Below are 144,179 nucleotides of genomic sequence, written 5' to 3' on the forward strand. Positions count from 1 at the left end.
TAAAACCTATTTTCTTTGTGTGACATGACATCGAAAGATGTTTGTTATTACTAGATCCAAGATAATCATATATTGAGTACTAAGCCTATACATAGCTATAGGATCAATATCCACACGCATTGTGGAAGGATCGGTGTGGAGTCTCACTCCTTTACGACTATTGGGACTTAATGTTATCTGTTGGTTAATAGTAATGTATGCCGTTCCATTTGGTAATACACTGATATTACGACGTGGAGACCGAAAAGATATACGAATGAGGGTAATATGTGGTAGTATTATACGCTGACTAGAGGAGTATATTACTGACCTATGGACGTACATGATTGATACGTAATAATGCAATCTACCCCAACAAGCATTCTGAATGTTAACACCAACATCTCCAACTTTACTTTTGGTTATTTGTTTTCTATTATTTACATTCTGTATCACGAAAACACACAACTCTTTTCTTTGTTAAGATAATAAATCACTGCTACCTTGTCTTTAAAACCGCCGATTTATGTGGGTATGATAATTGTAAAACTTACTTTTGTTGCACACACAACAAAATGGTATCGTTGTTGGGGACTAGTGCTATGTTTTAAAGATAAAAGAATAATTTATTATTTTAAGTATGCATATATATATATATATATATATATATATATATATATATATATATATATATATATATATATATATATATATATATATATATATATATGTGTGTGTGTGTGTGTGTGTGTGTGTGTGTGTGTGTGTGTGTGTGTGTGTGTAATTGTATATTTTGTTTATAATCACTAACTTGTTAACTTTTAGAAGTAGATATCTTTTTTCTAGTTTATGCGAAGTAAGGTTCCTATTAAACAACTCTTATTCCATCCGGAGATCGAAAGAACCACACACAGGTATTAAATAACTCTTATTCCATCCGGAGATCGAAAGAACCACACACAGGAAACAAAAATCCAAAATTCTAGATCTATAAGATTCTTCTATCAAAATAAAAGGAATAATGTTTGAAGTCAACAACAACAACAATAATAATGGAAAAATCCTAGGCAATATCAAAACAACAACTTCCCACATAACAATAATTTCAATAAAGGATGGAGATTTCGAATTTGGTTCATCAAATAGACAACCTTTTCATAATTAATCACAAACACCTCCATTATCCTATAAGGTATCAAAGTTGGAGGATACACTCAATTAGTTTATGTAGGTGTCTATGGCCATCCCTAAAAATATTGAAGCCTCTATTAAAACCCTTGAAACACATGAGGGACAATTAGCAATATACTTATTTGATATCCAGAGCAACACCTTCAATGCAAATACCAAGAATAATCCAAAGGAAAACTGCAATGTTGTTGTTAAGGATGATAAAATTATTGTTAAGGCCAAGCAAGAAGTAGCAGAAGAGTCAAAAAAAGAAGGAATTCAAAATGAAGTCTCCCCATAAGAGTTGAAGGACCTACGGAATAAGGGAGTCGACCCTGGAGTAATAGTATTACCTGTATCTATAGGAAATAAGGAAATTTGCAATGAAATTATTGATTTAGGTACAAGTGTCAATAGTATACAATTGTCCGTGGTAGATAGGATTGGGTATCTGCAGGTAAACCATATGTAGGAGACCTCCAAATTACCGACAAAACATACAGGAAATCAGTGGGAGCAGTCGGGGATGTGCATATACAGGTTGACAACCACACATTTCTTGTAGATTTTGTGATACTATATGAATAAGAATACCCAAAAATACCTCTCATATTGGGAAGACCTTTCATGAAAACTGTGGGGATGCTTATGGATATTGACAAGGGATAAGTCAAGGTCAGGATCAAGTACCGTGAGGTAAATTATAAGGAAATATGTGTCACGTGACACCATTTACTATCAAGCTATTGACATTAAACGAGCTCTTTTTGGGAGGCAACCCTACCACATTTTAAATTTTTTTCTTCCCTAGTTTTTAGTTTAATCATTTACCCATAAAACATTTTCATACAAACCAAAAGTCAAAGTCAACCAACCGACATGCTCGCTAGGCACAAAAAGGGTAGATTATGTTGTGACTAGCGCGCCCGAGGATTAGTCAGCCCCGACTAGCGAGACCAAAAGATTTCCTAGCGAGAGAATACATCTTGAATAGTACCAGAGGGGTACTAACTCGAAAACATCACAATCCACAATATACCTTCACTATTTGCATGGTCAAAATTATCAGTCTAAAGGTTAGTCATATTGTTTCTTCACATTTTCAACTTTTAACTTACATCCTAAGTATCAAAGAAGGTAACATAAAAAGTTCACCCACTCTTCATCTTTGTCTTTAAATCAAAGGCCCAAGCAAGGTATGTGAACTACTTATTATTTACTAAGTTATGCCCTTGAAACCTAGGAAATAATAAATGATCATACCATGTGTGAACTAATGATGAAATGCCCAATGCATGTTGATGAATCTTAAGGTAGCATAAAAAACATCACATGCATGTAATCATGTACCATTTTTTTGTTCAGAAACCAACAACAATTATAGTTTGAAATAGATTGCCATGATAGGCATCTATGAGCCTTGCCTAGTGAGAACAAGAAATTAGAACAATGTTCACAAGATTGGAAGTCTACAATGTTTATCATTGAACTAATCACAATAGAAAAATATATTTGTTCTTTTGATTCTATGTAGTTGTTTCCAAAGAAATCTGTTATTAGAAGAAAGAGATAATCTGAAATAGAATCTTATAGAGTACCTTATGATATAAATCGATTCAAAAGATCAGTGGGCAATTGGTGCCTGAAAGAATAGTTCAACTGGAAGAACCAGAGGAATTTTCCAAATTCATACAAGAAACAAACAGTAGAGGATGACAAACTTTGGAAAATCCCCTAGACGAAATTAATGTAGACATTATAAGGGGACCATATGCTAATGCAAAGCCTTCACAAGTAGATGCAACAATGATAAGAACATCTTGGGTGAGAGGAAGGAACATTCCATATGATTGAGACATTATACATAACTACCTTAAAGATGCCTCCGACTTACTTCAATGAGGATTCAATGCTTACTCATGATAGTGTCATGGAAATGATTGTAACTATGATACAATAGCCTCCAAAATTTATATCAAAAATTAAATCTATGAATTAGGTCAGACAAGTAAACCTATTCAGTTTAAGAAATCCAACCTCACCATGGAAGCCCATATGTTGTTAATGTTTTTCCTGCATAATGTCACTCCTAAATTGAATACATCCTATGCAAGCCTACAAACGAAACATCTCATATGGTTTATTATCACTCAGTAAGAAGTGGATATAGACAGAATAATTTCTAATAAAATTTGTGCAACTGTGCGTTCAATTTCAAAACCTCCTCTCGATTTTGCAAGACTATCATAGGACTATGCAGGGTGTATGAAGTAGATTTTGTTAACTACTATCATTTTCATATAAATAGTCTGATATATGATGACAATGGTCGTCATCACTGCATGACATAATAATATATAGCCAATAACCATAAAATACCAACACCACCACCTAGCCATAATCAACATGAATTAATAGGTTTGGAAGAAATCAATAGAAATATGCAAAGATATTTTACTCATGAGTGGGAATATAGTTGATGCCTATCATAGAGGCTTACTTGATCTACAAGAATCCATGAGTAATTTAGAGATCAAAATCCAAAACTAGAATTCCCCGTTGGGTCACATGAAATCCCAACAAGAATTTGATAGAAAACTTCAATGACCTCAGAGTAGGTGATTCTATCCAGATGGACATGGATCAGAGCATGTTGGTAGGGGTGGATGTAGTGGACATGCTGAACTAAGTGGTAGCATAAAAGGAAAAGGAAAAACAAGAGTGATCGAAGAAGTAGATGACAAAGAGGAGGAAGAAGAAGAGGATCTAGGAGAATATGACTCCGATGAATGAACACAAGTAACTTTCAAAAATTTGGCATTTCTTTTAGAACTTGTTTTTATGTTTTTATTAAATTTATGTGTGCTTTAAGTTACTTTCTTGCTTTTCAACTTGTTTTGTTAGAATTGTTTATAACTTGTTACTTTGATTTATAATCATGTAAACACCATGAACATTATGCTACTAGATCCATTCATTAAAGATATGGATTTCAAAAAAAGACACAAGAAATTACAGGTTTTATTGCTGTCATAGAGGTCGTGCCCAACACGGAACATGACGCACCTGACACAGTTTGATACAGAGGCGTGCTAAGCACCACCCAATGGGGTTAACGCAACATGGTCACACAGGCGGGCAAATCGAGTAACTTTGGGATGGGCGAGGACATCTTTCATGACACTCAAACATGAAAATGTGTATTGCAGGGGGTGGAAGGAAAATATGATCTAAAACTAACCTATACATGTTTGCTTTAATAATTTTTATGATTACGTGTAGATTTTTCTGGAAAAAAATTTGATTTTTTTTAAAAAATACTCCCAGAGGAAGTTTGTATGCAGATTATTCAGATAATAATCTGAAAAAGTTGAAAATGCATTAAACCACCAGCAATAGGTTGATTACAAAAGGTCAGAAATCAAATGGTATGACAAAAAACTATTTTTGTTCTCTTTAAATGCTTTATTCATGATTAATGCCTAGCTATATGTGAAAAATAGTTTGATTATTTATTTCCTTTATTCAAAGTATAATTTATTTTACTCTATAGAGAAAATATGTTGACATGAGTTAGGAATCATAAAGCCTACCCAAGTAACAAATATGCAACCTCATCTTTTACCAAATAATGAGAGTAGATATGCATAATAACTAAGAGACTTTGCATCACTCTTCTAATTACTTGATATGTTTGAAAATCATGGAAAGGATCAAGACATTGTTTGTATTAAGTGAAAACTATACTTGACCTAAAAATCCTACCTAGTGATGGTGAGAATCCATTGACAACCCCCTTTGAGACGTACTATGAAATAATTATTCTTTCAAAGTTACGTCCCTTATCCAAAATTGAAAAGAAAAACAATGTTCACTATCTTATTTTAAGGATAGGAGAGCAAGAAAAATCAAGGATTGTAAAAGCAAAAGTTGGGGAGAAAATGAAAAAGGAAATTTTTTTAAAAGTGAAAATCAAGTAGTACTGGTGCATGGAAAGAAAGAAATATGCTTTGACCAAATTCTAGGCCAAAAATAAAAAATTTAATCATACAAAAGAAATAAAAAAATGAACCAAAGGAAAGATTGTCAAAAATAAAGAAAGAGAAATATGTGAAAAGGAAATATCTTATGCTAACTTATCTTTAGGCTTTTGAATTAAAAAAAAACAATATTTTTTGTAAGCCCAACCACGTTACAACCTAAAGAATATCTTAGTGATATGTGACTGATGATATATCTTGTGATGATGCTGAGATGAAGTACATAGTATTACTATAGTATATGCATTGTCTGAATTGTTAAGGGAAACACTAACCATTGAGAAGTACTTAGTGAGATTATGATCCTTGCGAATGACAAACTATTGACTTTGACTTATTTTAAAAATCTTACTTTGATCAAGCAAAATAATCACTTATATATTATGGTTCATGGATAGTCATGATATTGATTATCAACTTGCATTTGAAAGAGAACACCATGCAGTACAATTTCAAAAACTCTTGACTTGAAGTCAGTCAACCTGTTGAAAAACATGCAACATTTTTTGAATCATCTAGTAATTTTGTTTGAGGATAACAAAACCGTAAGTTGGGGAGAGTTGATAAGTGTTATATTTACGTTAAAAATGTATGCATTTATCTCCTTATTTTATAAGTAAACATCATAAAACTCCCAAATATATGTATGAAAAGTAAAGAAACACCAGGAAAACCACAAAGAAAATAGAAAAAACAAAAGCCCTAAAGGATCAAGGCTTGCTAGGCCTCATCTATAGGTGCATTGGGCGAAGTATAAGGCTAGGTGGCAACACCTAGTGGAAGTACTTCATAGTGAAGTAAAGATTAATGTAATGGTCGAAAGGGGTTGTATGTTGGGCAAGCAAAGGCGGCCAAGGACATGTGGAAGATATGGAAGACATGCTTGCTTCATAAGATATGAGGCAAATCAGGGTGTTAGAAAAAAGGTAGGCGCGTTGGGCAAAAGATTGTGTGCCCAATGCTAGGTACGAAATTATGCATATAAATAGAAGTTTTATCTTCAATGCAATGGGAGTTTCAGTGAATCAGAGGAGTGTAAAATTGGAGTAGGTTTACTCTGATATACAACAGGATGATAAGAAAGAAAATATGAAGGCATAAGTGATGCTCGGGTTAAAGGGAATATCACGTTTCCGAAGTCAACGTCATTAGAAAGACTAATTGTTACGCTAATCATATGTAAGCGTAGCTAAAATTTATATGGTTGGGGTTAGATGTAGTCATCATATTCATGTGCTAAATAGGTCATGGAATTCTATGTAAATCTATTCATGTACTAATATTTGTGACTCTCTAATCTTAATGGTGGTTTTAGCTTTGCAAACTAAAACCTATATTCATGGTGTGGCATGACATTGAATGATGTTCTTCATTACTATATCCAAGATAATCATATATTAAGTACTAAGCCTATATATAAAGTATATGCTCATTATCCTTACACCTTACACATTGTAGTAGGATCGATGTGGAGTCTGGCTTGTTGGGACTTAATGTTTTGTGTTAGTTAATAGTAACGTATATCATTCTATTAGATAATACATTGATCTTACAATGTGAATACCTAAAGGAGATATGAATGATGGTAATAGGTTGTAGTATTATACACTGAGTAGAGATGCATATTACTGACCTATGGATGTGCATGATAGTTATGTAAAGATGAAATATACTCCCAACAAGCATTCTCATTGTTAATACTAACATCTCAAACTTTACTTTTTGTTCTTTATTTTCTGTTATTTAAATTTTCGCATCACAACAAACACAAAACCATTTTCTTGCTTAAGATTATAAATCACTACTACCTTGTCTTTAAAACCATCAGTCTCTGTGGATACAATGATTGTAAAAGTTACTTTTTTTGCACACGAAACATTTATATTAATTTAGAACATATATGAGTATCTCTTATTATCCTAGATTATCTCTAAATTTATAAAAGATATTTATAATTTTCTAACATTAACGATTAAATATGTAAACCGAAACAACCAAACTTTATACCTTCGAACGGACCAAACCAAACCCACTAATATCCAAATCCGACCTACCGCCCGTGAGACTTCCTTGACAAATTTGGACTATCGTTACCCATCATGTGGCCTCCATGAATCTGACGTCTTCTACTAACATTCTTTGAGTTTTGTAACTTTATAACTTATTACAACCTCGAAATATGATTTCTTTCTTTTCATCACTCAAGGTTTTAAAGCATACTTCTACAATTCTCCGTATTGACTTTAAACCGATGTGAGTTAAATTGATCCATCAACCACCTTATTGATCTCTACCATGTTGAAATCATTATTCAACAACCTTTATCAAGTTCAAGCCACACTTGAAACTTGATCTCACAACTTTCATAGAATTTCTTCAAACCACCTTTCCATGTTTAGGTAATCTAACAAGCCCAGAAACAGGGTTCTTCAACCATATTTGACTCCACCTACTTTCAAATGCCTCCTTGAAAGTCCATTTGAGTTTCACAACCCTTCAGCCACATTTAAATCATAACACCCAAGACTAACATAATTGTACCTTTGAAATGATATAATCTCCCTATTTACCTTATCACGAGTCAAATGATAATTAGAGGTTTTCGTAACTGTTCCCTCACTACAATCAGTATCTGTAATAGGAACTACACCTCGAATTGAGTCTTTTCCTCCATAGTTTCTAAAAGACTCATCTACATATCATTACTACCTCATCCACAAATATGACTCATTGAAAGTAATAAATCTGCGAATGATGAACTTCAATCCTCCAGGTTCCACTTCTCATTGCTCATACACTTTGCCACCTTCTGGATAACCATTAAAGAAATAATATTCAACTTTACAAACAAGCTAAATTATATTGATTTTCTCAATAAGAAAAATTTTATGAGCTTCAAATAAGAGTAGTTTCCAAGTTTCCTACTATAAACCATCGTCGACATCTGGAAGTCTATCCATGTAAATAGACATCTACCGACTAGGTAAGGTGCTTTGGCACCACCCTTACCCCAGAAACTCAATGAATATTCAGCAGTAAAATGCATTTTTTATTTTTTGTATCTTGAAAAACTCATTAAAGTACTATGAAACAACCTCCAAGCATCCACCATGCCTAACTTCAAATCTCATATCTTTTTTGATTCATAGATGTCTTCACCAGCGGATGATAAATGAATAACAACAATAAAACCTTCTAAAATATATAACCCACATATTTTTTTGAACCTCTATATATGACCACTTCACCTTGTGAAATCTACAACCCCACACATTTCAGTCCCTTTAGCCATGACCATCAAACATGCTTATGTATAACAAATGTTGTTTGAACTCTGGAACATACCTCACTTCATCAAATGTTTTAAGCCTGATAGTAACAATTCTATGGACCTTACAAGACTTATTGTAATCACCAAAGTGAACTATTCCATCTTCCTCAAACTTCAAAGTCTCAAAGTGTTATCTTTTATACACATTTGATAATAGAAACCCGAGTCCATAACCTAACTCTCTTAAATCTCCAAATTCAACATCACTAGTGCACTAGCACTCTCATAACTATCCCTATCTAATCCAACTACAAACAAAATAAAACCATTGTTGTCCCTCAACTAAACGAAACTTCTCACGAAGTGACTGATTTTCTGATAAGTGAAGCATTTTAACATTGAATTGTCAAACTTCTTTGATTTCGACATCCTTTTATGCCCACTTCTTCCTCTTAAGACACTCAATTCTTCACTATTATCGTTAATCTTTAAATCTTTCACCTTGGAAAATTACTTGGTTCTCACAACCTTTTATACTTCATCGAAATTAATAATACCACAACTACAAAAAGTATATGCATTAACGCTAATGTTACCACGGTCCTTTGAAAGACTGTGGTGACATCTCTAAATTCAGGCGCCAGTAATTTTTTTTATTTTTAATTAAAATTTGTAAACTTATTACCACAGTTGTTTAGAACAACCGTGGTGATTTGTTATACCTTTCATTGGTTCGATTCTCAACGCCAACAAATTCGTGATTTCTTCATTATTTTAGATGCGCCTTTCATTTTTATATATTTTTAGATAAAAAAGTGAAAGTGATATCACTATGGTTATTTACACTAACGTTGTGATATATTTTTCACTTCTTTTTAAAAAATTTAAATACTTAAAACTTGGCGCTTTTTTATATAATAACATTAATGTAAATCATATATCACCATGGTTGTTTAAACTAACCGTGGTGATATATTTTTCTTTTTTATAAAAAAATTTAAATGCTTAAAGCCTGACGTTTTTTAATGAAATTACATTAAGTTACCCATATATCACAACAGTTGTATTAAACAACTGTGGTGGAATGACTTATTCATGTAAAGGAAATACGACTAGCTAGCTTATCTCTTCAGTTGCATTTGTTGATTTCCAACCCTAGCGAAACATCACCATTTTAAACCCTTACGAAACAACTCCATTTTCAAACCTAACGAAACAACACCATTTTCAACCCTAACAAAATAACACTATTTTTCAACCAGCTACTTCATCAAACTTCGTAGTTCTAGGCTTACATGATGTCGAGGTGGAAGATGACACCAACTTCGCCGTTCTAGGCTTATGTACAGTCGAGGAGGAAGACAACGATTTTGAAAATTTCTTTTACTTATTCATTAAGTTTCTTGTACGTAGATGATTTCCCTCATGCATCTAAGTAAACTCATTTTCCATTGTGTTTGTATTTATGTTGTTGATGTTATTGTGTTGGTGATGCCATTGTTCTTGATGATGCCATTGTTGTTGATATGCCATTGTGTTGATGGTGCCTTGTGTTGATTATGGAATTGTTGTTGTTGATTCCATTGTGTTAATGATACCATCGTTTTTTATGTATTTATTGTTGTTAATACTATTGTATTGATGATGCCATTGTTCTTGATGATGCCATTATTGTTGATGATGATTTTTTTGTTGATGTGATTATGGTGATAATGACATTGTTGTCTATGTATTTGTTGTTGTTGATGCCATTGTAGTGATGATGTCATTATGTTGATGATGTCATTATTGGTTATGTATTTATTGTTATTAATGCCATTGTATTAATGATGTCATGGTTGTTGATATGCCATTGTGTTGATAATGCCTTATGTTGATGATACCATTATTGTTGTTGATGCCATTATATTGATGATGCCATTGTATGGTTGATATTTGTGTTTGTGTCTTGATGTTGATTGTTTTATGTCTTGATAGATTGCATCTTATTCATCTAGTAGTGATGAAAATACTTATACAAATGATACTTGTTCAAATGATTCTCAATCTATAGGAGGAAAACAAAGGAAAAAAAAATAAGAGATGCTATAATGATGGCACAATTAAAAAAAATCCACAAGTCGGGTGTCAAATATCCGATCGAGTTTAGTGTCGTTTACATGATACTTAATGGTCCTCATACTTCGCTTTTAAGAGTTGCGTTCCTTGAACGTAGCAAAGTTAACATATTGATAAATGATTGGAAAGATGTACCAGAAAAGGTGAAAGAGAGCATATGGACATACGTTAAGGTATTAATTTTGATTTACATTAATTTGATATTACTTTATTTAATCATGAATACATACTTATTGATGTAACTGTGTAGTTGATGTTTGACTTCTACGATCATCCTAAGTTGAAAAACAAATTGGATCACTTATGCTCGTATGTGTTAAAGGGGATTTAAGTCATGACTCACAAATGACTACATTAGGAAACCTAAGCCTAATCTTGCGCTCCCATGGATAAGATATAATTTTCTTAACAAGAAGGTTTGTAAAATGTTTGTGCAGTCTCGTAGTTTTTAGGAGTTCCTGGTTAGTACTAATTGTATTTTCTAATAATTTTACGCTTATGCTTTATAGATACAACCATGCAAGTTAATATTTTTACTATGTTTATAACAGGTTAAAAGTGAAGCAGGAAAGCTGAATAAGGCAAAAAGATAAATACCCCCATAGATTGTCTTGTGGGGGATACATGAAACTTGGGAAAGTAATTATTGCTGGAAAAAATACAACAACTAGGAGATGAGGACTCCATGAGTCGTGATCGCAACCCATCTCAATGATCACGACATGAGAAGTGGAAGAGGGCTCGACAAAGACCAAATGGAGATTAGACTTCAAATGTCTCAAGATTAGTTGCTGAGAAAATTGTAAGTTGGATTTGTTGTGCGTGTGTTATGTGTTATTTAAATTACTTTGGTTACTAACAATGTATATCTTATCATGTTGTGTAGGATTTGTTGGTTATGTCGGCGCGTGAAGGTATCTTTGTTCTAGAACCATGACATGATGTATTAGTAGAAGCAATCGAAACAAAGGAGCGTGGTGGGCGTGTCCGTAGTGTTGGAGATGGCATCATCCTGAGAGTGTGGTTTGACACATCTAGAAAAAACTCCAGATAGGTGCAAAAAGAAACAATTGAAGAATTCCACAGGAAGTTGGAGAGTCAAAAGAAAGATTTTCAAGACGCGTTAGTAGTGGAACGGGAAAGTCGCGGAAAACACATAGAAAAGTTATTTGTGGTATGTCAGAATATTGTGATATCTAAAATATATGATATATATCATGTTATGTATTCATGTGTTTTTTTACTCTTCCCTGTGTTAATATCTGAAATATATGATATTATGTTGATATCTAAAATATAGAGATTCAGTGGAACCGTCCCACAATGTACACATGAAGATGATGATGATCAATTATTTGAAAGAAGTATTCTACATGGTGCAAGCATAAAAGAAAATTTTCCAACTGCCCCTACCGATAATGAGATTTATAATGAGTTATTGACTCCTTTTGAACAATCATATACCAAAATGTTATGTCACCTTATCGACAACACATAATTAATTTCTCTAGAGCTAGAACATGATCGAGAGTTAGAGTGTTTCTATGTCAATCCTAAAGATATAAAGAACACGGTCATTGGAAATCGGTGGCAGAACATAGGGTTACTATAGACTCGGGGCACGTAAGTATATATAATTGAATATCTCATTATGCTTTTGTACATTCATCAGATACTTACTTTTTGAATTCCTCACTTATTTTTTGAGTTTTGTTTAACCATTTAGGTACATTCACCGTGTTTGTATATAATTAAATAAATCAGATATTTATGGATTGTTGGATCTAGTTGGTATTCGATTTACACATAATTCTACAAAAAGATTGAAGAATACATAACATCATGGTTAGATGGGAATAAAGACGGCTACTTAACACCAATTATCTATAAGTAAGTAACTTTAAAATTATGGTTCTCTATTATATATAGTTAGTTTCCAAGTTTAACCAAATACTAAATATATATGCTTGTGTTCATTCAGTGAACACTCTTAATTAATCTCATATCTCTTCGGACGAATATGTTAACTACATTGTGTTCCTTACACCATCCACTTGAACCTAAGATGAAATAAATTATTACTAGGTAACTTTTATGTTTATGAAACTTTTAGTACTATTTCTTTTGACTTTGTAATTAATTTAGCGTGTGATAGGAAAAAATCATTTTCAAGATACAGGATTGTGGAGCGACACTATATTATGAACAATTCTAAAAAAAACTCACATTTTATACGATCAAGGTAAGTGAATTACTTATGACACGCACACACACGCACACACACACACACACACACACACACACACACATATATATATATATATATATATATATATATATATATATATAGTTATATATAGTTATATATAGTTATATATATATATATATAGTTATATATATATATATATATATATATATATATATATATATATATATATATATATATAGTTATATATTCATGAAATGTTTAAATTTGTAGACGAGGAGACAAGCCGAGGGATACGAGTGTGTGTATTATGTAATGAAACACATGTTAAACATTATCTCTGTCGGCGTTGTTGATTTTTGAGACCAGGTATATATTATGTCATAAAATATTTACAATAACACATTTTTAGCTTAAGTTTGCTATTATATTTGAAATCACATGATATTCAATTTTTTTGCATATGTTTGACGACATGACACATTTCTCCCTCGATGACTTAAACTACATATGTAAACACTGGGCTTTTATTTTCAATGTGCTACTTGAAAAGAGAATGAGCGCTAGTGTAAGACTTTGACTTTGATGTTTGTAAATATATGATTTTCGCTTAATTTGATGTTTGTAATATACGACAATGATATATATATATATATATATATATATATATATATATATATATATATATATATATATATATATATATATATATATATATATTTGTTTGTAAATAATGTTTTTTGCTTTGATGTAAACAATATTTAGGTAATATATGTATAAAATAAAGGTTAAAAAAATATAGGTTTGTAATATATGAAAAAAAAATATATTTCACAACGGTTATTAAGAATAATCGTTGTAATAGGGTACCATACAATCACTAGATTTTGAACCCCTTGCATTTATTCATATTGCACAACGATTTTTTATTCTAACCGTTGTGATATATAATGTACTACTTAGTTTATCACAACGGTCACACACACATGGTGGAAAATAACATACTTACAACCACACCCTACTTCACAATGGTTGATCAAACGCGATAGTATCACTTTTCCAACCATTGTGAAATGAGTTTTCTGTAGTAGTATACATTCCTTACCATAAATACGGAAATCCTTGAAGTCCTCAAAGGATTTGAGTAATGAGCTTACCAAGATCAGATCATTTTTCTCATCATCAATCTTTACCTAAATATTATTCTAATCATCTATGATCTTATGAATTTTGTCAACTACTTCACTATGGAAGCTCTAATTTAGTAAAGGTTTATGCATCAATAGCACTCTCAAAACCCCCCATAATGCAAAGATTTAATTCATATCTTCAATCTCTGATTCATTCCTTTCATTTTAAGTGTTAAAATTTTTTTCATATCCTTTGGATTGGGGAATTCCCTCTTCATATTATTTGACTTTTTTCATTGGGTTGAACCAATTACTGAACCATTTTAGTTATTAAATTAATTATATGACTATCGGTAAGTGATGAGTAAATTACTAAATTACTAACATTATTAAAGTTTTGTGTACTTAAAATTCTATAAATATGATGTATAATGTGAATACGAATTAGTATAATTTATATGAATGATTTGGAATTCCTAATTGTGAAAATTATTATAAATTCAATGAGTTTAGGGGATTGAACTGAATTATGTGAAGTTACTTACTAAGTGAACACTATATTTTGTTTAATGTGTTGTGAAATTACTTTCTAAGTGAATTATGTACCATCTCTTTCCGATGGTCAATTGAGTCGATTGTTCTTTGTTCTTCAGTTTATTATCTCGGCCAAAAGTTTTTCTTCATGATTATGTAAGAATGTATCCTATTATACAAGTCTTTCAGATTATGGACTTCCTTGAGCATCAGCTTCTTTTGGAACATGCAATCTGACCTCAACCCCCTTTTGAAAATCCAACACTTTAACCCGTAATTTGCGCCCCCAACGACTACTGCCACTTTGGTAAAGTGGTTGATGTATCCGCTTAGGGTTTCCTTCTTCCCCTTTATAATCCCTCTAAGTACAACCATCGTAGAGGGCTGACACTTAAGAGTGGTGGTGGACGATGAAGGCTTCACAGAGGTCTATCCAAGAATCCATGGTCCCATATGGGAAGGTTTTGTACCACCTTATTGCCGATTCAGTAAAAGTTAGTACAAAGAGCTTACACTTTACTATTTCGTAGATGTGTTAATACTCTAACTGGTCGTCCACATGCTCCACATATTCGTCTAGGTCTCATGTCCCATCATAACTTTAAAGCTTTAGCAAATTCTTTATCATCCTTGAGATTTTGACATTGGGGATGAAGCATATAGGGGGTTTCTTTTCGCTTTTGGAACATAGCATCTTCTTCATATATATATATATATATATATATATATATATATATATATATATATATATATATATATATATATATATATATATATATCCCTCATTCAATGGCAGAGACCTCTAGGGGAGTGTGGTTGTCACTTCCTCCTTTGGATCTAGGAAAGGGGTCAAGTGCATTCGGTGACGGCTATGAGTCGGCGATCTCGAGATCTCTTCATGCGGTTTGCCATTTAGATAGCGACGGGCTTAAGAATCGTAGTTTGACTTCTTTGAGAGGTTTCCTCCTACACAATGTTATTCTTTGAATTGACGTGTTGTAGGCTCTCTTAAATTCTTAATAGTATTTCATCTAGGAGTTATGAGTTGAGTTGTTGCAACAGATAATAAATAATATTAAGCATTGTAGCGGTAAATTCATGACCATCAAGCTATGGATAAGCTAGACATCAATTAAACAAGAGTCGCCACCGCGCTTTTATTGTTTCCAAGGGAAAAGGGAAAAGTACGAACGAAACCCAAAAAATAAGTTTTCAAATCAAAACTAATAAAATTCTAGAGATTACAGGTAAGAGGGTTGCTTACACATAGGGAAGGTATTAGCACCCAAAGTGTCCTAGATACTCCTAGGGAGTCCTTTTTTGTGTGCATATGTGTTTTTGTACAAATGATGTTTGCAAACAAATAGAATGGAGGGATGAGAAAAGAATTTATTAATTATATTTTTGTGTTTGACAAGACCTTCGGACTTGTGCCTACGTACCAACATAAAAATGAGGGATCAAAACCTCGTAGTTCGTGGTATCAATTTCAAAGTGAGTGCATTTCTTTTAACAAAATTTAAGTTTGAAAGGCACAAAGGCCTAAAAATGGTTTAAATGAGTGTTAGTTCTTTTTGGATTTTGAAATTTCAAGTCAAGTATAATTAAGTTTATTTACAAGTTTGATTAAGAAAATGAGTTTGAAAATGCAATGGCATAAGGCCAAAGTTTCTAGTTTGCAAAAGTGGTCAAAGTTTAGAAATCAACAAACACAAGCAAAGAAGATTTTAAAAAAAAGGAGGGAGAGATTTTGAAATTAAAGAAGTGGGGAGGAGATGAAGAGACTAATCCTAAGCATAAAACTTAAAAGTTGAGAGTTGAAAAGATCTTACCAATGGGCTGCAATCCAATAGACAAGAATGTCATATAGAAACCCAAATTTCCCTTGGGCTTTAGAATCACACAACAATCAATATGTAAATAGCCAGTTGAAGAGCAAGTCATCAAATAAAGATATCCACATCCAAGCTTAGCAACTTCATGATCTTCTTCAAGTTTTACCCATGTAGCAGATGAATTTCAAGATGGCACAAATCACAGGTTCAATATAACAGCTTCACCATGATCATGTTGCAGATGAACTCAGATGGATCTTCAATGATGTATCAGATGGAGTTTCAAATTTCAAGCACTTGGTTACATGAAAGTTGGCATTAGCCAAGTCCTTTGCATAAGGAGTGTTGCCTAAATTCTATGTCCAATTGTCTCAGATCAAACCGACAGTCCACACAAGATATTTTTAGGGTTTTTGTTCTTATTATGTACATTAATGGTCAAAGACCATACAAACAAACACAATATACACAAACAAAATATATCACAAAATGGTCTAAGTGGAAAAGTGAAAATGACATTAACATAAACAATTTGAATGATATGAATAATGACAAATGAATAAAGCTTTAAAAATTAAAGTGCATTAAAAGTACATTTTGGTGTTAATGCATGTTAGAGACATAGTATGATGAACTATGCTCATGAAACATACCACACACAAAAAGAATATGCAAAGTGGGGGGCCTAATCTTATCCATACTTATGTTGAGTTTGCAATCAACTAGCCTTAGGATATTAAGATATCATAGGTCCATGACATAAATACATAAAGGAGGGGAATGAGATGAAGAGGGGGAAGGAATGAATCAAACACAAATTGGAAAAATGAGGACTTTTACCAAATTAAGATCATTCATTCATTTTGGGAGATGGAATGTACATTCCATCAATCCCCTAAATTCAATGATCTTAACCTAGCAAAGTCAAATCAACCTTGACCAAGGCCCAACAACACAAGTTAAACTCACAAAGTCAATTAAAATGGCTTTACACAATTAATTTGGTATTTAATGAATTAAAAATATTAAAAATAATGCACTAAATTAAATATGGTTGATCAATTTCTTAAAACCTCATCAAAACACCAAATATATGGCCATGAGATTTATCATAGGTCAAACAAGGTCAAAGGACCTTGGAGAAACATTTTCAAAATTTTTGGAAACTTAAAAGTATTTTTAAACAATTAAAAACATTCACAAAATCAATTAAATCCTGAAAAATATTAATAATAATCCAAAAAATAATTTTAATTTAGAAAATGAAGGAGGATTTTATTTAAATTTTTTTGGTGAAATTCTCATATTTTTTGGATCAATATTAAAATTAATATGAATTAATGAAAATCAAAGGAATAAAAATAAAAACCATATAATCAAAAAAATGTGGACCACTTGATATCCCTCATTAATTGAGGTGGCAGATCAAGTGGTGGAGAACGCGCGTTCCATGATGCGCGCTATTCAACTGTCCACACGCTTGGTAATCACAATGAGCGCTCCAGATTAAAACGTTTTAAAACAAATCAATGGCTCTGAACACTTCCAGCTCATCGCCGGAGCCAAAGGCCGGTCATCTTCTCCGATGACCCTGGCCGGACTGGTTCAATCATCACCATATCATAAATGAAAAAGGCAGAATGATCTTAAAGATAAAATGGCGTAGATCACGAATATCACCTCAATTTAACCTAACTCCAAATATATAGAGAGATACGTGGAGTTGAATTTTGAGGTGTGTTAACTGAGTCGTTTCGATTTGACCTCAAAGCAACTCAATCTTCTTGCCTACATTGGTAGGACTTCAGACAACCAAGGATCCAAGAGAATTAATGAGAATTTAGAGAGAATCGAAGAGAAGAAAAATCTGGACAAATACCTTCAATGCTGTGTAGAAATGGATCTCTCTTGCTTCAATTCTTGCTTGATCTTACTTGTGGAGTTTGTGAAAGTGGATTAAGAAGGATGCAAAGCTTTGGATCCTGGAGTTTTTGAATCTCCAAACAGTGAGATTCAAACTCAATTTTCAATTGAAATTTAACAGGTTCTCCTTTGAATGGTGAGGGTTTGGAACTAGGGATTCAAAGCTGGCGCCCCAGGTCCATGAAACTGAAGAATTGAACCTCTATTTATAGTAAAAAACGAGTGTTATTTGTGTAAGACCTTAATTTTGGCCCTAAGATCCCTCATGGCATCATAACATTGCATTTGCATAGCCTCAAGGATCATAAGCATCTTAGTTCCCTTTGCCTTTGGGTGGGATCTCTTGTGAGTGGTTTGAGATCACCAAGCATGCTTGAATTGCATATTATTTCTTTTCTCATTTCATTTATTAACTCAAAAGCACAAAAATATGTCACTAACATTTCTTGTTTGTAGTTCGAGCAGTCACCAAGTCTAAAGCTTCTAGGAGATCCTTTGTGCAATGATATGGTCAAGAGAAGATGAAAGCAAGCATGGTAATGGTTCCCAAAGCTCTCATCCATCAAATATGCCTCCCAAGTATCTCAATTCATCATTTTGATCAAAGCAAGTCAAGGGGTTTGATGCTTGTTTCCCAAGGAAACCCTAATTCATCTGATCATCAATAATGCCTTGCTCATGAAGCAACCTCAACCCATGGTCAAATACAATCAAGGGAAGTTCTTTAATTCATCATATATTCATATTTAAACTTATTTGAGTGTCCTAAATCATCAATTCATCAAGATATGATTTATGGACTTGAGAAGTTGATTAGTCAATTCATCTGACTATTTTGAAATGCACTGAGATCTAACGTTTTATGTGTTGATCAAATGGAGATGACCCCAAGAACAAAAATGTTATTAAGGACAATATGAACAACTTTAATGTTCATCAAAATTTTATTTGAATCTTGAAAGGTCATCATCCATTCCAAGACATTATAGGTCATTTTGACTGAAACCCTAATTTTGGGTCAACTTCCCAAGAACATAACTCATTCATTTTTCATGATTTTGAGGTGAGACTTAATGCATTGGAAATCTTATTGTGTCTACTTCAAATGTTATGTTTAGCAAAATTGAAAAATCTCAAAAGAAATACATGTGATCATGCAAAACATTATAGGTCACTTTGGGCCAAATGCATTGAAATGTGAAAAAGTCCAACTTCAAGTGCCTATAACTTATTCATTAAAAATCCAAATTATGCAAAATTTAAGTCCAAATTGATTGTATTGAAAATATCCACAACTTTCATGTTGAAGATTTTATCATTTGGACCTTGCATCATTGAAACAGAAGGGCTTGAACATTGGCCAAATTTGGAAACTTCACATATGCATGTTTTGCACCCTACACTTCAAGCTCAAATTTCATTAATTTCCAAGGCCCAATTGGAGTTTTGATCAACATAGCATTGGTTCCTTATGCAACAAGCTTTCTAACCATTACTCATAAGGTTGCATTTGGAGTTTGGAAGCATCATTTTCGAAGACATGAAGAATTAAGTGCATTTTGTGAAATTCATTTCAAACACATTGCACGAGCTGTTAACATTTGATCTGCACGTCCATTTCTCATTTGGTGATGTATAGCAATCCATTCCAATCAGAATTGGGCCCTCCATGCGTTTGTACACGCCCATGCATGGAGGCCCTCTTCTCCCATGCACACTTTGTTCATTGCATTTCAGATGGTTTTGGCTATAAATACAAGTGCTATGCTCTTCAATTCTTCAACCTAATGGCGCCTAAATCCCTGCTGAATTGAATCCCCACCCATACCAAAGGAACAAACTTCATTTTTCTCTAAAAATTTCGGATCTGAAATTCAATTGCATTGATTGATTTTTAAGATCTAAAGTTCCTAGACCTCTTCACCTTGATCCATTGAAGCTTCTGTTTGCAAAAGGAATCAAAGTGAGTGACTCAATTCTTCACAATCCAAAGGTTTTGCTGAACTGAATTTTGCTTCGAATCTCACCATACATTGCTCCATTTGCCTTGATCTTGTGTTGTCTGAAGTCCTCTGTATAGAGGCATCATTATTGTGTTCTTAATTGTTGAAATCGAGCAAGTTCAGTTGAACACCACCAAAGTTCCATCTCTGATTTCTCTCTTAATAGGGATCTAGAGTGGAATTGAGTGGCATAGGAGTGATGTACATCACTCCACCTTTTGAATGGTGCCTGGATCATGTATTTTAGTTAACATTTTTTGACCTGCAATTTTTGATCTCCACCGGAGCTAGCTAGAGAAGACGGTGGCGCTGGCCACCGTCTGGTCTCCAGATCCAATCGTGGCCGTCCATGTTTCTTTCCAGATCTAATCTCAGCAGTCCAAACTTATGACTTATTTTAATTCAGCGTGTGGTGGCATTGACCGTGGAACACATTGGACGCGCGCTTATGGATGCTTGGATCTGCCAGCTCAATTAATGAGCTCAGATCCAAGGGCTCTCGCTTTTCCATTGATTTTAATTCTGATTTTTATTTTTATTTCATTTTTTAATTCCATATCATTTTTTAAAATTCACATCTCTTTTGTTATTGGTCCAAAAATTATGGGACCAATTGCATTATTTCTCTTTTATTTTCTAGTTTCTAAAAATGATTTTTAATATTTTTTATTTTATCATTTGCTATTTTTTAATAATTTTCTCTTTTCTGGTTATTTTTAATTCATTTTAAATAGTTTTTGATATTCAAAAAATACAAAAATATTTTCTCAACCTCTTTGAATGGTGATAGATCTATGAAAAATATTCTCATCAATTTATTAATTGATTTAAGATTTATTTGAGATTTTAGTTCAATTAGGTTATTTTTATTCATTCTTAATTGATTAAAAATAGTTTCTGACTTTTAAAAATGCTGAAATTTTTTGTCAAACTTTGTTTGACCTTATTGAACTTGGGATAATTCACTTGGACTTTTCAAAGTTGATTTGAAGTGAGTTTGAAGTTTGACCTTTCTTTAATATTTTAATTCAAGTTTTATTTTAAATATTAAAAATACCAAAATATTTTGTTTATTTCTTGACTTCCAATCTTCATCTTGCTTCTATTTTCTATTGTTTGACCTTGATCTTCCCTATCTTTGGTCAACATTTGTTGATTGGTACATTCCACTTCATTTAATGCACTTTAATTCTTCATTTCTATTCTTCATTTTCTTCCTCTTCTTCTTCTTTTCTTTTTGATCAATGAGTTAAAGGTTGATGGTTAGCATTGATCAGATAGGTTTAATCTTCCTTGATTCAAATCTAATTCATCTTGATCAAATGATCAAGTGAATGGCTTTGCATTAAGGATAGATTGCTTTCTAAATCATGCAAAGGACTTAAACCAATACAAGATCATTTCTCATTTCCTTTTTTGGCATGGCAAGTTGTTGGAGTTTGATTCACTAATCAAGACCTCTAACTTGTGTTGCTGGCTACATTATTATTGGCCGGCCTCAGATAGTTGTGACTTCTACATAAGTCCAATTACGATTGCTTAACATAGCGCTAAATTTGCCTTATGACACACTAACTACTAACACTAACTATTGACCATTAACATTTAATTCTTACTCTTTACATTTATGCAATTTACATTTCTTGTACATATTATTCATTTGCTTTTCGCCCTTTGCTCATTTGAGCACATGTTTATGTTAATGCAATTTGCCTTTTGCTCACTTGAGCCCATAGTTGTGTATATATTATTGTGCTCGTGTTTTGATTTGATTGTTGTGGACCAAATGCAAAGAAATGGACAAATGGACTTAGTTTCTAGGACTTTCCCTATGCAAATTGGAGTAAAAGGACTTTAAATGGTGAAGATGGATTAGAAGGACCAAACCTCTAAACTCACTCTTGTCCATCCTTGATTTGCTTCATAAAACTTTTGATGTGTGTGCTCTTGTGCTAGGGAATCCTATGAGAGCTCAAATTGAAGAACCATTGCCATGTTCATCCAAAGTGAAAGATACAAGATACATTGAGGATCTTCTAAGAAGCTTGTTTGATTGTGTTGATTGCTTGAGCTTACTATTACTATGCTTGCATATTCCAAAGGATGGAGGCTACTTGGATCATCAATATGATCTCAAGAGAAGAACTCCATTTGTGGTCTTGTTTCTTATCCTTCATCTCTTGTATGATTAGGACTTTAGCCTTTCTTCTTCTTCCCTCCACTCTAACCCAAGCCAAAACTTTTGTGCAAACATTTAACACTTGTTTTCAGACATTAGAAACCTAAGCCTTATGCTTTTGATTTTCAAACATTCTTTTCATAACACTTATTTTGAATTGAACCTTTAAATCAAATTTGACCATATTTTGTACATACTTTTCATTGGTAAATACCACTCATTCAAATACTTTTGTGGTTTCAATGGCCACTTTCTTAATCAAAACTTTTTTCCTGACCTTTAGCTATTAGGTTTGAGTTATCCTTGAGGTAGATGTAATACTCACCTATATCCTTAGTGATGGAAAATGAGTCTTCCATGCTTATTATATGGTTAACCCCTCATTAGCATGTTGAAGCTATCCTCACATGGTGGATTTGTGGTTTTAGGTTGAGTTTTCTCCCTTGGATAAAAAAAGACCTTAAGGCTTTTGGACCAAATCAATTCACCAACTCGTTTTTTGAGATTTTTACCCTGAACTACGAGGTTTTGATCCTAATCTTTTTTAAGATGGTATGTAGGCAATGGGTTTATCCATCCAAACACAAAAATGTAACTAACTTGTATATTCTCTTCTCATCTCTTCAATCATGTTTGCGCAAATAAATTTTCACAAAATACCAACCTTACAACAAAATGTGAAAAGGGCTCCCTAGGAGTACCTAGGATGTTTTGGGTGCTTAAAACCTTCCCATTGCATAACCAACCCCCTTACCCCGATCTCTGACATTTTTACTAGTTTTTTATTCGATAAAACTTTTAGGTTTTTGTTCGCTTTCTAACCATTCCTTTGGATAAATAGAAGTGCGGTGGCGACTCGACTTCTATGGTTTACCTTAGATTTAGTCAATATCTCTAATGGTAACGAATACCCCGCTACAGAAAAGTGGCGACTCTGCTGGGGATTTTTGCCTAGTGGGTTTTGCCTACTTTTCATATTTTGCTGTATTGTATTGTATATTGTTTTGTGACATATTTTTTGTGCAATTGGGATTACTGTATTGTATGTAATGATTGAATTGCTTGAATATTAATTTCTTGTATGCTTGGTGATCTTTGTGAGATGAGTTCTATACCCGAACTCGAGTGCACTTAGGATATGAGAATGACATAGTCTTGTTGACTTGTGTGGAGTTATTCCTTAGCAAGTTGACTTGCAAGTCCATTCACTTGGTGAAGGTCATGTTGGGATCAATAATGTCACACAAGTAGTTGTGGTTAGACATAAATCTTTCCAATATAGACCTTAGAAGCCAAGGACCTTAGTTTACCAAGCCCATCTTGGCCTATTTTTAGGATGTAGTGCGAAAGTCGTTCAAGTGTAAGATTTGATACGATTGTTACGCGATACCACACTCATAAGAGTCTCTCTTGAGAATATTTTTGGAATACGAGTAGTTGTTTATCCGATAATATCCGAAAGATGGGATGATGACTATGGGAACCTCTTGTAGAACATGTTTGGCAGGTTTAAACCCTAGTACACTCCCCTTGGGTGGTTCTTAACCGAGACTCCATGCTCGTGACTTGCAACAAACCCTTGATTCATGGTTGATCTGTTCATGTGTCCTTAATATCAATGGAACTTGGGTGTTGATAAGGTGTAAACCATAATCCACCAAAATGGATGATTGATATTAAGGATGGCATGATCTATCCCATGACCTTTGTTTGGTGTGTTTTGCTTGATCCTTGAGTGTGATTGTTGCATTCATGCATTCATGCACCCATTCGCATCCATATCATCAATAATGAGAAAATTTTCAAGGCACTTAAGAGGTCTATTTGCAAATTTTCAGACATGGAAAGACAAAGAAGGAATACAAAGAAGTACAGTTTTAGACAACCCGAATTGAAAGAGTTAAGGAACTTGACATCCTATGTATTAGATCCCTTGGGTTTCAAGGCTCGTTTCGGGAAGCTCCTATCTATTATGACTACTCAAGTGGACGAAGGATTGATGAGTGTATTGGTGCAGCTTTATGATCCCTTGTACCATTGCTTCACATTCCTGGATTTTCAGCTTTTGCCCACGCTTGAGGAGTATGCCTACCTTGTGGGTATACCTATTCTAGACCAGTTGTCGTTCAGTGGCTTAGAGAGTATTCCTACTTCTCAAGAGATAGCTGACATGTTGCATATAGATGAATCTCTGGTTGGTGCACATATGACTACCAAAGGTGGAATTCAAGGTCTTCCTTCTGAGTTCCTTATTGCTCAAGCTACAATGTATGGGAAGGCCATGAGTGAGGACGCCTTTGAGGACATATTCGTACTTCTCATCTATGGGCTAGTGTTATTCCCCAACATCGATAAGTTTGTGGATGTGAACGCTATTAGGATTTTCTCTACTCTTAATCCCGTGCCGACTCTGTTGGGTGACACTTACTTTTCTTTGCATATGAGGAATGCAAAAGGTGGTGGTACCATTGTGTGCTGTTTGCCTCTATTGTCCAAGTGGTTTATTTCTCACTTACCGCAGAAGCTCACCTTCAAGGAGAACAAAGGATGTCTACGGTGGTCTACGAGACTTATGTCTCTCACCAATGATGATATCTTTTGGTACTACCGTGTGTATGATGGTGTGCAGATTATCGAGTCTTGTGGTGAATTCTCCAATGTGCCTCTTCTTGGTACATGTGGTGGTATTAACTACAACCCTATTTTGGCACGTCGTCAGCTTGGGTTCCCCCTAAAGGATAAACCCAATAACATTTTGTTAGAGGGTGTGTTCTTTCAGGAGGGTAAAGATCCCCAATGCTTGAAGGGTAGGATGATCCACGCTTGGCACAAGATCCATAGGAAAGGGAGGAAGGAGTTGGGTCCGAAGAACTGTATCGCTTTAGAGCCTTATACTTCTTGGGTTAGGAGGAGAGCTTCCGAGTACCTCATGCCTTATGAGTATCCGAGACCTACACCTTTGGTTATGGCTGGGCGTTCAACCCTCCCTGACCAAGGAGTTGAGGAGTTGAGAGACGAAGACCGTTCACATGCTTGGATCCACGAACGAGAGGAGTTGCTTCAGCAGATCAAGGAGAAGGATGCTTTAATAGAGTTCCTCGAGCACCAAGTTATTGATGATCCTGATGATGCATGGACTTCTCTACTTCCTCAGTCTTCCAAGTTTTGGAAAAGGAAGTACGATCGACTTGCCAAAGAGAAGGCAGATATGGAGGCAGCCTATGAGAGGGAGGTGAAGAGGCTTCATGCATCTTATCTTCCTGTGTCCAGAGCTTTAGATGATTGTTTCTAGGGATCCATAGGATGTTCATTTTCCTTCTCTCTTGTATTGTATTTGGTTACCAAAACTGTACTTCTTTGGTGTAAAAATATTCCCAGATATTATTATGAGATATTTCCATATGTGATAAATGTTTAATATTTCCAATAATTACAAATAGAACTCTAAAAGTTCCTCTGATAAATAAAAACAAATCATATGCACAAGCATTGCATGCATCATGTGCATAAGCAGGTTTTGCTTCAGGCTTCTTGTTCTATGGTCTAACTCCGTGTTCTTCATTTATTTTGAAGACAAGCTGACTCACCGGTACTATACCAGAGCCAACATTTCAAGACTGATGGATCATTTGGAACAAGAGAACCGCGAGCTGGAGGAGGAAGTGGCCAGATTGACTGCCCTGATAGAGTCATTCATGGCTGCCCAGAGCCAGTCTTCTCCAACACCTTCAACTCCTTCCCAGAGGACAGTCATCTCTGAGATTGTCTCCTCAACTGTGCCTGCGGCCAGCGTACACTTTGCTCCAACGGCCATGCCAGCCGGATTCCCGTGGGGGATGCCTCCTAATTTCATGCCTGAGGGTCCTGCACCCACCTTTGCTTCTCTGCCGACATCTAGCCCGGTCCTTGCTGTTCCTCCTCCTGTCGTGCATACTATGCCCAGAGTATACGACACCATCTATCATTCTGAGCCGTCTGAGGACCCAGATGTCTATGAGAAGATGGACGCTATGAACGATCAATTTCTTGAGCTCCGCAAATAATTGAAAACCCTTCGAGGAAAGGATCTTTTTGGCAAGTTTGCTGCCGAACTCTGCTTGGTTCCTAATGTGAAGATCCCTGTGAAATTCAAGGTCCCTGACTTTGAAAAATACAAGGTAAATACTTGCCCTCTCAGCCACCTGGTCATGTATGCCAAGAAAATGTCAACTCAGACCGACAACGACCAGTTGCTCATCCACTACTTTTAGGATAGTTTGTCCGGTGCTGCCCTACGTTGGTATATGGACTTGGACAGTGCGAACATCCGATCCTTCAACGACCTTGGCGAGGCCTTCATCAAGCAGTACAAATATAATATGGATATGGCTCCCGATAGGGATCAATTGAGGGCCATGTCCCAGAAGGACAAGGAAACATTCAAAGAGTACGCCCAGAGGTGGCGAGAGGTGGCAGCACAAATCATGCCCCCGCTAGAAGAGAAAGAGATGACCAAGATCTTTTTGAAGACCATGAGTTCTTTTTACTATGAGCGGATGATTGCCAGCGCTCCTTCTGACTTCACCGAGATGGTGAACATGGGGATGCGACTGGAAGAAGTGGTCAGGGAATGACGTCTGAACAGAGAAGAAGGCTCTTTTGCCAAATGTTATGGGGCGTTTGCAAAGAAGAAAGATGCCGAGGGACATGCTGTGACCTCCCATATGAAACTAAGAAGACCCTCTGTGAGGAGGAAGACCGTGCGTCCCGCCGGTAACCAGCACCAGGTGGCTCATATAGCACCTGTCTTCAGAGATAATCAGCAATATCAACAACACAACAATAATCAGCAACAAACACATCCGCAATATCAACAACAACAGCACCGTCCGTAACAACATGCCTACCAGCCTCGAAACAGTAATCAAACCAGCACAAGTTACGAGAGGAAGAGGGTCACCTTCGATCCTATTCCGATGACGTATGCAGAGTTATATCCCTCTTTGATAGAGAGGAAGTTGATTACGCCACGAGACCCACCGGCTATACCTACTAACCCCCAGTGGTGGTTTAAGCCCGAATTACATTGTGTTTATCATTCCGGCGCTCCCGGCCATGACGTGGAAAATTTCTACCCTTTGAAGACCAAGGTTCAAGACCTTGTAAGATGTGGTATTCTATGTTTCAAGGACGGAGGTCCTAACATGAAGAAGAACCCATTTCCCGAGCATGGGAAATCTGTCAACATGGTCCAGGGCTGCCATGGCAAATACAAAGTCAAATACGTCAGTCATATTCGACAATCTCTAGTCGAGATGCATTGTTTGCTGTGTGATTATAGTCATTACGAGCATGACCACGATAGGTGCCGAGTTTGTTCTGTTAATCAAAGAGGTTGTCGCCAGGTGTTTAAAGATGTTCAAGAAATGCTGGATGAGGGAGTCATTGAGATCCTCAAAACAGAAATGTTGACGGAGATGCTGATGAAGTCAACGTAATTTCTCCAGTATTCCGGATCCCTGAGCCTGTTATTATCAAGTATGATGGTAGCAAGCAGAAGGCTTCTCCTGCTTTGATCATTAAGCCAGCCGACCCTGTACCGTATTCTTCTGAGAAGGTGGTCCCTTATCGCTACAATGCTGTAGCATTGGAGAATGGGAAAGAGGTGCCCTTGCCCTCTTCATCTGTTGTTAATATTGCCGATGTCAGCGGCCTGACCCGCAGCGGTCGTGTTTTCTCGGCTCCGCCAAAGCCGCAAGCTGATGCTCGAATGAATAATACCGCTGATTATGCTGAACTCCCAATTGGGAATGCTGCGAACGCTCCGGATCCGGTACTTGTTGCTAAACCTACCTCTACATTGAGAACTCCTGTCTCTGTTGGCCCGAGTGGCAATGCGAAAGAAGACGGTGATGAGATGCTAAGGCTCATCAAGAGAAGTGAGTACAACCTTGTAGATCTGCTTCTGCAAACGCCATCCAAAATCTCTGTATTATCCTTGCTGATGAATTCAGAACCACACCGAGAAACTCTGCAGAAGGTGTTAGATGTGGCGTATGTGGATCACAACGTCACAATTGAACAATTTGATAGTATTTTTGTAAACATCACCGCTTGTAACAATTTAAGTTGTTGTGATACTGGTCTCCCCGAGGAGGGAAGAGACCACAACCTGGCATTACACATATCTATGAGCTGCAAAGATGACGCCATGTCCAATATGCTGGTGGACACTGGGTCATCATTGAATGTATTTCCAAAGACCACTCTTGCAAAGTTATCATATCAGGGGCCTCCCATAAGGCAGAGTGGAGTAATTGTGAAGGCTTTCGATGGGTCTCGCAAAATTGTGATTGGAGAGGTTGATCTCCCAGACAAAATCGGACCAAGTGATTTCCAGATTACCTTCCAAGTTATGGACACCCACCCATCGTATAGCTGTCTCTTAGGCAGACCATGGATTCACGAGGCAGGCGCCGTGACATCCACCCTACACCAAAAACTAAAGTTTGTGAAAAATAAGAAGCTGGTGGTGGTAGAGGGAGAAAAGGCTCTCCTGGTTAGCCATTTGTCTTCCTTCTCTTATATAGATGCTGAGGATGAAGTTGGAACGCCGTTCCAAGCTTTATCTATTGTTGGACCTATTAAGAAGGGAACTTCTTCATTTGCTTCCTATAACGATGCAAAGTTGGCCATTGAGCATGGTGCAACTGCTGGATTGGGGCAAATGATTAAGTTGGAAGACAACAAATCCCGGGCTGGCATAGGCTATTCTTCTAGGGTCTTCAACAAGCAAGGGTTGTTCAAGAGTGGTGGATTTATCCACACCGATAAAGATGAAGAGGCTGTTGCCATTCTAGAAGAGGGTGAAGAGGATTCTGGAAATTTCATCATCCCTGGAGGGATCTGCAATAATTGGGTCGCTGTTGATATTCCGACAGTTATCCATAAGTCAAAGTAATGTTCATTGTGTTTGAAAACCCTTCTCCCATGCCAAAAGGAGAAGTGATGACATTGTTAGGCACATAAATACAATGATATTTTCATTCAATAAATTCATGTTAAATGTTTGTTTTTCCAATTATTTTCCCTTTTCGCTTTTGCATGAAATTGGTGATCACATAAAACCCTAAAAATAGAATAAAATCAATCTTTTCATCTGCAAAATGATTTGCCTTGCTTGAATTCTAAAATCTTTTATATCCAAAATCATTATGCAGGTTGATCAAACCCATTGGACATAATGATCCAACACCATCTCCCAACTTTGAATTCCCTGTATTTAAGGCGGAAGAAGATGATGTTGAAGAGATTCCTGAAGAGATTACCTGTTTACTTGAGCATGAAGAGAAGATCATTCAGCCGCATCTTGAGAATCTGGAAACAGTCAACTTAGGGTCTGAAGACTGTGTGCGAGAAGTGAAGATTGGGGCACTCCTGGAAGAATATGTCAAGAAGGGGTTGATTGAGTTGCTACGAGAATATGTCGACGTCTTTGCTTGGTCATATGAAGACATGCCTGGTCTGGATACTGATATTGTGCAACATTTCCTGCCTTTGAAACCTGAGTGTGTGCCTGTAAAGCAGAAACTCAGAAGAACTCATCCTGATATGGCAGTAAAGATCAAAGAGGAAGTTCAGAAGCAAATTGATGCGGGGTTTCTGGTGACTTCTACATATCCTCAATGGGTGGTCAATATTGTGCCCGTGCCTAAGAAAGATGGAAAAGTCCGAATGTGTGTGGACTATAGAGACTTGAATAAAGCTAGTCCGAAAGATGATTTCCCTCTACCACATATTGATATGTTGGTAGATAATACAGCTAAATTCAATGTCTTCTCATTTATGGACGGATTTTCCGGATATAATCAGATCAAAATGGCACCTGAGGATATGGAGAAGACAATATTCATCACACCTTGGGGAACATTCTGTTATCGAGTGATGCCCTTCGGTTTGAAGAACGTCGGAGCCACATATCAATGAGCTATGACTACCTTGTTTCATGATATGATGCACAAGGAGATCGAAGTGTATGTTGATGATATGATCGCAAAGTCAAGAACGGAAGTTGAACATGTAGAACACTTGTTAAAGCTTTTTCAGCGTCTGAGAAAGTATAAGTTTCGTCCGAATCCTAACAAGTGTACATTTGGAGTCCGTTCTGGAAAGTTATTGGGCTTTATTGTCAGCGAAAGAGGTATTGAGGTTGATCCTGCAAAGGTCAAAGCGATACGAGAGATGCCCGCGCCCAGAACTGAGAAGAAAGTCCGAGGTTTTCTTGGCTACTTGAATTATATTTCCAGATTTATATCCCACATGACTGCCACATGTGCGCCAATATTCAAGCTCCTCCGGAAAGATCAGTCTCATGATTGGACCGAGGATTGCCAAAAGGCCTTTGATAGTATTAAAGAATATTTGTATGAGCCTCCGATTCTTTCCCCGCCTGTGGAAGGGAGACCGTTGATTATGTATCTAACAGTTCTTGAAGACTCGATGGGTTGTGTCCTTGGTCAACAAGACGAATCGGGAAAGAAAGAGTATGCTATCTACTACCTGAGTAAGAAGTTCACTGATTGTGAGTCTCGATACTCGATGCTTGAGAAAACATGTTGTGCTTTGGCTTGGGTTGCTAAGCGCTTATGCAGTATATGTTGAATCATACGACTTGGTTGATATCCAAAATGGATCCAATTAAGTATATCTTTGAGAAGCCTGCTTTAACTGGGAGGATTTCCCGTTGGCAGATGTTGTCATCTGAGTATGATATTGAGTATCGATCTCAGAAGGCTATTAAAGGTAGTATTTTGGCTGACCACTTGGCACATCAACCAATCGAGGATTATCAGTCAGTTCAGTATGACTTCCCAGATGAGGAGATTCTGTATTTGAAAATGAAAGATTGCGATGAACCTACACTTGATGAAGGGCCAGAGCCTGGTTCTAGATGGAGTATGGTGTTTGATGGCGCTGTGAATTAATATGGAAATGGTATTGGGGCAGTGATTATTACTCCTCAGGGCACACATTTTCCTTTTACAGCAAGGCTAACTTTCAAATGCATGAATAATAAGGATGAGTATGAGGCATGTATTATGGGTTTGGAAGAATGTATTGATCTTAGGATCAAGCATCTTAATGTTTATGGTGATTCAGCCCTTGTTGTTAATCAGATTAAGGGTGAATGGGAAACGAATCAGCCTGGCCTCATCCCATATAGAGATTATGCGAGGAGGATTTTAACGTTCTTCACTGAGGTTGACTTCCATTATATTCCTCGAGACGAGAATCGGATGGCAGATGCTCTTGCTACACTTGCTTCAATGATTCTATATTTGAAAATGAAAGATTGCGATGAACCTACACTTGATGAAGGGCCAGAGCCTGGTTCCAGATGGAGTATGGTGTTTGATGGCGCTGTGAATCAATATGGAAATGGTATTGGGGCAGTGATTATTACTCCTCAGGGCACACATTTTCCTTTTACAGCAAGGCTAACTTTCAAATGCACGAATAATATGGATGAGTATGAGGCATGTATTATGGGTTTGGAAGAATGCATTGATCTTAGGATCAAGCATCTTAATGTTTATGGTGATTCAGCCCTTGTTGTTAATCAGATTAAGGGTGAATGGGAAACGAATCAGCCTGGCCTCATCCCATATAGAGATTATGCGAGGAGGATTTCAACGTTCTTCACTGAGGTTGACTTCCATCACATTCCTCGAGACGAGAATCGGATGGCAGATGCTCTTGCTACACTTGCTTCAATGATTGTGGTTAGACTTTGGAATGAAGTTCCCAATATCATTGTGATGCGCTTGGACAGACCAGCCCATGTATTTGCAGTAGAGGAGGTGCAAGATGATAAGCCGTGGTATTATGATATCAAGTGCTTTCTTCAGAGCCAAATTTACCCTCATGGGGCATCTGTGAAAGATAGAAAGACTTTGAGGAGATTGTCATGCAGCTTCTACCTCAATGGCGATGTGCTTTATAAGAGGAACTTTGACATGGTTCTGCTCAGATGCATGGATAGACACGAAGCAGACCTGTTAATGACTGAGGTCCATGAGGGTTCGTTTGGTACTCATTCCAACGGACATGCCATGGCTAGAAAGATGTTGAGAGCAGACTACTATTGGCTGACAATGGAGTCTGATTGCTGCAAATATGTGAAGAAATGCCACAAGTGTCAGATTTATGCGGATAAGATTCATATTCCCCCGACACTTCTTAATATGATTTCATCACCATGGCCTTTCTGTATGTGGGGAATTGACATGATTGGCATGATAGAGCCGAAAGCGTCCAACGGTCACAGATTTATTCTCGTAGCAATTGATTACTTCACCAAGTGGGTTGAAGCGACATCATATGCAAACGTAACCAGGCAGGTGGTCGTGAAGTTTATCAAGAATCAACTCATATGCCGTTATGGTGTGCCAGATAAGATCATTACTGATAATGGATCTAACTTGAACAACAAGATGATGAAAGAGCTGTGTAGCGAGTTCAAGATCACACATCATAATTCTTCTCCCTACAGACCCAAGATGAATGGGGCTGTTGAAGCTGCTAATAAGAATATTAAGAAGATTATCCAGAAGATGGTTGTCACATACAAAGATTGGCATGAGATGCTGCCATTTGCTTTGCATGGATATCGTACGTCTGTCCGCACTTCAACAGGGGCAACCCCTTTCTCTCTTGTTTACGGCATGAAGGATGTACTCCCAGTAAAGGTGGAGATCCCATCAATGAGAGTCTTGATGGAAGCCAAGTTGACTGATGCTGAATGGGTTCAGATTCGTTATGACCAGTTGAATTTGAATGAAGAGAAGAGATTGACCGCCATGTGCCATGGTCAGTTATATCAGCAAAGGGTGAAGAAAGCCTTTGATAAGAAGGTCAAGCCTCGTGTGTTGCGAGAGGGTGACCTGGTGCTCAAGAAAGTTTTGTCTTTCGCGCCCGATTCCAAGGGCAAGTGGACTCCAAACTATGAAGGTCCATATGTTGTCAAGAGAGCCTTTTCAGGCGGTGCTTTGATACTTACAACTATGGATGGGGAGGATTTCACTCGTCCTGTGAATTCAGATGCAGTCAAGAAATACTTCGCCTAAAAATAAAAACAGAATAGCTCGCTAAGTTGAAAACCCGAAAGGGCGGCTTAGGCAAAAATGAACGTCTCGGTGGATTGAAAACCCGAAAGGGAGATCCAGGCAAAAGTTAGAGACATAAAAAATGAATATGTATCTCGCTAGATTGAGTACCTCATCCTGGGGAAATCTAAGCAAAAATTAGGGATTTGGCAAGTAACTGCATCCCGACAAGACTTTGTTCTACAAACTGTCATCTGTCAGGGATTCCCGCTCGGTCATCATCAACTGAAGCTTCAAATACATCGGATTCAAAGTTGGTGGAGAAATGGTCATTATGTTCAATGTAGTCCTTTTCCAATATATATCACCAGTTTCAAATTTGTAAAGATCTATGGAGTCTTGCCATTTGCAGACTACCATTCCATCGAATAAATTTGAACCTTTATCCAATTACTTGCACTCTTATTTGTTTCTATTCAACCAATGTTTTGCATGTTTTAATTGAGAAATATCATTGTTTTTTTAAAATAATTAAATTTTTCATAACTTATTTTTAAACAAAGTGAACATTCACAATGATAAAAGGATATTGGGGATGTCTTTAATGCTCTCCCAAAGACAACATGATTCTCAACAAGGTAAGACATTTGTTCATATTCCTGGCTTGCTTATATCCTCTTCCTCCAGAGCCTTTTATGGTTTTTCTCCCGAGCAGAGTGTTTGGTAAAGATATTCATCCCTCCTTCCTTCGGCAGAGTAGTGACCCTTCCTCCTTAGCAGATGTGATCTCTTTGGTAGGGCAGTATTTGGTGATCTTTGGAAATTTCTGATTGATGGTTGTTCCCCAGAGATCCATCCCCTCCTCTGATAATTTCCCTGGTAGAGTTGCCTCTACGGTGGAGTTCATCTGTGCGATGATCCTGTCCCCAATTGGAATGGTTGATATGCATTCCCTTTCAGAGATCTTTGTTTCCTGGTATCTCTTGCCCCTCATCAGATTGGATATTTTCCACTGGGCTTGGCTTTCTCTCTTGAGATGTAGTACCAGATGACTGTTCATCGTTCGTTGAACCTGGTTGTGTTAGAAATGTCTATTTGTCAGCATTCATCATACATAAACCACGCATATATGCATAATTTTAGCATTCAGATATTCATGTTGCATCCTTTGCCATATATCTTTGTTTGTTATCTCCTGCTAGTTGGTAATGTTTCCCCAAAGTAGATGTTTGTGTCTGATCTCCCCATATAGAGTCAGCCCCATAAGCAGAAAGTGTTCATCCTTTCTTCCATAGTCCCCCACCGAGTTATATCCTCATGGATGATGGTTGTTTCTATTTCCCCCCAACACATATATTGGGATGGAAATCCCCATTGAGTTATATCCTCATAGGGATAAGTCTTGTTTCATCATGCCTCTCTAGTTTGATCCTAGATCGGCTTCTCGTGTCTTTTTCCTGTGATTCCCTGTAGTTCAGATGAATGATTGCTCAGTAACCAGTAATTATCCATCTTTTCTACGGCGGAGTCTGTGGTTTTCTACCTTTATACCGGTAGTCGTAAACCCTATTTTTATCCCCTTTGCAGAGTCAATCCTTTTTTTGTTCATCCTAACCGATGACGGTTACTCTTCCGTGGTTTTCTACCCAGTATCTGGTAGATGTAATCCCCCTTGACGGTTATCTCTATCCAATATTCGGTATTGATAGTCCTTCACCCTTTTTGAGTATATCTCCTGGATCATTGCCTTTGTCAATGTATCCCTAATGAGTCATCTTTCATTCGCCTTTGTCGGCAATGATTGTTTCTCCCTCGGATTTGGTCATCTTTTTATACCGGGTTTTCAGTGTCCCGATTTCCTTTCTGTTCGATCGATTTATCCTTTATTAAACCAGTAACCGGTTGTGGATAATCATCCATGCGAGTATATTATCTATGTTCGGACGGTAATAGATAATATATCTCATGCACTCTTTGGTCGAAGTCTTTTGTTCTTCCCTAGTTGAGTAAGATTCGTACCCTTTTGTGGAATCGAATGTCCATCTTGTAATCGAGTATGCTTTTTAGCCCTCTTTTGGATGATGAGTGTTTTGGAAATGTTCCCCAATTCACGCCTTGGTTGGTCACCTATTATATGCCCAGTAACCGGTATCCCTAGTGTTCCTTCCCTTCTGCTCCCTGTTATGACTTGCGTCCCCTGTGGAGTCAGATTTCCTGAGTCGAAACATACCTTTTTAGGTTTTCCTCAGATGATTTCAGATGTTTGATATCTCTCACCCTTATACCAGTCTTATATATTCATTCTCCCCGAGCATGTTGTTCTTTCACCCTCATACCGGTGTTCGGATCACATGTCTCTTCGAGCTTATTACCTAGTAACCGGTAATACCTCATCCTGGTGTTCCCCTAGAGGAGTCCTGTTTGGATGTTCCCCAGCGAGGTCCCTTAGTGGATTCTCCCCTTCTGAGTCCGGATTTTCATCCAAAGTATCCTTTGTGGATAATTCCGCTGTATTGGCATATTTCCCAATACATGCGCCTTTGAGTCAGCTCGGGTCTTTCCATTGATTTTTTCTTTTGGGATTCTGCTCGTGTCTTTCACCAAGTTTTAAGTCGTGCCCTGCTCACAAAATTTATTCCTTTCTTATCCCCATAAGAGTCCCAGAGTCTTTGTCCCATGGAGTGTATTACTCATAGGGATTGTTAGTTTCCCTAGATTTCTTTTCTTCTTTGTGGACACATATCCCCACAGAGAATTACCCTTTTGCATACATACATCTGCATCATGAGGTCTCTTAGGGACCAAAATTCGTCTCTTTGTTATTATTTAAGCCCATTCTACCTCGTCGAGACGAAGATTTCAACCTTCACTTCTCCGGCTAGAATGACCTTAAATAGGGGCATCTGTAAGACCTTAATTTTGGCCCTAAGATCCCTCATGGCATAATAACATTGCATTTGCATAGCCTCAAGGATCATAAGCATCTTGGTTCCCTTTGCCTTTGGGTGGGATCTCTTGTGAGTGGTTTGAGATCACCAAGCATGCTTGAATTGCATATTATTGCTTTTCTCATTTCATTTATTAACTCAAAAGCACAAAAATATGTCACTAACATTTCTTGTTTGTAGTTTGAGCAGTCACCAAGTCTAAAGCTTCTAGGAAATCCTTTGTGCAATGATATGGTCAAGAGAAGATGAAAGCAAGCATGGTAATGGTTCCCAAAGCTCTCATCCATCAAATATGCCTCCCAAGTATCTCAATTCATCATTTTGATCAAAGCAAGTCAAGGGGTTTGAGGCTTGTTTCCCAAGGAAACCCTAATTCATTTGATCATCAATAATGCCTTGCTCATGAAGCAACCTCAACCAATGGTCAAATAAAATCAAGGGAAGTTCTTTAATTCATCATATCATTCATATTTGAACTTATTTGAGTGTCCTAAATCATCAATTCATCAAGATATGATTTATGGACTTGAGAAGTTGATTAGTCAATTCATCTGACTATTTTGAAATGCACTGAGACCTAACTTTTTATGTGTTGATCAAATGGAGATGACCCCAAGAGCAAAAATGTTTATAAGGACAATATGAACAACGTTCAAGTTCATCAAAATTTTATTTGAAGCATGGAAGGTCATCATCCATTCCAAGATATTATAGGTCATTTTGACTAAAACCCTAAATTTGGGTCAACTTCCCAAGAACATAACTCATTCATTTTTCATTATTTTTAGGTGAGACTTGATTCATTGGAAATCTTATTGTGTCTACTTCAAATGTTATGTTGAGCAAAATTGCAAAATCTCAAAATAAATACATGTGATAATGCAAAACATTATAGGTCACTTTGGGCCAAATGCATTGAAATGTGAAAAAGTCCAAATTCAAGTGCCCATAACTTCTTCATTAAAAACCCAAATGATGAAAAATTTAAGTCCAAATTGATTGTCTTGAAAATATCCATAACTTTTATGTTTAAGATTTTATTATTTGGAGCTTGCATCATTGAAACAGAAGGGCTTGAACATTGGCCAAATTTGGAAACTTCACATATGCATGTTTTGCACCCTACACTTCAAGCTCAAATTTCATTAATTTCCAAGGCCCAATTGGAGTTTTGATCAACATAGCATTGGTTCCTTATGCAACAAGTTTTCTAACCATTACTCATAAGGTTGCATTTGGAGTTTGGAAGCATCATTTTCGAAGACATGAAGAATTAAGTGCATTTTGTGAAATTCATTTCAAACACATTGCACGAGCTGTTAACATTTGATCTGCACGTCCATTTCTCATTTGGTGATGTATAGCAATCCATTCCAATCAGAATTGGGCCCTCCATGCGTTTGTACAGGCCCATGCATGGAGGCCCTCTTCTCCCATGCACACTTTGTTCATTGCATTTCAGATGGTTTTGGCTATAAATACAAGTGCTATGCTCTTTTAATTCTTCAACCTAATGGCGCCTAAATCCCTGCTGAATTGAATCCCCACCCATACCAAAGGAACAAACTTCATTTTTCTCTAAAAATTTCAAATCTGAAATTCAATTGCATTGATTGATTTTTAAGATCTAAAGTTCCTAGACCTCTTCACCTTGATCCATTGAAGCTTCTATTTGCAAAAGGAATCAAAGAGAGTGACTCAATTCTTCACAATCCAAAGGTTTTGCTCAACTGGATTTTGCTTCGAATCTCATCATACATTGCTCCATTTGCCTTGATCTTGTGTTGTCTGAAGTCCTCTATATAGAGGCATCATTATTGTGTTCTTAATTGTTGAAATCGAGCAAGTTCAGTTGAACACCACCAAAGTTCCATCTCTGATTTCTCTCTTAATAGGGATCTAGAGTGGAATTGAGTGGCATAGGAGTGATGTACATCACTCCACCTTTCGAATGGTGCTTGGATCGTGTATTTTAGTTAACATTTTTTGACCTGCAATTTTTGATCTCCACCGGAGCTAGTCGGAGAAGACGGTGGCGCTGGCCACCGTCTGGTCTCCAGATCCAATCGTGGTCGTCCATGTTTCTTTCCAGATCTAATCTCAGCAGTCCAAACTTATGACTTATTTTAATTCAGCGTGTGGTGGCATTGACTGTGGAACACATTGGACGCGCGCTTATGGATGCTTGGATCTGCCAACTCAATTAATGAGCTCAGATCCAAGGGCTCTCGCTTTTCCATTTATTTTAATTCTGATTTTAATTTCTATTTCATTTTTTAATTCCATTTCATTTTCTAAAATTCATATCTCTTTTATTATTTGTCCAAAATTTATGGGAGCAATTGCATTATTTCTCTTTTATTTTCTAGTTTCTAAAAATGATTTTTAAAATTTTTTATTTTATCATTTTCTATTTTTTAATAATTTTCTCTTTTCTGGTTATTTTTAATTCATTTTAAATAGTTTTGATATTCAAAAAATACAAAAATATTTTCTCAACCTCTTTGAATGATGATAGATCTATGAAAAATATTCTCATCAATTTATTAATTGATTTGAGATTTATTTAAGATTTTAGTTCAATTAGGTTATTTTTATTCATTTTTAATTGATTAAAAATAGTTTCTCACTTTTAAAAATGCTGAAATTTTTTGTCAAACTTTCTTTGACCTTGTTGAATTCGGGATAATTCACTTGGACTTTTCAAAGTTGATTTGAAGTGAGTTTGAAGTTTGACCTTTCTTTAATATTTTAATTCAAGTTTTATTTTAAATATTAAAAATACCAAAATATTTTGTTTATTTCTTGACTTCCAATCTTCATCTTGTTTCTATTTTCTATTGTTTGACCTTGATCTTCCCTATCTTTGGTCAACATTTGTTGATTGGTACATTCCACTTCATTTAATGCACTTTAATTCTTCATTTCTATTCTTCATTTTCTTCCTCTTCTCCTTCTTTTCTTTTTGATCAATGAGTTAAAGATTGAGGGTTAGCATTGATTAGGGAGGTTTAATCTTCCTTGATTCAAATCTAATTCATCTTGATCAAATGATCAAGTGAATGACTTTGCATTAAGGATAGATTGCTTTCTAAATCATGCAAAGGACTTAAACCAATACAAGATCATTTCTCATTTTCTTTTTTTGGCATGGCAAGTTGTTGAAGTTTGATTCACTAATCAAGACCTCTAACTTGTGTTGTTGCCTACATTATTATTGACCGGCCTCAGATAGTTGTGACTTCTACATAAGTCCAATTACGATTGTTTAACATAGCGCTAAATTTGCCTTATGGCACACTCACTACTAACACTAACTATTGACCATTAACATTTAATTCTTGCTCTTTACATTTATGCAATTTACATTTCTTGTACATATTATTCATTTGCTTTTCCCCCTTTGCTCATTTGAGCACATGTTTATGTTAATGCAATTTGCCTTTTGCTCACTTGAGTCCATAATTATGTATATATTATTGTGCTTGTGTTTTGTTTTGATTGTTGTGGACCAAATGCAAAGAAATGGACAAATGGACTTAGTTTCTAGGACTTTCCCTATGCAAATTGGAGTAAAAGGACTTTCAATGGTGAAGATGGATTAGAAGGACCAAACCTCTAAACTCACTCTTGTCCATCCTTGATTTGCTTCATAAAACTTTTGATGTGTGTGCTCTTGTGCTAGGGAATCCTATGAGAGCTTAAATTGAAGAACCATTGCCATGTTCATCCAAAGTGAAAGATATAAGATACATTGAGGATCTTCTAAGAAGCTTGTTTGATTATGTTGATTGCTTGAGCTTACTATTACTATGCTTGCATATTCCAAAGGATGGGAGTTACTTGGATCATCAATATGATCTCAAGAGAAGAACTCCATTTGTGGTCTTGTTTCTTATCCTTCATCTCTTGTATGATTAGGACTTTAGCCTTTCTTCTTCTTCCCTCCACTCTAACCCAAGCCAAAACTTTTGTGCAAACATTTAACACTTGTTTTCAAACATTAGAAACCTAAGCCTTATGCTTTTGATTTTCAAACTTTCTTTTCATAACACTTATTTTGAATTGAACCTTTAAATCAAATTTGACCATATTTTGTACATACTTTTCATTGGTAAATACCACTCACTCAAATACTTTTGTAGTTTCAATGGCCACTTTCTTAATCAAAACTTTTTTCATGACCTTTAGCTATTAGGTTTGAGTTATCCTTGAGATAGATGTAATACTCACCTATATCCTTAGTGATGGACAATGAGTCTTCCATGCTTATTATAGGGTTAACCCCTCATTAGCATGTTGAAGCTATCCTCACATGGTGGATTTGTGGTTTTAGGTTGGGTTTTCTCCCTTGGATAACAAAAGACCTTAAGGCTATTGGACCAAATCAATTCACCAACTTGTTTTTTGAGATTTTTACCCCGAACTACGAGGTTTTGATCCTAATCTTTTTTAAGATGGTACGTAGGCAATGGGTTTATCCATCCAAACACAAAAATGTAACTAACTTGTATATTCTCTTCTCATATCTTCAATCATGTTTGCACAAATAAATTTTCACAAAATACCAACCTTACAACAAAATATGAAAAGGGCTCCCTAGGAGTACCTAGGATATTTTGGGTGCTTAAAACCTTCCCATTGCATAACCAACCCCCTTACCCCGATCTCTGACATTTTTACTAGTTTTTGATTCGATAAAACTTTTAGGTTTTTGTTCGCTTTCTAACCATTCCTTTGGATAAATAGAAGTGCGGTGGCGACTCGACTTGTATGGTTTACCTTAGATTTAGTCAATATCTCTAATGGTAACAAATACCCCGCTACAATTTGCACACTTGAAAATACTTCCAAAATTGGCAATGCAATGTACATGCTTGCATGGGCGTGTGCAGGCCCATGAAGCAACTCTACTAGGTCCACAATCAACTGAAATGAGGTTTGAATGTTTGAAGCATGATTCTTGCCAACTGATACAACCCTGTTTAAGCCATGCGCAGACCCCTCAAACTTTGTCCAAAATGAATGGATTAGGACTCTTTGGAAAGCTTAGATCAACAAGAACAACTCTTATGTTGAACATTTTTCCATTTGGAACTTTTGTCATGGTGAATTTTGAGGTGAAAGTTTGGAAATTTCAACATGTCAAAATATTTTCTAAGTGTCAAGCCACATGTTCAATTATTACACCTTGCCTAACTTTTTATGTGAGCTCCAAATGAGAAAAGTGTATTCATAAAAGTTGTAGCCCTTTCAAAATCCGTCAAAATGGTCACAAATTTGACATCATTTAGATTTGGGATGAGTAAGTTATGCATTTTTAAAGTTGAGGAAAATCACTTGTTCAATGGTATTGGTCGAAAATGACCTATAATGTACCCTCATATCACATGCTCATAAAAGTTGAATTAGTTCTTACTAAAAACATAAAAGTTGTAGTATACACCTTGAATTTTATTGTGTAACTTGTAAATCTTTCATCTCATAAAAATTGAGCAAGTTATGGCCTTGGGAAGTTGACTTTCAAATTAGGGTTTAGACAAAATGACCTATAATGTTTCAACATAGAAAATGACTTTCCAAGAAAAATTAGCTCTAGACTTCAACATGAAAGTTGTTTGGAATATAATTTAGAGCAACTTTTATTTTTGGAATCATTTTCATATGATACAAATTGTAGGAGATAGGGTCTAGGGGGACCCAGTTTTGATCAGATGAATTCATCTGGCCAACCACCATAAACCAACTTGCTAACTTGCAATTCTCTTGACTGTTTGGGATCATGGTAGATAATATATGCATAAGATGATGAAATTTTAAGTTTACCTTGAGAAATTTGATCAATTGGTAAAGAAGCTGTTGAAGAAGTTACTCAAGATACCCAGATGAACTAGGTTTTCCAAGGTGAACCAACTCCAAACTCTTGAAGAAATATTGATCAAAATGACATGTAGAGATCATGGGGACTCATATATAATGCCTAGAGCCATTATGGATCATTCCTTGGTTGTTCTCTTAGCAATGAGGGTCTTAAACCCTAGATGTGAACTTGATAGATCAATAGTGATCATGCCCTACCTACAAAAGAGTTAGGCAAATACAAAGACATATTTTTGGTACTTTGGTTAGTGAGATGATAAAATACAAGTATGATACAATAACATGGTTCTTGGTGATCTCTCCCAAAACAAACCCAATGAAATAGGGATAAGGAGGATGCCAAGGTATGATCTCAATGCCAATGCATATGATGAGATAGCATGAGGGATCTTAGGGTCAAAATTGGGGTCTTACAACTGCCCCTATTTAAGGACATTCTAACTGAGGAGGAGAAGGTTAAAATCTTTGTATCGACTCAGTAGAATAGGCTTAAATAACAACATATATAAACAAATTTTGGTCCCTAAGAGACCTCATGATGCATATGATATGAATGTAAAAGCGAATCTATGTGGGGAAATATTGCCACAGAGGAAAAGAAGTCAGAGAGACCGAAGGTCTGTAGGAGCATGATGCATTCCATAAGGAAAAACTCACTGGGGAGACAGAGACTATGAGGGGATAAAAGAGGTTGTGTGTAGGCCAGACTACGACTTAAAAACTGCCGGGAGACTAGATGGATTCCATGAAAATGGAAAGACTCAATTGGAGAAACAAAAGACGTCTGCATGGGAAACAGGTAGATCAGAATAAAACTGAAATACTCGAATCATGCAGGAAAAGCGATTTCACTAAGGAAATACACACTCAACTCGTCTGGGGAAGCAATAAACTTCAACACAGGAGGATAATAAAAATATGACAGAGAGGACATCCGTTACCGGTTAGGGTAAACATATCAAGGATGACTCACTGAGGGTCGCTAGGAAGTGAATTCATTACCAGTTACTGGGTAAGAATAGACTTTTTGGGGAAAAACTGTAGAAATATGATTTACAACTACCGACTACCGGGCAGAAGACCAAAGATGATAATATTTGTCACCGGTTAAAGTGAACATATCAAGGATAGACTCAAAGGAAAGAGAATCCGTCATCAGTTAAGATGAACATATCAAGGATAATCTTTCCTGGGAATTACTAAGGAGGATAACCGTCATCGGTTTGGATGAACATATCAAGGATAAACCACCTGAACAAAAAGTAGGAATTACATCTATTAAATGGTGGATAGAATACCACAAAGAGGATATACGTCACCGGTTAAGATGAATGTATCAAGGATAATATTCCTGGGGGATAAATGAAAATGAATCGGCTGGGGAGAAAAAGGTTACTTTTTTCGGGTATCGGGAAAGAAGTAGAAAACTGGAACCTAAGAAGAACATTACTAGTTACTAGGTAATAAACTCTTAGGGGACCTGAAGCATCGATCTAGGTAAGACGTAGAAAGAAGATTGTCAATCAAGACTTAACCCAATGGGGATATAACTCAAGGGGAGTAGTTCCACCCAGATAATCAACTGGGGAGGAAGTTGAAACAAATCATCATCCACGAGGAAATAACTTAGTGGGGAAAGGAGAAAGGTTAAAGTCTTTCTGCTTAAGGGGATGATACTCTACAATTGAAGGAGGACATACACCAAACTTGCATGGGGATAAAGTACCACCATAATAGAGAATTAGAATCACAAGAATGAATCAACAAGTGGGATGATACAATAATGAAATTATATGAGTGTATATGTATATGTGTATGTATATATGATGATTATGCTGACAACACGATCACGAAGATACAAAGATATCGCAGATTTGAATCATCGATACAATTCTCATCCAATCCACAAAAGAGGGAAACAACTGCTGGAGAAAAGTGAAAATCAATATCCTGAAGGCTCAACCCTAGCTGGGGAAACAAAGGAGATCTGCTGAGGAAAACCACTATCATGTCTGCGGGGAGTTTTAGGCCAACACCATATTAAATGGGAGACAACCATGCAGGGGATAAACACAAATAACTGCTCATAAACCAGGAGGAAACTCTGACTGGGAGCGAATTTGATGGCAACCGATGGGGAAACCAAAGTCCTATCAGAACCATGCAAACTGCTACAAAGATCCGTTCTTACTCTGCTGGAGACCAAATATAAACTCGGCTGGGGAATACATACTAAACTCCGCAGGGGACTAATCAACCAACTCAGCGGAGAAGAAATAATCGTATGGAGAAAAATAACCAATACCGAGTGTTGAACAATGCTGTCGGGGATGAAAGAGAAATTGCGCCTATTGCTTGGGGAGAACCAATAATGCTCCACACTTAGGGCTTACTGCTTTCGAACCATTGTTGATATTCCTCTTGAATGAAATTGATTGCTTAAAATTCATGCTTTTATATGTTTAAGAAAAATGATTTTGATTTAAAAATTTTAATTTATTCGGCTGAATTAAACAAGAGTAGAAACAATTAGATAAAAGTTCAACTTTATTTAATAGAATGGTAGTCTGTAAATGACAAGACTCCATAAATATTTATAAAGTTGAAAGTGGTAATTTACATGGAAAAGGGTTACATCGAATACAATGATCACTAATCCTTCCACCAACTCTTGATATCCACTGTGCTCTTGACTGCTTACTGGGGATCAGAATCTAACCGTTGTGCTAAAAAACGTCTTCAAAACTGAAGATCAGCAGGATGCAGTTACTTGCCATAATCCCTAATTTTTGCATAAATTGCCCCAAAGTGGGGTACTTAATTTATCGGGATAATCCTATCTGTTTTATGTCTCTAATTTTTGCCTGGATAGCCCTTTCAGGTTTTTAATCCACCGAGACGCTCATTTTTGCCTAAGCCGCCCTTTCAGGTTTTCAACTTAGTGAGTTGTTCTTTTCTTTTTTAGGCAAACTATTTCTTGACTGCATTTGCGTTCACCGGACGTGTGAACTCTTCATAGTCCATAGTTGTAAGGTTCAAAGCACCGCCTGAAAAGGCTCTCTTAACAACATATGGGCCTTCATTATTATGAGTCCATTTGCCCCTAGAATCTAGTTTGAAAGATAGAATCTTCTTGAGCACAAGGTCACCTTCTCTAAACACACGAGGCTTGACCTTCTTATCAAATGCTTTCTTCATTCTCAGCTGATATAACTGACCATGACACATGGCAGTCAATCTCTTCTCTTCAATCAAATTCAGTTGGTCATACCTGGCTTGACACCATTCAGCCTCAATCAACTTGGCTTCCATCAACACACACAGTGATGGGATCTCAACCTCTACGGGGAGTACAACTTCCATACCATATACAAGAGAGAAAAGGGTTGCCCCTGTTGAAGTGCGGATGGATGTACGATACCCGTGCAAAGCAAATGGGAGCATATCATGCCAATCCTTGTATGTCACAACCATCTTCTGGATGATTTTCTTGACGTTCATGTTTGCAGCTTCAACAGCCCCATTCATCTTGGGTCTGTAGGGAGAAGAATTATGGTGTGCAATTTTGAAGTCTTTGCAAAGAGCTTCTACCATATTATTATTAAAGTTTGATCCATTATCAATAATGATCTTACTTAGCACACCATAACGACATATAATCTGATTTTTGATAAACCTTACAACGACTTGCTTGGTTACATTCACATACGATGTCGTTTCAACCCATTTTGTGAAGTAATCAATTGCCACCAAAATGAAACGATGTCCATTCGAAGCTTTGGGCTCAATCATGCCAATCATATCAATTCCCCACATGGAGAAGGGCCATGGGGAGGAAATGACGTTCAACAGTGTCGGAGGAACATGAATCTCATATGTATAAATTTGACACTTGTGGCATTTCTTCACAAACTTGCAACAGTCAGATTCCATTGTCAGCCAATAGTAACTTGCTCGCAACATCTTCTTCGCCATTGCATGTCCATTGGAATGAGTACCAAAGGAACCTTCATGGACTTCAGTCATCAATAGGTCTGCTTCGTGTTTATCCACGCATCTGAGCAAAACCATATCAAAATTTCTCTTATATAACACATCATCATTCAAGTAGAAATTGTCGGCTAATCTTCTAAAAGTCTTCTTATCTTTCAATGATGCCCCAGACGGCTAAATCTGACATTGGAGGAAACACTTAATATCATAATACCACGACTTTTCGCCTTTGATCTCTTCAATAACAAACAGATGAGTTGGCCTATCAAGACGCATCACATTTAAATTGGGAACCTCATTCCAATATTTCATCATAATCATGGAAGCCAACGTTGCAAGAGCATCTGCCATCCGGTTTTCATCTCGAGGGATATAATGAAATTCAACCTTTATAAAGAAAGTTGAAATCCTCCTCACATAATCTCTATATGGTATCAAACCGGGTTGATTCGTCTCCCATTCACCTTTGATTTTATTTACAGCCAAAGTTGAATCTCCATAGACATCCAAATACTTGATTCTGAGATCAATGGCCTCTTCAAGCCCCATAATGCAAGATTCATATTCTGCCATATTGTTTGTACACTTGAAGGTCAATCTAGCTGTAAATGGAAAATGTGTGCCCTGAGGAGTAATAATCACCGCCCCAATTCCATTACTGCTCCATCAAATACCATGCCCCAACGGGAACTAGGTTTTGGCCCTTCTTCAAGCAAAGGTTCGTCACAATCCTTCATTTTCAAGTACAAGATCTCTTCATCGGGAAAATCATATTGCACTGACGAGTAATCTTCTATCGGTTGGTGAACCAAATGGTCAACCAAGACACTACCTTTGATCGCTTTCTGAGATCAGTATTCAATATCATATTCTAATAACAACATCTGCCAACGGGAAATCCTCCCAGTTAAAGCAGGCTTCTCAAATATATACTTGATTGGATCCATTTTGGATATCAACCAAGTGGTATGGTTCAACATATATTGACGCAGACGCTTAGCAGCCTAAGCCAATGCGCAACAAGTCTTTTCTAGCATAGAATACTGAGTCTCACAATCGGTGAACTTCTTACTAAGGTAGTAAATTGCAAATTCTTTCTTTCCAGTTCCATCTTGCTGACCAAGAACACAACCCATACTATCTTCAAGCACAGTCGAATACATGATCAATGGTCTTCCTTCAACAGGTGGAGACAAAATCGGAGGTTCAAGCAAATATTCTTTGATACTGTCAAAAGCTTTCTGGCAGACTTCGGTCCAATCACAAGACTGATCTTTCCGAAGAATCTTGAATATAGGCGCACATGTGGCAGTCATGTGGGAAATGAATCTTGAGATATAATTCAAGCGACCGAGAAAACCCCTGACCTGCTTCTCAGTTCTTGGCGCAGGCATCTCTTGTATTGCTTTGACCTTGGAAGGATCAACTTCAATACCTTTCTCGCTGACAATAAAGCCCAACAACTTACCAGAACGAACACCGAAAGTACATTTATTGGGGTTCAAGCGAATTTTATACTTCCTCAAGCGCTGGAATAGCTTCAACAAATGCTCAACATGTTCCGTTTCATCAATGGATTTAGCAATCATATCATGAACATAGACTTCAATCTCTTTATGCATCATATCATGAAAAAGAGTAGTCGTTGCTCTCTGGTAAATTGCACTAACATTCTTTAAACCGAAAGGCATCACTCTATAACAGAATGTTCCCCAGGGTGTAATGGATGTGGTCTTCTCCATATCTTCGGGTGCCATCTTGATCTGATTATATTCGGAAAATCCGTCCATAAACGAAAAGACTTTGAATTTAGTTGTATTGTCCACCAACATATCAATGTGTGGCAGAGGGAAATCATCTTTCGAACTGGCTTTATTCAAATCTCACTAATCAACACACATACAGACTTTTCCATCCTTCTTCAGAACATGCATAATATTGGCCACCCATTGCGGATACTCAACGGTCACAAGAAAACCGACATCGGTCTGCTTTTGAACTTCTTCTTTGATCTTCACTGCCATATCGTGATGCGTTCTTCTCAACTTCTGCTTGAATGGCGGGCATTCTGGCTTCAACGATCTCACAAGAAAACCGACGGATCGTCTGTTAGAGTCTCTGTACCTGGTGAGTGTATTACTCCGACGGATCGTCTGTTCTTCTATGTGAATCATATTCCCCACAGAGTCTGTGTCTTTTACACGCATACATTTGCATCATGAGGTCTCTTAGGGACCAAAATTTGTCTCATTACTGTTATTTAAGCCCATTCTACCGCGTCGAGATGAAGATTTCTAAACTTCACTTCTCCGGCTAGAATGACCTTAAATAGGGGCATCTGTAAGACCCCAATTTTGTCCCTAAGATCCCCCATGGCATCATAGCATATCATATCATTGCCTCAAGGATCATTGTACACCTTGCCTCCCTCCTAGTGGTGGGTTATCATTGTGAGTGTGGTTCTTGATCACCAAGCATGTATTGCATTTGTATATCATTGCTTTTCATTTGTTTACTAACCAAAAGTACAAAAATATTGTCATCTAACCATGTTACTTGCAGATGAAGCAAACTAGGTCAAAATAGTCAATGCATTCATTGAAGTATAGATGGTGACCATGCCTGAAGAATTTGGGCACCATGATCATTAATCAGAAGTTCATAAGAGTTGTGACATCATTTGGTATCAAGATCTCAAGTGGTAGGGGTTTGAAATTCATCAAAGCATGGCTCGGTCAACCAAAACCCTAGCAAAGTCAACTGTGGTCAACTATGCATTTAATCAGTGATTTGAAGGTGGGAAATGATTTGAGAGGTCTCATTCATGTCCATATATGCCTCATATAACATGTCAAACATCATCATTGAGGAATTGGAGGTCAGATAAAAAGTTTCCCAAAATAGCAAGGACCTGTAATTTTCAACTGCCCAAAATGGAAAGTCATTCTCCTCAAGATTACATGTCTAAGCAAGCTTCAAATCAAATTTTGTCCAACATGAAAGTTGAAGATCTTGCTCTCACCTTTCCAAAAAGTCCAAGAACACTTATTTCTCATGTGTGGTTGGCAAGTTATGATCAAATCATTTTCAAAAATTTTGGAATTTCAAGGAGGCATAACTTTCAAACCATTTGGCCAATTTGGGTGATTCTTTTTTGAGCAAATCCTATTTGACATGTACTATCATGATCCATCATTGCATTTCCTCAAAAAGCATCACATAAAAAGGTCATTTTTCAAGTGAACCAATTAAATTTTGGTGGGAAAAATAATGAATTTGAAAAATACACTTGATTTTTATGCCAAATCAATTCAAATGGCTTTCAAACAGAAAATTGGGTTTGCTTAAACATGAATTGCACTGTTCCATTGGTTCAAATTAAAAAAGGGGCATTTTGGCCAAATGACATAACATGAGCATCTCACTAATCCATTTCCAATTTGCTTAATCATGTTTAACAGTTGGATTAACAGGTACTATAAGAGCTTAATCATAACAGAAATTCCAGATCCACAATCACAATCTGAGATCCAAACTGAAAATTTCTCAATTCTCTCAAATTCTCTTCAAACTTTTTTTCATTTTTCCATCAAATTTCACTTTTCTTCGTGCTTCCTTTGGTGTTAATCTTCATCTATAGGTGTAATTGAAGAACTGTTTGAGGCAAGATCGTGGAGAAGACTGGAAAATCGCAGCTGTTGGAACCTTGCTCATCCATGGCATCTTGAAGTTTCTTCATCATCAAGCATTGCTGAGCTAAAATTCCACTTGCATTCATCCTCTACAACATCATAGGCCATCTGTTTTAGCAATTGGAGGCTTGATTCGCACGAAAACAAGAGCTGCATCTCCAAGAGGTAGGAATTCAAATCTTCCAATTCTTGAAATTAACATGTGGTTTAGGTAGATCTTGCAACATAGAATACACTGCAGCTTGAATCGTGCGTTTTCATTAAGTACTGATGAAGAAATCTTGATTTTAAGTTTGGACACCAAAACTTCTTTTGATCGTATCTCTTGCCATGCTTAGAATTAGAACAAATCATGATGATATTGTTGATCTATGAAGTGAGACGGTTCGATCCATATATGGCTTGTGCATTTCTGTAACTTTTTGTTCATATTGATGATGAACATCAAGAACACGATGATGTGTTCAAATTTTTTCGTTCCAGAATGTTATTCATGTTTTTTGTGATTACCATTTTCAGAATAAAGCAAAAAGTAAAAACAAAACATCATAGATGTGGATGAATAGAATTATATTTTATTAATGATCAAATCGAAAATGCCCAAACAATGTTCGCTTCTCCCTTAGGCATAGGAGAAGGATTTTCGAAAACAAATAAAAGCAATTACTTATATCGATGCATCATAACAGAAATATCAACAGCAGTCCAATTGTTGCAAGCTTTTCCATGCGTCACAAAATTGGTGCAGTCTTCCTCTTCGTCATCCTCTAGCACAACAACTAATTGTTGTTCATTGCCACGAATAAACCCTCCGCTACGGAAGCTGAGTTGCGTATCTTCAGATCTGACAGCTGACGAACCTTGTTGGAAACCCAAACCGGTTCTGTTCTTGTTATCGGAGACCTCTACCATCTGCCCCCACTGATCAACATTTCCATCTTCAACAATCTTCCTTGCATCTTTGAATGAGGACATAGGTGCCCCAGCTCTCTTTACAATAGCAATAGATAAGGCTTGGAACGGAGTTCCAACCTCATCCCTAGATTCAACATAAGAGAAAGATGATAGGTGGCTTACTAACAGTGCCTTCTCCCTGCCAATCGTAACTAGTTTTCCATTCCTAACAAACTTGAGCTTCTGATGCAACATGGAGGTAACAGCTCCTGCCTCGTAAGTCCATGGCCTTCCCAACAAACAACTATAGGCTGGGTGGATATCCATTACTTGAAAAGTAATCTGGAAGTCACTCGGACCTATCTTCACCAGAAGGTCCACTTCGCCAATCACAGTTTTGCATGAACTGTCAAAAGCTTTGATGATCACGCCACTATATCTCATAGGCGCTTCTTGATATGATAACTTGGACAATGTTGACTTTGGAAGTACATGCAACGAAGATCCGGTGTTAACCGACACGTTTGACAAAGCGCCATCTTTGTAGTTCATGGAGATATGCAAAGCCAAGTTATGATTCCTACCCTCCTCGGGGAGTTCTTCATCGCAGAAACTGAGATTATTGCAGGAAGTGATGTTAGCCACAATATGATCAAACTGATCCACCGTAACATTGTGTTCTACACAGGCTTGCTCAAGAACTTTCTGCAGTGCTTCTCTCTGTGCTTCGGAATTCATCAACAAAGACAATACTGAGATCTTCGAGGGGGTTTGGAGCAGCTGCTCCACCAAATTGAATTCACTTTTCTTTATCAGGCTGAGTACCTCATCATCATCATTAGGCTTCAAGCTGCTGGATTCACCAGACTGACACCTTTGAGCACTGACCGATTCTACAACAGGCACATCCACCTTCTTACGGACAATCAAATCTTCTACATTCTTTGGGAACACCGGCCAAACACATGACCACTGTGGGTCACCTTAGTAACATCAGCAATGCTTACGACAGAACTAGTCGTTGGCAAAGGAACCTCTTGACCAACTTTAACCATAGTTGCATTATACTGATACGAGACAACTTTATCGGATGCATACGGGACTGGACCCGCCAACCGTATAACCAACGACGATACCGATCTCTTACTGACATTATTACTGTTGCTGCTGTCATACTGAATAACCACTCTCTCAGGATTCTTGAAAACCGGTACTATAACATTGCCATCGTCATCTATGTGACGGGATTGAATGATTTGGATCAAGCCTTCATCCATCAACCGCTGGATGTCTCTCTTCCCAATCATACAACCTCTAGGGTTGACACTGCAGATAACATAACCATCATGGTCATGCTCACAATCACTAACCAAGCAAATGTCCTTGTGCATCCTCACCAATGACCTCCTAATGAAGCATACATTGAATACCTTAAACTCCCCTGGACAACCATCTACCATATTAACAGATGAATTTCCATGGGCAGGCAGTGGGTTAGTTATAACATTATGCGCACGGTCTTCAAAGGACACCATTCCGCTCTTAACCAGCTTCTGAACTTCATACTTGAGGGGGTAACAGTTCTCTATATCATGTCCGGGAGCTCCTTGATGAAAAGCACAACGGAGTTCCGGTTTGTACCATCAGGGAAGTGATTCAAGGATTTATGGAGGATTTCTTGGTTGTAATAGGTTCTTGAGAACCAAAGAGGGATATATTTCTGCATACTTCATCGGAATTGGGTCGAAAGAGACCTTCTTCCTCTTAAAAGTTTGTTGCTGATGATTGTTGGTATTGTTGTTGTTGTTGTAGGTGTTTGTTTGTTGCTGTGGTTGTTGTTGTTGACGTTGTTGTTGTTGAATTGGTGTTGATTGATTTGCTGAAAATACAGGAATGTCTGAAGATACTTGATGATGATGTTGACGGGGTGGTTGATTTCTTCTTACCTGAGGCCTCCTCTGCCTCCCAACGGTCACTGCATTAGCTTCACTGTCCTTTTTCTTATTGAAACTGTTGCCATACCTCTTGCTGGATGACACCTCCTCTCTAGACAATCGTCCTTCTCGGACACCTTCTTCTAGCCTCATCCCCATATTTACCATTTCGGTAAAGTCACTGGGGCACTGGCAATCATCCTCTCATAATAAAATAAGCTCAGGGTCTTCGGAAAAATCTTGGTCATCTTCTTTTCCTCTAAAGGAGGGGTAATCTAAGCAACAAGCTCTCTTCGTCTCTACGCATACTCCTTGAATGTCTCCTTGTCCTTATGAGACAATGATCTCAACTGATCTCTATCAGGGGCCATATCAACATTGTATTTATACTTCTTTACAAATGCTTCGCCCAAATCGTTGAATGTGTGGATGCTCGCACTATCCAACCCCATGTACCACCTCATAGCGGCACCAGTCAAATTGTCTTGAAAAATAATGGATCAACAGCTGATTATTATCTATTTGAGTAGACATATTTTGGGCATACATCACCAAATGACTGAGTGGACAGGTATTCCCTTTGTATTTTTCAAAGTCAGGCACTTTGAGTTTCACCGGAATCTTCACATTTGGGACCAAACACAGTTCTGCAGCACTCTTCCCAAATAAGTCTTTACCCCTCAAAGTTTTCAACTCCTTTCGCAGCTCAAGGAATTGATCCTTCATCTCATCCATCTTCTCATACACATCCGGACCCTCAGACGGTTCAGAATGATAGATGGTGTCTTCTACACGAGGCAGGGTATGCACAACAGGCGGCGGCACAGACATGACCGGGCTAGATGCCGACATAGAAGAAAACGTATGCGCAAAGCCTTCAGGCACGAAGTTCGGCGACATTCCCCACGGGAATCCGACAGGCATGTTGGGTGCAAAATGAACAGTAGTTGTAGGAATGGTAGAGGTAGCCACCTCGGAAATGACAGTCCTCCGAGGAGGAGGAGTTACGGGTGTTGGAGAAGACTGGCTCTGAGCAGCTAACACTGACTCCATCATGGCAGTCAGGCAGGCGATCTCCTCTTTCAAGTCTCTATTCTCTTGCTTAAGATGTTCCATGATTCTGGAGTGATTGGCGCGAGTATTATATCGATGAGTCAACTTGGCTGAAACATAGAAGAAACACCAATGAGACATCTGGAGAAAGATAAACCTGCTTATGCAAATGATGCATGAAATGCAATGCTTGATTGTTTTTAATTCCAAGGAACTTACTATATTATTTTCAAATATATATATAACAATAATTATAACAATTTGATATGACCATAAAAATCTCTTTTATTTATATAATTGGAAGGATTACACGGAGAACAATTTCAAAAACCAAATGAAAAATATAAGAGGAAAGGAGACTAGTCATCCTAAGTACCCTAAAAACAATGTCAGAAGATCTGGCTGTCGGCGTGTACTTCCTTCGAATGCGTCGGATCTCGGTCTCAAAAGAAGCCTTCATCTGAGTCTTCTCGAGGACAAGCTGATCGACGATCTTCTTCCAAGCAACGGAAGGTTAATGCATACTAGAGGAAGATGAAACCTCTAGCTTTCTATGTCTCTTTGTCACTCGGTCTTCAAGTAGCTCAATGAGTGCATCTTTGTCCTTGGACTCAAGCTGCAACTCCTCATGCTTTCTGCTCAAAGCATGGAAACGCTCTTCCCACATATCCTTCTCTTGTTTCATCTTGGTGAGCGCGTCTTACAACTCTTCTACATCCTGGTTGGGGAGATTTAAAGGCTCAACCACAACCATGGACATAGGTATTTCACAAGCATAAGGCATCTTCAACTCCAAAGCTCTTTTCTTCACCCAAAGAGTGTAAGCTTCCAAAGCTACATAATTGTATGGACCAAGCTCGGATCTTCCTTTCCTATGTACATTATGCCAAGCACGCACAATCTTCTGCTTCAAATGTTGGGGATCTTTACCCTCTTGATAGAAAATGCCTTCCAACAAAATGTTATTAGGTTTGTCTCTCAAGGGGAACCTAAGTTGACGACGAGCCAAAGCAGGGTTGTAGTTAATTCCTCCTTGTGTACAAATGAGAGGCACATTAGAGAATTCACCACAACTATCAATGATCTCCAAACTTCTTAATGAAGGATCATACCAAACTATATCATCATTAGTGAGAGACATAAGTCTCTGAGACCACCGTAGACATTGTTTGTTCTCCACAAAAGCAGGTGTCTGAGGCAAGTGCGAAATAAACCACTTGTACAGAAGAGGAATGCAATAGACAATCATTCCACCACCTTTAGAATTCCTTAGATGTAAAGAGAAGTACATATCACCTAACATAGTAGGCACATGATTCCCAATCAACAAAATTCTAATGGTGTTAACATCAACAAAACCGTCAATGTTAGGGAACAAAGCTAATCCATAGATGAGTAACACAAAGATTTCTTCAAAAGCATCCACACTACCGGCTTGAGCAAAGGCAGTAGCTTCCTTGATGAGGAAATCAAAAGGCAACCCAAACAACCCTCCTTTCTTTAACCAATGAGCCTCTATCTCAAACTTCTTCAAGTGAAGAGCTTCAGCTATAAGATGAGATCTGAGAATCTCTTCCAATCCATTAAATGACACTTTTTTAGAAACAGGTATTCCCAAGAGATGGGCATACTCCTCTAACGTATAGGTCATAGAACTGCACTAATATGGAAAAGTGAAGCAATGGTAGAAAGGGTCATAGAACTGCACTAATACACTCAAAAGTCCTTCAACCACATCAGTAGACAAGATAGACAAAAGCTTCCCATGGCGTTGTTTGAAGTCCAAGGGATCTAATACAAAAGATGCTAGCTTCCTTAACTCTTTCAAGTCGGGACATCTGAAACCGTACTTCTTAGTGTTCCTTCGTCCGCAATCCATGGTCTAAAAATATTTGCAAATAATACCTCAATTCCTAGAAAGTTTTTCTGGTGTGATGAATGTTATGATGCGCATGAATGCATGAATGCAACAATCACGAATCAAGGATCACATGCAAGGCAAACAAGTAAAGGTCAAGGGATGAATCGAGTCATTGTCAAGATCAATCATCCATTTTGGTGGATTATGGTTTACACCTTATCGACACCCAAGTTCCATTGATATTAACAAGACTTGATTGGATCAACCAAGAATCAAGGGTTTGTTGTAAGTCACAAGCATGGAGTCTAGGTAAGAACCATCCCAAAGAAGTGAACTAAGGATAAAAACCTGTAGATCATGTTCTAAAAAGTTCCCAGAGTCTTAATTCCATCTATCGGATATTATAGGTTAGGATGTCTGACTCATCAACCCATAATATTCTCAAGAGAAACTCGTCTGAGTGTAGTATCGTGTAACAACTGTTATCAAGTCTACACTTGAACAGCTTCCGCACTACGTCCTAAATAGGCCAAGAGGGGTTAAATTTTCTACGGTCCTCAGCTTCTCAGACCCCAAATCAGAGATAGTAATGCCTAACCACAAATACTTGTGTAACATTCCCAAATCCAAAAGGGTCTCCACTGAGTAGATGGGTCTCAAGCCAACTTGTTAAGGACTACTCCACACAAGTCGAACATGACAATACCATCTTCCTATCTTAATTGCACTCAAGTTCGGGTTAGAACTTATCTCACCACTCAAAGATCACAAAGCATAACAAGCAGATTATATTACACAAACAAATATACATACATCAAATATACAGTTATATACACACAAAAAAGTAGGCTAACCCACTGGAGACTACTCCCCAGCAGAGTCGCCACTTAATTTCTGTAGCGGTAAATTCATGACCATCAAGCTATGGAAAAGCTAGACATCAATTAAATAAGAGTCGCCACCGCGCTTTTATTGTTTCCAAGGGAAAAGGGAAAAGTACGAACAAAACCCAAAGAATAAGAAGTTTTCAAATAAAAACTAATAAAATGCCAGAGATTACAGGTAAGGGGGTTGGTTACACAGAGGGAAGGTGTTAACACCCAAAGTGTCCTAGGTACTCCTAGAGAGCCCTTTTTTATGTGCATATGTGTTTTTGTACAAATGATGTTTGCAAACAAATAGAATGGAGGGACGAGAAAAGAATTTATTAATTATATTTTTGTGTTTGACAAGACCTTCGGACTTGTGCCTACGTACCGACATAAAAATGAGGGATCAAAACCTCGTAGTTCGTGGTATCAATTTCAAAGTGAGTGCATTGCTTTAAAAAAAATTAAGTTTGAAAGGCACAAAGGCCTAAAAATGGTTTAAATGAGTGTTAGTTCTTTTTGGCTTTTGAAATTTTAAGTCAAGTATAATTAAGTTTATTTACAAGTTTGATTAAGAAAATGAGTTTGAAAATGCAATGGCATAAGGCCATAGTTTTTAGTTTGCAAAAGTGGTCAAAGTTTAGAATTCAACAAACACAAACAAAGAAGATTTAAAAAAAAGGAGGGAGAGATATTGAAATTAAAGCAGTGGGGAGGAGATGAAGAGACTAATCCTAAGCATAAAATTTAAAAGTTGAGAGTTGAAAAGATCTGACCAATGGGCTGCAATCCAATAGACAAGAATGTCATATAGAAACCCAAATTTCCCTTGGACTTTAGAATCACACAACAATCAATATGCAAATAACCAGTTGAAGAGCAAGACATCAAATAAAGATAGCCACATCCAAGCTTAGCAACTTCATGATCTTCTTCAAGTTTTGCCCATGTAGCAGATGAATTTCAAGATGACACAAATCACAAGTTCGGTATAACAACTTCACCATGATCATGTTGCAGATGAACTCAGATGGATCTTTAATGATGTATCAGATGGAGTTTCAAATTTCAAGCACTTGGTTACATGAAAGTTGGCATTGTCCAAGTCCTTTTCATAGGGAGTGTTTCCTAAATTCTAAGTCCAATTGTCTCAGATTAAACCAACAGACCACACAAGATATTTTTTAGGGTTCTTGTTCTTATTATGTACATTAATGGTCAAAGACCATACAAACAAACACAATATAAACAAACAAAATATATCACAAAATGGTCCAAGTGGAGAAAGTGAAAATGACATTAACATAAACAATTTGAATGGTATGAATAATGGCAAATGAATAAAGCTTTAAAAATTAAAGTGCATTAAAAGTAAATGACTTGAAACTAAATGTTAGTTGTTAATGAGTTATAAGTTAGTATTTCTTTTGCTTTGCTTTTGTTTTAAGTTATTCTTTGGAGAACACTCAACCCACTTGTTACAAACATGAATCCTTGAACTAAGACATCTTCCAAAGGAAGGAAAGAAGGCCAAGTTTCCACACAATACCATGAAAGAGGGGAGACTTACAATCTCACTAACTAGAATGCTATGCCTTTTGTGTCAAAATTTAGCGTTATGTTAAGCAATCGTAATTGGACTTATGTAGAAGCCATAACTATTTGAGGTTGGGCAATAGAATTTTAGTGTTAATGCATGTTAGAGACATAGTATGATGAACTATGCTCATGAAACATACCACACACAAAAATAATATGCAAAGTGGGGGGCCTAATATTATTCATACTTATGTTTATTTTGCAATCAACTAGCCTTAGGATATTACGATATCATAGGTCCATGACATGAAGGCATAAAGAAGGGGAATGAGATGAAGAGGGAGGGATAATGAATCAAACACAAATTGAAAAAAGCAGGACTTTTACCAAATTAAGATCATTCATTCATTTTGGGAGATGGAATGTACATTTCATCAATCCCCTAAATCCAATGATCTTAACCTAGAAAAGTCAAATCAACCTTGACTAAGGCCCAACAACACAAGTTAAACTCACAAAGTCAATTAAAATGGCTCTACACAATTAATTTGGCATTTAATCAATTAAAAATATTAAAAATAATGCATTAAATTAAATATGGTTGGTCAATTTCCTAAAACCAAAACACCAAAGAAATGGCCATGAGATTTATCATAGGTCAAACAAGGTCAAAGGACCTTGGAGAAACATTTTTAGAATTTTTGGAAACTTAAAAGTATTTTTAAACAATTAAAAATATTCACAATATCAATTAAATCATGAAATATATTAATAATGATCCAAAATATAATTTTAATTCAGAAAATGAAAGATGATTTTATTTAAATTTTTTTGGTGAAACTCTCATATTTTTTTGATCAATATTAAAATTAATATGAATTAATGAAAATCAAAGGAATAAAAATAAAAATCAGATAATCAAAAAATCGTGGACCACTTGATCTCCCGCATTAATTGAGGTGGAAGATCAAGTGGTGGAGAACGCACTTTCCATGATGCGCGCTAGTCAATTGTCCACACGCTTGGTAATCACAATGAGTGCTCCAAATTAAAACGTTTTAAAACAAATTAATGGCTCTGAACACTTCCAGCTCATCACTGGAGCCAAAGGCCGGTCATCTTCTCTGATGACCCTGGTCGAACTGGTTCAATCATCACCATATCATAAATGAAAAAGGAGGATATGATCTTAAAGAAAAAATGGCATAAATCACGAATATCACCTCAATTTAACCTAACTCCAAATATATAGAGAGATACGTGTAATTGAATTTTGAGGTGTGCCAACTGAGTTGCTTCGATTTGACCTTAAAGAAACTCAATCTTCTTGCCTACATTGGTAGGACTTCAGACAACCAAGGATCCAAGAGAATTGATGAGAATTGAGAGAGAATCGAAGAGAAGAAAAATCTGGAAAAATACCTTCAATGTTATGCATAAATGGATCTCTCTTGCTTCAGTTCTTGCTTGATCTTGCTTACGGAGCTTGTGGAAGTGGATTAAGAAGGATGCAAAGCTTTGGATCCTGGAATTTTTAAATCTCCAAACAGTGAGATTTAAACTCAAATTTCAATTGAAATTTATCAGGTTTTCCTTGAATGGTGAGGGTTTAGAGCTAGGGATTCAAAGTTGGCGCCCCAGGTCCTTGAAACTGAAGCATTGGACCTCTATTTATATCAAAAGATGAGTGTTATTTGCACACTTGAAAATACTTACAAAAAAGGCAGTGCAATGTACATGCTTGCATGGGCGTGTGCAGGCCCATGAAGCAACTCTACTGGGTCCACAATCAACTGAAATGAGGTCTGAATGAAGCTTGGATTGCAAGGCAAATATATTTGAATGTTTGAAGCATGATTCTTTCCAACTGATACATCCCTGTTTAAGGCATGCGCATACCCCTCAAACGTTGTCCAAAATGAATGAATTAGGACTCTTTGGAAAGCTTAGATTAAGAGGAACAACTCTTATGTTGAACATTTTTCCATTTGGAACTTGTATCATGGTGAGCTCCAAATGAGAAAAGTGTCTTCATCAAAGTTGTAGAACTTTCAATAAAATACAAAATGGTCACAAATTTGACATCATTTGGATTTTGGATGAGTAAGTTATGTATTTTTGAAGTTGAGGAAAATCACTTATTCAATGGTATTGGTCCAAAATGACCTATAATGTACCCTCATATCACATGCTCATAAATGTTGAATTAGTTCTTACTCCAAACATCAAAGGTGTAGTAGATACCTTGAATTTGATTGTGAAACTTATAAATATTTCATATCATAAAAATTGAGCAAGTTATGGGCTTGGGAAGTTGACTTTCAAATTAGGGTTTAAACAAAATGACCTATAATGTTTCAACATAGAAAATGACTTTCCATGCAAAATTAGCTCTAGACTTCAACATGAAAGTTGTTTGGAATGTCATTTAGAGAAACATTTATTTTGGAATCATTTTCATATGATACAATTTGTAGGAGATAGGGTCTAGGGGGACCCAGTTTTGATCAGATGAATTCATTTGGCCAACCACCATCAACCAACTTGCTAACTTACAATTCTCTTGACTTTTTCGGCTCATGGTAGATATTATAAGCATAAGATGATGAAATTTGAAGTGTCCCTTGATAAATTTGATCAATTGGTGAAGAAGCTTGTTGAACAAGTTACTCAAGATACCCAGATGAACTAGGTTTTCCAAGGTGAACCAACTCCAAACTCTTGAAGAAATCATGATCAAAATAACATGTAGAGATCATGGGGACTCATATATAATTCCTAGAGCCATTATATATAATTCCTTGGTTATGCTCTTAGCAATGAGGGTCTTAAACCCTAGATGTGAACTTGATAGATCAATAGTGATCATGCCCTACCTACAAAAGAGTTAGGCAAATACAAAGACATATTTTTGGTACTTTGGTTAGTGAGATGATAAAATACAAGTATGATACAATCACATGGTGCTTGGTGATCTCTCCCAAAACAAACCCAATGAAAGAGGGATAAGGAGGATGCCAAGGTATGGTCCCAATGCCAATGCATGTGATGATATAGCATGAGGGATCTTAGGGTCAAAATTGGGGTCTTACAAGCATATCAGCAACTCCTTGCACCTCGAGGTTAGTGTGCAACAACTAAAGGCCTGAAAGTGTTTCATGTCCAGGAATCACAAGAAGTAGTAGAGGTCAGTGCGTGGGTTTTCCTTCGTGGAATTATTGTGTAGATCCGAAAAATAGAAGAATATGGAACACCAGTTGTCCGACTCTTGAAGTTACAAGATCTTGCTATGAACAATTGGATGGAGATGCTACACAGACTGTATCATATTCAGCTCGAGGAAGATAAATTTCATCTTTAAGAGCATTGGCAACATCAAAAGCTTCTTATTGTTGAACGTCGGATTTGGCTTTGAAGCCATTATGGATGATGAATCTGAAGAAGGATTTGTTGGAAAGGAAGTTGAGATTCTAAAGATATGATTAGGAAATAGAGATTGGAACATCTAAAATATGAGATATGGACTTTAGTAACAGTTGAGATATGTGCATGGAATGGGCAAGAATCAAATTTTGATTTCGAGAGACAACACCAATGTTTTATGGTGGAACCAAAAATGTTATGTAAATGGTGAAATAGTTCTTTTCACGGTGGAATTGAGCTTCCAATGCAGAAGAGAGGAGACTGACTATAAGGTTAATACTTCAAAGCCTAAGTTAGTGAGAGAATAAAAAGTGATGTGAAAGTAAGAATAAATTTTAATACTTGAAATGTAGCACCTTTCCTCATAAATAATGTAACAATTTACAACAGAAAGTATGGAGTGAGGTGTGGATCTCTGATTAGTGCATTTTGATACACATTCTTCTATAATTGCACTTAGGCATTTCCCTAGTTTGTTTTTCTTATTTTAATATTTTATTATGTTTTTAGATTTAAGTTCATATTTGCCTTTAATTTATTTTCATTAGTTGTTTTCAGTTTTAGCGGTTATTTGATACCTGTTCATCGTTCGGATCATAACTGGAGCTACAAGATGTCGTTTTACGCGTTTTGGTACACGTTGGAAAGCTAAGAGAAAGAGCTACAAATTTAGTGTTGAAGCCAAAAGCTTATTCAAAGTGCAAGAGTCTCACATAATTCGTTAAAGTTTCGTACTTTAGGAAATAATTTGTTTTGGGTCATTTTTGGGTCGGATTTTTGTTTTTCGACCCAGTTTGAATTATAAGTGCAATCCTTATTTTGTTTAAAAGGAGCAGCCATGGTATTGTAGAAAATTACACATTATTCATGATAACGTTTTACTATGTACGATTATGAAGAGGAACTAATCTTCTAGAGTCAATCTACTATAACCGAGTTTCCAACGCTTTGAGGTTTTTATTCTATCAATTAAATTTCATTTGTATGTCAATTCTATTATATGAAAATTCATTTGCTTATTCTGTATTTTATGGAATGGTTTTGATTAAATTTGTATGATTTCATTCCTAAATCTTAATTGCCGTTTACGTCGCTTTGTCGTTAAGTCGCGTTTGTAAATCATGTTTGCTTAATTCACGATTGTATTAATCTGTTTGTTTAATTCGGAATATAGGAATACCAATCTATCTTATATATATCATGCTTGTCAATCGATATTGAATCGAATAGAAACTGAAGCCGCCTAGGGAATTGGTAGGTAAAAACCAGTGATTTGCCGGAAATCGAAAACAGTAGATTGACTTATTTTATAATCGCTTATTTTAATCACTTATTTACTTTGTTTTCTAAATCGATCCCTAAACCGTAATCTCCCATAATTCGATGTTAGTAGCTTAATAATAATAATACAAGAATCCTTGCAATACAATACTCGAGTTGTCGCTTCTGCTAATTTACATTTTTCTAATTAATCGTTTTGACCTGTGCGCGACAGCGGATTACTCTCGTTGAGTTGTCAAATTGATATAGACTATTAGCAGGGCTCTAGTAGGAGAAATCGCCTTATAAAGAGGAAAAATGAGACCTACATGTTATATGCATGATGGCGTTTTTGCTATAACATTGGGCCTTTCATCTTTGGCGTTATGTACGGACCAAAACAAATTTCATACAAAGGAAACTTCAACCAAACTTACCAAATCCAGGTAGCTTTACTGTCATTTATACTAAAGGAAGCCTATAAAACCCAAGTGAATTATTTGATTTAGGGTCAAGCATCATTTTGATATCGCTCTCATTAATGAAAAAACTAGGCGAAGTAGTAATACCATTCAACATGACCTAACACTAGCTGACAAATCTTATGTATTCTTGTTAGCTGGGATTTTCGACACATCCAAAAATCTCAGCATGAGCACAAGTTAAGGACAATTGGACGTTTGGTGACGTGTACATTGATGAAGTCTCAAGTGGAGGAAAATGAGACTTAGTATTTTTCAGAAATATTTTTGGAGACATTTTGACAACAATATTCTAGACAGCATCAGGTGCGTCAAATGGGTAGTTATTTGGGTGCACAGATTTTTTGTTCAAATACAAGTAACTATTTCTTAGTTTCACCCTAATGGACACATGGAGGCAATGTGGAAGTGAAGTGCATGCAAATTCTTACGTGGCGAAAGCTGAAGAAGTAAATGTTAGGAAGTAGTTATTTCATACTAGTATAAATAGGGATTCCATTTGTAGGATTGTGTATGTTCATTTCATTACAAAATGTCAGTTACACCCAAAGTATCAATGTTAGAGAAAAGAGTTTTGACTGAGAGAATGTATGAACCTTGAAACACCACTTTTATTTCAATGCAAAGTCTTTCAATTCAATTTATGATTTTTTCCCAATTACTTTCTTCCTTTATTTTGATTGCATTGTCATTTTTTTTTCTTACAACATTTTTACTTTTAATATTGTCGAAGTTACATTTCTACAACCTTTTCATAACTATTTCGACCTAGTCGAGACCAATATCATTTCAATAGAAAAACTATAAAGTGAAATTTAGCACTATGCCCTAGGATTCCCTAGTTGATCCTAAAAGTAACCTTTAATAAAGAGACTAGTTGATCCTTGCTAGAAGGTTTCCCCTGGAGAAGTCGCCTTCTTCTTTATAAGTCAAGGAGTTTGATTCAGATTGTTGAACTTTGTTGGTCGAGTTATGGAAGGAATTATCATCAATTTTTATGGGCGAGCTGGTAGTTTGAGGCATTGGATGAATAAAGGCCAACATAATTTTGGTTGTTGGTTTTTCCTGTAAAGGTTCGACTGTTAGTACTTAGACAAAATGGCGTGAAAAAGGATAAATGAAAAAAAAACTTACTTTTAAAGCGTCTGCATCTGGGCTTGAATTGGCGCTCTTTGTTGAAACCAACTTTCTTACCGTGTTGGTCGTTTTTTCACCCTTTCCCGTGGTAGCTTTCTTCTCCTTCTTTTATTTTGGGGTAGGAGTCACTTTAGGGCTAGATGGGATTTTTCTAGTGTCAGCGCCAATGTTTCCTGGTTTCTTCTTCTGTGGAAGAGGTTCAAGAGACGAATCTTCGACTAGAATGGGCTCATGAATGGTTTCAGCAGTTTCGCCCTCGACGGTTGCATTATCAGCTTGCATAAAGAATAAGAAATTCAAGAATTTAAAAAATATTATAAGTATAAAGGCTGGGCAGCCTAAAAGTTTTACTTCAGATATTGGAACTTACCGGAGTAGGTTTGGATGGAGTTGTTTCGCCTTTGATTTGTTTAAATGCTGCTTTGGCACTGGAAGCATCTCTAGTCCTCTTTCTGTGTTCGACAGTTGTAACATGCGATGCTAAATGTGAATACAAAGGAAAAAATGTTAGGGTTTAAAAATATTTTGGAGAGATCTTTTTGCTTTCCTCACCCCCATGTATGGTAGTTTCTACCCTAACATGTTTAATGTCGACATGAAGGTGGCCTTTGAAACAGTATATATTTTGCATAGTCAAAGTCACTCACTGGGCAGGTTTTAGGAATTCTTGTTTGTGTACCTTAAAAAATTCCCCACAAATGAACCACCGTGAAAACGAAAGGGCGAAAGACAGAGCCATTTCGCTGGTGGGCAAAGGGGGAAATATAGGAGGATAATATTTTAAAGCAAACACATACTTGTCCTTCACATAGTAAGGAACACGTAAGTTGGGAATATTCACTAACATTTTTTCTTTTAGAGTAACATCTGCTTCAAGGATCGTTCGACCAAGATCGTTAGGGTCATACACAGTTTTAAAGTACTTCTAGAAAGCCTGAATCTCTTTGATGTGTTTGGCTTTACCTTTTTTGATTTATTTTGAGTTAAGGTTCTAACATTCATAAACTCTTTGGCATGATAAGATTTCCACCAAGTGTCAAATTCTGAAGTGTAGTAAAATGATGGTTGGAAAGCAAATGGAGTGAGCATGGGGCAAGCAGCAACTGCCGAACAAGTTATCAAAGGTACCCATCTTCAGAAAAATCAATAATGCAAAGGCACAGTTCACTTTTTCGATTGAAAAAGGGCCTTGGCACAGTATGGTTAATTCCAAATTAACATGACACCATATTGGATTAATAACAAAGAATATTCACAATCTCCCTTGAGGTCCCTATTCTGGTGGAGTTGAGTTTGGGAGTCAAGAAGGCCTTCCATATCTGCTTCGACTCGACTTCTTGTTCGCCAGTAGCTAGGAATGGTTGAGCGAACCATTCAGGTCCATGAGTCCTTGCGGAAAAGGGAGTCATTGTTGGGTTAAAATGGTAACGTTTGATGACATCAAAAAGTATGACGAGAATGCTTCCCGGTCTGACCTATTCTTTTCAGTCAGAGTCATTTAGGTTAGTCGAATACCTTCGATACCCCTATCCCTCATATATGAATTAGTGTTGTTAGGCTTGTTGATATCCAGAGGAAGCTCAAATGTGGAATTTAGCCAGAATTAAAGTAGTCAAAAGGGTATTGATAACAACAAATTATCTTTGGGCTGGATGTTCCTTAAGACTCTTATGGCCAAACCTAGAGATTCATAAAGGGACCCTAAAATTAGCCGACTAAGGTAGATATGTTCCTCATTCAAAACTCCAGTGGTATCAGTGACATGATAGTCTTCAATATACTTTCCAAAGCTGGCACGAATGGCGTCGAAGCTGATGGTGTCTTCATCACTCTTATTGGTTGAAAGTTTTGTCAGTTGGGCGAAGGCCAGTGATGGCTGCTATGTCAAATAAAGTGGGTGTCACCATTCCACAAGGGAGTTGGAAGGTGTTAGAGGTGCTTTCCCAAAAGTACAAAGATGCAACTAGCATGTTTTGGAAATAAGAAGGACCAGTTCTTGACATTTGAATCAAGTCGAAAATACCCCTAGCATTCTAGGTTTCACTCATTTTTGTCTCAATTTTGTTCAGCCAGAGGATGTAATCCTCATGCCTTTTGGTAGGGGGTTCTGAATGAAAGAATATAAATTGGTAGGCATATACAATAAGTTCAAAGGTTCTTTAATACTCACTACAAGTTTGGTCCTAAAATAATAAGGGAAAAAATCACTAAGCTTAGTAAGATCCACTGAGGGATCATGCATTAGGCCCATGAGTGCATGGGTGTTCCAAGAAATAGAGTAGGGGATAGTTACCTAAGACATGTAGATACAAAGTTTTCCTTCATAGTTGGGGGGTTCCGGAATGTATTGTTTATTCCCAACTGTCATACCCTAATTTTTAACCCTAAGATCCCACATACCATTTTTATATTTGCATACCAACAAGATCACATCTTGGTACTCTCCCTTTAATATTTGCATTTGCCTTATGTAGGGATCATAAAGAACCTTTTTGTAGGTTTTCTTTTTACCTTTGTGTTAATATGTTCATTTCTTATCTAACCACTAATCAAAATACCAAAAATATGTTTTGTTTTCTTAAGCCTATTGTGAAAAATGCCCTTTCCATCAAGAACATCTAGCATGACTCCTTAACTAGGTTTTGTTTTGGATTCCTCAGAAAAATGTGCTCAACCAATGGTTCTCAAGAGGCTTATCTCTCAAGCATGATCTCCAAGGTCCTCAAGCATATTTAAATCTTATTTTGATCAAGAGTATCTCAAAAGTTGCTGGCTTATTCCTCAAGAAAAGTCAAAGGTTCATATATTTATTTCCATGCCTTCTTTAACAAGTTACCTCATAATTTGAGGAATTCAATCAAAAGACATTCAATGACACCTTATCTTGAGTTCATATGATCATCCATGCACTTTTAAATGCAAGAAAAGTCCAAGTGCACAAGCTTTTTCCAAGAGGTTTGACCAAAACGTCAACATTTTTAAGTCAAGGTTCCAAGGATCACAACTCCTTCAATTCTTAATATTTTTGAGCGCTTATTTTTGCATATGACTCTTATCAACATATACTATAACTTCTATTTACATGACAAGATCCAATTATGCTTAGAGGATCATCAAAAGTTTGGAGACATTATAGGTCATTTGTGACCTATTTACAAGTGACTTTTTCCCAACTTTCAAGGATTAAAACTTCTTCAATTTGAAACATTTAAGGTTGATTCTTTTTGCACAATACCATTTGTGATGCCCTATACAAGTTTGCTTCAAATATAAAAGTCCAATTATGCTTGGAAGACCATGGAATTCTTTGAGACATTATAGGTCATTTTCAGCCACTTGGAACTTAGAATTTTCTAAGTTACATGACCAGTTTTTCGTACCAACTTCAACATGACATAACTTTATGCTCAAGAATCAAACGTAACCTTTCTTGGAACATTGTAATCTTTGATATGACGCCAACAAAACGCAAGAAGAATGGGATCAAAAAGCCTCTTGAGCAAGATGCCCCATTGAGTTGAACATGGTAACTTGAAACTGAAGAAATCACCATGGCCCGAAATTTAACCTTCACTAATCTCAATTCCAAGTCAAATTACCACGTGTTTTGGACATAAGTATGTTTGACTAAGTCTCTAGAAGTTAATTGACCCTTGAAACACATCATTTGGTTGAGTTTTGATGGATTGCAAGTCACACTTTTCTCACTTCATGATCAAATTCGTTTTGCACGAATTAAGCTTGATTCCACACGTATTTGGATCCAAACACTTTCCGTATAAATAGAGGAAGCTACTGCATTAATTTCGAAGCTTTTGGGAGCCAAGAAATCCCTACTTCAATCAGAAATTTTCCTGAAAAATTCAACTATCGTGTTTTGAATGCCAGCTTGTTTTAGTCCAATTTCTGGATTCCATTAGCATCTTTGGTCTTCTCTGAAGCTTTTACAACAATTCTCAAGCTCCAAGACCTTCTGAAGCGCCCTAACCAGATCGAGCTTCATCAACTTCTCATCACCATTTGGACAAGGTAGTTATGAGCATCATTTGAACTCAAACAAGTTACCACAATGTAGTCCTTCACTCTCTGATGCTTTCCCCTAACTTATCTGGTGTTGATTGATCGGGTTCATCATTTAATTTAATTTTTCATGGCTTGCTTGTTTTTCAAGCTTCTCTAAAATTCTCCGTGCTCAGTTTAAATAAATGTATTTGGAGCATGAGGTTGAATTCGTGACGAGGAGGCGATCACATTGATGGTGGCCTTGTGTTCTGAATTTACCAAACGATGAAACTCCGGTGAAGGACCATCGGAGAAGACAATAAGAGTTTTATCTCAGGTCATCTGAGTTTGGACACACGTTGGACAATTGAAATATTCCGATTCATTCAAGGCACGTCAATTAAGGAGTGTGGGGTCTGCCACGTCAATTAATGAGGTTTGATCAAACACTCAGTGTTTTTTCTGATTTTATTTCTTTTTCTTTTTTCATTTTAAATTGCTTTTTCTTTAAAAATTCATAGTAATTTCATTTTTCATCAAAAAATCCCAAAATAATTTCTAAAATTTTCTTTTATTTTTCTTCATCTGATTTTTATTTTTTCACATTTTATTTTATTGATTTTCTTTTTTTTATGGAATTTCTCTTTTCTCCTTTGTTTTAATTGGTTTAAAAATACTTTTATGCATTTTTAAATTCTGAAAAAATTATTTTATACTTCTTATTTATTTCTAGCCTTCCATAATTTTCTTGGCCATTTATTTGGTCTTTTGAATGGCTTTATGTATTTTCTCTATTATTTCCCTTTAATAATTCATTTTAAAAATGTTTTTTAGTGTGTTTTATTTTATTTTATTGCACTGCATTTTATATTTGTTTGACCTTTTTTGACTTTTGTTGGCCTTGTATCTTGGCTATTTTGATCATAGATCTCATCAAACTTAATGGATCTTGGGTGTTGATGGGGTGAAAACCCTAATCCACCAAAATAGATGATTGATTTTGATGATGACTTGATCAATCCTTTGATCTATTTTGGGTTTGGTTTCTCTTGTCCTCTTCTTCTTCATCTATTTCTCTTTCTTTTTCTTTTGATCAATTGGATGGTTTGTGTTCATCTTGTCCATGATGTGTGGATTGGTACTTGATGAACTTTCATAATGTCAAATCTACCTCTTAATTGATCATGGGTCACTTAAGGTACTTTGGATTGATGCATACGTTTGTCCTAAGTATCATGAAATATATATTGATGTAATGGACCACTCTCCTAGCCTTTGTGCTTGATCAATCCCCCTTTCTTTTTTGTGTGGCATAGCGTTAGGAGAATGATTTATATATTATTTCTCTAGCATGTATTAACACAAAGATTATTATTGACTGACCTTAGATAGTTGTAACTTCTACATAAGTCCAATTATGATTGCTTGACATAGTGCTGAATTTGTCCCGAAAGTGAGTCATTTTCATAAGTGAGATTGTAAGTCTCCTACTCCTCATGGCATTGTGTGAAAAATATTGTGTCCTTTTCACATATGAGAGCTAGTGACATACTTGTTGATTTTATCCAAGTTGCAGCCCTTCTCATGGTGATATAGAGGTTCATATTTTCATACTTGTGGGTGAATAATTGCGTTTTCTCCAAAAAAAATGATAAATTTCTTTACTAATTTCCATTACTAACACAACTTACTAACACCTTATTGCATTGACTTTACTTTAATGTCATTTATCTTTATTAGTTACTTCTTGCTTTTTGCTTTATGCCTTTATTTTAGCATCTCATATCATATTTCTTATATTTATGTTATTTGTTCTTTCTCCATTTGGACTCCTTTTTCTTTTAAAACATTAATAAAGAAATAAACTTCTAAAAACTGGTTCTCTTCATCCATGGACTTGTGAGTACTATCCTTGGCATTGTTGTGGAGTTATGGACTTTGAATTAGGACACTGACCTTTGCTTTAGGAGTTTGTGATTTGAAACCTTGGGATTCATCTGGTACCTTGAACTCTAGTTTCCTTTTGAAGACTTGGCTTGGTTACTTTGGTTTCATCTGGTATATGGATTATTCTTTGCTTATTTGGCTTGCTTAAGGCTCAGTCCAAAGGAGGGAATTCTTGCTTAACTTATGTCATAAAGCTTTCTATCTCTTGGTTAGATCTTTCCTCCCTAGATTTTACTTTATGCTCTAGGGTAGTCTCTTCTTCTCCTCATCCTTCTTTAATTTTCAAAATCTTCTCCCTCTTTTTAAAAACCTTCATGTCTTCAAACTTGAATAATTTCTCAATAAACCTTAACTTTTGTCAAGTGATTTTTAAAATCTTTTCTTAATAAGTGGGAACTCATCTTAATCATATTCACACCAATTTTCAAAATACTAAAAAATACATCAACTCATTTAAATCATTTTTGTGCCCTTTGTGCACTTTTTATTTTAAACATTTTCTCGAAGTTTAGACATGAGTCATTTCCATAGTTGAGATATAATTCTCCTATCCTCGTAGTATTAATGATAATTCTTTTTCATCTATGAGAGCTAGTGGCATACTTGTTGATTTTATTCAAGTTGGAGCCCTTCTCATGATGAGGCAAAGTTCTCATACTTGTGGGTGGCTAGTTGAGTATTCTCCTTAAAATGACAAAATGTCTTTTCATTAAAATAAACAAAAACAAATATCTTTGTTATTTTTACCATGAACTATGAGGTTTTGATCCTCCATTTCACTTTGTTGGTACATAGGCATGAGACTCAGAAAGTCTTGGCAAACACAAAATTTTAAAAATATTCCTCTTCTCATCTCACCAATCTTTTGCAAACAACACCATTTTTTAAGTCAAAATGCACATATTTTCAAAGAGGGTCATATAGAGTACTATAGATGTTTAGGGTGCTAATACCTTCCATTTTCATAACCAATCCCCGAACCCTTATCTCTATTTTTATTAGTTTTTTTTTAAAACTTCTTAGGGTTTTGTTCGTACTTTTTTCCCTTTTCTTTGGAAATAATAAAAGTGTGGTGGCAACTCTTGATTTGTGAGTTAAGTTAGTTAATATATTAATCTCAAAAAATTTACCACTACACCAACAACGTCGACAAAAGAGACCATGTGAGCCAATGGAAGAGACTCATTGTTAGCTTTGTTGGTCTTTGTCTTGGAGGCCATTCTTTTGAGCTTGGGACTTTTTTTGGAAATTTGAAAGAAGGGTTTGTAGAGGAGAAGTTCTGGAGACAATGGAAGAAAAGAGAAGAAAACTGGAGGAAATGGTATTTATAATGAAGGAGAAATATCCTTTAGTTTTTGTGTTTGACAAATGGCGCAAAGTGGGTTGGCACGTGTCATCTTCTGAGAAGAGAGATCGAAATAATCTAATGCATTTAGCCACATCATCCCACGAAGACGCAACCATGATGATGAGAGTTATGAGTTAGTGGAAAACACATGTTTTTGAGGTGACTAATGGTGGAAAGGTCATGATGGCCACGACGTTAATGATGGAAAGGTCATGATGTCCATGATGTTAATGATGGAAAGGTCATGATGTCCACGACGTCAGCCAACTAGGTGAATAATGTCTATGAAAGTCAAGAAAGCCCATATCTCATTTTCTTCGAAAGAGGCCTTTTTTGGGGGGAAATTTGTTAGCTCTGGGATTTCCGACACATCTAAAAATCTCAGCATGAGCATGAGTTAAGGACAGTTGTGCGTTTGGTGACACGTACATTTTTGAAGTCTCAAGTGGAGGAAAATGGGACGTAGCATTTTTCAGTAATATTTTTGGAGACATTTCAACAACAATATTCTCGACAGCACCAGGTGCGTTGAATGGGCAATTATTTGGGTGCGCAAATGTTTTATTCAAATCCAAGTAACTACTTCTTAGTTTCATCCTAAAGGACACGTGGAGGTAATATGGAAGCGAAGTTCATGTAGATTCTTACGTGGAGAAAGCTGAAGAAGTAAATTTAGGATGTAGTTATTTCATACTAGTATAAATAGTAACTCCACTTTTAGGATTCAATGTCTCCATCTCATTACAAAATCACACTTACATTCGAAGTACCAGTGTTAGAGAAAAAAAATCAGTGAGAGAATGTATGAACCTTGAAACACCACTTTTATTTCAATGCAAAGTCTTTCAATTCAATTTATGATTTTTGCCCAGTTACTTTCATCCTTACTTTGATTGCGTTGTCATTTTAATTTTTGTTCTTACAACATTTTTACTTTTACTACGGTCGAAGTTGCATTTCTACAACCTTTTCATTGCTATTGCGACCTAGTTGAGACCAATATCATTTCAACAGAAAACTATAAAGTGATATCTTTAGTAATACGTCCTAAGATTCCCTAGTTGATCTTGCAAGTAACCTTTAATAAAGAGACTAGTGATTGTTTACCAATCTTCAGTGTAAACAATTCCCTTATGGGATAATGGGAAAATATGTTAGTATAGATGGACAATTTTAATTTTCTGGTTGATGTTTTAGTGTTTAACATCGAGGAAGAAGCAAAGGTCCTTATAACTATTGGTAATCCATTCTTACAAACTTATAAGGGCAGTAAGAGTATCAATCCCATAAATATTGTATTAACTTAAGTTTATTTTCAAGTCAAGAAATTGTGAATAAAACATGATCAATTATTAATAATATTAATTGGTTTTTATCACTTGGTGAGAAAAATAAATAATAACTAAGAAGTAATGAAGCATAATAGAGTTAGAAACATGTTTAGAAATGGTCCATTTAATGATTTCATCAAGTGTGTGAATATTGTTGAGAACATAATTACTTGTGTCGAAGAATGATGCTCGATAGAAATAAGGAGTTGTTGAAATATCGAGATGTCGAAGAAGTGTATCTCGACAAAATTTAAGATTTACCTTTATTTGTTTGTTTTAGATGAGTTAGTTAGGTTAGTTGGAGATTGTTTGGTGGGCAAGAAATCTCATCCTATAAATAGGGAGGTACCTTGTTATTGTAAAGTACAAGTGAATTTAGTTGCATAAGAATAAGTTGAATAAAATTTAAGTTTGAAAGCATAAAAGTTTCTCTGCAGAATTCACAACTCTTCTTCTTCCTCTTTTCATTGAAACACTCATTTCTCTTTCTCCCCCAATTCATCTTTTCCTTCTTCTTTCAATAATCATTTGGCAGCGGAATTATGAATCAACCAAGGCATGGTTGATTCACTTGAATAAATAGTGAAGAACAAGAGGAGTAATCAATAAAAAAGATTGATTCTTGTTCATCAAGATTTATTCGGAACTCTCCAAGATTTGGTGAAATTCCACGTCAGGAATTTGGCGAAATTCCAACATCTGGTATATAACGCATTGGATTTATGATTCTTGGGAAGCATAGCACAATGAATCAACCGAATGGACATTTTCCGACGAGTCTCCTAATTTTGAAGAATAAGAATTACAAGAATTGGTGCAAGTAGATAAAGATTATTTTCTTCTATGAAGATCTTTGGGATATTGTGAAGGAGTGAGTGATGTCGCTTGCAGGAAACATAAAGGATGAAGAAAACTATGCACCCAAAGAATTGAAGAAGAAAGATTATAAAACACTCTTTATGATTCATCAATGTGTTGATCCAGATAATTTTGAAAAGGTCAATGATGTAGAATCACCAAAAGAATCATGGGAAATTTTGGAGAAATTGTTTGGAGGAGCTGAGAAGTTGAAAAAGACGAGGTTAAAAACTCACAAAAGAATGTATGAATTGCTTTAGATGGAAGAAAGTGAAAACATAACTGATTTTTTCACTAGGGTTACAAAAATGGTGAATCAAATCAAGGTATGTGGAGAAGTGTTGACATCAAGATCAATTATGCAAAGATCTTGAGGTCATTGGCTCCAAAATCAGATCATGTGGTGGTATCCATTGAAGAATCAAAAGACTTGTCAGCATTGACAAATGAAGAGCTTCAAGGGACACTTAAATCTCATGAACAAAGAATGGCTTAAAGAGTTTCAAGCAAGTCGAATAGTGACATGGTTTTGTAGTTACAATCAGCAAGACACTAGAAAGACAAAGGGAAGTGGTTCGAAAACAAAGGTAGGGGAGGCTTTAACAGTTCAACTTATAGAGGTAACCAACAAAAAGGAAGTTCTCAGAATCAGATAAGATACTCATACCAAAGTATCCACTTATGTGGTGTTGCTGGTAGAGAAAGAGGGGGTGGACGAAAACCTGACAAAAGTCACATTCATTGTTTTAATTTTGAGAAGTATGGTCACTACTCTAGTGATTGTCTTGAAAAACATAAGAATAAAGAAAATGATGCAAAACTGGAAATGCAGGAAGAATAAGAGATGATGATGATGGTCACAACAAGATATGAAGAAAGATTAGGATCAGTGGTACTTGGATTCAGCATGCTCATCACACATGACTAGTAGGAAATATTGGTTTATCAACATAAAATCCTCGATGAAGAACATGGTGAAATTTGAAAATGGTAATACTCTAGCAGCTGAAGGTATTGGTGATGTTTTGATCATGTAGAAAGATGGCAAAAGGTCCGTAATTTGTAATGTACTGTATATACCAGGTGTAGCGGGATATTCGTTACCTTATGGTTTATTGACTAAACCAAAAGTAAACATACAATTCGAGTTTCCACCGCACTTTTATTTGTCCAAAGGAAAGGCTAAAAAGCGAACAAAAGCCAAGTAAGAAGTTTTATCAAATCAAAAACTAATAAAAATGTCAGAGATCTAGGTAAGGGGGTTTGTTATGAAATGGGAAGGTTTTAAGCACCCAAAACATCCTTAGTACTCTAAGGGAACCTCTTTTTGCGAATGTGTGTTGTAGGTTGGTATTTGTGAGAATATGTGCAAAAGATTGGGGAGATGAGAAGAGAATATATTATATCTACAATTTTGTTGTTTGAATGGATGAACCCATTGCCTACGTACCATCACAAAGGTAGGATCAAAACCTCGTAGTTCGGGGTAAAAATCTCAAAGATTGGTGAATTGATTTGATCAAAAGCCTTAAGGTCTTTTGTTATCAAAGGGAGAAAACTCTACCTAAACCAACAATCCACCATGTGAGGAGAGCTTCAACAGACTAGTGAGGGGTTAACCCTATAATAAGTATGGAAGACTTATAGTCCAATCACTAAGGATAAGGTGAGGTTTACATCAACCACTATGATAACTCAAACCTATGACTAATGTTCATGAAACATTTTAACAAAGGTGGCCATTGGAACCACAAAAATAACTTGAAGTGAGTTGTATTTACAAGTTAAGTGTATTTACAAAGTGAAGTCAAAGTGGAATTAAGGTTCATTCACAGTGAGTATTAATGAAAAGATTTTGAAATGTCAAAGGCATAAGGCCTAGGTTTCTAATTTGAAAACAATGTCAAAGTTTGCACAAAGAGAGTTTGGCTTGGGTTAGAGTGGAGAGAAGAAGAGAAAGGTTAGTCCTAAAGCATACAAAGATAAAGAGAAAGGATAAAACCCTTGGAGTTCCTTTTCTTGAAATCATAGAGATGATTCAAGATGCTCCTTTCCTTTGGACTTAGCAAACACACAAGCAATCACACAAATATATCCAAGCTCCTAGGATCTCCATTTGGCTTGTCTCTCTTAACTTGGCTAATCATGACAATGGTCCTTCTTACTATCTCAAGATGGAACCCCTATTACACAAGAGCAAACATCAAAAAGTTCACAACACAATAAGAGGAATGGACAAAGAACAAGTTTAGATTACGGGTCTGTTGAAGTCAACTTTGAAATTTAGCATTCTAAAGGCATAAGGCCTAGTTGCTCTTCAACAAGTTTAGCATTCTAAAGTCATGAGGCCTAGTTGCTCTTGAACTCCTTTAAGCATAGGTAAGTCCTAATTCTAAGTCCTTTCTCCCTTTTGCATTGGATTCACACAAAACAAAAGCAAAACCAACACAAGACAACAATATATTTATATACAAGAATGAGCTCAAATGAGCAAAAGGAACATGGCATAAACATAAAATATATGCTCAAGTGAGCAAAGGAAAAAGCAATATGAATAAATGAGCAAGAAGGTAAATTGCATTAAAGGAAATTGCAAGAAATTAAATTCTCAAATTAAAGTTATTAGTTAGTAAAGTTATGTTAGTGTGTCATAAGATAATTTAGCGCTATGTTAAGCAATTGTAAGTGGACTAATGTAGTAGTCACACCTATCTGAGGCCGGTCACGAAAACTATAGGCAAATAAACACAAGTTAGAGATCATGACTCGTAAGCCAAGCTCCTACAACTTGCCATGCCAAAAGAAAAGAGGAAAGCCTTGTATGGACTTTAGGTTTTTTGCTTGACCAAGAAGAAACCTATCTTGGACGCAAAGCAACTCACTTGATCTTGGATCAAGTTGAGTTTGATTTGGATCAAAGAAGGTTAAGCCTCTCATATGTCAAGACCAACCATAAGACATTAACTCATTGGCCAAAAATAAAAAGAAAGTGAGATGAAGATGAAATGGATGGAAAGAGAAATAAAGTGTCAAACATAATTGGTCAAAAATGAATCAAATCATCATCAACCAATGCTAAACAGAAGAAAAATGAAGGTTAGAAGTCAACCAGTCAAACATATTTTTTTGGTATTTTTGGAATTAAAATAAATGCAAAATTAAAATGGACAAAATATGGTCAAACCTCAAATTCAATTCAAATCAACTTCAACAAGTCCAATTAATTTCTCATAGGTCTAACATGGTCAAACAAGCTTTGACAAAAAATTTCAACAATTTTTTAAATCAGAAACTATTTTAAAACAATTAAACACAATAAAAATAACACAATATGAATTAAAATCTCAAATAAATCTCAAATCAATTAAGAAATTGATGAGACTATTTTTCATTGACTCATCATGATCCATATGTGTTAAGAAAATATTTTTGGAATTTCTCAGATATCAAAAAGTATTTAAAATGAATTAAAAACTATTGAAAACCAAATAATTCACAAAAAATAATAACTGAAGTCACAAAAATAATTAAAAATCAAAATATGAAACTAGATTTTTCAAGAAAATTTTTGGTGTTGGTCTCTTATTTTTGTGACTTCAAATAAAATTGTTATGATTTTTTGAAAATAAAAGGAAATAAATGAAATTAAAACAGAAATAATAAAAATAGGAAAAACCAGCGCGCTTGGATCATTCATTAAATGACGTGGCCATGATCTGAGGGCTTAGAAGCGCTGATGCTCGAAGGACCAAAGTCAAGCGCGCCACATATGGAATTAAAACAAGTCAACACGATCAAAGGCTGAGATTATAACGTTTGAACACAATCGAACGGATCTGAGGCTCCCACGTGGGGATGGTGGTGGAAACCACCATCTTCTCCGGCCAGAGAACTAATTCCGGCCACCAGGCGTAGGGATTTCAACCTTAATGAAAATGAAAAACAATGGTATCAAAATGAAGCTGGGGTGATGTACATCACCCCTGTAACCTTGGATCTTCCTCAATGTTTCTATTTAGAGAGAAATAAGAGCTTGAAGATCATGGTGTTTGATATGAAATGTCACGATTCATGAAATTAAGACCACCACTGGCCTGCCTCTTGCTTGAGGACTTCAGAAAATAGTTCAAACTCAAGCAATTCACATTGTATAGCAAGATCCAGATCAAAATAGTTTGGTGATATACCTCTAAAATGCAGCTTTGAACAACACGATCTCTCCATGCTTTTGATCCAAATTTGATCTAGAGATGTAATGATGATGCAATGCTAAGGAATTAAGACTTGAAGATCAACTAATGATGTTGAAATTCAAGCTTGAAATTGAAAATGAAAACTGAAATTCCTTTGAGTGAGGGTTGGGTTTCCAATTCAGTAGAGTTTCAGATCTCCTTTAGGTTGATTTTTGAATGAGCAAGCACCTCTATTTATAGCTGAACTTCATGTAAGGAGGTGTTTTGCTCGTGTGCATGAAAATTGGACCTTCCATGCAGGGGCCTGTACAGGCGCGTGCAAAGCCCAAAAGTGAATGGAAATGTAATTTGGACATGTAATTTGAGTTGCATTGGCTTGCATATGATGTTATGATGTGTATTGCATAATTGAATATAAACAATGAACTCTTCGAAACTCCCAAATGGAAAATCCAAAAATGGTCATGTGAGTAATGGTTAGAAAGCTCTTGGAATAAGAAACAAAAGTTATGTTGGGCAAAAATCCATTTGGAGTTTGGAAATTTATGAAAACTGGATTTGAAGTTTGGGGTACAAAACATGTCTAGGTTCCCTTTGAAAGTTTTCGCCAAAAGTGAGCAACTTCAAGCCCTTCTATTTCAAATATGCAAGCCTCAAATGGACAAACCTTCAACATCAAGGTTGTGTATCTTTTCAAGATGATCAAGTTAGACTTAAATGTTGCGTCATTTGGATTTTTAATGAGAAAGTTATGGGCACTTGAAGTTGGACATTTTTCAAATTCAATGGCTTTGGTCCAAAGCGACCTATAATGTTTTGTATTATCACATGTGTTTCTTTTAGGATTATGAAATTTTGTCCAACATAAAATTTTAAGTAGACATTTTAAGCTTTCCAATGCATTTGGTCTCACCTAAAAATCATAAAATTAAGGAAGTTAGGTCCTTGGGAAGTTGACCCAAAATTAGGGTTTCAGTTAAAATGACCTATAATGTTTTGACATGAATGATGACCTTCCAAGTTTCAAATGGATTTTTTATGAACATGAACGTTGTTCATATGGTTCTTAAGAACATTTTTACTCTTGGGGTCATCTTCATTTGTCAAACACATCAGAAGTTGTGTCCTAGTGATCCTCAGTTTAGTCAGATGACTTGACTGGTCAACTTCTCAAGGCCAAACTTCAAATCTTGATGAATGAATGATTGAGGATACTCACATAGGATAATATATGCATAAAATAATGAAAGAACTTTCCTTGATTGAATTTTATCATAGGTTTAGGTTGCTTCATGAGCAAGGCACAATCAATGCACAGTTGAATTAGGGTTTCCTTGGGAAACAATCCTCAAGCCCTTTGGGTTATCTTGATCAAATTGGCAAATTGAGACACTTGGGATACATATATGATGATTAGGAACTTTGTGGACCATTGTCATGCCTTTTTTCATCTTCATCTAGCCACTTCATTGAGCTTAGGAGCCTCCTAGGAGCATAGGAGCACATGATCACTTGAGCTTCAAAACAAAAAGAGTCAGTGACATATTTTTGTGCTTTTGGTTAGTAAACAAAATAAGAAAAGAAATAATATAAAATTCAAGCATGCTTGGTGGTCTCAAACCAGTCACACAAATCCCACCCCTAGGGTAAAGGAGCCATACATGCTATAATCCTTGAGGCAATGCAATGAGCAATGATATGACGCCATGAGGGATCTTAGGGCCAAAATTAGGGTCTTACAGATGCCCCTATTTAAGGCCATTCTAGCCGGAGATATGAAGGTTAAAATCTTCGTCTCGACGAGGTACAATGGGCTTAAATAATAACAAAGCGACGAATTTTGGTCCCTAAGAGACCTCATGATGCAAATGTATGCATGCAAAATAAAATCTTCATGGTGAATAATTGCCACAAAGGAAAAGAAATCGGGAGAAATTGAAAAATCCGTAGGAGTAACACACTCACTAGGGAGACAAAGACTCTGGGGAAAATAGGGTAAAAATGCGTGAGTAGGTCACGACTTGAAAACTTGCTGGGAGACACGAAGGAATTCCACGAAAATAAATTGATGGAAAGACTTGAGTTGACGCAAAGATGCATGTATTGGGGAATATGCCAATACAACAAAACTATCCATAAAGGACACTTCAGAAAAATCCGGACTCAGACAGGGATGTCCACGTAGGACTCAGCTGAGGAGGAAAACAATGAGATATTACCGGTTACTGGGTAATAAACTCCAAGGGAGACATGTTATTGAAACACCGGTTACTGGGTGAGAGGACAACATGCTTAGGGAGAAAGAATATCTAAGACTGGTATAAGGGTGAGAGATATCAATCATCCGAAACATCTGAGGAGGACCCAAAAGGCACATCTCAACTCAGGAAAATCTGACTCCACAGGGGATAAAAAGTCATAATAGGGAGCAGAAGGAAGGAACACCAGGGATACCGATTACTGGGCATATAATAGGTGACCAACCAGGCGTGAATTGGGAATAAATCCAAGACACTCATCATCCGAAAGGAGGGCTGAAAAAGAAAACTCCACTCTGGAACAACCCACGCTCATTGGAAATACCTGAAGAATACACTATGCCAGCTCGGGACTTATTATCTTCCCACTTGATCATTTTCCCCAAACCAGTAGTTGCACCATGCTTAATGGCCAACTTTGCATCATTATAGGAGACAAATGAAGAAATTCCTTTCCTTGAAGGCTCAACAATATGCAAAGCTTGGAACGGAGTCACAACCTCATCCTCAACATCAATATAGGAAAAGGAAGATAAGTGACTGACCAAGAGAGCCTTCTCTCCCCCTATCACCACCAGCTTCTTATCTTAACGAATTTCAATTTTTGGTGTAGGGTGGATGTCACGGCGCCTGCCTCGTGAATCCATGGTCTGCCAAGCAAACAACTGTAAGACGGATGAATATCCATGACTTGGAAAGTAATCTGGAAATCACTAGATCCAATCTTGATCGGGAGGTCTAACTCGCCGATCACAGTTTTGCACGATGCATCAAACGCCTTAACAACCACTCCACTCTGGCTCATGGGAGGCCCCTGGTAAGAAAGTTTAGCCAGAGTGTATTTTGGCAACACATTAAGCGATGATCAATGTGTCCACCAACACATTGGACAAGGCATCATCTTTGCAGTTCATTGAAATGCGTAGAGCCAAATAGTGGTCTTTTCCCTCCTCGGGAAGATCAGCATCACAAAATCTCAAATTGTTGCAAGCAGTTATGTTTGCAACAATGCTATCAAACTGCTCAATAGCGACATCGTGATCCACGTATGCCACGTCCAACACCCTCTGCAAAGCTTCGTGGTGTGGCTCAGAATTCATCAACAAAGATAAGACATATATCTTTGATGGAGTTTGTAGCAGCTGATCAACAACATTGTATTCCCTCCTTTTGATGAGCCTTAACATCTCATCACCGTCCTCTCTCAAAGTTCCAGATTGGTCGACTAGGACAGGAGTGTTATTAACAACAGCAGGGTCAACACCCTTCACAACAGGATTATTTGAAGGAGAAGTCCCCACGGGACCAACAGGATTAACAATTGTTCTTCTCACGACATCTTCATGGGGTTTCGGCTACGCCGAGAAAACACGACCACTACGGGTCACACCACTGATGTCTGAAATGCTAACAACAGAAGTTAAAGGTGAAGGAACCTCTTTCCCATCCTGCAACATAACAGTGTTGTATCTGTAGGGAACAGCTTTATCTGATGCGTACGGGACAAGGCCCGCTGGCTTGATTACAAGAGATGGAGATACCTTCTTCTTGCTGCCATCATATTTGACGACAACAGGCTTTGGAATTCTAAATGCAGGGGAGATAACATCAACTTCGTCCTCATCACGATTCTGAAGTATTTCGATCATTCCCTGATCCAGCATCTCTTGGATGTCCTTTCTTACTTGTCGGCATCCTCTCTCATTGATAGTGCACACCTGGCACCTATCATGGTCATGCTCATAATGACTGTGTTCACACAACAACTTATGCATCTCGACTAAATATTGCCTTATGTCATTAACATACAGGACTTTATATTTTCCAGGGCATCCCTGGACCATATTAACAACACCCTTCCCATGTTCGGGCAATGAGGTCTTCTTCACATTAGAACCTACATCCTCGAAAAAAATATTCCGCTTCTCACAAGGTCTTGCAGCTTGGTCTTCAACGGGTAGCAATTCTCCACGTCATGTCCAGGAGCACCGGAATGATATACATAATATAATTCTAGCTTATACCACCATTGAGGGTTGGCTGGTACAACAGGAGGGTCTCGTGGAGTGATCAGTTTTCTATCAATCAGAGATGGATAGAGCTCAGCATAAGTCATCGGAATCGAGTCAAAAGTTACCCTTTTCCTCTCGTAGTTGTTGGTGCTGGTGTTATTGTTGTTTCGAGGCCGGTGGGCCTGTTGTTGTGGACGATGTTGTTGTTGTTATTGTTGTTGTTGATGATGGACTTCTCGAAAGGCAAGTGCTATATGAGCCACCTGGTGTTGGCTGAAGGTAAGACGCACATTCTTCCTCTTCACATAGGGCCTTCTTTTGATATGGGAGGACACAACATGTGCCTCTCTCTCCTTCTTCTTAGCAAAGCCCACATAACTCTTTGCTGAAGAATTGTCTTCCCTAGACAAACGTCCTTCGCGGACCCCTTCTTCCAGTCTCATTCCCATATTCACCATTTTGGTGAAGTCCGAGGGAGTACTGGCAATCATCCTTTCGTAGTAGAAAGAGCTCAAAGTCTTCAAAAAGATCTTTGTCATCTCCTTCTCTTCCAGGGGTGGCACTATCTGAGCTTCTAGTTCGCGCCATCTCTGGGCGTACTCCTTGAAGGTCTCTTTCTCTTTCTGGGACATTGCCCTTAACTGGTCCCTATCAGGAGCCATATCCACATTATAATTGTATTGCTTGACGAAGGCCTCGCCAAGTTCGTTGAAAGAGCGGATGTTCGCACTCTCCAAACCCATGTACCACCGGAGTGCGGCACTTGACAGGCTGTCCTGGAAGTAATGGATAAGCAGTTAGTCGTTATATGTTTGAGTTGACATCTTGCGAGCATACATCACTATATGGCTGAGCGGGCATGTGTTTCCCTTATATTTCTCAAATTCAGGTACTTTGAATTTAATAGGGATCTTCATGTTGGGCACTAGGCACAACTCAGAAGCACTCTTACCAAAGAGGTCCTTACCCCTCAGAGTCTTCAGTTCCTTGCGCAGCTCAAGGAATTGGTCTTTTATTTTGTTCATCTTTTCATAAATGTCTGGGCCCTCAGATGGCTCAGAATGATAGATGGTGTCTTCGACACGAGGTAAGGTATGCACAACGGGAGGTGGCACAAAAAGGACCGGGCTAGATGTCGGCAGAGAAGCGAGAGTAGGAGCAAAACCCTCAGACACAAAATTGGTGGGCATTCCCCAAGGGAACCCAACTGGCATAGAAGGCGCCAAATAGGTTGTTGCAGCAGGCATAGTCGAGGTAGCAACCTCAGAAATGACAGTCCTTTGGGGAAGAGTTGCAGGTGTAGGCGAAGCATGGCTCTGGGCGGCCAGTACTGACTACATCATGGCAGTCAGCCTAGCAACCTCTTCTTTCAGTTCCCGGTTCTCTTGCTTTAAGTTCTCCATGATCCTTGGATGGTTGGCCCTTGTGTTATACCGGTGAGTCAGCTTGTCTTCAAAATAAATGAAGAGCAAAGAGTTAGACCACTGATCAAGAGCTCAGAACAAAACCTGCTTATGCATATGATGCATGCAATGTTTGTGCATATGATTTATTTTTAAATCAGAGGAACTTTATAGAGATCTATTTGCAAATATTTGAAAATATTAATCTTTTAAGACATATATGGAATACTCATAGTAATGATATTTGGAAAATTTTTACACCAATGAAGTAGTACAGTTTTGGTAACCAAATACAATACAAGAGGAAAGGAGAATGAACATCCTATGGAGCCCTAGAAACAATCGTCCAAAGCTCTTGAGACCGGAAGATAAGCTGCACGAAGCCTCTTCACCTCTTGCTCATAAGCTACTTCCATACCTGCCTTCTCCTTGGCGAGCCGATCATACTTCCTTTTCCAAAACCTGGATTACTGAGGAAGAAGAGAAGTAACTACATCATCAGGCTCATCGATGACCTGATGCTCCAGAAATTCTATCACTGCATCTTTATCTCTGAGCTGCTGAAGAAGTTCCTCTCGCTCACGAACCCAAGCACGCGAACGGTCTTCATCTCTCAACTCCTCTACTCCTTGGTTAGGGAGGGTTGAAGGCCCAACCATAACCATAGGGGTAGGTCTCGGATAATCATAGAGCATGCGGTACTCAAAAGCTCTTTTCCTCACCCAAGAGGTGTAGGGTTCCAAAGCAATACAATTCTTCGGACCAAGCTCCTTCCTTCCATTCTTATGGATTTTGCGCCAGGCGCATACCATCCTCTCCTTCAAGTTATAGGGATCTTTACCCTCTTGAAAGAACACACCTTCCAACAAAATGTTGTTAGGTTTATCCTTTAAGGGGAACCCAAGCTGACGGCAGGCCAAAACAGGGTTGTAGTTAATTCCACCACATGTACCAAAAAGAGGCACATTGGAGAACTCACCACAAGAATCAATAATCTGGACGCCATCAGACACACGGTTATACCAAAAGATATCATCATTAGTGAGAGACGTAAGTCTCGCAGACCACCGTAGACATCCCTTGTTCTCCTTGAAGTCGAGCGTCTAAGGCAAGTGCGAAATAAACCACTTGTACAACAGAGGTAGACAACACACAATGGATCCACCACCCTTTGCATTCCACACATGCAAAGAGAAATAAGTGTCGCCCAACAAAGTCGGAACGAGATTAAGAGACGAGAAAATCCTAATAGCATTCACATCCACAAAATTGTCGATGTTAGGGAATAACACTAGCCCATATGTGAGAAGTACAAATATGGAATCAAAGGCGTACTCACTCACGGCCTTCCCAAACAAAGTAGTTTGGGCAATGAGAAAATCAGATGGGAGACCTTGAATTCCACCTTTGGTAGTCATATGAGCAACAATGTCAGATACATCTATATGAAGCATGTCAACAATCTCTTGGGAAGAAGGAATCCTCTCCAAACCACTGAACAGAAACTGATCCAATATAGGTATACCCATATGATAGGCATACTCCTCAAGTGTAGGAAAAAGCTGGAAATCCAGAAAAGTGAAGCACCGATACAGAGGATCATAGAACTGTACCAACACACTCATCAGTCCTTTATCCACCTTAGTAGAAAGAATAGACAAGAGCTTCCCATGGCGAGCTTTGAACTCCAAAGGTTCTAATACATAGGATGTAAAACTCCTTAACTCTTTCAAGTCGGGTTGTCTGAAACTGTACTTCTTTGTATTCCTTCTTTGCTTATCCATGTCTGAAAATTTGCAAATAGACCTCTTAAGTTCCTTGAAATTTTCATTGTTGATGATATGGATGCAAATGAATGCATGAATGCATGGATGCAACAATCACACTCAAGGATCAAGCAAGTCACACCACACAAAGGTCACGGGATGACTCAAGTCATCATCAATATCAGTCATCCATTTTGGTGGATTATGGTTCACACCTTATCAACACCCAAGTTCCATTGATATTGAGGATATACGAGAACAGATCAACCGTGAATCAAGGGTTTATTGTAAGTCGCGAGCATGGAGTCTCGGTTAAGAACCACCCAATGGGAGTGTACTATGGTTAAACCTGACGATCATGTTCTAAAAAAGGTCCCCATAGTCATCATCTCATCTTTCGGATATTATCGGATAAAATGACTACTCGTATTCCAAAAATATTCTCAAGAGAGACTCTTATGAGTGTAGTATCGCGTAACAATCGTATCAAATCTTACACTTGAACGACCTTCGCACTACGTCCTAAAATAGGCCAAGATGGGCTAGGTAATCTAAGGTCCTTGGCTTCTAAGGTTTATATTGGAAAGAGTAATGCCTAACCACGACTACTCGTGTGACATTATTGATCCCAACAAAACCTTCACCAAGTGAATGGGCTTGCAAGTCAACTTGCTAAGGAATAACTCCACACAGGTCAACAAGACTATGACATTCTCCTATCATAAGTGCACTCGAGTTCGGGTATAGAACTCATCTCACAAGAAGCTGTCGCATCCGCGAAAAACAACCGGCGGGAAAAGACACAGAGCCGCCACCGTGCGTTATTTATCCCAAAGGAGGGAAAGGAAACGCTCGAAGTAAACCTGAAAAAGGAAAGGAATGGTCTTACGACCAGAGATTGCAAGGGTACGGGAGTCGGTTACGCAAGGGGAAGGTATTAGCACCCCTCACGTCCGTCGTACTCGACGGGATCCACGCTCAAAAGAATAGAATAAGGTTGCTAAATAACTGCTCAAAGAATGCACACACACTGGAATAAAACACAGGATGAAAGAAGACTGAGAAAGCAGACTCGGCAGGATGTCGCATCCTGGGCCTACGTAGTTTGTCAGACACAAACATCAGAGTCAACGTAGTTCGGGGAAATGGGAAACGTGCTCGCTAGGACATCGCATCCTATGCATATGTATCTTCTCTAACGAGAGTAAGAATCAGAGCACTCGTAGCTCGGCTAATGCACGCCGAAACAAAACGCTGAAAGAAGACGCTGAGACGTCGAAAGAAACCACACAAACGCAAATAGGAAACGGAATGCCAATCGTTGGTCTTACATCCAACTCCACAAAAGAAACAGGAAACAGGTAGCCAATCAATGGTCTTACATCTAACTCCACAAACAACAAACAAACGGGAAACCGAATGCCAATAGAAGGACTTACATCAGACTCCGAACAAGCAAACGCAAAGAGGAAACGGAATGTCAATGACTGGTCTTACATCAGACTCCAAACACACACACAAGAGGGTGGAAAAAGAAAAGAGTCTCGATTGCAACTAGGGCAAGAGAAAAGGAATGTCTCGATCGCAACGAGGGCGAGAGAAAAGAATCACAACGAGGGCGAAAACCAGCAAGGGTTAGTGTTAGTCGTCAGTCAAACTCGACAAGACATCACATCTCGTGCCTACGTATCTCATCTGGACATGAGAATCAGAGTTGCCGTAGTTCGGCTAAACTATTTCTGTTTGTTTTGTGTTTTTTAGGTGAACAACATTACTACGCAATCTACCGGATGCTTGACCTTTGGAGACTTACTCACCTGTAGTAGAAGGAGTCAATGTGTCCTTAAGGGAAGATAATGTTTGTTTGTGTTTTAGGATGCTCACACAAGAAAGGAAGTCCTAGACGAAGGAACCGTGCTACCTTATTTGACATGCAAACGAGAGACTATGTGAAGTCTAGCAATCCTATGGGGATACAATCACACCACACAAAAACATATAACATGAAGTAAACACACCAACAAGGGGGCTCAAACATCAAGGGTGAGGCTTTAGTCAAGGGGTCATATCAACCTCGACAAACAAGTCGGGCTTTAGTCAAGGGGTCATATCAACCTCGACAAACAAGCCAACTGGAAGGGTATCTGAGGGCTCTTAACCACTGACATTGACCGTCAGGGTGAGCAGATGAAAGGTAATAAGGATTGGACCTCATAGCTCTTAACCCGGGCCTGGGTGAGCTTCAATCAATGAAAGCGTGGGGGTCCAGAATGAGGGACCCTATTCCGCTTGACCGACTCTGTACAAGATCTGGGGGACGTGTCCAAGAGCATCAGCACGTAGTGCGAGCTTAATGGACGACTCAAACGATTAGCAGGGGATTGATTGTTAATCCCTTCTATCTGCCAATTGCCTCTTCACTTAGGAGGACTTGAGTAACCATGCCTCGACAAGGAGGTCTTGAGCATAAAAGTAAACAAACACAGTCATTGCCTCTTAAGGAGGACTTCAGCCAAATGCCTGCCAAAAGAAACGACAGGGCTTCCAGACTACATGGAGTTAGAGGATGATTACCTAGGTGGTATTCCAACCACAAGCAAAGCACAACTCAAGCAATGAGCTAAGAGCGACTAAAGTACCTGTACAAAAGTCAAACAAGTCAATATTCACATTCAGATAAACCAAACAGACAATCAACAGCGTTACAACCAATATGCACACAAGGCAAGTCAACAACTCAAGTGAGTTCATCACCAATGACCTACAACACAACAAATGTTAGTTGACAAAGCAAATTTTCATCTCAAGTCATAAGATTGCATCAACCACTAGAGCTAATAGCTTGAACCTGAAATACAAAGCTCAAAAGATGAGTACAAACCACTAGTGCAAAAACTAGGGTCAAAGGCAAAGCAAAAAGTCAAAACAGAAATTGATTTTCTACATGAAGCACATTTAATCAAATGAGAACATGTCATAAAAAGGACCAAACTCAAATCCTAAGGCAAATCCATCTAATGATCATGCTAAGGCAAAGGCAATCATAAAGCACACAATTGGACATCAAGAGTAGAAATTCCATATTAAAACAGAAATGAATCAAATAACCATGGAAATTTTTATGTGCACATAATATGTTAAACACAATCATCATGCAAAAAATTGGAATCAAAAAAGCTCAATTGACATGTATATGAAAATGAACAAGAGCAACATCAAATTGTGTGACACACATTGTCACACCATACATTCATGTGTCCCAAACAGAGATGGAAAATGCTAAAAATGCCAAAACAATTCTCAAAAATCAAGAAACATGTTAAGAATCAGCATATCATATTTCAAAGCAATTGGCCAAAAAATGAGCATTTCACAAAAGAAATGGCACAACATGTCACATTTTGCATCATGTTCAAGCAATCCATCATATTCAAAAATCCAACAATGATAAAATCAGGAAATTGACAAAAACAAATAGTAGACATCAAAATGAACATGTAGGAAAAAATTCAATTCAATTTGGAGTTATTTTCAATTTGTTATGATTTTTGGAATTAACATGAAAATAATGACATAATATTGAAAACATGTGGAAAAAGCTATTGAAAATGAAGTGGAAACATGCATCAGGGAGGATCGAACCCAGGGCACATCAAAACGCCGCGTTTGGACTAATGAAGGAAATCAAAAGTGAAAAAATAAAATGTCATCGCTGGGAATCGAAGCGAGGTTGCAAGCGCGTTTCATTGAAACGCTGCGTTCCACTAACCAAAACGCTGCGTTTGGAGAGAAACTAAACCCTAGCCAATGCAACAGTAACAGACGGTGGAACGCGGTGGTTTCCACCGTCTTCTTCATTAAGTCCGGCGAGCATGAATGAAGAACAGTGCAGAAAATTTCCAGAAATTGAAGTGTTATATATGGTTCGAACCGTTGTATCACGAGGATCATGAATCTAACATTATTTAAGTCTAAAACTTCATAACAAAAGCAGATCGAGCTAAAACATTCATGAACACACAAACTTCAAATCAATATAACTCACTCAATTCTCAACCATTTTCAATAAAATTCACATCATAATTCTCAGTGCATCAAGGCCTATCTAATCATGGTAATAGAATTAAGAATTAAGATGATCGAATTTCCAACCTCTTGAAGAACACTGTATTGATTCAGGGGATTCAAGAGCCTAGCAACGTCCAGATCTTCTCCTTCACTTGTATGTTGAAGCTTTAGGCACGAATTGATGCTTGAAATGGCTTCAATCTTGATCAAATTGCAACTTCCATCTTCATGTTCTTGAGCTTGATGTGCACGAATCTTGGCCAAAATCTTCAATCCAGAGCTTGATCCTTCATCAATAACACTTGCTGAACACGATTATGCCATAAAATTCATGTGCTATGTGGAGAATTTTGAAGTTTCAATTGAGAGCAAAAATGGAGGGAAAACCAAAATCTAGATCTAGAATGTGTAAAAAAAAAGAAATTCTGTTAGAATTAAGCTTATATACTCCTCCCTAATCCTGTTGTAATTAAGTTTAAGCATGGCTAATGAAAGATTAATGAAATATGGGGTGTATGACCAAAAATTGAAAATGAGGGTGCATGGAGAAAATGGACGTGAACAGTACCATGTGGAGGTGTATTTTCACTTAAAATCAACTCATGAACACAATTGGATTGGAGTTTAGCTCATGTAATGCACCAAATTTAAATTACCAATTTTTCCTCCAAAATGAACTTGTGTAAGCCAATGATCATATGATTTTATTTCATGCAATGCAATGATAGATTTGGAAAATAATGGTCATGACATGCATTTTGCAAAAAGAGTGACTCCATTTGGAGTTTTGAATCAAAAGATATGGCTTGTTGAAGTTCCATGCACACTTGGTGATCATTTGCTCATAACTCCTCAACCATTCATCAGATACTCATGATCTTGGACTTTTTGGAAATGGGAGAGAAAGATCTTCAACTATCATGTTGACCAAAATTTCATTTTAAGCTTCTTTGATGTTGGAAAGTCAAGTTGAATGTGGTCCAAAAACTTGCCATTTTTGGAAACTTGAAATTACAGGTCACTTTCCATTTTGGGAAACTTTTGATCTGGCTTCAAAATCTTCAAGCCCCCAGTTGACTGCATAGTTGACTTGTATGGGCCTCAGATGACCTGAAAATGTACTGATGACTTTGGGCCTCTAACCCTTGGCAAAGTTGCTTCAAAATGAACCTTGGCTCATATAAGCTCTTTAGAACAACCATGTGGCTTTCATCTCAAGGAAAAAACTTGCCCTTTTGCACTGATGAATCTCTTGATGCCAATGCTGGCTGCCAAGATGCAATGCAATATGAAATGATATATGACCTAAAAAATGAAATGAATGCATGAATGGGGGTGCAAATTTGAGGTGCTACAGAAACCACCAAGCATACAAGCAATTGATATATATCAGGAAATTCATACATTACAAACAATACAGTCATCCCAAATTTGCACAAAAATATGTCACAAACATTCGACACACATAAGCAAAAAGTAGGCTAAACCCACTAGGAAATGTTTAAGCTTTCCCCCAGCAGAGTCGCCACTTTTCTGTAGCGGGGTATTTGTTACCTTATGATTTATTGACTAAACCAAAAGTAAACATACAATTCGAGTCGCCACCGCACTTTTATTTGTCAAAAGGAAAGGCTAAAAAGAAAACAAAAGCCAAGTAAAAAGTTTTATCAAATCAAAAACTAATAGAAATGTCAGAGATCTAGGTAAGGGGGTTGGTTATGAAATGGGAAGGTTTTAAGCACCCAAAACATCCTTAGTACTCTAAGGGAACCTCTTTTTGCAAATGTGTGTTGTAGGTTGGTATTTGCGAGAATATGTGCAAAAGATTGAGGAGATGAGAAGAGAATATATTATATTTACAATTTTGTTGTTTGAATGGATGAACCCATTGCCTACGTACCATCACAAAGGTAGGATCAAAACCTCGTAGTTCGGGGTAAAAATCTCAAAGATTGGTGAATTGATTTGATCAAAAGCCTTAAGGTCTTTTGTTATCAAAGGGAGAAAACTCTACCTAAACCAACAATCCACCATGTGAGGAGAGCTTCAACATACTAGTGAGGGGTTGACCCTATAATAAGTGTGGAAGACTTATAGTCCAATCACTAAGGATAAGGTGAGGTTTACATCAACCATTATGATAACTCAAACCTATGACTAATGTTCATGAAACATTTTAACAAAGGTGGCCATTGGAACCACAAAAATAACTTGAAGTGAGTTGCATTTACAAGTTAAGTGTATTTACAAAGTGAAGTCAAAGTGGAATTAAGGTTCATTCACAATGAGTATTAATGAAAAGATTTTGAAAAGTCAAAGGCATAATAGGTTTCTAATTTGAAAACAAGGTCAAAGTTTGCACAAAGAGAGTTTGGCTTAGGTTAGAGTGGAGAGAAGAAGAGAAGGGTTAGTCCTAAAGCATACAAAGATAAAGAGAGAGGATAAAACCCTTGGAGTTCCTTTTCTTCAAATCATAGAGATGATTCAAGATGCTTCTTTCCTTTGGACTTAGCAAACACACAAGCAATCACACAAATATATCCAAGCTCCTAGAATCTCCATTTGGCTTGTCTCTATTAACTTGGCTAATCATGACAATGGTCCTTCTTACTATCTCAAGATGGAATCCCTAACACACAAGAGCAAACATCAAAAAGTTCACAACACAATAAGAGGAGTGGACAAAGAACAAGTTTAGATTATGGGTCCTTTGAAGTCAACTTTGAAATTTAGCATTCTAAAGGCATGAGGCCTAGTTGCTCTTGAACTCCTTTAAGCATAGGTAAGTCGTAATTCTAAGTCCTTTCTCCCTTTTGCATTGGATTCACACAAAACAAAAGCAAAACCAACACAAGACAACAATATATTTATATACAATAATGAGCTCAAATGAGCAAAAGGAAAATGGCATAAACATAAAATATATGCTCAAGTGAGCAAAGGGAAAAGCAATATGAATAAATGAGCAAGAAGGTAAATTGCATTAAAGTAAATTGCAAGAAATTAAATGCTCAAATTAAAGTTAGTAGTTAGTATGTCATAAGACAATTTAGCGCTATGTTAAGCAATCGTAAGTGGACTAATATAGTAGTCATACCTATCTGAGGCCGATCAATAAAACTATAGGCAAATAAACACAAGTTAGAGATCATGACTAGTAAGCCAAGCTCCTACAACTTGCCATGCCAAAAGAAAAGAGGAAAGCCTTGTATGGACTTTAGGTTTTTTGCTTGACCAAGAAGCAACCTATCTTGGACACAAAGCAACTCACTTGATCTTGGATCAAGTTGAGTTTGATTTGGATCAAAGAAGGTTAAGCCTCTCATATGTCAAGACCAACCATAAGACATTAACTCATTGTCCAAAATTAAAAAGAAAGTGAGATGAAGATGAAATGGATGGAAAGAGAAATAAAGTGTCAAACACAATTGGTCAAATGTGAATCAAATCATCATCAACAAATGCTAAACAGAAGAGAAATGAAGGTTAGAAGTCAACAAGTCAAACATATTTTTTTGGTATTTTTGGAATTAAAATAAATGCAAAATTAAAATGGACAAAATATGGTCAAACCTCAAATTCAATTCAAATCAACTTCAACAAGTCCAATTAAATTCTCATAGGTCTAACATGGTCAAACAAGCTTTGGCAATTTTTTTCAACAACTTTTGAAATCAGAAACTATTTTAAAACAATTAAACACAATAAAAATAACACAATATAAATTAAAATCTCAAATAAATCTCAAATCAATTAAGAAATTGATGAGACTATTTTTCATTGACTCATCATGATCCATATGTGTTAAGAAAATATTTTTGGAATTTTCAGATATCAAAAAGTATTTAAAATGAATTAAAAACTATTGAAAACCAAATAATTCACAAAAAATATTAAATGAAGTCACAAAAATAATTAAAAATCAAAATATGAAACTAGATTTTTCAAGAAAATTTTTGGTGTTGGTCTCATATTTTTGTGACTTCAAATAAAATATTTATGAATTTTTAAAAATAAAAGGAAATAAATGAAATTAAAACAAAAATAATGAAAATAGGAAAAACCAGCTCCCTTGGATCATTCATTAAATGATGTGGCCATGATCTGAGGGCTTAGAAGCGTTGATGCACGAAAGACCAAAGTCAAGCGCGCCACATATGGAATTAAAACAAGACAACACGATCAAAGGCTGAGATTATAACGTTTGAACACAATCCAACGGATCTGAGGCTCCCACGTGGGGATGGTGGTGGAAACCACCATCTTCTCCGGCCAGAGAACTAATTCCGGCCACCAAGCGCAGGGATTTCAACCTTAATGAAAATGAAAAACAATGGTATCAAAATGAAGCTGGGGTGCTGTACATCACCCCTGTAACCTTGGATCTTCCTCAATGTTTCTATTTAGAGAGAAACAAGAGCTTGAAGATCATGGTGTTTGATATGAAATGTCACGAGTCATAAAATTAAGACCACTACTGGCCTGCCTCTTGCTTGAGGACTTCAGAAAACAGTTCAAACTCAAGCAATTCACATAGTATAGCAAGATCCAGATTAAAATAGTTTGGTGATATACCTCTGAAATGCAGCTTTAAACAACACGATCTCTCCAAGCTTTTGATCCAAATTTGGTCTGGAGATGTAATGATGATGCAAGGCTAAGGAATTAAGACTTGAAGATCAACTAATGATGTTGAAATTCAAGCTTGAAATTGAAAATGAAAACTGAAATTCCTTTGAGTGAGGGTTGGGTTTCCAATTCAACAGAGTTTCAGATCTCCTTCAGGTTGATTTTTGAATGAGAAAGCACCTCTATTTATAGTCGAACTTGATGTAAGGAGGTGTTTTGCTCGTGTGCATGAAAATTGGACCTTCCATGCATGGGCCTGTACAGCCGCGTGCAAAGCCCAAAAGTGAATGGAAATGCATGCTGAGATCAACTGCAAGTGATTTGGATCTGTAATTTGAGTTGCATTGGCTTGCACATGATGTTATGATGTGAATTGCATAATTGAACATAAACAATGAACTCTTCGAAACTCCCACATGCAAAATCCAAAAATGGTCATGTGAGTAATGGTTAGAAAGCTCTTGGAATAAGGAACAAAAGTTATGTTGGGAAAAAATCCATTTGGAGTTTTGAAATTTATGAAAACTGGCTTTGAAGTTTGGGGTACAAAACATGTCTAGGTTCCCTTTGAAATTTTTTGCCAAAAGTGAGCAACTTCAAGCCCTTCTGTTTCAATGATGCAAGCCTCTAATGGACAAATCTTCAACATCAAAGTTGTATATCTTTTCAAGATTATCAATTTAGACTTAAATGTTGCGTCATTTGAATTTTTAATGAGAAAGTTATGGGCACTTGAAGTTGGACATTTTTCAAATTCAATGGCTTTGGTCCAAAGTGACCTATAATGTTTTGTATTATAACATGTGTTTATTTTAGGATTATGAAATTTTGTCAACCATAACATTTGAAAAAGACATCTTAAGCTTTCCAATGCATTTGGTATCACCTCAAAATCATACAAATTATGGAAGTTAGGTCCTTGGAAAGTTGACCCAAAATTAGGGTTTCAGTCAAAATGACCTATAATGTTTTGACATGAATGATAACCTTCCAAGTTTCAAATGGATTTTTTATGAACATGAAATTTGTACATATGGTTCTTAAGAACATTGTTTCTCTTGGGGTCATCTTCATTTGTCAAACACATCACAAGTTGTGTCTCAGTGATCCTCAGTTTAGTCAAATGACTTGACTGGTCAACTTCTCAAGGACAAACTTCAAATCTTGATGAATGAATGATTGAGGATACTCAAATAGGATCATATATGCATAAAATAATGAAATAACTTCCCTTTATTGAATTTGATCATAGGTTAAAGTTGCTTCATGAGCAAGGCACAATTAATGCACAGTTGAATTAGGGTTTCCTTGGGAAACAATCCTTAAGCCCTTTGGGTTATCTTGATAAAATTGGCAAATTGAGACACTTGGGAGACATATATGATGATTAGGAACTTTGTGGACCATTGTCATGCCTTTTCTCATCTTCATCTAGCCACTTCATTGAGCTTAGGAGCCTCCTATGAGCATAGGAGCACATGATCACTTGAGCTTCAAAACAAAAAAAGTTAGTGACATGTTTTTGTGCTTTTGGTTAGTATACAAAATAAGAAAATCAATAATATACAAGTCAAGCATGCTTGGTGGTCTCAAACCACTCACACAAATCCCACCCCTAGGGTAAATGAGCCATACATGCTATGATCCTTGAGGCAATGCAATGAGCAATGATATGACACCATGAGGGATCTTAGGGCTAAAATTAGGGTCTTACACCAAGCATGAAAAGTAATTTTCTCAACATATGACAGTTGGTTAAAAAGAATTACAGAGTGTCGATTGAAGACAAGATGATGAGAGTTCTTGACTCAGGAGGAAGGTTAATCTTGAAGGCTCTCATGTCTCAAAATAGATCCTTTGGAATTAAACTTAATGCGATAGAGCATAAGTGCCTTGCAACTGCAGCTAGCAGGGATGAAAGGATATGGTATTATAGACTTGACCATCTCAACTTCAAATACATCAAAGATTTGAAAATAATAAAAATGGTTTCAGGGTTACCAAATATTGACGTTCCAAATGAAGTGTGTGAGGAATGTGTGCAGGAAAAGCATCACAAGAACAACTTTAGCAAGGATGCATGAAGAGTGTCGAAGGAAATTCTTGAAATCATATACTCTAATGCATGTGGTCCTATCTAGTTGAATTTGTTTGAAGGTAATAGATACTTTGTCACATTCATAGATGATTTCAGTAAAAAATTGTTAGTTCTGTGTTTTTATGATTGGCAACAATTTTGTTAAAACTTCTATCACAACAAGATGTTGAGCAAGATGTCGTGACATATTGATCAGACATCTTTGCATGTTTTATTTTACTTCTTGGAAGACTTATTTTATTATGAGATATCAGAAGATTCTCTGAATATTTAGATATCATATTGGATTGTCCAAGAAGGTTTATTTTAGGAACTCTTGTTTCGCTTCCATATGTGCACTTGTTTCAGAAAAAGGGACGTTGAGAAATTTTAAGGAAACATTAGATCCTATTTGATTTAATTTTGCAGAATCTTTTGCAGATTGGATGTCAAAACATTTAAGGAGACATTTGATTGTATTATGTAGAAGATTGTGCAGACTGGATATCGAAAAATTTATGGAGACATCAAATTTGATTCTGCAGAAGATTGTGCAGACTGGATATCAAAACATTTATGGAGATATCAGATTTGATTCTGCAGAACAAATGTCAAAACATTTAAGTAAACATTTGATTTGATTTTGCAGAAGATTGTGCAGACTAGATGTCGAAACATTTACGGAGACATCAGATTCGGCTATGCATAATGGATGTCAAAACATTTAAGGAGACATCAGATTTGATTTGATCAGATATTATGCAGATCAGATGTCAAAACATTTAAGGAGACATCAGTTATGATTTGATTTGTTCTGGATCTGCTGATTTTTTAGCCTGAAGCCCATGCTATTTTGGGGCTATTTAAAGGGTGATTTTGAACCTAAGAAAACAAGGAAGTTGCGCTGGAAATTGTCATTGTTAGGGTTGAGTTGTCTTTTTTTATTTGTGAGCCATTCTAGCATCTCTTTGATACTTTAATTGGATTGAGTTTATTGAGTTGTAATTGTGAATCACTCATGAGCATTTAAGCAAGAGTGCATTTTGTTTCATTGGAAGTGTGTCTTCTGTTCATTGATTGTTTTTCAGTTGTTGTCACTGTTGTGTAATTAAAGGAAAGTGAGAAGGGTCTCATATCTAGGAGAGTATTAGAAATAAATTCCAAGGGTAGTGATTAGGTGAGAAGTTTGTAAAACTAGAGGTTGATTAGAACTTCAAACTAATACTATTATAGTGGATTTCCTTCCTAGCTTGGATGCCCCCAGATGTAGGTCACGTTGCACCGAACTGGGTTAAGAGTTGACCTGTCTTATTTTCTTCTTGCTTTTTACACTTTTATTGTTTCTGGTGTGATATGTCTTGAATCTGGTGTCGTGACATCGTATACAACATATGTTATCTGCATGATTGTTTATGGTGTGACATATCCTGATCTTCATGTCGTGACATTGTATACGACATCTACTATCTACTTACTGTTATTATTGTGTGTAGTCCTTATATTAGTTCCGTGACATCGCATACGACATCTGATATCTGCTTACCAGAATTTTCAAATGGTATTAGAGCATGCATCCTGCTCTGTTTCTGGGTGAGATCTGAGGAAAATACTTTCTGGTACCATGGAAGGAGGATTTGTTAACAGACTACCCATTTTAGATGGCACCAACTATGATTATTGGAAGGCACCTATGGTGGCATTCCTAAAATATATGGATAGCAAGACTTCAAAAGTTTCCATCAAGGGTTGGGAACATCCTATTGTGAAGGAAAAGGATAGGAAGGTTACTACTGATGTGAAGCCTAAAGAGGATTGGTCTAAGGAATAAGATGAACTGGTTCTTAGAAACTCTAAATCTTTGAATGCTCTATTCAATGGGGTTGACAAAAACATATTCAAGTTAATAAACACCTATATTGTGGCTAAATATGCATGGCAAATTCTCAGAACCACCCATGATGGCACATCTAAAGTAAAGATGTCTAGACTTCAACTTCTCACTACCAGATTTGAGAATCTAAAGATGAAAGATGATGATATTATTCATAATTTTCACATGAATGTTCTTGAAATTACAAATTCATCTAGTGCCTTGGGAGAGAAGATGTCAGAAGAAAAGATGGTTAGAAAAATTCTCAGGTCCCTACCTAAGAAATTTGACAGGAAGGTCACAACCATTGAAGAAGCCCAAGGCATCAGCAACATGAGAGTAGATGAACTTGTTGGGTCACTCCAAACTTTTGAATTTGGTATTAGTGACGAATATTAAAAGAAGAACAAGAGCATAGCTTTTGTATCAAACACTGAAGATGAAGAGGATCAATGTGACTTGGATACTAATGAGTGAATGTATATTGCTATTGTACTGCTTAAGAGCCAATTCAACAAGGTGCTGAAGGGAATGGATAGGAAGTCAAGACTAAATGTCAAGAATATCTCATCTCACATCAGCAAGAATAGTGATTCCCAGAGAAAAGCAAGAACAAAAGAAAAGCCCAATCAAGGAAAAGGTATTCAGTGTCATGAATGTGAGGGTTTTGGTCACACTAGATCAAAATGTCCCACGTGTCTCAAGAAACAAAAGAAGGGCTTGTTTGTTTCTTCGTCTGATGATTTTGAAGGTGAAACTGACGATGAAACTGCTAAGCATGTTACAACTTTCACTGGTAGATATGAATCTGAAGGTGAAACTGATGATGAAACTGCTAAGCATGTTATAGCTTTCACAGGTAGATATGTTATAGGATGAAAAAGAAAAACTTTTATCTATTGTCACTGATCTTGAAAATGAGGTAACTCTATTGTCTTCTAAACTTGAAAACATGACCAAATCCATAAGAATGTTAAACAATGAGTATGATATGCTAGATGAAATTCTTCAAGTTGGAAAAGAGGATGTAAACTTAAAAGGTATATGTTTTAATTACCAATATCAAAATAAATAAGGAAAACCCCCTGTGACAAAATTTATCCCTCCAGAAAGGAAGAATGAGCCCATGATGTCCGACCAAATGTTACAACATCCTTCTAGACATTTGAAAACTCAAACTAAAGTCAAGTTTTTGCCTTTGAAATATCATTATTATGGTAAATATGGACATATAAAGCCTTTCTGCTATAGACTGCATGGTTATCCAAAACATCCAACACATCCTAGGGCTAATCATGTAAAGATTTAAACTAGAAAGAAGTGGAAAACTAAGGTTGTTCCACATGAAACTACTTGTTCTTCCATATGTCTAATGTCCAAAGAAGGTGAAGTCAAGTTGTGGCACTAGAAGCTTGGACATCTGAATCTCAAAGGGATATCTCTTGGTCACTCTACAAATAGTAGAGCTTACAGGGTATTTAACTCTAGAACCAAGGGCATGATGGAATCCATTAATGTTGTGGTTGATGATTCTATTAATGTAAAAGGGACTGATGTCGATGAAGATGTTGGAACATCATCTCAGCAGACTGATGCTTTGGAAAATAATGAAGACATAGAGTCAAATATTGAGCCAACAAGGAATGAATCATACGCTTTTACTGACATCTGAGCTGTTTGTTTTTTTGTTTTATTTTGTATGTTTTTTGTGGGCCTTTTCCCTGAGTATTGCACCTTTGTGTGCCATGGTCTGTACATCTAAATAACATGTCCTACTACTGGTTTTATTTATTGTTTTGTTGCCATTGATGAATTTCTGCTTGGTTTGTCATATTCTGACTAAAAAGGGAGAGTAGATAGGGAAGAGTTGTTCTAGTTGTGCTTTTGATTTATTTTATTCTCTATCTGAAGGTTGTTTCTTTGAGGAGGAGTATGTTTTCTGTGTAACAGGGGGAGTTATTTATGTGTTGTTGATCATGACATTCAGGGGGAGTTTGATCTGTTTGTGCTTAGGTTGTTATGTGCTTGCTGTGATGTCATACAGAATGTCTTGACATTTTGTTTCTGAAGGAGGCTTGGAGTGTGATAGTTTATTTGTCTCTATGTCTTTTCTGTAAGGCTGGGTTTCTACTACTTATTTATGTTGCGTGTGCCTCTGATATGTCTTGGTGTTATACCAAGTGTTTGGTTTTGTGCTTGTGATTATTGTTGTTGTTTTATCTTTTCTCCAGTTATATGATGCCAAGGTTGTTTTAGCCAAAATTTGCCAAAGGGGGAGATTGTTAGTTCTGTGTTTTTATGATTGGCATCAATTTTGTTAAAACTTGTATCACAACAAGATGTTGAGCAAGATGTCATGACATGTTGATCATACATCTTTGCATGCTTTGTTTTACTTCTTTGAAGTCTTATTTTCTTATGAGATATTTGAAGATTCCCTAAATATTTAGCTATCATATATGATTGTCCAAGAAGGTTTATTTTAGGAAATCTTGTTTCATTTCCAGTTGTGCACTTGTTTCACAAAAAGGGATGTTGAGACATTTTAAGGAAGCATTAGATCAAATTTGATTTGATTCTGCAGAATATTTTACAGATTGGATGTCGAAACATTTAAGGAAACCTTCGATCTTATTCTGTAGAAGATTGTGTAGACTAGATGTTGAAACATTTATGGAGACATCAGATTTGATTATGTAGAAGATTGTGTAGACTGGATGTCAAAACATTTATGGAGACATCATATTTGATTTTGCAGAACAAATGTAAAAACATTTAAGGAAACATTTGATTTGATTATGCAGAAGATTGTGTAGACTAGAGGTCGAAACATTTATGGAGACGTCAAATTTGATTTTGCATAATGGATGCAAAAACATTTAAGGAGACATCATATTTGATGTTATTCTGGGGCTATTGGGTGATTCTAAACCTAAGAAAACAAGGAAGTTGCGCTGGAAATTGTCATTGTTAGGGTTTAGTTGTCTTTTGTTATTTGTGATCCATTCTAGTATCTCTTTGATACTCTAATTGGATTGAGTTTATTGAGTTGTAATTATGAATCACTCATGAGCTTTTAAGCAAGAGTGTGTTCTTTTTCATTGGAAGTGTGTCTTCTATTCTTTGATTGTTTTTCAGTTGTTATCATTATTGTGTAATTGAAGGGAAGTGAGAAGGGTCTCATATCTAGGAGAGTCTTAGATAGAAATTCCACGGGTAGTGATTAACCAGGGGTTGTTTAGAAATTCAAACTAATATTATTATAGTGGATTTTCTTCCTGGCTTGGATGCCCCCAGATGTATGTGATGTTGCACCGAACTGGGTTAATAATTGATCTGTGTTATTTTCTTCCTTCTTTTTACACTGTTATTGTTTCTGGTGTGACATGTCCTGAACTTGGTGTCGTGACATTGTATACAACATTTGTTAGCTGCATGATTGTTTCTGGTGTGACATGTTCTATTCCTGGTGTCGTGACATCATATACGACATTTGTTATCTGTTTACTATTATTGGTGTGCCAAGTCCTGATATTAGTGTTGTGACATCACATACGACATCTGATATATGCATACCAGAATTTTCAAAAAAAATGGACTTACCTGATAAACAAGAAAAGTGGAGTGATTGAGGTATTTGCCAAGTTTAAATCCATGGTCGAAAGAGAAAGTGGTCAAAAAATCAAGATTATAATGACTGATGGTGGTGGAGAAAATTTATCGAAAGTCTTCAACACATTATGTGAGAATGATGGGATTATGCATGAGGTAGTGCCAGCCTACAATCCACAACAGAATGTAATTGCAGAAAGGAAGAATAAAACCATCATGAATATGGTGAGAAGTATGTTGAAAGGAAAGCATCAACCCAAATAGTTATGGGGAGAAGTTATGTTGATTGTGTCATACCCTAAAATTTGCCCACCCTTTTTCACTTTTCATCTGAATTTTGATTTGAGGTTCATCTTCCCACATTCATACCAAAATACATGTACATCATTCATTTATATTAACACTTTCAAACATACATCACTGATTCAAAGTTTATGGTACTCATATTCTACAAAGGCTAGGGTTTGCACAATCTTCAACCCTAGGGATTATAGAGATTGTGTCATGGTATGCCCATTGATCATATGGTTTACATAGGGGTGTTGGAAACCCTAGTTTCTTGGTTCATGTTATTGGTGGACCATTTGGTTTAGAAATCTTACTTCTTTGTTTAAGGACCTTGATTGTATGGTTTTCATCTTGATATTGGCCTAACTATGGAACCCTAGTTCATGGAGTGTGGTATATGATCACTTTGATTTGCACCATGCCATTATTATGTGGAATTTTTCATCAAGTTTAATCATTTGTTGACCATGTCTATGTGCTTGATGATTCACTTGATCCAAGGCTTTGTTATTCAAGTCCCACTCCATATTTCATTCAAGTCATGTTGCATCCTAGTTGCCATTGTTGGTCCATTGGTTCTTGTTTTATCACACATTCAAAGTCCATTGATTCAATTCCATTGTGTATTCATTGGTTCATGTTTCATAGTGCATTCGTGGTCTATTTTATCATGATTCATCATTCATCCCTAGTCTATTGATATTTGATTCATGGTGCATCCCAAGTCCATTTATTCAAGTTTATAATCCATTCAAAGGTCATGGTTTCAAGCTTTGGTTTAAGCATGGATTTTGGAGGGAAAACTCAATTTTGAAAGTAAAGAATTTCATTGAATCTAAAGGGCTATTTCCATTCAAAAATTCAATTCATTCATATAAGTATCAATTTACAATAATCATACAAAAAATTACAAGAAAATATAAAGTTTGGCCTACAATTGACTTTTGGTCAATTGTTGACTCTTTGGTGAACAAGTTGACCAAAGTCACATGACTAAGTTCCATGGTCCTAACCCTAATTTCCATATTACGTCTTCATTAGTTTTTATTCTTCCACTTGGATTGCATGACCAAACACTTTCTTCTTGTGCAAACAACTTTGGTTTCTTTAATTTACCATCATGAACTTTCATGCCAAGCCTTCTTGAATCATGGCCAACGAACAAGCTTTGCATCATTCTAACAGCCCTGCATTCAATGCATTACTGAATCAATTACAATATTGCATAAGATAATGTCAAGTGGCATTCATTCAAACACATGTTAAATCATCCATTCAAACACATATTGACGCATTCACTTAAACATAATAAGGCACTTATTCATGTAGCATACATAGCATAACATCCCCTACTTCTATGATAGTCCATGACCATTTTTAAAACAAGCCAAGACATATCAATACCATAGTCATGTAGCAGGCCTAACATACATGTACAAACCAATATGAAACATTTATACCATACATTCAAAATGATTCAACATAGCCATAACAAAATTCACATCACATACCAATTCACATAGCAGCTAACTATTGACTATCATACTAAATATTTCTAATAGTAACTCTATCATAACATACATGCTAGCAAACAATACATCATAGCAGGCAATGTAAACCATTCAACTAGTATGCCATAACATAAAATCAAGCAACTAGCTGCTCAAGCATACATACATATATGACATTCACTGCAACATGATCATTTTAATAGAGATTTAGCAGGGGTCATAATTTTACTAACAACAATTTAACATTTGCAGCAGTACAACCATTTCATGAGCCTATACTAGTGACTAATTTTACAAGACAACTAATCCATCACATACTAATTGCCACTTAACAACAATTAACATAACAAGGCTGATTTACTAACTGGACGAGAAATAGACTTAACAAAAATTTAATAACCACAACTAACATCAAATAGTTTTTTAACAGAAATCAATCCCACATTGCTAACTGAACTAACAGTTTGTTCTGAATTTGAATCACAAACCTAACACAAGCTAACAACAGGGCACTTTCAAAACCAACTAACAACATAACAAACAATGCATGTTCAGTTAAATTGGAATTTCAAAATTGATCATCAGGTTATATAGCAGGTTTCACTAACAGAAGATTAACATTGATAACCATTTAGTAATCCATATAAAATCAACTAACATTATAAGTTTTAAATAGAAAATAAGCAAATGTCAAAACCTGCAGAAAGCATACCTGCACTAGCAAGTCACCACTTAATCCATAACAACCTCATTCAACTTGCAACCTGCAATTGAGAATGGCTACATAGATGTAAGTTATCTCCATGTTTCAAAATAAGCACAGAGGTGTGATAACAGTTGTTGACCCTAAAGTAGGTGTCATAGAATCACGTATTTATGACCTTTATCCTAGCCTAAAAGCTCCCACCTCCCTCCACACGAGCATCTGGTTAACCATTTCATAAATCATAATCATTCATTAATCATGTTGCTTCACTCATGCATATCATTCATCTAGCATAGCATGAAGCCTTGTCATAACATACGGTAAAAACCAAAGCCCAATATTTATTGGCACTTCCAAACCCTAAACTTGCTTGGTACCTTTTAAAGCCTAGTCTTGTTTGGCACATCTCTTAAAACCCAACCTGCTTGGCATCTTTTAAAGCCTAGCTTGTTTGGTACCCTTGTTTCCAGCTTTCATGGTTGATGGTCTTTGTTTCCTAACATTCTTTGTTTCCCAACATTCATGGTTCATGTCATTGGTGGACTATTTGGTTTGGAAACCTTGCTTCTTGGTTATAGGTCCTTGATTATATGGTTTGCATCTTGGTATTGGCCTAACTATGGAACCATAGTTCATGGGGTGTGGTATCTGATCAGTTTGGTTTTTATCATGCCATTTAAAGCTAGTGGAAATATACCATAGCACATAGCAATCTCGAAGATACAACAGAGTCGCCATCGAACTTTATTTATTCACGAAGGAAAAGGAAAACATCGATAAAACCCCGGGGGAAGAGAAACGGGTAAGGAAGTCAATTATTCAGGAAGAAGGTATTAGCACCCCTCACATCCATTGTACTCAACATGAACTATTTTGACTGTTCTATGCCCGGATGGGTGTTACTATCTAAAGATTACTCTCGAAATAATAAAGAAAAGAAGAATGGAATAGATAAAGTGCTCGGTGAGGATTGGAGACCTCATGCCTACGTATCCTTATAATGCAATAAGGAATTCAGAGCTCCGTAGTTCATGGAACCAAAGGTGGGAGATGAAAGAAGAACCGATAGAAGCGGTGTTTTAACCTGTCAAGAGGTATATTTGGTGTTTGCCTCAGAAAGAAGGTAAAAATGATATAAGTGGGAAAATGGTGTTTGAACCGGGTAATGGTGTTTAAACCGGGTAATGGAAGAAAGTGTGGTGTTTAAACCAAGGGGTTGTGTGAATGGTGAATGATGAGAGAAAATGAGTGAATAAATAAATGTGCTCATAGAGGATTTGAACCCTCGTGCCTAAGTATTCTCACCATGCAATGAGAAAGTCAAAGCTCTGTAGTTTGGGGAACTAATATGGAACAAATAAAAGAGATTTTATTGGGTTTCCAAGAGGCAAAGAAAATTGCTTGAATAACAAGAGTGTGGCTTTAACCCATGAATGGTGTTTAGCCCAATAGAATTTGTGAAGGCATGGTCTGAACCAAGAATGCTACCATAGTTTGAGACTTTACAAGGTAGAAAAAGATGTTTATTAGGGTTTGCAACCCTAAAGGATAGCATGAGAGAAAACCACAATCTATAATTGTATAGGCAGCACAAAAAAGGTCAAAGTTGGTAGTATTTTCATTGAAGTGCTTGCTTGCCAAAGTCTGTAACTTTGTAGGGAAAAGTGAAATGATATGTGCCATAGTCTGTAACTACACAAGGCAGAGGGAAATGAATCCTAGATTCTGAAACTCCATAAGGCAAAGAGAAATGATGCCACAATTTGTAACTGTATAGGCAGGGAGGAATGGAGCTTTGCCAAAGTCTGTAACTTTAGGAAGTGCATGAAGCAATAAGAAAAGGATTCCAAAGTTTGTAATTGTATAGGCAGTGCATGAAGCAATGAATATAGGGTGCCTAAGTCTGTAACTGTAGGCAGTGCATGAAGCAATGAATATAGGCTACAAAAGTTTGTAACTGTATAGGCAGTGCATGAAGCAATCAATTAGGAAATGGATGTGTGACCCTAAGGTAATGATCCCAAAATATGTATGGACACCAAGGAGGGGAGTATGGAACTGGATCCAAAAAAGAGACTGTGATAGCATTGCAATGTTGCAGTGATGTACTTTCCTGAGGGATACCTTGTTAACTACCAGATTCGAATTGCAATAAAGTCTATGAAAGAAGGAAAACACCTTGGGTATCTAGGGCCTACGCCCCATAACCAAGTATACTCTAGACAAGGGTATGAATAATCCCTCTCATCACTCTTCATTACTTAAGGCTCATAGCGTGTAACTCTCATCATGATTCACAAGTTGCTGATATAAGATTCTGATTTTTGATCCTAATGATGTAGTGTTGCTTGTTGTGGGAGGAGACTTGACAATCATTTTATTCGAATTCTACTAAATTCTATGAATAGAGGTGAATACTCTGGGAAATTGGTTCATTCGTCTTGTATCCAAAGATATTCAGAATGAGGATAGGAATGCCCCCTCTCACCCTTCTCTATTTCTTAAGGCTCATGGCACACAACACGAATCATGATTGCCAAGTGTTGATACACCTTTGTTGTGCTTGAACTGTAGTCCACTCTTTCTGTAATGTGAATGCCTTGTACTAACTTTGAAGTCATGAGCTTGAATTTAAATCTTGAGGTCTTTATCTCTTAAGGTCTAGTACAACTTGAACACAAGGGATTTGCCCTATCAAGTGATCAATGGTCTTTTTATCACTTGATTAGGCTTGAGGAACTAAGCATAGTGCAAAGGATTTAGTTTATCAAAGCAAACTTTGATCAACATAATCAGTGGGATTGAAAAATATCAGTTGAATTATATACACAATAAACCTAATGGATGGATCAGTCAGATTGTACCATTTGTATTTACACAAGATGTAGAGGAGTTGGAAGACATACTTGCCAAGATGAAGCAAGGGAGAGACTGTTGGGAAGAGAGATTCCATGCTTTCAACTGAAAGCATGAGGAGTTGTAATTTGAGTCGTAAGATAAATATGCACTTGTCGAGATTCTTGAGAAGCGTGTAGTGAAGAGACAAAGAGATCTGGAGGTTTTAGTTGCCTCTAGCATGCCTCAACTTTATGGTTCTTGGAAGAAGAATGTTGATCAGCTTGTCCTCGAGAAGGATCAGATGAAGACGTCTTTTGAGTCAGAGATTCAATGCATCCGAAGTAAGTACACTCCCTTGGCCAGATCATCTGATGCAGTTGCTAGGGATCCTTAGGATGGTAGTTTCCTTTTCTTTTGTATTTGTATTTTGGTTTCTATAATTGTACTCAATGTAATCCTTCCAAATTTTATGAATAAAAAGGATTTTACGGTCAATTGAATTGTTATTATTGTTATTACTAATTGAAAATATTTGCAAATGAGACTTCATATGTTCCTTGAAATTAAAAACAATAAAAAACATTGCATTTTGATGCAGCATTTGCATAACAGGTTTCTTCCGCCAAATCTCTTACCAAATCTTCTTTTGTGTATCAGCCAAGCTGACTCATCACTATAACAAGAAAATAGGGAATTAAAGGATGAGATTTCTAGACTCACAGCCATGATGGAGTCTATAATTACTGCTCATAACCAACTGTCTCCACCCCATGCAACTCCTCCTCCTCAGAGGACTGTCATTTCAGATATTTCTTCATCATCGGTACCTGTTGTTGCTGCCAGCCAATCTGCGCCTACTATGCTTGTCGGGTTCCTGTGGGGGATGCCACCAAACTTTGTGCCTGAAGGGTACGCGCCAACATTTTCTTCCGTTCCGGCATCTAGCCAGGTCTTGTCCATTCCTCCTCCTATTATGCATACTCTTCCTCGTGTCGAGGAAACCATTTACCTCTCTGAGCCGTCTGAAGGTACAATTGTTTATGAGAAGATTAATGAGATGAAGGATCAGTTTCTTGAGTTGCGTAAGGAATTAAAGACCCTAAGAGGGAAAGACTTATTTGGTAAGAGTGTTGTCGAGTTGTGTTTAATGCCTAATGTCAAGATTCTGGTGAAGTTCAAGGTCCCGGACTTTATAAAATATAAGGGGAATACTTGTCCGTTGAGTCATCTTGTCATGTATGCTAGAAAGATGTCTACTTAGACTGATAACGATCAGCTGCTTATTCACTACTTCCAAGATAGTCTGACTGGAGCTGCCCTTAAATGGTATATGGGCCTGGAAAGTGCTAGCATCCGTACTTTTAACAACTTGGTCGAGGCATTTGTCAAACAATATAAGTACAATGTGGATATGAAGCCAGATAGGGATCAGTTGAGATCGATGTCTCAGAAGGACAAAGAGACATTCAAAGAATATGCTCAAAGATAGAGGGAGTTAGCTGCTCAGATTGATCCACCTTTGGAAGAAAAGGAAATGACCAAGATATTCTTAAAGACGCTGAGTTCATTTTATTATGAACGCATGATTGCAAGTCCCTCTAATGATTTTACCGAGATGGTAAACATGGGGATGAGATTGGAGGAAGGAGTCTGAGAGGGACGGTTGTCCAAAGATGAAGCATCAGCGAGCAAGAAGTATGGTGGTAGCTTATCCAAATAGAAGGAAGGAGAAACTAACGCAGTATCAGCAGTGAGGCAGAGGAGGCCTCATGTGAGGAAGAATTCCCAGTCCCGTCAACATTAACATCAAGTATCATCAGTAATTCCGATTTTTACCAACAACTCAATAAATCAATCAGTTCCTATTCAGCAACAACATCAACAACAACCACAACAGTGTACCAACTACAACAATAACAACAATCATCATCAAAACTTTGAGAGGAAGAAGGTCTCTTTTGACCCTATTCCTATGACATATGCAGAATTGTACCCCTACTTGGTAGTCAAGAATCTTATCCAACCAATGAATCCTCCACAAATTCCTGAACCATTGCCATGGTGGTTCAAACCTGATCTTCATTGTGCTTTTCACCAGGGATCCCCTGGTCATGATATTGGAAATTGTTACCCCTAAAATATGAAGTTCTGAAGCTAATCAAGAGAGGTATGGTGTCCTTTGAAGATAGAGCACCGAATGTTAAAGCAAACACGTTGCCTGCTTATGGCAACGCTTCTGTGAACATGGTGAACGGATGTCCTAGGAATTTCAGGGTATTTTATGTGCGTCATATTCGTAGATCGATGGTGGAGATTCATAGAGACTTGTGCTTGGTAAGCCATTGTGAACATGACCATGATGGTTGTGTTTTTTGCAGCACCAACCCTCGGGGGTGTATATCCAAAGGTTGATGGATGAGAGTGTTATTCAAGTTCAACAATCGAAGTATATAGGAAATGATGTGAACGTCATCATGCCGGTATTCAAGACCCCTGAGCGGGTAGTTATTCAATTTGATAATAGCTGCAAAAAAGAAAACAAATCGGTATCTCCGTTGGTTATACGGTTAGCGTGCCATGTCCCCTATTCATCCGATAAAGTTGTGTTGTACAAGTATAATGCCACCATGATTGAGAATGGTCAAGACGTTCCTCTTCCAGTTGCAGATTCAGTGGTGAATATCACAAATGTAGTAAAGGTGACTCGTAGTGTTCGTGTGTTCAGCCCGGTGTTTCTAAGAGTTGTGGAAGATGTTTTAGTGGGTAAGAAATCAAAGATTCTTGCAGTTGATCCGATTAGTGCTCAAGCATGTCAGTCTAGTGAATCCAGCGGGTTGGAGGTTAATGACGATGATGAGGTATTGCGCCTGATTAAGAGAAGTTATTTTAACATTGTGGAGAAGTTGCTTCAAATTCCGTCAAAAATTTATGTGATGTCATTATTGATGAACTCTAAGGCACACATGGAAGCTTTGAAGAGGGTATTCGAACAAGCTTACGTGGAACACGATGTTACTGTGGATCAGTTTGAACATATTGTTACAATATCACTTCTTGTAATAACTTGAGCTTTTGTGATGAAGAACTTCCGGAGGAAGGTAGAAATCATAACTTGGCGCTTCACATTTCAATGAATTGGAAAGAGGAAACTCTATCCAATGTATTGGTTGATACTGGATCGTCGATGAATATGCTACCAAAGTCAACTCTAGCAAGACTTTCTTATCAAGGCACCCCGATGAGATACAGTGGCGTGGTTGTTAAAGTGTTTGATGGTTCTCGAAAAACTGTCATTAGAGAAGTGTACCTTCCGCTTAAGATAGGTCCAAGTGATTTTCAAATTACTTTTCAAGTGATGGATGTTCACTCGACCTACAGCTGTTTGTTGGGAAGACCATGGACCCATGAAGCTAGCGTTGTGATGCCTACTCTGCACCAGAAGATGAAATTTATGAAGAACGGAAAACTTGTCGTTGTTGGTGGTGAGAAAGCAATATTGGTAAGCCATTTGTCATCCTTTACTTATGTAGATGCTGAAGAAGAAGTTAGAACACCATTCCAAGCTTTATCTGTTGATGATGAATTAAAGAAGATGTGGGCACCCATGTCTTCTCTAAAGGATGCCAAAGAGGTTGTTCAGACTGGTAGCACCGACAAATGGGGTCGCATTGTGGAAGTCATTGAGAATAAGAATAGAACAGGGTTGGAATTTCAGCAAGGGCCATTCAACGCCAATGTCAAGGTGATGTAAGAAGCTTTCCACAATATAGGGTTCATTCACAAGGATGATCAACACTCAACTGCCATTATTGAAGACATCGATGAAAACGAACCTTGTGCCAACTTTGTGACATACGGACAGACTTGCAACAATTGGGTTCCTGTTGATGTACATGTTGTCATGCACCATTTGAAGTAATTTGTTTTATTATTTTAAGAAAAATCCTTCTCCTATGCCTCAGGGAGAAGTGAAACATTGTTGGGCGCTTTCAGTATTATCATCAACAAAATAAAATTTTATTCATCCACATCCGTTATGTTTGTTTTTACTTTTATATTTTTTCTGAAAATGGTAATCACAAAGAACATAAATAAATAATAACCTTTTCATCTGCATAATATTTGTTTGTACTTCACTTCTCTAAAATTAAAATACAAAATCATTGTGCAGGTTGGTTCTCAAACCCATTCAATGTAATGATCCTACTCCATCTCCAAACTTTGATTTCCCTGTGTTTGAAGCTGAGGTAGAGAATGACGATGAAGAAGTATCTGATGAGTTATACCATTTTGTTGAGCACGAGGAAAAATCCATTCATCCGTTTGAAGAGCAGATTGAATTAGTCAACTTGGGTTCCGATGATGATGTGGAGGAAGTCAAGATTGGGTCTCAACTGTGTCCAAAAGCTAAGAAGGGGTTGATTGATCTTCTTCGCGAATATTCTGATGTGTTTGCTTGGTCCTATCAAGATATGCATGGTTTGGATTCTGAGATTGTGGAACGTAGATTTCCATTGAAGCCAGAATGCCCGTCGGTCAAGCAAAAGTTGAGAAGAACTCATCCTGATATGGTAGTGAATATTAAAGAGGAAGTGCAGAAGCAAATTGATGCTGGTTTTCTTATTACCTATGAATATCCGCAATGGGTGGCCAATATTATGCTTGTTCCTAAGAAAGATGGAAAAGTCTGTATGTGTGTTCATTATAGAGATTTAAGCAAAGCCAGTCCGAAAGATGATTTTCCTCTGCCACACATTGATATGTTGGTAGACAATACAACTAAATTCAAAGTCTTTTCATTTATGGACGGATTTTCTGGTTATAATCAAATCAAGATGGAACCCGAAGATATGGAGAAGACCATATTCATTACACCTTGGGGAACATTCTGTTATAGAGTGATGCCTTTCGGTTTAAAGAATGATGGTGCAATATACCAGAGAGCCATGACCACTCTTTTCCATGATATGATGCATGAAGAGATTGATGTCTATGTTGATGTTATAATTTCTAAATCTAGTGATGAAGAAGAGCATCTTGAGCAATTGTTGAAGTTACTCCAACGTTTGAGGAAATATAAACTCCGCTTGAATCCCAATAAGTGTACTTTTGGTGTTCACTCTGGTAAGTTGTTGGGCTTTATTGTCAGTGAGAAGGGTATTGAAGTTGATCCTTCCAAGGTCAAAGCAATATAAGAGATGCTTGCGCCCAAAATTGAGAAGCAAGTCAGAGGTTTTCTCGGCCGCTTGAACTATATCTCGAGATTTATATCGCACATGACCACCACATGTGCACCTATATTCAAGCTTCTTCAAAAAGATCAGTCTTGTGATTGGACCGAAGATTACCATAAAGATTTTGATATTATCAAAGAATATATGCTTGAGCCTCTAATTATGTCTCTACCTGTTGAAGGAAGACCTTCGATCATATATTTGACTGTGCTTTAAGAGAGTATGGGTTGTGTTCTTGGTCAGCAATATGAATTTGGGAAGAAAGAATATGCCATTTACTACGTCAGTAAGAAGTTCACTGGCTATGAGACTCGGTATTCTATGCTTGAGAAGACATGTTGCGCATTGGCTTGGGCTGCTAAGTGTTTGTGCCAATATATTTTAAATCACACTACTTGGTTGATATCCAAAATGGATCCAATCAAGTACATTTTTGAGAAGCCTGCTTGAATTGGAAGGATCGCCCATTGGCAGATGTTGTTATATGAGTATGATATTGAATATCGATCTTAAAAACCTATTAAAGGTAGTGTCATGGCTGACCATTTGGCTCACCAACCAATTGAAGATTACCAGTCACTGCAGTATGATTTTCCTGATGAAGAGATTTTGTACTTGAAGATGAAAGATTGTGATGAACCATTGCTTGAAGAAGGGCTAGCCTGGTTCCCGTTGGGGCATGGTATTTGATAGAGTTGTTAATTCGTATGGTAATGGCATTGGGGCAATGATTATTACTCCTCAAGGCACTCATTTTCTGTTTACAGCTAGATTGACCTTCAAGTGTACAAACAATATGGCTGAGTATGAAGCTTGCATTATGGGGCTTGAAGAGGCCAATCATCTCAGAATTAAATATCTTGATGTCTATGGAGATTCAGCTTTGGTTGTGAATCAGATCAAAGGTGAATTGTGTAGCGGGAAATTCATGATCATCAAGTTGTGGATAAGCTAGATATCAAATAACAATAGTCGCCCCCGCGCTTTTATTGTTTCCAAGGGAAAAGGGAAAAGTACGAACAAAACCCAAAAATAAGAAGTTTTCAAATCAAAACTAATAAAATGCCAGAGATTACAGGTAAGGGGGTTGGTTACACAGAGGGAAGGTGTTAGCACCCAAAGTGTCCTAGGTACTCCTAGGGAGCCTTTTTTTTGTGTGCATATGGGTTTTTGTATAAAATGATGTTTGCAATAAATAGAATGGGGAGATGAGAAAAGAATTCATTAATTATATTTTTGTGTTTGACAAGACCTTCGGACTTGTGCGTACGTACGAACATAAAAATGAGGGATCAAAACCTCGTAGTTCTTGGTATAAATTTCAAAGTGGGTACATTGATTTTAACAAAATTTAAGTTTGAAAGGCACAAAGGCCTAAAATGGTTTGAATGAGTTAGTTCTTTTTGGCTTTTGAAAATTTTAAGTCAAGTATGGTTAAGTCTATTTACAAGTTTGATTAAGAAAATGAGTTTGAAAATGCAATGGCGTAAGGCCAAAGTTTCTAATTTGCAAAAGTGGTCAAAGTTTAAAAATCAACAAACACAAGCAAAGAATATTTTTTGAAAGGAGGGAGAGATTTTGAAATTAAAGAAATGGGGAGGAGATGGAGAGACTAACCCTAAGCATAAATTTAAAAGTTGAGAGTTGAAAAGATCTGACCAATGGGCTGCAATCCAATAGACAGAAGTGTCATATAGAAACCCAAATTCCCTTGGACATTAGAATCAAGCAACAAACAATGCACAATATATCAACTTGAAGAGTAAGGCATCAAATAAAGATAGCCACATTCAAGCTTAGCAACTCCATGATCTTTCTTCAAATTTGCCCATGTAGCAGATGAATTTCAAGATGCCATAAGTCACAGGTTCAAAATAACAGCTTCACAATGATCATGTTGCAGATGAACTTAAAATGGATCTTCAATAATGTATCAGATGAAGTTTCAACTCTTAAGCACTTGGTTACATGAAAGTTGGCATTGGCCAAGTCCTTTGCATAGGGAGTGTTGCCTAAATTCTAAGTCCAATTGTCTTAGATCAAACCAAAAGTCCACACAATATTATTTTTAGGGTTTTTGTTCTTATTATGTACATTAATGGTCAAAGACCACACAAACAAACACTATATACACAAACGAAATATATCACAAAATATGGTCCAAGTGGACAAAGTAAAAATGACATTAACATAAACAATTAGAATGGTATGAATAATGGCAAATGAATAAGGCTTAAAAAACAAAGTGCATTAAAGTAAATGACTTGAAATTAAATGTTAGTTGTTAATGAGTTAGAAGTTAGTATTGTTTTTACTTTTATTTTTAAGTCATTCTTTAGAGAACACTCAACCCACTTATCACAATCATGGATCCTTGAACCAAGACATCTTCCAAAGGAAGGAAAAAAGGCCAAAGTTTCCACACAATACCATGAAAGAGTGGAGACTTACAATCTCACTAACTAGAATGCTATGCCTTTTGTGTCAAAATTTAGTGCTTTGTTAAGCAATCGTAATTGGACTTATGTAGAAGTCACAACTATTTGAGGTCGGACAATAAAATTTTGGTGTTCATGCATGTTAGAGACATAGTATAATGGACTATGCTCATGAAACATACAACACACAAAAAGAATATGCAAAAGTAGTGGCATAATCTCATCCATACTCATGTTGATTTTGCAATCAACTAGCCTTAGGATATAAAGATATCATAGGTCCATGACATGAATGCATAAAGAAGGGGAATAAGATGAAGATGGAGGGAAGATAGATCAAACTCAAATTGGACAAAGGAGGACTTTTACCAAATTAAGATCATTCATTCATTTTAGGAGATGGAATGTACATTCCATCAATCCCCTAAGTCCAATTATCTTAACCTAGCAAAGTCAAATCAACCTTGACAAAGGCCCAACAACACAACTCAAACTTCCAAAGTCAACCAAAATGGCTTAACACAATTATTTTGACATTTAAACAATTAAAAATACTAAAAATAATACATTAATTTAAATATGGTTGGTCAAATTCCTAAAACCTCATCAAAACACCAAAGAAATGGCCATGAGATTTATCATAGGTCAAACAAGGTCAAAGGACCTTGGAGAAAAAAAATTCAGAATTTTTGGAAACTTAAAAGTATTTTTAAACAATTAAAAATAATCAAAAAATCAATTAAATCATAAAAAATATTAATAATGATCCAAAAAATAATTTTAATTCAAAATATGAAAGAGGATTTTATTTAAAAAAAATTTGGTGAAACTCTCATATTTTTTGGATCAATATTAAAATTAATATGAATCAATGAAAAATCAAAGGAATAAAATAAAAATCAGAAAATACAAAAAAAAAACGTGGATCACTTGATCTCCCTCATTAATTGAGGTGGAAGATCAAGTGCCACAAACGTGCGTTCCATGATGGAATTTAGTCAGCGCGCCACACAACTGGTCATCCAAACCAATGCTTATAATTAAAACATTTTAAATTGGATCAATGGTTCAGGACCACGCCACATCATTGTCGGAGCAAAGCGTCGGTCGTCTTCTCAAGCGACCTTGGCCGGACTGGTCCAATCATTGCCATGAGATAAATGAAAAAGGAGAACATGATTTGAAAGAAAAAATGGCGTAAAGCACGAATCTAACCTCAATTTTAACTAACTCCAAATATATATAAAGATATGAGGAGTTGAATTTTGAGGTGTGTCAATTGAGTTGCTTCGATTTAACCTCAAAGCAACTCAATCTTCTTGCCTACATTGGTAGGACTTCAGACAACCAAAGATCCAAGAGAATTGATGAGAATTGAGTGAGAATCGAAGAGAAGAAAAAATTTGGAAAATACCTTCAATGTTGTGCAGAACTTGATCTCTCTTGCTTCAATTCTTGTTTGATCTTGCTCCAATAGCTTGCAGAAGTGGCTTAGGATTGGTACAAAGCTTGGGATCCTGGAGTTTTTAAATCTCCAAACAGTGAGATTCAAACTCATTTTTCAAGTGAAAATTATCAGGTTTTCCTTTGAATTGTGAGGGTTTGAAGAGTAGAGGAAAAGCTGGCGCGCAAGGATCCCTTGAAATGAGCTCAGAGGGTCTCTATTTATAGCAAATTCAAGTGTTATTTGCACACTTGCAATTTCTTCCAAATTTGGAAATGTCATGTTCAAGCTTGCATGGGCGTGTACAGGCCCATGAAGCAATGCACTAAGGTCCAAAACCAACTGAAATGAGGTCTGAACCAAGCTTGATTGGCAAGGCAATGTGAAATGATCATTTGAAGTTTTGGTTTTGCCAATTGATGCAGTCCTGTTAACACCATGCGCAACCCTAGCAAACCTCATCCAAAATGAATGAATTAGAACTCTTTGGAAAGATTAGATCAAGAGGAATAACTCTTATATTGAACACTTTTCCATTTGGAACTTGTATCATGGTGAATTTTGAGGTGGAATTTGGAAATTTCAACATGTTGGAAAATTTTCTAAGTGTCAAGTCACATACTTCAATGTTCCACCTTGCTAAACTTTTTATGTGAGCTCCAAATGAGAAACATGTATTCATCAAAGTTGTATATCTTTCCAAGACCTTCAAAATGGTCACAAATTTTATATCATTTAGATTTAGAATAAAAGAGTTATGCATTTTTGAAGTTGAGGAAAATCACTTGTTCAATGGTATTGGTCCAAAATGACCTATAATGTATCCTCATATCACATGCTCATAAAAGTTTATTGAGATCTCACTTTAAACATCAAATTTGAAGTAGACATATTGAATTTGATTGTGAAGCTTGTAAATATTTCATCTCATAAAAATTGAGCAAGTTATGGCCTTGGGAAGTTGACTTTCAAATTAGGGTTTAGACAAAATGACCTATAATGTTTCAACATAGAAAATGATTTTCCAAGAAAAAATAGCCCTAGACCTCAACATAAAAGTTTTTTGTAATGTCATTTAGAGTAACGTTTCTCTTGGAATAATTTTCATATGATGAAAATTGTAGGAGATAGGGTCTAGGGAGACCCAGTTTTGATCAGATGAATCCATCTGGCCAACCACCATCAACCAACTTGCTAACATGCAGTTATCTTGACTTTTTAGGCTCATGGTAGATCATATATGCACAATATGATGAATTTTGAAGTGTCCCTTGAGAAATTTGATCGATTGATGAGGAAGCTTGTTAAAGAAGTTACTCAAGATACCCTGACAAACCAAGGTTTCCAAGGCAAACCAACTCCAAAATCTTGAAGAAATATTGATCAAAATAACATGTAAAGATCATTGGGACTCATATATGATGCTTAGAGACATTGTGGATCAATCCTTGGTTGTGCTCTTAGCCATGAGGGTCTTAAACCCTAGATGTGAACTTGATAGATCAATGGGGATCATGCCCTTCCAACAAAAGAGTTTGGCAAAATGCAAAGATATATTTTTGGTATTTTGGTTTGTGAAATGATAATATACAAGTATGATACAATCACATGGTGCTTGGTGATCTCTCCCAAAACAAAACCCAATGAAAGAGGGGTAAGGAGGATGCCAAGGTATGATCTCAATGCTAATGCATACGATGAAATTGCATGAGGGATCTTAGGGTCAAAATTGGGGTCTTAAAAATGGGAGATGAATCAACCCGGTTTAATACCATATATAGATTATGCAAGGATAATTTCAACTTTTTTTACAAAGGTTGATTTTTATCATATCCCTCGAGATGAAAACTGGATGGTAGATGCTCTTGCAATGCTGGCTTCAATAATTATGGTGAAGTTTTGGAATGAAGTTCCTAATTTAATTGTGATGCCTCTTGATAGGCCAGCTCATGTGTTTCCTATTGAAGAAATCAAAGATGAAAATCCATGGTATTGCGATATCAAATGTTTCCTCTAAAGTCAGATTTACCCATTTGGAGCATCTTTGAAAGATAAGAAAATTTGAGAAGATTAGCTGGTAACTTCTACCTGAATGGTGATGTGCTGTATAAGAGAAATTTCGATAGGGTTTTGCTCAGATGCATGGATAGACAAGAAGCACACTTATTGATGGCTGAAGTCCATGAAGGTTCTTTTGGTAAGCATTCCAATGGACATGCTATGGCAAAAAAGATGTTGAGAGAAGGTTAATATTGGATGACAATGGAATCTGACTGTGGCAAGTTTGTGAAGAAATGCCACAAGTGTCAAATTTAGGCAGATAAGATTCATGTTCCTCTGACACTATTGAATGTCATTTCCTCTCCATGACCCTTCTCTATGTGGGGAATTGATATTATTGGCATGATTGAGCCCAAAGCTTCGAATGGACATCGTTTCATTCGGGTGGCTATTGATTACCTCATAAAGTGGGTTGAAGCGGTATCGTATGCGATTGTGACCAAGCAAGTGGTTGTAAGGCTTATCAAGAATCAGATCATTTACCGTTATGGTGTACCAATTAAGATCATTACTGATAATGGATCGAACTTGAATAATAATATGGTGGAAGCTCTTTGTAAACACTTCAAGATTGTACATCATAATTCTTCTCCCTACAGACCCAAGATGAATGGGGTTGTTGAAGCTGCGAACAAGGACATTAAGAAGATCATTCAGAAGATGGTTGTGACGTACAAAGATTGGCATGAGATGTTCCCATTTTCTTTGCATGGGAACCGTACATCCATCCACACTTCAATAGGGGCCACCCCTTTCTCTCTTGTTTATGGCATGGAATTTGTGTTCCCCGTAGAGGCTAAGATCCCATCATTTCGTGCTTTAATGGAAGCCAAGTTGACTGAAGCTGAATGGTGCCAGACCAGGTTTGACCAGCTCAATTTGATTGAAGAAAATAGATTGACTGCCACGTGTCATGGTTAGTTATATCGGCAGAGAATGAAGAAAACTTTTGATATGAAGGTCAAGCCTCGTGTGTTCAGAGAAGGTGACCTAATGCTCAAGAAGATTCTATCTTTCAAACCTGATCCTACGGGAAAATGGACTCCTAATTATGAAGGCCCATATGTTGTTAAGGGAGCCTTTTTAGACGGTGATTTGATTCTTACAACTATGGATGGTGAAGAGTTTACTCATCCTGTGAATGCCGATGCAGTCAAGAAATAATTCGCCTAAAAAAGAAAAGAGCAACTCGCTAACTTGAAAACCCGAAAGGGCGGCTTATGCAAAAATGAGCGTCTTAGTGGATTGAAAACTCGAAAGGGCGATCCAGGCAAAAGTTATAGACTTAAAACAAAAAATTCATCTCGGTAGATTGATTACCCCACCCTAGGAAAATCTAGGTAAAGATAAGGGATTATGGCAAGTAATTGCATTCGGCTGGTCCTGATCTTTGAAGCAATTTTGAATGGTCATTTGGTTCTGATTCATCATTCTCAATCTAAGGAAAGCACAATAGATTTATAAGTTTGTAGGGAGAGTAGTTTTCATTGTATTTAATGTAGACCTTTTCCATGTAAATTACCATTTTCAAACTTTGTAAAGATTCATGGAGTCCCGCCATTTGCGGACTACCATTCTATTAAATAAAGTTGAGCTTTTATCCAATTATTTCGTATTCTTATTTGTTTATGTTTTAAAATTGAATTTTTATGATGATAATTTTGAAATAAATAAATCAATGAACAATCGTTTTTCTTAAAAAAAATAAGGAATTTACTTTAAGAACGATCAATTACAAAAAAGGAACGTCAACGACAATATCAAGGATGGTAAGTCTTGATGTGTGAGGCATTATTGGTCTTTTTCAAGTAGTGGTTTGGTGACTTTACCTCCACAATAGTTTGTGTTCATCCTTAGCATGGTTGGTGGATTTTCATCCCCGGTAGAGTTGATGTGTTGTTCCCTGTGCAATGCATCTTTCCCCAACTGAGGTGTTCATGTTTTTGCATTTCCTAACTTGTGTATTGGTGAATGAACCCTGGATTATCTTGGAACCTTTATTTATGTGTTGCCTTTACTTGTGTGTTGATAGCCGTGACAGTTTCTCCCCTGCATGAGCCTACAGACCCGGTTGATTTTCTAGTACCTTGGAATTGGTTTATTTCTCAATCTCCAAGAAGAGTTTGATGACTATTGTTTTCCTTTTTGAGGAAGTTTTTGCTGATCTTTGTATCCTCATGTTGGCTTTTTATGTATCCTAGCAGATTGTTGTATCCCCAGTGAAGCTCCACATAGATGTTTTTGGAAGGAATCCCCAGTAGAGCGTTTGGTTCTCCTCACTCAGAGTTTTACCTCTTGTTGTGACTTGAGACCCCAGTGGACATCCATTTTTTTATAGAAGCTCTTCTCCCATCCCCATTAATGCTTGGTTATGAGTAGTATTGTTGGTGTCCCCTGCAGGGTTGTCTCCCATTTGATATAGTGTTGACTTAAAATCCCCCACAATGTTGACTTGTTAGGATCCTTAGTAGATCCATATTTATCCTTAACATTGTAGGGTTGGGTGCATGTTTTCCATGCCTTTTCCCAGCCAGAGTTGATTTGAATATTATTTTGAGTTAAGATTTATATCCTTTATGATTTATTTTCACCCCTAGAAGTTTCTCCAGTTAGTGTTTCCATCTTGTCGAGATTCGCCGAGTATCTAGTTATGATGATTCAGATCCTAATTTAATTGTATCCTTTATGCTTGTTTGTTAGCATAATCATATACACACTCATGCATATACATTCATAAAACACAACATCATATATTTCATTGTGCATTTTTATCGCATTGATCTTTCTTATGATCCCCTACTTTGATGATATTATTTCCCCATGCATATTTGGTGTGTCTATCATCCCTCAATTGTAGAGTGTCAGCCCCTTAAGCAGAAAGACTTTATCCTTTCTCCTTCCCCACTGGGATATTTCCTCGTGGATGATTATTATTTCAATTTCCTCCCCAGATTATTATCTGGATGGAACCACTCCCCTTGAGTTATATCCTCATTGGGCCAAGTCTGGTTTGACTGCTTCTTTCTAGTTCTTACCTAGATATATCTTTTGGTCCCCGAGAGTTTATTACCCAGTAACTGGTAATATTCTTCTCGATGTTAATTACATTACTTATATTAATTTACCCAATAACCGGTAAAAGGTAATTTACTTTTTTGATTTTCTCCCGCGGATTCGTTTTTTTTCGTTTCCCCAGCAAGTTTATTCTTGATATGTTCATCTTAACCAATGACAAATATTTTTCCTCTTTGGTATTCTACCCAGTAAAAAGGTAGTTGTGATTCCTTATTTCCCCAGAGAGTTTATCCTTGATATGTTCACTCTAACCGGTGACGAATTTTCTCTTTTTCTGGTATTCTACCCAGTATCATGTAGTTGTAATTCCTATTTGCGGTATTATATCCAGTAAATGGTAGATATAAATCCTATTCTCCCCTCTGAGTCTATCCTTGATATATTCACTTTAAGCGGTGACGGATTTTCTCTTTCTTTGGTTTTCTATCCAGTAATAGGTAGTTGTAATTCCTATTTTCCCTTCGGCAGTCTATCCTTGATATGTTCATCTTAACCGATGATGGATATTCTTCCTTTGAGTTTATCCTTGATATGCTCACTTTAACTGGTGACAGATACTCTCTCTTTGGTCTTTTGCCTAGTAAAAGGTAGTTATAAATCCTATTTGGTTTCTTTTCCCCATTGGGTCATTCTTATCTAATAACCGATAATGAATATGCCTCATTTTCCTCAGCGAGTCAACCTTGATATGTTTACTCTAAGCGGTAATGGATGTCCCTCTGTCCGAGTATGTTATCTTCTTACCCAATAACCAGTAGTGGATAATATATCTCTTCTACTCCTATGTTGAAGTTTTCCTTCCCTAGTTGAGTTTGGTTTCATATTTCTTTGCGAAATTGATTTCCCTTTGGCGTTTGAGTATTTCAGCCTCGTTCTGATTTATGCATTTCCTCAACAGGTGTTTCTTGTTGTATTAGTGTTATCCCAATACATGTAAATTTCCCTCTTCCCCAACCAAGTCTTTCCATTGATTTATTTTCATCGAAAATCCCCTCGTGTCGCCAGCAATTTTCAAGTTATAGCCTGGCCTACGCATAGCTTTTTATCCCCCAGAGTCTCTGTCTCCTCAGTGTGCTTTGCTTTTGAAATGCATTATGCTCCTTTGGATTTTCAGTCTCTCCGGATTCTTTACCTTTGTGGCAATATATTCCCCTCAAAGATTATTTTAACATTCATATGATATGCATCATGAGGTCTCTTAGAGACCAAACTTTGTTTCTTGATGTTATTATTTAAGTCCATTCTACTAAGTTGATACGAAGACTTTAACCATCACATCATCATCTAGAATGTCCTTAAATAGGGGCAGCTGTAAGACCCCAGTTTTGACCCTAAGATCCCTCATGTTATCTCATCATTTGCATTAGCTTTGGGATCACACCTTAGCATCCTCCTTACCCCTCATTCATTGGGTTTTCATTGGGAGAGATCACCAAGCACTTTTTATTGTATCATACTCTATTTTCTTTTATTTACTAACCAAAATACCAAAAATATGTCCATGTGTAATGTTATTTCTTTTGTAGGTGTATGTGTCCATCTGTGCCCCCACCAAGTTCATATTTAGGGTTTGAGACCCTCAATGTAAAGAGATCAATCAAGGAAAGGTTCACAATTATTCTAAGCATCATATATGGACCCCCATGTTATTTATTTGTCATTTTGATCAATAATTCATCAAGAGTTTGAAGCTTGTGTGCCTTGGAAGCCCTAATTCATCTGGGTATCTTGTGTGACTTCCTCAACAAGTTTCTTCACCAATTGATCAAATATATAAAGGGATACCTCATTATACATCACCTCAAGAACATATGATTTTTCATGAGCCTCAAAGATCAAAGGACCCTCATGTTTGCATGTTGGTTCAAAGGAGTTGACTAGAGAAATTTAACTAGTCAAATCTAGGGTACCTTGGACCCTATCTCCTGCAATGTTTGTCATATGAAAATGATTTGAATAGAAAAGTTACTCTTTATGATATTAAAAACAACTTTCATGTTGACATCAAGAGCTAATTTTTCTTGGAAAGTCATTTTTTATGGTGACAGATTATAGGTCATTTTGTATGTGCCTTAGTTAGGAGGTCGACTCCCAAGGACCGTAACTTGATCAGTTTTTATGATATGAAGGTCATCCAAGTTTCATGATCAATTTCAAGATGTCTTATCCAACTTGGATTCTTTTAGAAATGTCAAATTCTACTTGCAAGGGCATGTTCCAAGAAGAAACATTATAGGTCATTTTGGGTCATCACCATTGAACAAACAATTTTCCTCAACTTCTAAGATCCATAAATCCCTCATTAAAATTCCAAATGGTGTCGAATTTGTGACCAAATTGAAGAGTAATGGAATAGATAAAACTTTTGTGAAGGAACCATTTTCATTTGAATCTCATAGCAAACGTTATTAAAGATGGAAGAATGGTCATTTGACTTTATACTTAGAAAATTTTCAACCATGTTTGATTTATCCAACTTCCACCTCAAAATTCATCATGATCCAAGTTCCAAATGAAAAAGTCTTCAACACCAAAGTTATTCCCCTTCATGTCAAATTTCCAAAGAGTCTAAGATCACGTCATTTGAACAAGAACTAAGGGACTTGCGCATGGATTCTTCTCATGGTTTGTTTTGGAAACTTTTGAATTCAATTTCCAATTACCATTGCATGGCTTCATGATATGATCTCAGCATGGTTTGTGCATGAATTTGGACTCAATTCAATCATCATTTTGGGCCTAATGCATGTCCATGCACCCATGCATATCACATTACTAGTTTTGGACAAATTATGGAAAAGTGTGGAAAGCAACTCTCATGCTATAAATACATTACCTTGCTGCTCAAAAAAGGGATCTCTAATGCCCAAGCTTTGCACCATTGAGTTTCAATTCTCATTCTTTTTTGAGATTGAAACTCCAATAATCCAAGTTTTCATTGATCCATTTCACTTCCTGCAAGCTAGTAGAGTCGAGCCAAGGCAAATTGGAAGCAAGATCAAACTCAATTGAATAAAACCGAAGCTGAATTTTTAGATTTTTCAACTCTCTGATTCTCCCTTATTTCTCAACTAGTTTGCTTGTTTATTGGTTGTCTGAAGTCCTACTAATGTAGGCAACAAGATTGAGTTGCTTTGGGGTTAAGTCGAAGCAACTCAGATCATGCACCTCAAAATTCAAATCCTCTTATCTTTCAATATACTTGGAATTAGGAGAAATTGAGGCCAGATTCGAGCTCTTGAGCATTTTTCTTTAAAATAGTGTGATCACTTTTTATTTTTATGGTGGTTGGTGATGGACCAGTCCGATAAGGTCCACCGGAGAAGATGATCGGAGCCCTAGCTCTGGTGATGTGTTGGCGTATCTCCATCCATTTGATCTTGCTCCAACATTTTAATCCCAACCTTTAGTTTGCGTTACCATAGTTCCACGCGTTGACTAGAGACCATGGTGGATAGCGCACGCTTGGCCATCAGGTCTGCCACCTCAATTAATGAGGGAGATATGATGGCCCTTGTTTTTTTATTTTCTTTTTAATTTCTGATTTTCCTTTTTATCCTTTTATTTTATTTAATTCATATAAATTTCATTTTTAATCCAAAAAATATTGGACTTTCACCAAAAATCTTTAAATATTTTCCTCTTCCATATTTTGAATTAAAATCATTTTTTGGGTTAATTTTGATATTTTTTGTGAATTAAATGATTTTTGACTTATTTTTAAATATTTTAAAATACTTTTGACTTTCCAAAAATTATCAAATTTTTTGTATAAGGTCCTTTGACCTTATTTAACCTGGGATAAATCCATTGGCCATTTATTTGGTGTTTTGAAGGGATTTGAGGTTTTGTCCATTTTAAATTGCATAATTGTCTAAAAATACATTTTAAATTTGATTTTTAATTGAATAATTGTCTAAAAATTATGTTGAGCTATTTAATTGGTCTTGTGAAGTTTGACTTTTTGTTTGGCCTTGATCATGGTTGATTTGACTTTTGTTTGATCAATACTATTGGTTTTATGGGATTGATGAAATGTACATTTCATCTCCCAAAGTGAATGGATAGTATTGATTAGATGAAGTTCCTCTTATGATCAATTTGGGTTTCTATTTCCCCTTCCCCTTCATCTTCATCCTTATTCTTTCTTAATCCATCATTGATAAATGATTTCTCTAATGTCTAATCCTAGTTGATTCATCAATGGCCTTGTGTCAGATGAATAAACATGAGCCTGACTGAGATAGGTCTCTCCCCTTTTTTAGTGTGTGGTATGTTTTAGGAGTTTGGTTCTTTGTACCAAATCTCTAAAATGCATTAACACCTATATTTTTATTGCCCGGCCTCAGATAGTTATGACTTCTATGTAAGTCCAATTACGATTGCTTAACATATAGCTAAATTTGTCCCGCAAGGCATAACATTCTAGTAAGTGAGATTGTAAGTCTCTCATTCTTCATGGCATTGTGTGAAAACTTGACCTTTTTTCCATTCATGAGAGCTAGTGGCATACTTGTTGATTTATCCGAGTTGGAGTCCTTCTCATGGATGATGTCTTGGTTCATGGATTCATACTTGTGAATGAATGATTGAGTATTATCCAAAGAATGACTTAAACAATTAAAACTCTTCACTAACATTTGACTAACCATTCACTAACTTTCTATTAATGTTGCTTTATTTTCAAGTCATTTACTTAATGCAATTTAAATTTCAGTCCCTTTATCATTCATTGTCGTTTTTACATTTCATGCAACTTGTTTATGTTTCAAGTTCTTTTCACTTTGCTCACTTGAACCAAATCTTGTGATCGTGTATATTGTTTGCTTGTATTTGTTTTTGTTTATGGTCTAGGGAACTTAAAATACTTAATAACAACAAAAACCCTAAAAAAAACATCTTGTGGACTTTTGGACATAATCTGAACTTTTGGACTTAGAACTAGGCAACTTTCCCTATGCTAAAGGACTTGGCCAATGCCATCATCTGAGACTGAGTTATTCTTGACAGTGCCTTTCATCTTATACAAGACCTTGAGTGCCTTTGATTCATCGGTCACTTTGTCTTTGTGCTTAATTTTTATATTGTTACTATTATTGATGTTTGATGATTGCTTCTGAGTTCACCAAGGAATATTTCATCTGATACATTTGAAGACATTTGAAGACTGCTAGCTATTAGAGTGCTTGCTTGGATATTATGACTATCTTTATTTGATGCCTTGGTCTTCATATGGTTTGCTTGGATATTGCTTATGCTTGTTGCTTGCTAAAGTCCAAAGAAAAATGGGTTTCTATATGACATTCTTTTCTGTTGGATTGCATCCCATTGGTCAGATCTTTTCAACTCTTAACTTTTAATTTTTGTCTAGGATAGTCCCTTCATCTCCTACCACTTCTTTAATTTCAAATCTCTCCCTATTTTCAAAACCTTCTTTGTTTGTGTTCTTTTGAACTAGACATGTTTTAATGATTAGAAACTTTGGCCTTATGCCATTGAATTTTTAAAACTTTTTCTTAAATCAAACTTGTGAATGAACTTAACCATATTGACTTTAATTTAACAAGACAAAAGAACTAACAACCTAATTTAGTTCTTTGGCCTTTTTGTGCCTTTTTTCTTTTAAACTTTTGTTAAAACCAATTCACCAACTTCTTTGAAATTTTAACCACGAACTACGGGGTTTTGATCCCTCATTTTTATGTTGCTACGTAGGCATGAGACCGAAGGTCTTGCCAAACACAAAAATATAATTAATGAATTCTTTTATCATCCCCCCACTTTATACTTCTAGCAAACATCATTTTGACCAAAACACTTGCACACAAAAAAGGGCTCCCTAGGAGTACCTAGGACACTTTGGGTGCTAACACCTTCCCTCTGTGTAACCAACCCCCTTACCTGTAATCTCTGACATTTTATTAGTTTTGATTTGAAAACTTCTTATCTTTGGGTTTTGTTCATACTTTTCCCTTTTCCTTTAGAAACAATAAAAGCGCGTTCGCGACTCTGGTTTTATTGATGTCAAGTTTATCCATAGCTTGATGGTCATGAATTTACCGCTACAATACTCGATGTATGTTTTTTCCTCTTCTTCTCGTAAATTATTCTCTTCTTCTCTTTGTGCTTTGAATCGTGAGAGAGGATTGAGATGATTTTGGTGAGTTTCTAAGAATGATTGAAGGGTGTTGAAGAGTGAAACTGAAATATAAATAACAAATGAGCCTCTATGTTGAAAAAAAATTTGAGAGTGAAGAGTGCTATGAATTTATGATTTGTGATTCATGGAAAACTGAAGGAGTGAAGAGTGTTATGCATTTATAGAGTTTTGTTTTCTCCAATTTTATGTTAGAAATTCCAAATTTAAATTCAAACTAAATTCACAAGTTCGTTGGAAATTCATAGTTCTGCTAGAGTTTGAAATGAGTGAAAGTTTGTTTGTTGTAATTCGGTTAGTTGGTTTTGATTCCCTACATTGCGTTTCTGTTTATCGTGGAATTCAATTTTGTTATGTTAATGAATTTGCAGGGAATGTTAGTGTTATGCATTGTGCATGTGGAATGATATGATGGAGCTTACTTGGTGTCCTATGTTAATCGAAACATGCAGGGTTCAGTGTGTTCTACTTTAAAAGTAATGCACAAGGTTAGTGTGAATAGAATTTAGAAGATTGGAGTGGAAAATAGGGTGGAGTCAAATGTTAGAAAATAGGTAAGTTGGACTTGTGCTTTTTCAATCTCTAAGTAATGTTGCAGGTTAATAAATATGCAGGTGAATCATTTACTCGAGTTATGAAATGATGCAGGTGAATCATGAATTTGCAGGTGAATGTTTTTGCAGGGCTATGCTTTAGAACTTCTGACTTGGTGGTCATGTTGAAGAAATGCAGGGTCAATTTTCCATAATTTGTTTGTGTTGCTTGGTATATGTTGGATTGGAATTTGAATTGATGGTTGGACTATGTTGAATGCTTGTTTGGAATTATTAATCGGGTTTGTAAGATTGTAATGAAAAATTGTAGTTTAGGGAATGGAATTGTATGGAATGAATCATGTAATGGAATGCTTAGTTATGAATGAAAGTTTAGAATGTGGGTGGATTTTGTTAATTGTTTGGATAGTTATGGAAATATTTGAATGTGTGTTTATTGAATTGAATTGGTATGGAAAGTTTAAATGTGTATTGAATGAAATGTTAGGATTAATAAAAAAAATTGGGAATTTGGATGTGTATTGATTTGTGTATGAACTATTATATTTAATGCTATATGGAAAGTTTGAATGTGTATGGATGGAAAGTGTATTGTGAATGAAATTGTGTATGGAATGGAAAGTGTATTAACTTGAAACGGAGATTTTGAATGGTTTATGGAATTTGTGAAAGGTTTTCAATTGAATGGTTTATGGAAAATTGATTGAATGTGTGTATTGTATTAGATGGATGGTTTAAGGGTATTGGGTAATCATTTAATGAATTGAATTGGTGCTATTTGGACGTGGTCTTATGGAATAGGGTTAATGCTTATGGATGTTATGTTATGGATTGTAAACTGAAATGAGGAATAAACACAAGTTTAGGTTCATTTGGATTAAAAAGTTAGTAACAAAAATGAATTGTTTTGGCTTGTTAAAAATGAAATGAATTGAACAAAATGTCATAGAGAATTGTCAAGGATATCAAGACATGGACCAATGGGCATGTGCTTGAAAATGGCTTTGGGAAGATGGTTGACTTTGGTCAACTAGTTGACCAAAAAGTCAATAGTTGACCAATGTCAATTGTAGGTTAGAAATTGGGGTTTTGATGTAAAATGGACTTGAAAATGTACATATGATTGGTAATGTAAAAATGATCTTGAAATGAAATAAAACCTGATTAAAATCTACTTAAATGAAACAATGACTTGCATGACTTGTTCAAACCCTTCCCAAGCAAAATGAATGCAATTGATCTAAAGGACCAATGTACCAATGCAATTATAAACTATGAACAAAGACCAATGAATCTTTAAAGTACCATATGGATGGATGCTTGGACAAAACTTTGAACCAGATGAAATCCCTAGCATAGATGCATATAGGTCAAGTGGATGATTCTCATGCACAAATTTTTTTTAATGCATGACATGATGCATAACAAGATGGTCAATAGCCTCTCCACAATGAGTTAGAAGTTTAGATGCATAGATGAAAGCTCATGAGGTCAGTGAATAATAAAGTCAAGAATTAGGATTTTGATGCACATATGAATGTCATGATGCAATCTCATTGAATCCATGTCCCAAAGATCAATAAATTAGGGTTTCCCCTCATATGACGAGCCAAACTCTAATGCTCAAACAAAACCCTAGTTTTTATTATCCACAAGCTTTGAATATATGATGCTTATTAGGAAGTGTTAACATGAGTGAATAATGCATATGAATGAGACATGAATGAGTACAAATGAATCTCAAGTCATAGGTTAGATGAAAAACGAAAATGGGAGGGAAAATTTTGGGGTAAGACACCATTATTCTATGGAATCTTTCATCAAGTTTAATCATTTTTTGACAATGTCTATGTGCTTGATGATTCACTTGATCCAACGCTTTGTTATTAAAGTCTTATTCAAGATTTCATTCAAGTTATGTTTCATTCTAGATACGATTCTTGGTCCATTGGTTCTTATTCATCATGCATTCAAAGTCCATTGATTCAAGTCAATGGTGCATTCATTAGTTCATGTTTCATGGTGCATTCTTGGTCTATTGGCTCATAATTCATTATGAATCTCTAGTCTATTGATCTTTGATTCATGGTGCATCCCATTTCCATTTGTTCAAGTTCATAGTACATTCAAAGTTCAAGGTTTCAAACTTTGGTTTAAGCATGGATTTTAGAGGGAAATTTCAATTTTAAAAGTAAAGCATTGCATTGAATAAAAAGGGATATTTCCATTCAAAAAGTCAATTCATTCGTACAATTATCAATTTACAAGAATCATACATAAAATTACAAGAAAATATAAAGTTTGACCTGTAACACCCTTCTAAATACCCCAAATATTTAATTAAAACAATAGCATATAAATTAATATCAGAGTAATCATGCACCAAGGGTGTCACATAATACTTCACATAATTCACCGTAAAAATCAGTCATGCTCATTATTTAATCCAACATAAACACTTCTTTAAAAATTCGCAGCGGATAGAAACATTCAACATCTGTAATATCTTAAAATTAACATTTATTCAACAAATAAAACATCCCGTCCCGATGTTACATCTATCAGAGCATGACCCACTAAAACCACTCTAGACTTCAAGCACTAGCTTCTACTCAACTCACTGCTCGTTACCTGAAAAATATAACTGTAAGGGTGAGTTCCTCAATCGATATAACAAATATTATAAATCATCATGTTATGTTAAGTAACTTTACACGTTAATCACCCACATCATATCATGCATTCGGTAGCAGCATATTCAACTCAACATCATATTCAAACACAACGTAAATGCAACTCAAATGAGACTCGACTCTTCATGCATGTGGTACCATTTGGAGTAAAACTCCCAACTTAAAATCATTGCCAGTTTAGTGGGCATCAAGGCATAAGCCTTCAACTTTCAACTTAAAATTTTTGCCAATCCAGGCCAACATGGTGTGAGCAAAAGCCCCATAATTTTGCCAATCCAGGCCAACGTGGTGTGAGCAAAAGCCCCGACTTAATGCATATGAATGTATATGGCATGTACGACTTGAAAGTTCAACAACATAATAACAACGACAACACAACAGCTTTTTCAGCAACAACAACTTAAAGATCCACTTTGGCTCATCAGCCTACAACTCAGCATTTTCAACAAAACAACTTATATTCAACTTTGGCTCATCAGCCTACAACTTAATATTTTCCACAAAAACAACTTATCAACATATTTGCATCAACATTTCGCAACATAGACTCCACGAATTTATTTATCACAATTGGATACAATAGGCCAATCACCAATTACACTTACATCATAAAAATCAACCATTTTTACATACTGCAACAGTGTTAACCGGTTAACGCTATAGGTTAACCGGTTAACGCAGGAAAATTACACTTCCAGGCAAAACGCAACAGTGTTAACCGGTTAACGCTATAGGTTAACCGGTTAACGCAGGCAAAACTCAACATTTTTCACAATTTATAACAGTGTTAACCGGTTAACACCCTGGGTTAACCGGTTAACGCAGGCGAAACAGCAGTTCCTGCGCTAACACAAGGCAGAATGCAGAGTTTCCGCATTTTCCGCCGTTGGAGGACTTCCGGACCTCCGATTCAACTTCCGTAAAAAGCTATACGCTCAGAAATTCACAATACACTCAAACACAAAATTCAATTTCAGCTTTAATACAACTTATTCAACATAATTTCTCAGCATTCTAAATCCCAATTAGGGTCAATCGACGGCTTATCACTACCCATTACATGTTAATCGATAATACCCATTAAACGACGATAAACCCCCTTACCTTAACAATCCGGCAACTCTTCGAGCTTCAAGCTTTTCCGTTCTCCAACCTTTGCTCTACAGCTCTTTGCCCTTTTCCTCTTCTCTGCAGCTTCTCAGTTTTCACGTAAAAACCTTTTCCAAAAATGAAAACCTTTTCTCTTATTCCACTTATATATTTTCCAATAATAATTATTATTCCAAAATAATAATAATAATCCAATAATTCAATTTATTTAATTAAATTATTAAATATATTATTAACTTAATTAAATAATTCTTTTACTTTATTTGGGGTGTTACAACTCTCCCCCACTAAAAGAGTTTTCGTCCTCGAAAACATACCTCAAACAAATAACTCTGGATAGGACTCCTTCATCTGACTCTCCAGTTCCCAAGTCACATTGCCACCTGCTGGTCCTCCCCAAGCTACCTTCACTAAGGCAATCTCTTTACCCCGCAACTGCTTCAACTCCTGATCCTCGATCCTCATAGGCGATGTTTCAACAGTCAGGTTATCTCTCACCTGTACATCATCCACTTGGACTACATGCGACGGATCATGAATGTACCTCCTCAACTGAGACACATGAAAAACCTCATGCAAATTCGCAAGTGACGGCGGTAAAGCGATACGATAGGCTACCTCTCCTATCCTCTCTAAAATCTGATAAGGACCAATAAACCGAGGTGTCAACTTCTTCGACTTCAAAGCCCGACCAACACCTGTTATCGGAGTAACACGAAGAAACACATGATCTCCCTCTTGAAACTCAAGTGACTTCCTCCTCTTGTCATGATAACTCTTCTGACGACTCTGAGCCATCCTCATCTTCTCCTGAATCATCTTAATCTTTTCTGTAGTCTGTTGAACAATTTCCGGTCCGACCACAGCACTCTCACCGGACTCACACCAACATAACGGTGTCCGACATCTCCTACCATACAAAGCTTCAAACGGCGCCATACCAATGCTCGAATGAAAACTATTGTTGTAGGTAAACTCAATCAACGGTAAATAACAATCCCAACCACCTCCTTTTTCCAAAACACAAGCTCTCAAAAGATCTTCTAATGACTGAATCGTCCTCTCAGTCTGACCGTCAGTCTGCGGATGATATGCAGAACTCAATCTCAGCTTAGTTCCCAAAGCTCTCTGCAAACCTTCCCAGAACTTCGATGTAAATCTAGGATCTCTGTCCGAAACAATACTCGACGGAATACCATGCAAACTTACAATCTTCTCAATATACAACTCAGCCAATTTTTCTAACGGATAATCCATTCTAATCAGAATGAAATGAGCCGACTTTGTTAATCTGTCAACAATCACCCAAATAGCTTCAAAATTCTTACTTGTCCTCGGTAAACCAGAAACAAAATCCATACTGATACTATCCCACTTCCACTCTGGAATAGCCAACGGTTGCATTAGCCCAGACGGCTTCTGATGCTCAATCTTTGACTTCTGACAAGTCAAACAGGAATAAACAAAACTCGCAATTTCTCTTTTCATTCCCGGCCACCAAAATAACTTCTTCAAATCATGATACATCTTCGTAGCTCCAGGATGAATACTCAGACCACTACGATGTCCTTCCTCAAGAATACTCTTCTTAAGCTCGGTAACATCCGGAATACACACCCGACTACCAAACTTCAAAATACCATTCTCATCAACTCTGAATTCGCCACCTTGACCTTGATTCACTAGAGTCAACTTATCAACCAAAAGCATATCAGATTTCTGACCCTCTCTGATCTCATCCAGAATACCACTTGTCAACTTCAACATTCCCAATTTAACACTATTGTGAGTACTCTCACACACCAAACTCAAGTCTCTAAACTGTTCAATTAAATCCAATTCCTTAACCATTAACATAGACATATGTAATGATTTCCGACTCAATGCATCAGCCACTACGTTTGCTTTACCCGGATGGTAATTCAACCCAAAGTCATAATCCTTCAGAAACTCTAACCATCTTCTCTGCCTCATATTCAGCTCTTTCTGATCAAACAAATACTTTAAACTTTTGTGGTCACTGAAAACCTCAAATCTTGACCCGTACAAGTAATGTCTCCATAACTTCAGAACAAACACCACAGCTGCCAACTCTAAATCGTGCGTCGGATAGTTCCTCTCATGAACCCTCAGCTGTCTTGAAGCAGAAGCTATAACCTGCTTATTCTGCATCAACACGCCACCCAAACCCAACAATGAAGCATCGCAATAAACTTCAAATGATTCCGACGAACTCGGTAATATCAGAATAGGAGCAGTAGTCAACCTTCTCTTTAGCTCTTGGAAACCTTCTTCACATTTTGAGTCCCAAACAAACGCTTGCCCCTTTCTAGTCAACATCGTCAACGGTAACGCCAACTTAGAAAATCCCTCAATGAACTTCCTATAATAACCAGCCAAACCAAGAAAACTTCGAATCTCAGCAACAGACTTCGGAGCTTCCCACTTAGATACCGCTTCTATCTTAGAAGGATCAACAGCCACGCCACCTCTTGAAATCACATGACCAAGAAAACTTACCTCTCCTAACCAAAATTCGCACTTGGACAATTTAGCAAATAACTTCTTTTCTCGTAGGACTTCTAAAACCACTCTCAAATGTTCAGCATGCTCTTCTTCAGATTTCGAATACACCAAAATATCATCAATAAACACCACAACAAACTTGTCTAGGTACGGATGGAAAATCCTATTCATATACTCCATAAATACTCCAGGTGCATTAGTCACACCAAAAGGCATTACAGAATACTCATAATGTCCATACCTTGTTCTGAAAGCAGTCTTCTGAATATCCTCTGTTTTCACACGGATCTGATGATACCCAGATCTCAAATCTATTTTACTGAACACACTTGCACCAACCAACTGATCCATCAAATCATCAATCCTCGGCAAAGGATACCGATTCTTGATCGTCACTTTATTCAGTTGCCTGTAGTCCACACACAACCTCATAGTACCTTCTTTCTTCTTAACCAATAGCACTGGTGCACCCCACGGTGACACACTCGGACGAATAAATTTCTTATCCAATAGATCTTCCAACTGACTCTTCAATTCAGTTAACTCAACAGCAGACATACGGTACGGAGCCATCGATATCGGCCTAGTACCAGGTACCAAGTCAATAGAGAACTCCACTTCACGCTCTGGCGGCAATTCATTCACTTCTTCCGGAAACACATCAGGAAAATCACACACTACAGCTAGATCGCAAATCATCAGTTTATCTTTAGCCTCCAAAGTCGCTAACAGCATAAACAACTCTGCCCCATCAGCTACTTCCTCATCCACTTGTCTCGCTGATAGAAACAAACTCTTTCCTTCCTCACTCTCAGGAAATATCACAGTCTTATCAAAACAATTGATAGAAACTCGGTTAAACACCAACCAGTTCATACCCAGAATAACATCAATCTGCACTAGTGGAAGACACACTAGGTCCATCCCAAAGTCCCTACCAAAAATACTCAAAGGACAATTTAAACAAACCGAAGTAGTAGTCACTGAACCCTTCGCAGGAGTATCAATTACCATACTACCAAACATCTCAGATATCTCTAACTTAAGTTTCACAGCACAATCCAAAGATATAAAGGAATGAGTCGCACCTGTGTCAATAATAGCTACAAGAGGAAAGCCATTAATATAACACGTACCTCGGATCAAACGATCATCTGCAGAAGTCTCAGAACCCGATAAAGCAAAGACCTTGCCTCCTGACTGATTCCCTTTCTTCGGCTTCTGACACTGACTTCCAATATGCCCTTCTTCTCCGCAATTAAAACAAATCACTTCCTGGTGCTTGCAATCAGCTATTGCATGGCCAATCTTACCACAGCGAAAACACCTCTTTACTTCAGCAGTGCATACATTACTCTTATGACCAGCCTGACCACACTTGAAGCAAACTATACCAGTAGGAGCACCTCCCCCACTAGCTCTCTGAGCCGGAGCAGCTCTTTGTCTCCCTTTCCCAGCTGGAACATCATACGGCTTGCCACGGTTTTGATGTTGCTTGCCTCTGCGGTCACTGACAATCTTGTAATGAGCATTATTGTCTTCTTCAAATATCCTGCAGCTATCAACCAGATCAGTAAAAATGCGTATCTTCTGATACCCAACAGCCTTCTTAATTTCAGAGTGCAATCCGTTCTCAAACTTGATGCACTTCGAAAATTCAGCACCACCACCAGTGTAATGAGGATAAAATTTGGACAACTCCACAAATTTCGCAGCATAATCAGTGACAGACATGTTTCCTTGCTTCAGCTCAAGGAATTCAATTTCCTTCTTACCACGGACATCTTCCGGATAATACTTCCTCAGAAATTCCCTACGGAATACATCCCAAGTAATGACTTCACCTGCCACGGTCAACCTCTCGTGAGTCTCTAGCCACCAGTCATCAGCTTCGACTGCTAGCATGTGAGTACCATACCGAACCTTCTGAGCTGGAGTGCAATCCATAACACGGAAGATTCTCTCAATCTCTTTCAACCATCCCAAGGCTGCATCTGGATCATGCTTCCCTTTAAACACCGGCGGATTCTCTCTCTGAAAAGTCGCCAAGCTATGTGACCCAGCATCACCACCAGCATTTGGCAAGTTCTGCACCGCTTGTGCCATTGCTTGCATTGCGGCAGCCATTGCAGCGTCATTCCTTCCAGCCATTTCAACTTATCAATACAACACAACTTAACGTTAGATTAATAACAATTACACAATTGTTAGACAGTAACGACACGACAACTGGCCGGACAGACCGACCTGCTCTGATACCACTAATGTAACACCCTTCTAAATACCCCAAATATTTAATTAAAACAATAGCATATAAATCAATATCAGAGTAATCATGCACCAAGGGTGTCACATAATACTTCACATAATTCACCGTAAAAATCAGTCATGCTCATTATTTAATCCAACATAAACACTTCTTTAAAAATTCGCAGCGGATAGAAACATTCAACATCTGTAATATCTTAAAATTAACATTTATTCAACAAATAAAACATCCCGTCCCGATGTTACATCTATCAGAGCATGACCCACTAAAACCACTCTAGACTTCAAGCACTAGCTTCTACTCAACTCACTGCTCGTTACCTGAAAAATATAACTGTAAGGGTGAGTTCCTCAATCGATATAACAAATATTATAAATCATCATGTTATGTTAAGTAACTTTACACGTTAATCACCCACATCATATCATGCATTCGGTAGCAGCATATTCAACTCAACATCATATTCAAACACAACGTAAATGCAACTCAAATGAGACTCGACTCTTCATGCATGTGGTACCATTTGGAGTAAAACTCCCAACTTAAAATCATTGCCAGTTTAGTGGGCATCAAGGCATAAGCCTTCAACTTTCAACTTAAAATTTTTGCCAATCCAGGCCAACGTGGTGTGAGCAAAAGCCCCATAATTTTGCCAATCCAGGCCAACGTGGTGTGAGCAAAAGCCCCGACTTAATGCATATGAATGTATATGGCATGTACGACTTGAAAGTTCAACAACATAATAACAACGACAACACAACAGCTTTTTCAGCAACAACAACTTAAAGATCCACTTTGGCTCATCAGCCTACAACTCAGCATTTTCAACAAAACAACTTATATTCAACTTTGGCTCATCAGCCTACAACTTAATATTTTCCACAAAAACAACTTATCAACATATTTGCATCAACATTTCGCAACATAGACTCCACGAATTTATTTATCACAATTGGATACAATAGGCCAATCACCAATTACACTTACATCATAAAAATCAACCATTTTTACATACTGCAACAGTGTTAACCGGTTAACGCTATAGGTTAACCGGTTAACGCAGGAAAATTACACTTCCAGGCAAAACGCAACAGTGTTAACCGGTTAACGCTATAGGTTAACCGGTTAACGCAGGCAAAACTCAACATTTTTCACAATTTATAACAGTGTTAACCGGTTAACACCCTGGGTTAACCGGTTAACGCAGGCGAAACAGCAGTTCCTGCGCTAACACAAGGCAGAATGCAGAGTTTCCGCATTTTCCGCCATTGGAGGACTTCCGGACCTCCGATTCAACTTCCGTAAAAAGCTATACGCTCAGAAATTCACAATACACTCAAACACAAAATTCAATTTCAGCTTTAATACAACTTATTCAACATAATTTCTCAGCATTCTAAATCCCAATTAGGGTCAATCGACGGCTTATCACTACCCATTACATGTTAATCGATAATACCCATTAAACGACGATAAACCCCCCTTACCTTAACAATCCGGCAACTCTTCGAGCTTCAAGCTTTTCCGTTCTCCAACCTTTGCTCTACAGCTCTTTGCCCTTTTCCTCTTCTCTGCAGCTTCTCAGTTTTCACGTAAAAACCTTTTCCAAAAATGAAAACCTTTTCTCTTATTCCACTTATATATTTTCCAATAATAATTATTATTCCAAAATAATAATAATAATCCAATAATTCAATTTATTTAATTAAATTATTAAATATATTATTAACTTAATTAAATAATTCTTTTACTTTATTTGGGGTGTTACATGACCTACAATTGACTTCTAATCAACTGTTGACTTTTTGGTCAACTAGTTGACCAAAGTCAACTGACAAATTTCCATGGTCCTAACCCTAATTTCCACATTCTTTCTTCATTCTTTTGTATTTTTCCACTTGGATTGCATGACTAAACACTTTCTTCATGTGCAAGTAACTTTTGTTTCTTCAAGTTACCATCATGAACTTTCATGCCAAGCCTTCTTGAATCATGGCTAATGAGCAAGCTTTGCATTATTTCAATAGCCCTGCATTCAATGCATTATTGAATCAAATACAATATCGCATAACATAATGTCAAGTGACATTCATTCAAACTCATGTTAAAGCATCCATTCAAACACATATTAATACATTCATTTAAACACAATAATGCACTCATTTATGTAGTATACATAGTATAACAACCCTTCACCTCTATTCATAGACTTTAGTGCAATTCGAACCGAATAACTATCAAGTCTTTTTCCACAGACAACATCTCAACATTGGAACAATCTTCACCAATAATACACTTCCTTTTTCGACCAAACACCTGCATTCTTTGGACTTCCAAACATTATTTGGGTTAATCACCTCATGGTTAAACACCCATCTCTGAACCAAGATCCCTTTCTCATGCATGTTTGCATTCTTAGGCCTCATGCTTAGGCAAACCCCATTTTCATGCATGCTTGTCTTGTCGGACCTCATGCTTAGACAAACCCTTATCTTTCTTGGTTTCCTTATCACACCCCATGCTTAGGAAAACCCCTTTTTCATGCAAGTTTGCCTTATCAGACTTTGTGCTTAAGCAAACCCCTTTTTCATGCATGTTTTCCTTATCAGACCTCGTCCTTAGGTAAACCCCCTTTCATCTGCATGCTTTCCTTGTCAGACCCGATGCTTAGACAAAACCTTTCGTTTCTTGTTTCCCTTGTTAGACCCGGTGCTTAGGCAAACACCCATTTTTGTAGGTCTTGATCCTTGGATCTAGGAAGAGTCCTATAATTCTACACTGGCCACACCATTTATTGGTTAGCGCCACACATTATTTGGTATAGATACACCTACCTTATGGTTTCAAACAACACACTCTTGATCCAAACAATACTTTCACCATAACACTCTCCTTATTCAAGCAACTCTTTCTCTTTTGCAAGTAAATCAACTCTTTATTTTATTTTATAACACAAATATTTGCAAAATATATTATCTTTTATTTTCATAAATAAACCGTTATAATTCATTCCTTAGAAGTCAGACTAAAAGTCTAGAGCATCCGAACAAGGATTGGAATCAGCTAATGTCTACACACTTCTAGGATACGATTATATATGTTCCCTAAAAACAATCTACACATCTGTATTTTCTACCACGAACTACAAAGTTATAATTTTCTTATTTCACTATGAGAATACGTTAGCAGGTGGTTTTGAATCCTTTGTGAGCACATTAATTAAAAACGTTTTTCCTCTTTTGTAAGTAACCTTTAGATAATAACACCCATGTATGCAAAGAACAATCAAAATGCTTCCCGTTGAGCACAACGGGTGTGAGAGGTGCTAATATCTCCCCCTTGCATAACTGACTTCTTTACCCTTTCACTCTTCCCCTTGGGTTTTACCGATATTTTACTTTTCCTTTGGGAATAAATAAAGTTCATTGGCGACTCTGTTGTATCTTTGAACGTGCGATGCGCTCAAATATTTTTTTGCGGTGCGACACTCTCATCTTAGCATCAGAGGAAACTTAAGTACCTATAGCTAGATGATATGAGGAGGGTAGGGGAAATTTGGGGAGTGACAAGGTATAAGTTGCATGTCATGAAACATGTCCTAGACATTGTTCCCTAAAATACTCCATATTTTGATGATGTGGCATATAATAATAATTATGTGATTGGTGATGATGTATCCCATTTTGAGGTTGCTAATAATGATATTAAGAAAAGTATGAGATTGTTACTAGAAAGAAGGATCAACTTCTAGCACAAGGATATGTTGAAGTCTCTACTCCTATTGCTTATCTTGAAGCCATCAAAATGTTGTTAGGTTTGTATTTAGCAGTATATTCATTCTTTATCAGATGGATTTGAAATGTTCCTCCCTTAATAGGTACTTGAATATAGATGTCAACCAGGTGTAAGACCCCAATTTTGACCCTAAGATCCCTCATGCAATTTCATCATATGCACTAGCATTGGGATCACACATTGGCATCCTCCTTACCCCTTTTTCATTGGGTTTGTTTTGGGAAAGATCACCAAGCACCATGTGATTGTATCATACTTGTATATTATCATTTTTTAACCAAAATACCAAAAATATGTCTTTGCATTTGTCTAACTCTTTTGTAGGTAGGACATGATCCCCATTGATCTATCAAGTTCATATCTAGGGTTTAAGACCCTCATTGCTAAGAGCACAACCAAGGAATGATCCAGAATGTCTCTAAGCATCATATATGAATCCCAATTATCTTTGCATGTTATTTTGATCAAGATTTCTTCAAGAGTTTGGAGTTGGTTTGCCTTGGAAACCCTAGTTTGTCTAGGTATCTTGAGTAACTTCTTCAACAAGCTTCTTCACCAATTGATCAAATTTCTCAAGTGACACTTCAAATTTCATCATCTTATGCATATATTATCTACCATGAGCCTAAAAAGTCAAGATAATTGCAAGTTAGCAAGTTGGTTGATGGTGGTTGGCCAAATGAATTCATCTGATCAAAACTGGGTCTCCCTAGACCCTATCTCCTACAATTTTCATCATATGAAAATGATTAGAATATAAACGTTACTCTAAATGACATTCCAAAAAACTTTCATGGTGAGGTCTAGAGGTAATTTTGCTTGGAAAGTTACTTTCAATGTTGAAACATTATAGGTCATTTTGTCTAAACCCTAATTTGAAAGTCAACTTCCCAAGGCCATAACTTGCTCAATTTTTATGATATGAAAGATTTCCAAGTTGCACAATAAAATTAAAGATGTATAATTCAACTTTTATGTTTGTAGTGAGAGCTAAATCAAATTTTATGAGCATGTGATATGAGGATACATTATAGGTCATTTTGGACCAATACCATTGAACAAGTTATTTTCCTCAACTTCAAAAATGCATAACTCTCTCATTCTAAATCCAAATGATGTCAATTTGGTGACCATTTTGAAGGTCTTTTAATGATATACAACTTTGATGAAGGCACTTTTCTTATTTGGAGCTCACATAAAAAGTTTAGCAAGGTGGAATATTGAAGTATATGACTTGACACTTAGAAATTTTTTCAACATGTTGAAATTTCCAAACTTCCACCTCAAAATTCATCATGATCCAAGTTTTAAATGGAAAAGTGTTCAACATAAGAGTTGTTCCTCTTTATCTAAGCTTTCCAAAGAGTCCTAATTCATTCATTTTGAATGAGGTTTGCAAGGGTTGTGCATGGTGTTAACAAGCCTGCATCAATTGGCAAAATCAAAACTTCAAATGATCATTTCACATTGCCTTGCCAATCAAACTTCATTCAGACCTCATTTCGGTTGGTTTTGGACCTTAATGCATTCCTTCATGGGTCTGTACACGCCCATGCAAGCTTGAACATAACATTTCCAAATTTGGAAGAAATTGGAAGTGTGCAAATTACACTTCAAATTTCTATAAATAGAGACCCTCTGAGCTCATTTCAAAGGACCCTGGCGCGCCAGCTTTGCCTCCACTCTTCAAACCCTCATAATTCAAAGGAAAACCTGATAATTTTCACTTGAAAATTGAGTTTGAATCTCACTGTTTGGAGATTCAAAAACTCCAGGATCCAAAGCTTCTTATCATTCCTAATCCACTTCTGCAAGTTATTGGAGCAAGATCAAACAAGAATTGAAGCAAGGAAGAGCAAGTTTTGCACAGCATTGAAGGTATTTTCCAAAAAAAAATCTTCTCTTCGATTCTCACTCAATTCTCATCAATTCTCTTGGATCTTTGGTTGTCTGAAGTCATATCAATGTAGGCAAGAAGATTGAGTTGCTTCGAGGACAAATCGAAACAACTCAGTTGACATACCTCAAAATTTAACTCCTCATATCTTTCTATATATTTGAAGTTAGTTAAAATTGAGTCAGATTTGTGCTCTACGCCATTTTCTCTTTCAGATCATGTCCTCTTTTTTTTATTTTAATCATGGTGATGAGTGAACCAGTCCGGCGAGGTTCGCCTGAGAAGGTGACCGGCCATTTGCTCCGGCAACGAGGTGGCAAGGTTCTGAGCCATTGATTCAGTTTAATTTGTTTTAATCTCACGCGTTGGTTTGGATGACCACATGTGCAGTGCGCTGACTAAGTTCCATCATGGAACGCGCGCTTGTGACCACTTAATCCGCCGCCTCAATTAATGAGGGAGATCAAGTGGTCCACGTTTTTTTGTATTTTCTTATTTTCATTTTATTCCTTTGATTTTCATTAATTCATATTAATTTTAATATTGATCCAAAAAATATGACAGTTTCACCAAAAAAAATTAAATATGTTGATAAAGCCCAAAATCCAGAATTTTTCAAGAATCTAATGGTTACGGCACCTGAAATCCTTTGTGAAGACCCATCTTCTCGTTTCCATTTATTTGATGGATCTCCAGGACTATATGAAAGAGCACAAGCAAAACTGGTTGAGGCCAAGGCAACTCTGCAGACTGAGCCTCTCATTGTCCGCCTTTCTGCTCAGTGGTATGCTTGTGAAGAAGTCTTAGATGTTCAAAACACTAGAAAAAAGAGGATGAGTGAAGCAGTTAGGGATCAATTTGGTGTTTGGCATGTCTGTTACTCAATGCACTCTTCCAAGGAAGAATTGGAAGAGGCGCTTCAAATTCTTGCTCCAAGGTGGGTTGTTTCAACAACCCCTACCTGCAGGGCTATGGAGCTCAATTATGTTAAGAAATACTGTTTTAATTCAAAAGTCGGTCTCAATAACTCTGTGTTGAAGCTTCTGGATTTGACTGTGGAAACTTCTGACAATGTTGATGAATTTGTCAAACCAACTGTTATCTTGTGCCAGCCTTGTGGAAAAACTAAATCACCTATCAAGCTGTATAGTGATGCGAAAGCACCGGAAGAGTTGGCTCTTCCGAATAATCTCTCGCCTGTCACGTTATTTGGAAGAGTAAGGCTTGGTCTCTAAGATGTCGGTTTTTCACGAGTACCATGCAATATTTTACCAGTTAATGTCCCTTTGCAAACAGATTCAAGTGATGCAAGACAAGAATGTTTAGATGCTGCTGCTGAAGTGAAACGGGAGTGATCACAGAAACAAATGCTGAAAGATCTCTTGAGGAACTACGTGCTTATCAAGCCGGCGAGAGCAACTCGGTCGAAAAAGAGCTTAAAACTACAACAGCAGCAAAGAGAAGAAACCGGGTGAGAGCAATATCCTGCCAAAACAACAACAAACAAATGCCAAATTGTTACAAAGTTAAGGACACCCCAGGGGAGACAAAGCCGGTTGTTGACTCAAAACCACCTGCAAAACTTTCATGACGGATCAACATGCATAGTAGCAGCAAATCAACCAAAGCCATGTGCTACAAGCCAAAGCTCCAATCTTCACTGCGGTAAAAAACACAAATTAAATTATTCAAAGTGTTAAAATCCAGAAAATTCCCAAATTGGAATAGAGACAAAAACAATTGGAGAAAGGTTGAACTCAGATTACCTGTTC

At 36.8% G+C, this 144,179-nt stretch overlaps 1 protein-coding gene and 1 pseudogene across 1 annotated transcript; both read left to right on the top strand.

Annotated features, from left to right (window-relative positions):
- The first annotated feature begins 30,755 nt into the window (after positions 1 to 30,755).
- On the top strand, positions 30,756 to 99,871 carry LOC127104165 (uncharacterized; annotated as a pseudogene).
- A 43,162-nt stretch (positions 99,872 to 143,033) lies between these two features.
- On the top strand, positions 143,034 to 143,642 carry LOC127104166 (uncharacterized). Its single transcript, XM_051041368.1, has one exon. It carries the CDS (start codon positions 143,034 to 143,036, stop codon positions 143,640 to 143,642), a length of 609 nt encoding a protein of 202 aa, XP_050897325.1.
- Positions 143,643 to 144,179: the final 537 nt, after the last annotated feature.

This window comes from Lathyrus oleraceus, chromosome 7 (genome assembly GCF_024323335.1).
Source record: "Lathyrus oleraceus cultivar Zhongwan6 chromosome 7, CAAS_Psat_ZW6_1.0, whole genome shotgun sequence".
In the NCBI taxonomy this organism is placed as follows: Eukaryota; Viridiplantae; Streptophyta; class Magnoliopsida; order Fabales; family Fabaceae; genus Lathyrus; species Lathyrus oleraceus.

Bases quoted from the DNA above. Each gene is read 5' to 3' on its own strand.
- LOC127104166 (XM_051041368.1), top strand. From the start codon at position 143,034: ATGGTTACGGCACCTGAAATCCTTTGTGAAGACCCATCTTCTCGTTTC.